The sequence below is a fragment of the Sarcophilus harrisii genome, chromosome 1 (assembly GCF_902635505.1).
Source record: "Sarcophilus harrisii chromosome 1, mSarHar1.11, whole genome shotgun sequence".
NCBI classification, from domain to species: domain Eukaryota; kingdom Metazoa; phylum Chordata; class Mammalia; order Dasyuromorphia; family Dasyuridae; genus Sarcophilus; species Sarcophilus harrisii.
Window position 1 is genome coordinate 226,345,080 of NC_045426.1, and position 144,179 is coordinate 226,489,258.

Consider the following 144,179-nt stretch of genomic DNA (forward strand, 5'->3'; position numbering starts at 1 on the left):
CATCACAACAATTCTGTAAGATAAATATTGTAGGTATTAACTCCATTTTGCAGAAGAGGAAATTGGAGTTCAGAGACATTAAGTAATTTGCCTACACATCTCATAAGTATCAAGATGGGGTTTATTTAACAAAGGCTCTCCTTAACTGTTAAATCCAGCATTCTTTCTTTAATTCATTACCTCCTCTAGATGAGCAGATGCAAGGATGACATAAAACATTTAAAATATAGATATGGTGTCATAATTTGAAAGATGAGGTATCATTAAGTTCACAATTTTAAAAACTCACCTTCCAACCCCAATTTTAAAGTGATAGTTTGTTCCATGTCTTTTTTTGAGGTAGTGGGGCATCCTTTCTCCCCCACCATACTGAGATTTCTTTAGTACAAGGGACTCCTAGAGCAGAAATTTCTTCTAGCAATATAGATCAGAAAATGCTCTGAAATTCAGTCTTAAGTTACCCATGCAACTAAGATATTAACTTGGGCAGAGAGATATCAAGAGATTGGCCCAGAGTCACACATTAATTTCAAGAGGTGGCACTGGTACTCAAGTGAGTTATCCAAATATTAAGGGGCTATTATATGTCAGGTTGACAAGGACTGGAGATATAAGGAAAGGTGAAAGAACCTTCTTTCAAGGAGCCCAAATTGAAAAATAGGAAAATGTTTCCCTCCCTCCCTTCAGTATCTCTCCCTTGGGAATCTCTTTTTCTCAGCATCCATGGCAGCTTACCTGTACTTTGAATGAAATGTGCTTTCTTAGCTGACTCCTAGTCTGGAGTTCTGATTTTTGTGTTTCTTCCTAGTACTGCTCTGGCATTTTCAATGCTGAGTAGCCTAGGTTGCCTGGTGAGTTTGGGTGATACTGAATAAGTGGCAGCCATATGGAAGCCCAACTGCCCATAGGGAGGTGCTTCCTACAACTAGATTGCTGTTCCAAGAAGGTCAACACTGGCAGGATCATTCTGAACCTGGAACATCAAGAAAGCCCAAGCTATACTTGTACTGACAAGAGATGTGGAACTTCTTGCATTGCTCAGAAACCACAGCTAGGTGAAAGTGCTATATATGTTTAGCAGTCCCATAAGGTTGTTTTAACTTTTCTGGGAGAGAATAAGAAACTGATGGATTGTTTTTTCTCAAGTATTTGTCCTATGACTGACTCTTGTGGTGAAGGAAAATAACTTTTATTGATATTAGTTTGAAAATTGAATGTGCTTTCCAGAAGGACTTTTGTTAGTCTCTTTTTGGGAGAACCTACACATGAACCATAGTTAAATTTTTAGAGTTTCACTCAGGATGGGGGTTTAAAGAAACCAGAGAGAAGCTGTCAAGACGTCTCACCTCTCTCCATGGGGAGGGCAGTTTTCTAGAATGAATTTGGACTCACTTATGTCAAAGCTAGCCCCCCCACCCCACCTTGTGGGCAGTTTAGATCTAGAAAAGGACAGGATGCATCCTTTCAATTCGTGCACTGAGATGAAGTGACTTGGCCAGGCTTATATCTTATGATATTTCTTTACATTCTTGTGCCACAACTAATTCAAGCCACTCCCCAATGACTGGGCACTCGATTGGTTTCAAGGTTTTTGCTCCTAAAAACTGACTCGTCTCCTCAGGGGGCTGGAGGGGCTCTGGCTTCGGAGGTATTGCTCTTATACCACCTGTCCCGCCCCAAGCCACTCCACCACACTCCACTCTGGAAGGAGCCTAGAGATTCTGGATTGGAAGGTAATAGAAACAGAGAAGCTTGAGAGGACAAGAATTCAACCTGATAGCTGGGAACATAAAGCTAACCCCTCTTTTTCGCTACGGGGCACTTGGGCAGGCAGGAATCTGGTGCTGCTGCTGCTGTTGTGGGATGAAAGGGAGGGGAACTCTAGTCCACTCTCTGTCTCTCTTCCTGTTTTGCTCGTAACACCCCCTTCACGCAGAGGAGGCGGAGACGGAACTGGAGCTCGGGTTGTTCTCGTTTCCTCGCTCTGGGATTCCTGGCTGGGTCTGTTCCCTAGCCAGCCCGCTGTCGCCTCGGGCATGTGGCCGAGTCTCTGGAGAAGGCTCCGGCTGGGCTGCACTGCGCTCTCTCGTCTTAGTCCGGCTGGCAAGCGTTGGGGCCCATGAAGGAAGATGCCTCCCGCCTCCAAGGCGGAGGAGGGGCAGCATTCTTCTGTCGTGCACTCGCAGCTGGTCAAGCTTCTGTCCGCCCTCTTCTATGGGACCTGCTCTTTTTTCATCGTTCTGGTAAACAAGACTGTGCTGACTACTTACAGGTAAGATGAGGCTGGAGGAGGTGGGAGCTTGTGAGCATGAACCCGTGTCTACAGGTGCGGAGTTTCAAGGGGACCCCAGGGATCGAGATCTCTACTCTGTCTATCTAGCTTACTTACTACGCTTCCCCGTCTTACTTCTCTTATCTGTTTGGGACGCTCCAGAACCTTAGACTAAACTTCCGACCTTCTAACTCCCCCTACCCTTCCTCTGGGGTTGTCATGGTAACCAAGAGGGAAGCTGACAGGTGGACCAGGTGGGGACAATGGTGCAGGCAGTCTTTGATGGATCTCTACAGCTTCCCACGCAGAAGAAATTGACTTGCAGCTGGCCAAGGAGACTTAGTCTCCCCTCCTACGCTCCACAGCGAGTGTTGATGCTGTTTATCTAGTACCCCTATTCGTGAAAGTGGTGGATTGGCTGGTAGCTAGATTTTGTTTTTTTTTTTTTTTTTTCAGTTTTATTACTACCTTTTGTTTTTATATCAATCATTTCCTTTTGGCTTTCTCCTCCCCTCAGTCCCACTCCCAGTGAGGGGAAAAAAAAAACTAACAGTAATTTTAGGTACTGGTCAGTAATCTGATTGCACTGCATCCCCACCATCTCCCAACCATAAGCCCCCCCCCAACTCAGGAAGGGAGGTGTTCATTATCAGTTCTAGCTCTGACCGAGAATGGCCTTTTCACTAACAGGTTTAATGTGGTTCATTGGAGAGAGTGTTCTTTTGGTGTCATAGAACCCGAGTTGAAATTTTAACTCTTCCACTTGCCTAACCTTGCATAAGTTGTTTATTAAACTCACTATGATTCAGTTTCGTCATTCGTTAAATGAAGTGGTTGGACTAGATGGATGACCTTTGAGATCCTTCCTAGTTCTAAAACTCTGAGCTTAGACAGCTTTCAGCTTTTTCATTTGATTGTTGTAATCATTGGGTATGTTCTGGTTTAGCACAACTTTCATTCAGTGTCAGTTTACACAAGTCTTCCTATGTTCTAATAAATTTTTTATATTGTTTTGATTTTTTTTCTTCCCCATAGGTGGGGAGGAAGAAAGGGAGTGTTTGCCAATCATTGCACCCTGGTTGCTTCTGGAATGTAGTAGGCACTAAAAACATGATTGTAGAAAACTTTATTTGTGCTTTCAACTTTGTGAGAAACCTTTTTCCCTATGAAAAAATTCCTTCTATCTGTATAGAGCAGAACCTCTTTTGCAATTTATAATCTTGAATATTAACTTGGGGATGTTGAGAAGTTAAGTCACTGGCCTACGATTTAGGTATGCTTAGAATGGAACACAGCAAGAGCTTAATAAATGCTTCTTTCCTTTCCTTACAATAATATTCAATTACAGTTTATGCATCATAATTTATCCAGCCATTTCTCAGTGATTGGATATTGACTTTCTTAGTAGGCTTTAAAATAGTTCTCTTAGCTAGATTTTAGGATGGTTGTGGGAGCAAAGAAAGTGTAATAACAGGGAGCAAAAAAGACTGATAGAAATCTTTGCTCAAATTCTTTAGCATAAAGGGATGTTGCATTCCTTTTCTTTTGTTGAAAATAGGCAAATCCTTGACATTTTTGTTCATTGTCTTTGTTTTCTTGGCACTATATTAGGCACTTTACAGAATTACTTGGACTAGAATCTCTGCCTATTTTTAATTTTAGAAAAAGAAATGAAAAATTCTCCAACTATGCAAAATGACTGGATGCTTAGTAAATGCAATCAATATCACTGGTAGTTGGTCTCTTTATGTAGTAGGTATGTCCTAAAAAAATATATGAAGAAAATTCATCCGGTCACATTTACATTTTAAATTGTGCTAATTGGGCATTTCACAAGATTGCAATCACACATGCTTTTGTACTTTGAATCCTCACCTTCTAGTGTAATTTTTGTGGAATAATAATTCATTCTATTGATGTAATATATAGTTGGTAGACTTGGAGGCAGGAAAAATCTGGGTTCAATTGCTTTCTTTCACATTAGCTATTTTTGACTATGGACAAGAAACTTAACCTCTCTGAGAATGTTTTCTCAGACTTAGTCTCTCTGAGATTATAAAATGGAAAGAGTAGTTGAAGTACTTATCTCCATGTAAGTATGAATTGTAAAAGTAGAACTTGTTCCTTAAAACTAGGGAAAATGTTATCAATTTACTTTTCTTAAGTTATTAGCATTACTATGAATATGAAGATTCATAGGAATCTTTTAGAAAAGATAATAATATTGGTACATAAACAAATTCATCAATTGATCCTAGGGTCAAAAAGTTTCAAAGAATTTTTTCTTTAATTTTCCCACCATTTTGTGATTTCTGATTTATCCTGATACTGTTACCTAGCACCAGCATATTAAACCAAATGTTTTGCCTTCCCTTTTTTTTCAGTCACTGAAGAGGCCAAGCAGAATAAATAGCCATAGTTTCTGATAGGGCCTCAGAGGGACATGGACAGTTTGAATTGAGTTCTGTGGGGAACAAAATTAAGGAAACCAGTCTTTCTTTCAGTTTAGAATGGCAGCATTTTTATGAATCTTTTGTTTTCCTACCATATACACTGGGAAAAGTTTGAAAACTCCTGCCTTGGAATTACCTGTACTGGCATTGCCAGCTGGAGGTAGCTGGGAACTTGGGCATATATTTAACAACATTATTCTGAGAAGTTTGTCCAATGGACTTCATCAAACTGATAAAGGTTCTGTGGTATGAAAAAAAAGGTTAAAACCTTCTGATCTTAAAGGGTATTGAAGGAACATCCTCATGGGACAATAGGACAAACTAAAGTGTTGTGTAGTGCTTTGAATTCGGAATTCTCTGGATACAAATAAAGTCTTAGATCCTGTATTTGTGACTTTGGACAAGTTTCAGGCTCTTAAGCCTCTTTTCCTTATTTGTAAAGAGTGAAGTTTATGAACTAAACAGTTTCTGTGGTTCCTTCTAGTTCTAGATTCCACATTCCATAATCTTTAATTCAAAGGGATCATGTATCACATACTGGTATGCTTACATGCATGGAAGAGTTAAGATATACCTTTAGGAAGACTACAAGCTAATTTACCCTCAAGCCTAAACCATAAATAGCAAATTCATGGGGGTAAAGCACCAATAACTGAAATAATGGGTCCATTTAGGAGCTGTTATTGTGGTAGGCACTAGGACTGCAAATTAAAAATAAAAAAATATCTGCCCTTAAGGGAGTCACTTCATATTATTCTGTGTATATTTCATTTGTGTTTTATACAATTGGAGTGAAATTTCTAGATTCAGAAGGAGTAGGGGATCAAGTATGAGGGAATCAAGAAAACATGGATAAGTCACTTTCATTATACTTTCTCTTGTCAGAGAGGGTTAGGTTTCTTTGGACCACATTTTCTTTTCATGGAGTAATTGGGATATGATAAATTATAAAGGAAAGGTTATTTACAGAAATATGATCCTCATCTTCATGCTTGAGAGATTTTAGTTTTCTATTGTGTTCAACAAAACTTTTTTTAATAGGAAAAAATGACCTTTCTAAGTTATTTACCATTCATAGAGATTATGGAAACTCAGTCCAAGAGCAGCATGCCTCTTTGTTCTCTCTTTATGGCATATTGGTATAGATTAAGGTAGGACATTAATGAGTGGCTTTTCTGGTTTATGAGATTTACTTCATTTACTTTCAAATAGACAAAAAGGAGTTGAAAAGACATAGTTCTGCTTATATTATCAAGTTCTCGCAATCTATTGAATATTGTTTCCACTAAAGCTACTAGTGATTCCTTTGTTGCTAAACACACTAGGCTTCTCTCAATCTTCATCCACCTTGCTCTTTTAGCATTCATTTTTTACAAGATTTTTGAGTTTCAATTTTTATTCCATCCCTCCCTCCCCTTCCCTCTTCTTAAAATGGTAGACAATTTGATAAAGGTTTTGCTGTTATATAAAAATGTATTTCCATATTAATCACAAATATGAAAGAAGAAACAGATCAAAAGGAAAAAAACCCACAAAAAGAATAAAATAAGTGAAAAAAAGTATGCTTTGATTTGCATTCGGAGTCTATCAGTTTATCTGGATGTGGATAATGTATAAAAGACTGATTTATTCTGATACTGAGTCTTTTATACTTGTTTTGGATCACTGTGCTGCTGGATCACTTTGTCATTCATAGTTGCTCATCACAATATATAGCTGATACTGTGTACAATGTTTAACTGCTTCTGTTCATTTTACTTATCAGTTAGAACAAGTCTTACCAAATTTTTTCCCTCTGAAATCTGCCTGTTTAGCATTCCTTATTACACAATAATATTCTATTACATTCACACACCACAACTTGCTTAGTCATTCCTCTACTGCTGGGCATACCCTTAATTTCCAATATTTTGACACCATGAAAAGGACTGCTATAAATAATTTTATATATGCAGGTCCTTTCTCCCTTTTTTATGATCTCTTTGGAATACATACCTACTAGTGTTATTACTGGATCAAAGGATATGCACAGTTTGAGTGCTCTTTGGGCATAGTTCCAAAATGCCTTCCAGAATGCTTAGGTAAGTTTACAATTCCACCAACAATGCATTAGTGTTCCAATTTTCCCACATCTTCTCCAACATTTTATCATTTTCCTTTTTTGTCATATTAGCCAGTCTAATAGGTGTGAGGTGGTATCTCAGAATTGTTTTAATTTGCACTTCTGTAATTAAAAGTGATTTAGAGCACTTCTTCATATGTCTATAAATAGCTTTGATTTCTTCATCTGAAAACTGCAATATTTATAATCCTTTGACTATATATTAATTGGGGAATGGCTTTTATTTTTATAAATGTGACATGTCTCTCAATATTTGGGAATACTGAGAGATACTCTATATTTGGGAGATATTAGAGATACTTTCTATCAAAATTGTTTCCCAGTTTTCTTTCTAATCTTGATTGCATTGGTTTTGTTAGTACAAAAGCTTTTTAAATTTTATATAATAAAATTGTCTGTTTTACATTTTATAATGCTCTCTATTTCTTGTTTGTCCTGAACCTGTAACTGACTTAACTTCTCCTGTAAGAATTTGGATACTTAGCGAAAGAACTCTGGGAGATGACTATGAACTACTACATAGAATTCCCAATCCCTCTATTTTTGTCCGTTTGCATTTTTGATTTCCTTCACAGGCTAATTGTACACTATTTCAAAGTCAGATTCTTTTTGTACAGCAAAATAACTATTTGGACATGTATACATATATTGTATTTAACTTAACACTTTAGTATATTTAATATGTATTGGTCAATCTGCCATCTGGGGGAAGGGGTGAGGGGAAGGAGGGGAAAAGTTGGAACAAAAGGTTTTGTAATTGTCAATGCTGAAAAATTACCCATGCATTTATCTTGTAAAAAAAAGCTATAATTAAAAAAAATTGGATGCTATAGTACTTGGCGCATATATGTTTAATATCGGCTTCATTTCCTATGATGTAGTTTCCTTATCTGTTTTAATGATTTATTTTTGCTTTTATTTCTTCTGAGATGAAGATTGCTATCCTGCTTTTTTTCCTTTCAGCTAAAGCATAGTAGATTCTACCCTAGTCCTTTAATTTTACTTGTCTCTGCTTCAAATGTGTGTCTTGTAAACACTTTTAGGATTTTTTTTTTTTTTTTTGCTCTCCTCTACTCTGCTTCTGTTTTATCACCCTATTTAATGACACTTTTCTCTCCTTTTCTTAATGGGGGTGGGGAGAGAGAGATGGGATATTAAGGAAATAAACATCTATTAAACATTGGGATATCTTTTCTGAGGCAATTGATGGGTTCTTTCAATGCTTATTTTGTCCCTTGGTTCCAAAATGTCAGGGATTTCCTTGATGCTGCACTTGAGAGGTCCTAGCATTTACATTTGTCTGTCCCACTTCACGAAGATTCAAGTTTTTCTGGTTTACTGAAATGGGACTTGTTGCTAGTTTGTTGGGACACTTCCTGTCCTGGATTATATTCTCCTTTTTTTTTTTTTTTTTTTTTTTTTTTTTTAACCTGAGACAGACCTTTCTTGGAATCTTCCCAAGTTTATTGGGCTAAACAATTGTTTTACTCCATTTTTTTGTTTGTTGCTATTCCAAGATTTGTTCTAAGGCATTATTTTATGGTATGTGGAAGTGAATATGGGAGAATTATGACAATTCACATTCTAACATCTTGATTCCCAGAACATTTGATGATGTTAATAACTGAATTCCTGATTCTAGTAAAGGAGGGAAAACAAAATAGAACAAAACTGGATTTTGGTCTAGTGGAATACAGAATACAATGATCTTTATAGATATAGCCCAAACTTCAATTTCTGGGTATTGAAATAACTATTATGAAATTATAAATAGTTCTGGGTGAAGATAGTAACAGCCATAGAGCTATTAAAGAGCTCTGATTGAGATAAGGAAAAGTTACTGACAACTGTGTTCCATAGCCACTAAAGAGCTCTGGTTGAATCAAGGAAAAGAAACTGAGAAGAATGGCCCACAAATTATACTAGTTAATATAATCTCTTAATTAGACCTTAGAGCAAGATTATAATATTTTTAAATCAGAGGGAACCTCTGGCCATTACTTTCAGACCATATTAGAACAAGAAACCCCCTTGGAGACATACTTAAATTGTAGTTGTCCATTCTTTACTTGAATATCTCAATAAGAAAACTTCTGCTCAAATTATCATATTCCACTTTTAGATGATTCTATTTGACAGAAAGTTTTTCCCCATAGAAAATAAAACAAGACAAAACAAAACAAAACCCAAACAAACAAAATGCCTCTGAAATATCTTCTGCTATTCCTATTTCTACCCTTCTGAGCTAAGAAAAAACATACCTAAAATTTCTCTTTTGTATGATGGCACTTCCAAAACTTGAATATAGCCACCACATCTCTCCTTAGTCTTCTTTTAACTGGAGCAGATATCTTCTCTTTCCTTAAATTACCTTCATGGCATCATTTTAAGTCCATTCCTCAATCTGTGCACTCTCCTCTAAATACTCTGGAGTTCCTCAATCAATCAATAAGACTTTATTTAGTACTTGCTAGGTGCTCAACATCTCTAAATCAGAGGTCATATTTTCCTATTCTCTTTTCAACTTTCCTATTATCCTTAAGGACACCAACATTTTCCTAGTCTCCCTGGGCTTACCTTCACTATTAGCACTCAATTTATTACTCAGACTCATCCTATGTAGTCATTCTGTTGTCTTTTCTATCTGCTCATTTTTACTTTTACAACAGCTCTTACATATCCTTTCCCCTCCACCAGCCGCAATCCTGATAAAGATACTTTTTTTTTTTTACTAAGACTATTGAAATAGCTTTCTGGTGGTCTTCTATCCTCAAATCAATATTTTCTCCATTATACCCTCCAGTTAGCTACCAAATATCCTAAACTGTAGGACTGAACATGTCACTCCACTATTTAGTAATCATCAATAGTCTCCTGTTAGCTCCAGAATAAAATGTAAAATCTGAGTGAAAGCCCAGGCTCTTCCTACCTCTTTGGTCTTCTTACACTTAATTACCTCTTCTCTATACACAATGCAATCCACTGGCCTATTTTTTCTTTCTATCATATACTCCATATCCCAAGGACTTTGTATTTACTGACTGTCCCCATGTTTGGAATACTTTTGACTCTTTATCTCCTCCATTAGTTTCCTTGGGTTACTTCAATACTTAATTCAAACTCTAATTTCTTTAAATCTTACCTGATTCTGCTAGTACCTTCTTTCTGAGATTATTTTGAAGCTACTCTCTAAATACCTTGTATATAAATAGTTAATTATACATCTCCCCTGTCAGAATGTGAGACATTTGTGTCACTACTGGGTATGTATTCCAAAAAGATCATAAAAGAGGGAAAAGATCTCACATGTACAAAAATATTTGTAACAGCTCTTTTTGAGATGACAAAGAATTGGAAATTGAATGGATACCCATCAGTTGAGGAATCAATTCAATAAGTTAAGTTATATGAATGTAATGGAATATTTTGTTCTATAAGAAAAGATGAGCAGGCTGATTTCAGAAAAACCTGGAAAGACTGATGCTAAGTGAAATAGGCAGAACCAAGAGAACATTGCACAAAGTAACCACAAAATTATGTGTTGAATTTAGTTCCAGCAATGTGATGATTCAAGACACTTCCAATAGACTTGGGATAGAAAATGACATCTGCATTCAGAGAGAGAACTATGGAAACTGAATATGGATTGAAATATAGTATTTTTACCTTTGTTTGCTTGCTTTTTTTTCCCTGGTGGGTTGTTTCCCTTTTGATCTGATTTTTCTTGTACAACATGACAAATATGGAAATAAATAAAAAAGGATTGCGTATGTTTAATATATGCTAATTGTTTACTGTCTTGGGGGAGATAAAGGAGAGAGGTAGAAAAATTTGTAACACAAATTTTACAAAAATGAATCTGGGAAACAATCTTTAAGTATATTTGGAAAAATAAAATACTATTAAAAAAAAGAATATGAGTTGCTTAAGGGACTGTGTTTTTAACCTTTCTTTGTATCCTCAGTGCTTAACACAGTTTCTGGCACACAGTAGGCACTTAAATGCTTGTTGTCTAATATTCTGACATCTTCCTTTGTTATCATGGGACGTGGCCAGTGATACTCTTATCTTTCAATACATTTCTCTGGAAAAAAAATTTTCCTGCATTTGGTATTCATGCCATACTACCAATGAAGACACTAAGACAGAAGTCTTATTTTCTATTTATGAATAACTAGATCTTGAAATCTGACTAAATCAGCAATCTTCTAGGTCTTGTAGGTCTATACCCCTACTGATAAAAACATTATTGGTCTGCAGTTAGTGGGCCTGAGTTCAGATTCCACTTTTGATTTTTTTTTATCACCTGTGTGATCTTGGGTAAGTTGTTTATAAAACAGGAGGACAGTAATTATACTATCAACTTTACTGGGTGATTGTGAGAAAAGTGAAAGTGTGTGTGACATGGGACAGTGTCTGATATTCACAGTTTTTGAGTTAGAAGCCATTGAAAAAGTCATTCTCTGTTTTCTTTCCTTGTTATCCTTTGATTCCTTTTTTTCCCCTTCTTCTATTTCTTTTTCCCTGATCGTTTTGGTTTGTCAGTAGTACCCAGGTAAATATTGCTTGCTTAATTTTGTGACTGTCTGAGATTTTGGTCTTGGAGCAGAATATAAGGAAAAATATTCTAGAGTGAAAGCTTTTTTTTTTAAACATTGAATTGGTTTATCAAAGTAGGTTAGGGACGGTTCTTCCTGGTGTTTTCTTTAAAATAGATTATTTTTGGGTATTATCTGACAGATGGTATAGGTACAATGTCTTGCATGTAACATGCTAAGTTGTACTAAAAAAACCTCAAACAAACCTTTGATAATTCTTTTTTTTAAATTTAAAAAGTTATTAAAGCTTTTTATTTTTAAAACATGCATAGATAATTTTCAACATTCACCCTTATAAAACTTTGTGTTCCAAAATTTTTTCTCTCCCTTCCCCCCAGTCCCTCCTCTAGATGGCAAGTAATCCAAAATATGTTAAACATGTGTGATTCTTCGATACACAGTTCCACAATTATCATGCTGCACAAGAAAAATCAGATCAAAAAGAAAAAAAATGATAAAACAAAAAGCAAGCAAACAACAACAAAAAGTGAAAATACTATGTTGTGATTCATACTTAGTCCCCACAGTCCTCTCTCTGGGTGCAGATTGCTCACAAAAACACAACTGGCCTGAATCTGATTGTTGAAAAGAGCCACGTCCATCAGAATCATTGTATAGCCTTGCCGTTGTCATGTACAATGATCTCCTGATTCTACTCACTTTACTTAGCATTAGTTTATGCAAGTTTCTCCACGCCTCTCAGAAATCATCCTGCTGATCATTTCTTATAGAACAATAATGTTCCATAACATTCATATAGCATCACTTATTCAGCCATTCTCCAACTGATGGGCATCCACTCAGTTTCCAGTTTCTTGTCACTTCAAAAAGGGCTGCTACAGACATTTTTGTACATGTGGTTCCATTTCCTTCCTTTATGCTCTCTTTAGAGCACAGGCCCAGTAGAGACAATGCTGGATCTGCTAATTCTTTTAGATAATAAATTCCTCTGCAAGGATCTGAGGTAATTTCTCCTTGCCTTTCTTCATCACTGACAATATTTTTCCTTAATTAAAAAAAAAGTTCTTATTTTGGCATGTAATAATTTTGTAATAAGTAACTCTATTATACATTCCCCCAAAATACACACATACACACACACATACATACTTTCTCTCTTAAATATAATTATTGCAATGGATAAACAGATGTAACTATGATATGAATAGTTACATATGCTTTGTCATTTAAATGTTTTTGGATTTTTTTTTATTATCTCTATTCCAAAATATGCTCTCATATAATGAGATCCATTTCTTTCCCATCACAAAATAAAATGGAGAGAGGGAAAAAAGGCAGTCTAACCAAATTAATGAATACATCAGCTGAACTATATATATATAGTATATATAGTGTTTCATATCGATGGTTCTTCAATTATGTAAATAAGGGAAGGAGGTCCATAGTCTTACCTTTTCAGAACCAAGCTTTTTAATCATTTTAATTGAACAGCACTGAGGATTGTTGTTTTTCCCCCTTTTTTCATTTGCATTGTTATGATCATAGTATATATTATTTTCCTGGTTCTGCTTACTTCACTTTGCATCAGTGCATATAAATTCTTCCATACTTTCTCCATGTATTCTTTTTAAAATTTTTTTTCAAATCATTAATTTGGTTTTGTTTTTTTTTTTTACTGAGACAATTGGGGTTAAATGACTTGCCCAGGGTCACACAGCCAGGAAGTGTTAAGTGCCTGAGACTGGATTGGAACTCACGTCCTCCTGATTTCAGGGCTGGTACTTTATCAACTGTGTCACCTAGTTGCCCCTTCATGTATTCTTTTAGTTTGTCATTTCATACCAGAAAAGATGGAAATGAATTTTCATATCAAGCAGATGGAACTATTAGAAATAATATTTATTAAACCAGAAATCACATCTTTCAATGTTATCTTCATTATATTGTTGCTGTTGTGCATAATATTCTTTTATGTCTTTCTTTAGGAAAGAGAGGAGGAAATTAACTTTCCTAAAATTAGAGTTGGACAAAACTAGAATGAACTGCTTGAAGTGGTAATGGGTTTCTCCTTCTTCTAGCTCCTCAGGCAAAGGTTGGATGATCACTTCTCTTGTAGAGAGGATTCCTTTCCATGCAACTCTTAAATTCTATCCTTCTGTGAAATATCCTTTCTTTATTCCATTCTTACAAAGGGTTACAGAATGGGAGGAAAAACATGTCTGAGCTGCTTCTTCTTTGCTGTTTGTGCCTATTTACATGAATGTATGCATTTGTTTATGTATAAATGTATACCTCTATGCCCACATGTGTATATATAAACTAGTCATATAAATAAATATACACTGTGTGTGTGTGTGTGTGTGTGTGTGTGTGTGAAAGAGAGAGAGAGAAAGAGAGAGAGAGAGAGAGAATTAGTATTCATATGGTGCTTTAATGTTAACAAAGTACTTACAAATATTATCTCATTTTATCCTCACATTTACCTTCAGAGATAAATGTTATTTTCTTCATTTTACAGAAAAGGAAACAGGCTTATGTTAAGTGGTTTGCCCAAAAAGTCTGAGACTGGATTTGATTTAGATCTTCAGGATTCCAGATCAAATGCTCTCTCTCCTGATATGGTCCCCAAGAGAGATTACAAAGTGAGTTGAGAAGAGATTCTAATAGAGAGACTGACTGGGTTACCAATTCTTAGTGACAGGATATGGATAATGATCAAGCAAGTGAAACCAAGAAGTAGTCACGTAGAAAGAAAAATTAGGAAATGATAGTAGTTACAAATATATAGAAGGGAGAGAGAAAGAGAGACAGAGACAGAGAGATAGAGACAGAAAAAGACAGAGAGACAGAGATAGAAACAGAGACAGAGAGACAGAAAAATAAAAAGGGGAAAGTGACCAACATTGTCAGAGGCTGAAAAGAGGTCAAGAAGGATGATTGAGAAAAGATTTGGCAATTGAGATAGTCACTTTGGAGAAAGCACTTTTAGGTAGTGATAAGACTGGTAGTCAACACATGAATCCAGATCTTGCTAACTGATGCCAGCTCTTACCTCATGTATATTGTATACATTGTTCTGTTTTTTTTTTATGTCACTTTTTATCAGTTCACATAAATCATTTTTGGGGTGTTTTGAAACCATTCCTTTCATCATTTTTAATGCCATAATAGTAATTTACTATTTCTTTGCTTTCCTTGTCCTCTTTGTATGTTTCAGAGCATCATCATCTGATTCCTTAGGTTGGAAACTGGCCTGTTTACTTTGAATTCTTTTCCAAAATATTTTCTTCAAGTTGTGTGATACTCATATGATCTATTTAGAATGTCTTTTCTCTCATCTGTGACTCTTTTTTTTTTTAACTTATGGTATTGATTCCTTCTGACTTGAATATGTGACTCTTCTCACTAGTAACAGAATAGCTGTAATCCAAGAAGACATAAAATGAAAACTGAGATAATTGAATTTTCATTACAGAAGATCTTAAATGTAAGAATATTATCTAGACCCCTCCCTACAAAACCTGATTACTTGATTTTGTATTGCTGAGAAGAGCTGAGCCTATCATACTTGATTATCACAGGATCTTGCTGTTACTTTGTGTAATGTTTTCCTGGTTTTATTCAAAAAGTGGAATAATTGTATGAACAACTTATAAGATCTTCAAAAAAAATAAACATATGCTTTCTTTGTCAATTACTTTGGTGCAAAAGTGGCCAAAGAGGAAAATGGTGAAAAACATGCTATAAACTTGAGACATACTCTTCCACAAAAACACACATCGTCTTAAAGAATACTGTCCCTGTATAGGCAGTATGCGTTGTTTTAAGTAGGGAGTCACAAGTAGAGAATATATGTAACCAGAAAAATACCAGCTCTGAGACTGCAGGACATATTCTTTGGTGATTTTATCACACTGCTTTTTGCTAGATATTTAGTTTCCTAGTTGCTGCTGGACATGTAGACTCTGCTGGTCATCTCCACTTGAAGCTTCTTTCTCTTATTACTTCTCAGCTTCATCTTTTCAGGGCCACCTTGTATGCAAAAAAAGAAGAAGCTACCAATGAATTAAGGGTATACTAGGTGAAATTATTGAAACGGAACAAGTTGACTTTTGCATGGTGACCATTATATAATTCAGGAAAGCTTTAGAGAATATAAGATCTTCACTGTGCTTATTTCTTGTTGACTAAAAGGAGAGCGAAATGTCTCTTTTGGAATTCTCCAACAAGTGGTCTGCCATGAATGTGTGTGTGTGTGTGTGTGTGTGTGTGTGTGTGTGTGTGTGTGTATGTGTGTATGCATGCACACATATTATCTAAAATACCTAAAAAGACCTAATGAGAAAATTTTATTTGATCCTTTGATTATTTATATCAAATGAGGCATAAGGTATGCTCAATAAAATATTTGCCACAGTTATTCAGGAAATTCAATGACGGGTTCAGATTGAGGAAGGATATTTTACAGATGGCAAAATCATCCAGATACCTATATTTGCAGATGGTATTATGCTGATAGCTTCAAACCCTGGAGCATTTCAAATCTTCTTAAATAAGATTTATAATCACTCAAAAAAGTTTAATCAAACTATCCACATAGGAATAAAACAAGTAGATAAAGAATGGCTATTCAACATTATGATTTGCAACTGTATAGATAATATAACCTATAGAGTTAGTCTATTAGCACATATATCATGGATGGAAAGTGCAAATGGACAATAAGATAAACTCAGAATTGAACAAGAATAAGACTACAGACTAGATTGTTTGGGGGAAACTAGTAATTCCAACCTTTTCTTTGAAATAAAAGTCCATTTAAAAATTCCAGCATTGTTCTGTTTATATTGTCTTATCACATATGTCTGATCATATATGTGTAATTCATAGAATGCCACAATTTCCAAAGAATCAATGGCATATCACAAGTAACCTGCATAGGAGGAATGATGTAAAAGATGTTGTAAAGGAAAAGCATGACCAGGAAAAAACAAACAACATGAGAATGAGTGTCATTAAGCTCCATTGCTTGCATGCTCTTGGCATTCTCAAGTAGGAAGAGAAAGTTTAAGGAGAACTTTCAGCTTCTGGGTGGATCTATTGCCATAAATTTATAGAAGGACATGGATAAAAGCTATACAAATTGGACATGTATGACTAGCTTGAAGGTCATATCACTGAATGAATGTGTATTAAGGCAATTATTAAACTTGTATTATATGCCAGAGATTGTCATAATTAGAGGGAATACTCAAATTGGAGACAACTCCAACAGTTGCCTGTAGGTATTAGTGACTGAGTTAAAGGCAGGGACATACTGCACTTGTAGATCATAAAAAATTGGGAGGGGTAACTAATGCCCTGGATGATGGAATCAGGAACAAAAAATAATTTGGACAGGCTAGAATGTTGAGCCAGATTTAATAGAATAAAAAGGATGAGTTATATTTTGCACTTGTGTTGTAAAAAAAAATCAGTTTCATCTAAGTATAAAATGGAAAGTGTGACTTAAGAGCAGTTCATCTCTTAAAAAAAAAGATGTAAGAATTTTGGTAAACTGGATGTTTAATATAAGTAAAGAATGTGCTAATGAGGTTTTAGCCTGCATTGAGAGGCATTCTAACTAAGACTGGGAATAGTCTGCCCAGGTCAGATCACAAATGTATTTTATCTAATAAGGCAGCTGGGTACAGTAGTTCATAGAGCACTGGACCTGGAGTTAGGAAGATCTGAGTTAAAATCTGGTCTCAGACATTAGCTGTGTGATCCTGGATAAGTCATTTGTCTACTATGTCCCTCACTTTTCTGTTATGTAAAATGAAAATGATAATAGTACTAACCTTCCAAGGTTGTTTTGAGAATCAAATGAAGTAATAGTTATAAAGTGTTTTGCAAACTTTAGAGCCTTATGTAAATGCTAGCTATTATTATTTTTACTTGTTGAGGATCATAAAATCACAGATTTACATTTGGATGGGATGTCATCAGCTATGTACACTAACCATTACCTAAAATGACTGCTTTCCATAATGTACTTTTCACAAGTGGCTTTCCAGTGATTTTGGTATCTATTTAAGCTGGATTAGCTGACTTTTGAGATCCCTTACAAATTAAAGGGTAGGTAAATTTGTAAAAAACTTTTCAGCAAGAGCAATTTGGAAAAAAAAGGAAATAAAATTTTATAAATAATCAAAGTATGTGACCAAATATTGAAACCTGTTTAAATAACATTAATAAATTGAATGTATTAATCTTCTCAGTTTGAAAAATTAAACAATGCCCTTACATTTTATATTTGCATTTACATTGACTAAAAAATCTCCATCCCCATTCATGTTATTTTCATTATGCATATTTTGTCATTTCAACAACTTTTTATTATATACTAAAGTGTATTTATTGTTCTGTGTTCTTTGTAGTTTCCCATCACCCTTAGTTCTTGGAGTTGGACAGGTAAGTGAAACAAACCAATTTCTTATCTTTTGGTAGCATTGCTGGCAAAGTCTTAAATGCTTTTGTTTGTAGAATAATAGAAAGCTAATGATCTGATTTTAGAGTGGATTTTGAAATGAAGTGTTTGAAATAGATGATTTTTAAGTGCCTTCTAGCCCTAAAATTCTGAGATAAAATCATAGAATAAATTTTTGGCAGAGGAACCATTCTCTTGAAAGAATTCTAATGAATGAATTGGAATTCTAATTTTTAAATTGACTTCAGTAGCAAGTTTATTCAATATCTTAGATTCTGGCACTCCTGTGTTACCAGGAATATTATATATATATATGTATATATATATGTATATATATATATTTTTTTTTTTAGTAGATCTTGGGATTTTAATAATATAGGGAGCTATCCTCTGGGAGGCACTTCCTCTTTCAGTGCCAAGCTGTGTTTTCTTAGAAAATTGCCTGAGATGATGCAAAGTTAAATGACTTGTCTGAGATCACATGGCTAGTACTCATCACAAAGAGTACTTGGACCTAGTCTTCCTGACTTTGAGGCCATCTTTCTCTTCACATATTATACTACTTCTGTATGACAAACTTAATATGAAAAATGAAAATACAATCATCTAAATAAAACTCTTTAAAATAGAATTTGTTGTAAAAATGTTAAAATATTCAATAGCTTATACTGAACCACAAATAAAACCTTTATTATCCAGTAAGGGTCCCTCTTTTTCCTTTTCCCAGAACTTAAACTTCAGGATTGCATATTAACCCGGTCTGAGTGAGACTTCATTTTCTGTACTAGTTAACATAAAAACATCCATAATCTAGTTATATATAGCCAAAACAGTATAATTTTTTGTACTAAACATTGGGATGTACTTTTCCCCGAAAATCTGGCTTAGATAAAATCTGATTATATTCTAGAATTGTTAGTAATGAAGACAACAATAAAAATAATGATAAAAATGATTAAAGCACCCATTTTTCTTAATTTCTTTCAATTCATTTTCAAAATAAAATGATAAGATTTTAGATAGTATTTTAAAATTTACAATATACTTAATATACATTATTTTTTTAGACTTCACATCAAACTTGAGGTAGGTGAGGTAATTTTGTTTTCATTTTACAGATGGGGAAACTGAGTCTCAGAGAAATTGTTTCTTGCTTAGGGTCACACAACTAATATCAGAAGCTGTATTTGGACCCAGGTCTTCCATACTGCAAGTCTAGTACTATGTTAACACTTATAGAACACTTATCTTTAAAATAATCTTATGAATCTATTTTATATAATACTGATAGTCTGAGTTTGTGTTCCAAGGAGCAATAAAACTAATTAGACAATCTCCTTATTGTGCTCAAGTTCTCACTTACAGTCACCTTCCATATCCAATTAGCTGCCAGATCTTTTACTTACAAATTCTATAACATCTTTCACATATGCCCCCTTCTTTCTACTTACACCCTGATTCAACTCCTCACTACCCCTTGTAGTGACTAATACAATTGTTACCTCATTAGCCTCTCTGCTTTGAATCCTTACACTCCAATCCAATGTATATATATCAAGGGCAATCTCCATGAGGGTATTAAAAGGAGCAGGCGGACTTTCACAAGTAGTGTTCTACAGTAAACCATATCACACAATTGATTGAAAGACATAGAGATGTTGAGAATACAAGATTCCACTCTGCTTTTACTTTGTTCATTATTTTAAAAAAGCACTTGAGTACATAGATTTCACTTACTTAAAATGAGATTTCACTTCCCATTTTCTAGCCATACCATTGCTAGCATACGTGGCACATAATAGCATTTAAATGATTTTCTTTCATTCACTCATTTGGTGAGATTTCTCTATATATTTCTTTTCTTTTCATGAGAAGCTCATCTTCCATGTAGCACCATCCTTGAAATTTAGTGAATATAGAGAATGGTGGAATAGGAGTTGGGCAGAACTGATTTAAAATTCTACTTCAGATACTTACTAGCTATGACCCAAAGCAAGACTCTTTAACACTCTCAGTTTTCTTATCTGTAAAATATGGATATTATCTGTACCTCTTGTCTCACAAGTTTCTTATGAATATCAAAATGAAATATTTTTCTTTTTTTTTTTAGCTTAAGGACTTTTTTTATTATTATAGCTTTTTATTTACAAGTTATATGCATAGATAATTTTTCAGCATTGACAGTTGCAAATCCTTTTGTTCCAACTTTTCCCCTCCTTCCCCCCGCCCCTTCCCCCAGATGGCAGATTGATCAATATATGTTAAATATGTTAAAATATAAGTTAAATACTATATATATATATATATATATACACACACATGTCCATTGCTATATAAAAAGAGTCGGACTTTGAAATAGTGTACAGTTAGCCTGTGAAGGAAATCAAAAATGCAGGTGGCCAAAAATAGAGGGATTGGGAATTCTATGTAGTGGTTCATAGTCATCTCCCAGAGTTCTTTCCCTGGGTGTAGCTGGTTCAGTTCATTACTGCTCTATTGGAACTGATTTGGTTCATCTCATTGTTGAAGAGGGCCAAGTCCATCAGAATTGATCATCATATAGTATTGTTGTTGAAATATATAATGATCAGAAAGTCCTACTCATTTCACTCAGTATCAATTCATGTAAGTCTCTCTAGGCCTTTCTGAAATCATCCTGCTGGTCATGAAATATTTTTCTATATAGCATAGCATATGATAAACTTTAGAATACCATAAATAACCTTTATTATTACTATCTCCAAGGTTTCATAGTTCTAAGACTTATCTCACAAGGTAGTTAATTATTAGGTAGTTATTTATTAGTTTTTAAAAATATATTTTATTATTTTTTTGTTTTTATAACACATACTTTTTGCATCATATGTTTTCCTTCTTCCTTTTACCAATAATGATACATGATAATAGAGAATGAAAAAGAGAAAAGGGAGAAGTTTCTTAAATCTAGCCAACATATCAAGTAAACTTGACATTATATGCAGGGTTGTATATTCATATTCTCTTAACTCTGAAAAAAAGGGACAAAGGTGGGGTGGTGGCTGGGGTTGTGGGGAGAGATCACTTGATAAATTTTATAGTCTTATATAGCCATCTATTATTATTGGTGCTGGCCTCTATCATACCAATATATCATAGTTCTTGTAAACTTTGTGCACATTGGACCTGAAACAAATTCTTTTGGGCTAGTGCAAGGGCGTAGGAGGAGGAATATGTGTGTGTATATATATATATATATATATATATATATATCACATAAATATATGTGTATATTATTTATAATTTTATAAACATGTTAGGTAATATATATTTATTATATATTTATATAACATTATGTACTTGAAATAAAGGAAAAGTTTTAAAAAACATTTTTGTTACAAAAAAATGATTTATAGAAATAATGTGCATGGAATGACCAGAATAAAAAAATCTCAAGAATTCATTATTTTTCTGCATCTCACAATTGTCATAATATTTGTTTATTATAATATCTACTTTAATGATTTTTAATGCTTAAGAGTTCTTTCATACATTTTACTGGTATTTCTTTCTCTTTAGATGGCAACCACCATAGTGATACTTTATGTATCTAAGTTAAATAAAGTTATTCAGTTCCCTGATTTTAACAAAAACGTCCCAGTGAAGGTATGTAATAAAAGTACTTCTAGTTGTTGTGGAAAGCATGTGAAAATGTTGGAGAACATAGAGTGAATAAGAGGAGGCATCATGAGAGTGGAGGGGAAGAAATCCATAGTGGATTAAGCTGACTTCAGAGCTGGGAAGACCTGTATCAAATCCTGCTTCTGACACATAAAGACCATGTGACCTTGGCAAATTACTTAATCTCTCAGTGCTCTAGGCAGCTTCCTAAAACTTCTAATTGTAGTGTTGTGCCTGCATTGTGCCTGCATTGGTAGAAGGAGCTCCCTTATTTGAGAGTTTCATATATCAATGAAATCATATGTGTTGCCCCTATTCTTACACCTCAGTTTTTCCAATCAAACTATCTCACTCACCTGGGACTTCTGTGGATCTTTGAAGTCAGGCACAAGCAAAGGCAAATCCCCTTAAGTTATGTGATGGTGAAAGTAGATTCCTGTGTTCAAATCCCTTTCACTGTAGCAAGTGGAATAGGGAAATCTGGAACTCTTGCATCTAAGTGAATAATCCAAAGTATTTTAAAGGAAACAATACATTGTTTTTTATTTTCCATTGTGGACTGATTTTGATTTTCATTGATATTCACTGTCTGCTTTGTGTTGTTATATCCCTATTAATATGACAGATTCAAATATCTAATCTGTATTTTATCAACAAATTTACACATTCTTTCATTTAAAAAATTTCTGCCCCATAGAATGTGGATTTTCTTTCTGGACAAGAGTTCATGGCAAAATGCCTGAATCTCCTTTAGCTTGGGTATATTAAGTCTCAATACTCTACTTTTTCTAGTTGTAATGCTTAGGGGTGAGATTAGAACTCCTTTGCTGTTGAAATCCAGATGGTATTTTGGTTAATAGATTTGCATAATGATAACTAGACTGCTGACTATGATAGAATTCTTAGTTCTAATTTCTTTTAAGACTCAAACCTTGAAGGCAAATCTTTTATGTAAAATTGTTACTCTCTGTTGCAATCACTCCATATTTGGAACTAATTCTAGTGACATACTCTAGTGATTTGTTTTAGATCAAAACACCTTCTCTAAATTGCAAAGTCACTTTCTATGAACAGCAAAGGAAGGTGTGTTGATTCTGTTGCCTGTAGTTCAGCTAAAGGCAGCAACAGCAACAGCAGCAGCAGCAGCAGTAGTAGTAGCAGCAGCAGCAGCAGCAGCAGCAGTAATAGTAATAGTGTGGTGGTGGTGGTGATAATGGTGGTAATAGCTGACTTTATACAGGATGTTCCAAATGTCTTGGGGCAATTTTAAGCTATTAAAGCTGATTTAAGACATTTAAAACATCTTGCATAGAACTTCAAAGTTTTCAAAAACTTTATATACATTTATATATGTATATATACATTTCACTTGAGTCTTACAACAGCTCTCTGAGTTAGAGCCTATAGGTGTGATTATCCTTATTCTACAGATAAAGAGACTTACAGACATAGAGACAAAAGGGCTTAAAGAGCTCAAGTGGCTTGTCCATAGTCACATATTTTATAGTTGCAAGAATTGCCTTGTCAACAGCTAGTAGGTGTTAGAAACAGGATTTTAATCTATGTCTTGAATTTGTTATTCTATCCATTATACCATTAAACTTTATGTTGCCTTTGCTTAAAACATTTCTAATATTGGATTTTTGTGATTTTATGAAAGACTAAGGTTTTTTTTTCCTTTAAAAAATTGCAAAAAAAAAATTGCCTGTGATTTATTATACATCTCATTTTCTTTAGTAGCTTCCCAACAATAGCTTTATGCATAACTCAGTGGATTCAGGAGACTGAAGTACAGTGTGTCAAAACTGTGCTGCTAATACTCTATTTAATCTTGGCTATATCTTTTAATGTATCTAGCTCCTTTTGTCTCCATCTTAAGAATGTGGAAAATCATAAATTGTAAATTGTATAACTCATGGCATACTTTGCAAAGATGAATACTCAGGTTTGGATAACTCAGACACTGTGCTGAGGTGGCAAGATCATGGCTTTAACTTGTAGTTAGTTTCCTCCCTTCCTCCCCTACTAGTTGTGATTTTAACCCTAGCTAACAATTTTAGAGATGCATATCCTTGATTTTATAGCAAACTTTGGGAAAGAGTATAAGATGAATCAATGCAAATCTATGATCATTCTTGGAAAAATACATTCTTCTGTTGATGTATGTTTTGGAGTCATATTTATATTTTTAAAATGTTACATCTATAATAACTACCACACTTTCATTTTTAAAAATTGCAGTTATTTCCTCTGCCTCTCCTTTATGTTGGAAATCATATAAGTGGATTATCAAGCACAAGTAAACTAAGGTACAATTAAGATTAAATGTACTTCAGACTACTTTATATGGTGTTTGTTTGTTTTTTAGGTATGGAGAAGAAATAAGGGAGTGTTTAGACTTATGGTTTCATTGGTTTAGGAAGTGCCTGATATATTAACTTTCTCTACTGAAAAAGATAAGAAACTATAAATTATATCTTAGAAACCGGGGTCAGTGGTAGAATTTGGACTCAGTTCTTTCTGACTTGACTCTAAGGTAGATATTTATCCATTCTCAAAAATTGTCTATGTTAGGTTGAATATAGAGAAACCAACATTCTATATTTTAAAACATGAAGGATACATTTTCAGCTGATTTACTTGAGTTAATTTAATTTAATTTAATTTTTATTTAAATTTTTTTTATTATTATAGCTTTTTTTTTACAAGATGGGTAATTTTTCAACATTGACCCTTGCAAAACCTTCTGTTCCAGCTTTTCCCCTCCTTCCCCCGACTCTCTCCCCTCGATGGCAAATAGATCCATACATGTTAAATATGTTAAAATATATGTTAAATACAATGTATGTTTACATATCCATACAGTTATTTTGCTGCATAAGAAAAATAGGACTAAGACATAAGGTAAAAATAACCTGAGGAGGAAATAAAAAATGCAAGCAGACAAAAACAGAGGGAATGGAAATGCTATGTTGTGGTTCATATTGAATTAACTTTTAAAAAATTTTAACATCCAAATTTTAATTAAAAATCCAGTTAATCTCTTTTTGAAACTTATATTACTTATATCACTCAGATTCTCTTATGTGATTATAAAACTAAGCTTCCTAGTTGTCCTCCCCACCTCCATCTCACCATTTTATAAAAGCAAGAGGATTTTTTTCAGTTGTGCTAAATGTCAGTTGTGTTATTTAGAAAAAATAAGACTAAATGTCACTCTCAGTGAGATTTCTGAAGTTTTAACTTATATTTGTATATTAATAGCCATCATTAGTATTCTAATGATAGAATCCACAGACATTATCAATTTGCTTGTGTAGCATAAAAAACATTAACTTTGGTTCAAATCCTGCCTCTGAAATAGTGTAATTTTGGACAAATCATTTTTATGCCTTTCTGTAAAATGAGAGAGATTAGATTAGATGACCTCTGAGTTCCCTTACAATTTTTAATCTGTGATTTAATAAAAAGTGCTGTTCTCCCAAGTCTAAAATGAGGACAGCATAATGCTGGGAAGTTGTGATTTACTCATGATTACACAGTTGCTAAGTATTTGAACTGAGGTCTCCAGAGTCCAAGATCCATGCATTTGGATCCACCTTGTCAGACTGCTTCTCTGTCTGTGAAAATGGTGGTGGTGAAAGAAATAAAAGATTAAAGAAAATGTGGAAAAAAATAATTTAGAACATTGAGCAGCCAGAAAATGGAATAAAGAAAGTGCAGAATGACTCTAATGGATATAAAAGCACACAAATCTTTAAAAGTATTTTATTTTTCCAAATACATGCAAAGATAATTTTTAGCATTCACTTTTTTTTTTTTTTTTTTTTATTTAATAGTCTTTTATTTACAGGATATATACATGGGTAACTTTACAGCATTAACAATTGCCAAACCTCTTGTTCCAATTTTTCACCTCTTACCCCCCCCCACCCCCTCCCCTAAATGGCAGGATGACCAGTAGATGTTAACTATATTAAAATATAACTTAGATACACAATAAGTATACATGACCAAAACATTATTTTGCTGTACAAAAAGAATCAGACTCTGAATTATTGTACAATTAGCTTGTGAAGGAAATCAAAGATGCAGGTGTGCATAAATATAGGGACTGGGAATTCAATGTAATGGTTTTTAGTCATCTCCCAGAGTTCTTTTTCTGGGTATAGCTAGTTCAGTTCATTACTGCTCCATTAGAAATGATTTGGTTGATCTCGTTTTTAGCATTCACTTTTGTAAAACCTTGTGTTCCAAATTTTTCTCCCTCTTCCCCCACTCTCCCCAAGACACTAAGCCATCTGATATAGGTTAAACATGGAAGCATACAAATATTGATCTAAAAATCATAGAATTGGAGATGATGAGTGATCAAAAGAGTGAAGAAGGTACACTTGGAAACTTTTGGCACTTACTCAAATTCATAGTTATCATAGTTGAAATAGCTGTATCAGCCAGTTGATACAAACCAAACCAAAACCTTCAAACAGAAATCCCTAGGATCTTGTTACATAGTATCCAAATATAGCAAATAAATATACAAATATTATGTTGTAAATTAAAATACTTGCTTGTGCTTATAACCACATAACCCCGAGGCTTCATTAATACCTACATTAATAGTAGTAACATCAATGATACATGATAGTTTTCATGTCAGTTTCATATAGATTATGGGAAAAATGATTATCCCTAAGAGGCTAGGAAGAATATCCAAAAAAATGAAAATGAAATTAACAGTGAAGTAGAACTTTCCTGAAATAAATGGTTATAGTGGAAATACAATAGATCAATTAAAAAGTATACAAAATGTATTTATTCCCAAAATGAAAACAAAATGGCAAACACATTCAAAAGGAGCTGTAGCTACAATATCTTGCTCATAATAAAGAAAAATTAAGATAAAAATTAGAGTGGAGAGGTGAAAATCTAATTGGGAGCAAAAGAAAAGTAAAAAATATGAAACAAGGTAAAAAACGAAAACATTTTTGAGTGTCAGGATGGAAAAAAATAAAATATTAAATACAAAATATTTAAAATTAAATAATTGAGAAATAAAAGTGAATGGACAAAATTCCTACCAGATAATATCAAAAAAATTCAAAATCATTACTAATAATATCCAAGAAAAGATTAAAATAATCTTTCAAAAATAATAAAACAAAAATCTTAATAACAGGTAAGAAAGTAACAGAGAAAAAATTGTCATTCAAAAATGAATTTCCAAGGATGAGATCCCCACATGTAAGGTAGTAACGGGGTGATGAGTATTCATGATTATATAGTGCAGATCACAAGGTGTCCCACCTGTAAGAGATATGGTGGCAGCCTCATTTATGCAAGACCAAGTCTTTCCAGGTTGCACCGCAACTATCTCCTTCATTTCTTACTGAATAATAAATAGTATTGTATCACATTTATGTGCTGTAACTTGTTTAGTCATCCCCCAATTTGTGTGTATTTCTTCAGTTTCCAATTCCTTGTTACCACAAAAGAGCTGCTATAAATTTTTTTGAACATCTTTTCTTAGAGCATGTTTTGCTTAGTACTAATCACTCCCTTAATCTTTTTATTATCTGTTTGCTTTTTTCTTCCTGATTTTCTGGTCGAGTGAAATGTATTTCTGTACCCAACTTTGTGTCTGCATTTTTTCCTCTTTTGAACAGTTTAGAAGAATGTGACATTTGAGTATAATCAGCTCTCTTCCTGGTTTGTATAGACTTGTTGCACATCTTGATTGTTCAAGATGATTTTCTCTATTTTTCTCTTTTCCTTATCTCCTAGCATATTCTTCTTGCTCTTCTTTTTCATTTTTAAGATTACCACTTGGAGGTAAAACACATATCATCTCCTTATATTAGAATGTAAGCAGTTTATCTCTCTCTCTCTTTTTAAAGTTCCTTATGATCACATATGCTTACATTTTAATCTTTCTTTAAACTCTTGTGTTTACACTGAAAAATTTCTATTCAATTGTAGACTTTTTCTCTCAGGAATACTTGGAAATTCTTTCTTTAAAGGTCTACTTCTTCCCCTTATACAGAGTTTTACTAGGTAAATTATTCTTGCATATAATTCCATATCCTTTTCCCTTTTGGAATATTATAATCTAATATATCTCCACTCCTTTACAATGGTAGCTGCTAGATAAAATGATACTGATGTGGCTTCTCACTACTACAATTTTTTCCTGACTGCTTACAATTTTTTCCTTTGATCTAGAAGCTGTGGATTTTGGTTATAATGTTCTTGGTTATAATATAATGTAATAACCACAATCCATATATATATATATATATATATATAAACATATATATATATATATAAACAAAGAAATATATATAAACAAGGAAAAAGGAGAGTTGATGACATTTGAATCTCATACTCTTCTAAACTGTTCAACAGAGGGAAAAATACATATATAGATTTGGGTACAAAAATACAGTTCTTAGATTTCATTTTGAGATTACTTTCAGTAGGTGGACTGGTTGATTATTTCTATTTCCACTTTGCCCTCTGGTTCTTTGGCATCTAGACAGTTTTCTTCTTTCTTTTTTTCTTAACATTTTATTTTTCCCTCATTTCATGTAACAATAATTTTCAACATACATTTCAACATTCAACATTCAACAAGATTTTGAGTTCCAAATTGTTCTTCCTCCCTTCTTTCTTTTCCTCCCCAAGACAGTATGGATATATGTATAATCATGTTAAATTTAATTCCATATTAGTTATATTGTGAAATAAGAAACAGAACAAAAGGGAAAAACTACAAAAAAGTGAAAATAGTGTGCTTCAGTTTGCATTCAGATTTCATAGTTCTTTCTCTGGATGTAGACAGAATTTTCCATCATGAGTCTTTTGGATTTGTCTTGGATTCTTGTATTGCTGGAGCTACCTCTATGTAGAGGTAGGTAGCTACCTTTATCATAGTTAATCATCATACAATGTTGCTGCTATCATGTGCAATGTTTTCCAGCTTCTGCTCATTTCATTTAGCATCAGTTCTTGTAAGTCTTTCTAGGTTTTCTGAAATATGTCTAGGTAAAGTTGGAAAGATGATAATGATTAGGTTTTTTTGTGTTTTTTGTGTTTTTTTTTTTGGTCATGGCTTTCAAGTTGACTTGTGATTCTTAAATTCTTTCTATTTAAACTTTTTTTTCAGGTCAGTTGTTTTTCTTACTAGCTGTCATATTTTCTTTTCTCTTTTTTAGTCTTTTGACTTTGTTTTAATATTTTTTGTTGTCTCATGGAATTATCTTTGGTCATCTGATTTTCAATGAGTTTGTTACTTGGGTAAGGTTTATATTTTTTGTGCCAAGTTATCAATCCCCTTTCAAATCTTTCTTCCATAGTTCTCATTTCTTTTCCAGTTTGATTCCTTCTAATGCTTTCATTTCATTCAAAAGAAACATTTAAAATTCATTAAAATATTTTGCTTCTTCTTTTTCAGAAATTTTAGTAGAACTTTTACTAAAGTTTTTTCTTTTAAGTTTTGTTTATAGATATTTTAGAGCCATTTTTTTTCTTTTGGGTTTGTATTTTGAGTGTTCTTATCACCATAAAAGCTTTTTAATGGTGGCCATTTAAAAATCTGTTTATTTTTTCAGCTTCTTGATTTTGTCTTTTTTTGTTTGTTTATTTGTTTGTTTTTTGCTGAGGCAATTGGGGTTAAATGACTTGCCCAGGGTCACACAGCTAGGTAAGTGTTAAGTATCTGAAGTCAGATTTGAACCCAGGTCCTCCTGATTTCAGGGCTGTTGATTCTGTCTTTTGATATTAGGCTCTGTTTACTTCTGGCTGGGAGAATGTCTGGTCTAATCCTTTCTCTGAAAGAGAAAGGTAATGGATGTTTTTATTCCAGGTTCTTAGGGATTAGATTGGGGACCTGAAATCATTCAGTGTTCTCAAAGTGGCAGGATGTTTGTTATTGACTCATTGTCTGCAAGTTTCTGGGTCTGAGCAACATGTCTTTGGACTTGCTCAGACTGGCGTTTCAGTAGACTGCTGCTTAACTCAGGAACAGTCAGCTCACTGAAAAACCCTGTTGGTTCAGCATGCTAGAACTACAGGCTTCCCTGTGGTTTACTGTTCTTGTTCTGATTATTCTTCTCTGACTCCATTTCTGAGGTCAGAGACACTCAGCAACTTGATTGTTGCTTAATGCCTAGCTTAGAGCCCATAATTGCTTCTCTCTTTACAGGATTATCATTAGGTACACATTTTTTCATTCTGTTCTGGATTGATGACCTAACATTGGTGAGCAACAGAGCTGTCAGTAAGCACCAATTCCTGACTCCTGCCCAAGTTTTGGATTTGGGACCCTTTCTTGCATGATGTATATTGACTACTTGGTCATTTCTGACTAGACTCTTTCGCTATATTTCTAGATCTCTAAATCTGTGTCCCTTTGGTTGGATGAATTACTTTATCTGATTTTTTTTCCTTTGGATTTTCTAATCAGAACTTAACTTGTAATATATTTTAGATCTTTGTGAAGAAGTTGTTGAAAGAAAGATTAGATATACTTTTTCCTGCTACTCTGTCTTCTTGACTCTATGGCTGATTGATGTTTTTATATCATCTTTATTTCCGAATATATCCTTCCCCCTCTTTTTTTTCCTAGGAAACCATCCCTCATAAGATAAAATTTTTTTAAAAAGAAGAAAAAACAGTTAATCAAAGCTAATTAATATACTTCCAAGTCAGTATATACATAATTCCACACTTGAGAGTCTTCTACCTCATCCAAGAACAGAGAGGTTCATTCTTTCATCTCATTTTCTGGATCACATTTGGTGATTGTAATTGGTTTTTTTTTGTTTTGTTACTGTTTTTTCCATTTACACTGTTGTGATCATTGTGTATGTTGCTTTTCTAGTTCTGCTTATTTCACTGGTTATGTGTATTTATAATTTCCTTTATATATGCATTTCTATGCTTCTCAAAATTCTTTGGGTTCTTTTAAAGAAATGACACAGTGATTACATAAAAATATACTAATTTGGCTAATTGTTTCCCCAATCAATGGATATCCACTTTGTTTCTAGTTCTCTTTTGTAACAAAACATGTTGATGTAAATGTTTTAGTGCACATAGGACTTTGTTTTTATCATTGACTTCTAAGGAAGGCATGGGTCTACTGGTGGAACATATATGTCAAAGTATATGACCATTTTCATTACTGTATTTGTATGATTTCAAATACAGTTGAATCAAAACTTCACCAAGAATATATTACTACACTTGTTTTTCCATAAACTATCTCAAAAGGTTCATTTCTAATTTGTTGTCAACTTTGTTAGATATTAGGAGAAACTTCAAAGTTGTTTTTGATTTGTAGTTTTTCTTATTAGTGATTTGGAGCCAAATTTCATTTGATTCTTAATTGTTTACAATTCTTTTAAGAACTATTTGTTCATGGCTTTTGTTCTTAATTATTTATTCAATACATGTCCGTTGTAAAAGAATTCTTGGTCTTATATATATTTGTATGAGTTCTTCAAAGGGCTTTTAAAAAGTAAGACCAATACTTTGTCAGTCTTTCTTAAAGCAGATCACTAGGAAGCAAAATCCTGAACATCAAAGACTATATCTTTGGGCAGAAATAACAATTAGTTAATGAATATGGTGTCCTTAAGAAATGAGGTTTATCATGATTCTTTACTAAGAAGCAATGATGAGTGAAAGAGGTATAAGATGTCTATGTGGTGAAGATGGTGGAATTTTGCCTCTAAAACTTCTTTCCTTGTCACCCAGCTTACTTTGAGATGGTTCAGTGGATAAAATACTTGTTGTGGAGTGAGGGAGACCTGAGTTCAAATTTGGCCTCAAATACCTAGTAGCTATGTGATTCTGGTCAAGCCTCTTAACAATTGTTTGCCTCCGTTTCTTTAATTATAAAATGGGATAAAAGCAATAATAATTGCAGGGTTATTGTGAAGCTCAAATGAAATATTTGTAAAACTCTTAGCACAATGCCTAGTATTCTCTTACCCTCTTACTATTCTGCTTGTCCCCAGTCCTTAAAACTCCAACTATACCTAGAAAATTCAATATGCTAAACATAATTGAAAGATAAAGCTGTTGTAGGAAAAAAGTATAATCTAATACATTCTAAAACCAAATAAAAATCATTCTTGACTGTCCATGACCTTGGTTCCTTGTAATAGAGACAGCACAAATAGTTGAGACTTGTCTGTCTCTGGAGTCAAATCTGAGTCTATATACCTAGTGATAATAATGATCTGGCTTTAGCAGTGTCACAGAGACTTGGCACTTTACTATCAACTTTTAAAATTTGAAACCTCAATCTTCAAGATTAAGATATTAAATTTTTTAATGAAATAAAGAAAATATTTTAAAGGAATTCATAGTTCTTCTGAAAAAAGAGTAAATCTTTTTCAGAGGTTTAATTTTCTTTTGCATTCTTAATTATTGCTTTTTTTATATTGTAAGTACTTTATTGAAAGGAAAGAAATCAATAACTACAGTTGGCCTCTTAAACCATTAAAAAATTTTTCATTTCCCCTAGTTACATGTAGAAAACAACATTTTTTTGGGGGGAGTTATACATGTACATTCATATTTTTACCAAAAAGGAAAAACCATGAGAGAAAAAAACCAGAAGGAAAAAAAGTGAACATAGCAAGTATTGATTTACATTCAGTTTCCATAGTTCTTTCTCTGGATGACAGATGGCATATTCCATCCAAAGTTTATTGGGATTGCCTTGGATCACTGAACTGCTTAGAAGAACCAAATATGTCATTGTCTATCATCACCCAATTTTGCTGTTATTGTTTACAATGTATTCCTGGTTCTGCTTGTTTTACTCAGCCTCTAAATAAATTTTTCCAGGCCTTTCTAAAATCAGCTTGTTCATCATCATTTTTTATAGAACAATAATATTCCATTACTTTCATATATCATAAATTATTCCTCCATTCCCCAATTGATGAACATCTATTCATTTTCCAGTTCTTTGCCTCCACAAAAAGAGCTGCTACAAACATTTTTACATGTATGAATCCTTTCCCCTCTTTTATGATTTCTTTGGGATATAGATCCAGTAGTGGCATTGCTAAATCAAAGGCTATGCACAGTTTGACAGCCTTTTGGGCATAGTTCCAAATTGCTCTCCAGAATGGTTGCATCATTTCACAATTCCATCAACAATGCATTAGTGTTCCAGCTTTCCCAAATTCCTTCCAACATTTGTCAGCATCTTTCCCTGTCATTTTAGCTGATCTGAGATGTGTGAAATGGAAACCATTGATTTTTAAAAGAGAATGTATAAAAATTCTTTTTACTTATTTGATAATCAGAAGTTCCCTGCCTCTTTGCTTTCATAAAATAAAAGGGCACACAAAATACTTTGCACATTTTAAATGCTAAGATGCTTACCAAACTGAAATTGAATTGAGTTAATTTTCATTAACGACTTACAGTCTCTATGATCATTATATAAAATACTAATTCTAATGGTTTTCATAATACACATTAACTCCTGTTCAAGAAAAACTGGTGTTTCTTTTGGTAATTTGGCATATTCTGATTAGGTCATCGTTTCCTATTCATTTTTAGAGAAATTTAACCTCCATCCTAAAGTTCTGAGAGCTTAATTCCCGTTACATTGAATTGTCGCTTAAGAATCTCTCTTCAACTATTCTCAGATCCAAATAAAATGAGAGCTTGATATAAATATTAAGGATAAGATTAAAAATTAAAGTTGCTAATCTCTTGCATTTCATACATTGATTTACTGTCATTAGTGAAATTAGATCTGAAACAAATACAAATGCTTTGCATCTAATGATATGCTTGGATCTTTCACAGCTTGCCCATGTTTACAGTTCTCAGGAAGTTTACCATTCCACTTACATTGTTCTTGGAAGTTATCATACTCAGGTGATTTTTATATTATTTCTTTCTTCTTTTCCTTGAACTCCATAAAGACATATACATATATATGTGTTTATATATATGGATGTAAACTTGATTTATTGATATCTTTTGATTTTGAATATATTCCTCCCTCCTCCCTCTCTCTACCTGGCAAGCCATCTATTGTAACAACAACAACAACAAACATTTTTAAAAAACCAGTCATCACAGCCAAACAATATGGTAATCACAAATGACAAATATTTTGCACCTATAGTCCCTCCTTATGTCAAAGAGGGTAGGGTGATGTTATTATTATTATTATTATTATTACTTATTAAAGAGAATCAGTACCATTCCCTCAATACGTAACTTGTTATTGAGGGAGAAATTAATTTATTCACAAAAACCAAGACTAAGAATAACCTACATTGAATAGGACCGAATTCAGTGAGTCAGTCTTCTAAATCTAGTAAAATACATATTAATTCCACAGTAGCAGGGGATTCATGCTACATTCATCTCAAAGTAAGGCTAAAATAATTATAATAAAGTTCATAATATTATAATTAAATAGCACCAACATATATTTCTTGCTTTTGGCTGTGTAAATTACTTTTGGCTGTGTCGATTACTTTGGAGCACACTCCAAATGTTGGTTGTTAAAAAAATTTCTACCATTCATTCTTTTTGGACATTTACATAAGACACGTGCCACCTAGACCCACCAGTATTAAGCTCTGTTACAGTATTTATCCAGGATGAACGAAGATATTCCTTGCCAATCAGAAGGCTGTATGTGGTGAAAGATAGGTTTGTTTGGTCTGGTGGGAATCATCAATCATCGAGCTGTCTCTGTTTGACATTTTCTTCTTAGATATTTCATCAGTCTCCCCAAAGTGATCCATATTCTTTTTTTTTTATTTTACAGAAAACAGTACTCATTGAACATCATAGTTAGTGTCTTTGCCATCATTCTTGGGGCTTTTATAGCTGCTGGGTAAGATTTTCAATTCTCATTCAGTAATATTATTTCTTTCCTTTGACACTGAAGGACAATCTTAAATTCAGATGCATGTCTGGTTGTCAATAAAGAGCTTTTATGTTTGACAGATAAGATTGTTCAGATATTTTGGAGTAGCTGATTATTTGAGAATTAGCTGCTACAAAGCTTCTGAGTGTGTTTCAGTAGACCATAAATATTATTCTGCTCATGTAAAGAGGAACAGAAATTTCAAATGAGGGTAATCTGTATCAGGACACTTACTGAGATCAATATTTTCCTGAATACCAAAATTGGGGCCTCTGGTTGCTGGAACAAGAGAAAAAAGCAGGCTGTTGCTTGTTATGAATCATATAGGTCAAACTAGCTTCTATAATTTAGTAACAATTTCCTGGGCATGGAAAAATAGGACATATTATATTTACCTAAAGGAGAACAATTTATAATAGATATACTTCAGCTAAATAGGTATCTACAAAAGCCATACTGAATTGAGAAAGAACTAAAAGTACACCAATAGTAAAACATGAAAAAACAAATAAATCTGATTCTAGGGCACTTGGGTTCAAATTCTGACTATTATTATCTTGATAATTTTGTTCAATCCCTTAACCTCCCTAGGCCTTAGTTTTGCCACTCGAAAATTGAGGAGATTGGGTAGATGACATCTAAGGTTGTTTACAGCTTTAAATTTGTGATTCTATGAAGTCTTTTGAAGCTAATTATAAAAAATATTTTACATTTAATTTATCTGTCCAGATAAATAGGCAGTTAAGTATATCAGTTTTTTCTGTAAATGAGTAAATGTTAGCTGAGGGACATTATAGGTTCAAGATTCTTAATTTGGGGACCATGAGCTTGTTTTTTGATTTTTTTTGTTAACTGTATTTCATTACAATTGGTTTCCTTTAGAATCTTATATATTTTATTTATGCATTTAAAAGCATTATTTTGAGAAGGAATTCATGGACTTCACCAACTTTCTCAGGCAGTTCATGACACACAAAAAGCTTAAGAACTTCTGTTTTAGAGTATTAATGACTTTTCTTTATAAACAGAATAAATTGTTGATTTCTATATGAAAATGTCTTGACAATTTTACTTGAAAGATTCCTGATTTTCATTTTAGAACTATTTAAAATTTTAATTTAATTTAATTTATTTAATTAAATATTTAATTTAAATAGAACTCAAGGTTTATAAATATTTTTAATTCCATGCCACTTCATGAGGAAGGAATCCGATATTCCTTCAGTAAGTCAGTCTAAGCATTTATAAAGAGTCTATTGCATGTTAAACAAATACTGGCTACATGACCCTATAATTTCATCTTTTAGCTCTCCAATGGACTCTCTAAAATGTAAATTTCTGAGAAATTGTCAAATTTAATCACTAACATATATTTCTTCATCTCACAGTTCTATATGTCAATGAAATCACAGGTCCATCCCCTAGTCCCTATGCACTAGAAAATGTGCCATGTATCAGAGATACAAATTTAAAAAATAAACCGTCCTAGAATTTACTTTTCTATAAGCAGAAATGATCTCTACATCTGAAATTATATACACAGATATAAATTGAAATGTGAAAGAATTTTAGTGGAGACACTAGGAGCTGAGAAGTTCAGTAAAAGCCTCATGTAGGAGGTAACATATGATGGGAGTTTTGAAGGAAACTAGAGATTTAATTGCCAGTTTGAGTGAATAGTGCTCTCAACAGAATACAGTTTTCAAAGAGTGCATAGTAAAAATGTCTATGTGGACATAGACAAATAAAATAACTTCTCTGGGTCTTGATTCCCACAATGGGCGGGGGGGGGGGGGGGAGGGGTTAGGATTAATCTAACTCTCACATTCTTTAATACTTTGTTTATTTCATGCTCAGGGTAGCTAAGTGAACAGCCAAAAGACTGCCAGATTTGGAGTCAGAAAGACTCATTTTTCATGAATTCAAATGTAGCCTCAGACACTTACTAGCTCTATAACATTGGGCAAGTCACAACTCAGTTTTCTCATCTGTAAAGTGGACTGGAGAAGGAAATGGCAAATTATTCCAATATCTTGCCAAGAAAACTTCAAATGGGGTCACAAAGAAGTCTCATGCTTGCTCACATACTGAAGTAGATTTATGCTTCCCTCCCCCCCTTCTCGATATGACAACTTAGTACTTAGTATATTGAATTGTGTCATGGTAGAAGCCTTTCTCAGATAATATGTACAATAAAAATAATCCATTTCCCTCTCTCTTCTCTCTCAAAATAACAGTGTCTTGGTCAAGTCAATAAATTTATCTGGATTTCAGTTTCATTGGATAGTAACTGAGAGAATTAGACGAAATAATATTTAAAGTACCTTGTAGCTCTAACTTTGCATGATTTTCTATGAAGTGGTTGTCATTTTATTAAATTTTTGGGGGTATGTAATTCTATGAATTTTTAGTTGATTCTGGATTACTTGTTATCATTACTTGGAGATTTCACAAGCCACATTATTCAATGTCATTACAATGTATAGTTTTACAAAGCTGAAATCTGGGTAAAATGGATATTAAAGGCTGCCTTAAGGATGAAAAAAAAAAGGAAACACACTTAATGCCTTTGAAAAAGAGTAGAATGATAGGAGTGTTTTACAGACTGATCATATGCTTAATATGTGTCTTCTTTAGTATTAATTGATGGGATGACCAAATGCTTTCAGTATTCATAGAATCTTGAGCAAGTTCGTTTCTTTCCCCAAGTTGTCATCTAGTTTTCACAGTGGATTGAGAAGTTTCTTTATAGTTCCTAGTAATTCAAGGGTAACTTTGCTTATGATATTATGTAAAATTTTTATATAATTGGACAATTCACTACCATTTGAAATTCTTTTAATCACTCAATTATAGGTAAGCATTTCAGTGAAGATAGCTAATTTTCTTTAATCTATTTTTGAGTCTTCTATTTAATCTATGTGAGTTTAATTTTTTGATTTGGTTTTCTAGTTATAGATAAAACAAAAGGATGTTAGTAAGACACTGTACACTAAAACAAAGAAAAATAGGAAATATTGATTGCTGGCCATTATAAGAAAACAATTTAGAAGAGGTTTTTAGGCAATAGTTTAAGGTTTTAAAAATAATGGTAATTTTTTTTATTCTTCTGCCAGCTCTGATCTAAGTTTTAATTTGGAAGGCTACGTTTTTGTATTCCTTAATGATATCTTCACAGCAGCAAATGGAGTTTACACCAAGCAGAAAATGGATCCAAAGGTAATAATCTGATCTTAATTCACATAAATATTATGCATTATAACCTGGTGGCTGAAATTATATAAAGGAGGTGATATTAGAAAGTATGAATATTATACTTATTATGATAATGTCATTACTATTTGCATTATAGATTTTCCAATTATAATCATAGCATTATGTTCATATCACACAACTAATTGTGTTTCATTTTGTATTTGTACATATGGCTTACCTTCCCTGCTAGGTTTTAATTCCTTGAGGGCACTTTTAAAATTGTGATTAATGAGAGATACTGCAGTATCTCTTAGTAGAAAGTATTGAACTGGAAATCAGGGAACTTGGGAATACAGTCTCATTTAAGATTAGCTGTTTGATTATAGGAAAAGATGACAATAAGGAAAAAATGACTAATGTTGGAGGGACTATGGAGAAATAGGCATACCGTGAGTGTTTCATCCACTCTAGAAAAACAATTCTTTATTTTTATTAAAGACTTATTGAAATATATTGTCCAGGTTTATATATATACATATGTAATATATATATATATACACATATATGTATATATTTTATTTTTATGGAGTCTAATAATCCTTTATAAATTTTTTTCTACATCATAAGTTTTGAATTATTTCCTTCTCTCCCTTCTTACCCCATCCTGGAGAAGGCCATCTTTTGACACTGATATATATCTGTGTCTATGTTGATATATATATATATATATATATATATATATATATATATATATATATATATATAAACTTGGTAATTTATTTGAGTATTTATAATACTCAGAATAATTTAGTCATTCATAGTTATTTTTCAAACAATATTGATGTTACTGTATATAACTTAGTCCTGTTCATTTCATTCTTCTCTATTTCATGCAAGTCTTTCCATGTTTTCCTAAAAATCAACTTACTCATCAGTTCATACAGCACAGTATCTAGAAAACAACTTTGAAACTATGATCAGAAAATTACAAAACTGTCCTATAACATCCCTTGGAATTAAAGTCAAGCTCACTGGTTGATAGTTTTACAACCTAACAGAGGCTGGGGAAAGGTGAAAGGAATAAGTATTTATATACTTCCTTTTATTGTGCCAGGTATTTTGCTAAGTCTTTTACAAATATTATTTCATTTGATCCTTATAACAATCCTGGGAGTTAGATTCTAATAGCAATATACTTGTCCATTACCCATGCCTTTTCTCACAGTGAATTTATTAGTACTATCTGGAAATAGAAAAGACATTAAAGGACTAAAGTTTTAGAGTTGTAAATTGCATTGGCCACATGTTTTCCTACCCATTTTACTTTATTTATATTTATTTCTAGTCTCACCACCACAGACCTGTGTATTTGTAAGAGTATATATCCCTAGGAAGTTTTTTTTGAGGGGAGGGATATTTTGAATCAACTGTTATTGCTGTGCCATTAGAGTAAATTTTTTGATAAGGGCAAATTGTGACTATTAGATGACTTTTAATGAATAGCTTGTTGATGGAGTCATGAGAGCTAATATTGTAGTAGTAGTAGTAGTAGTAGTAGTAGTAGTAGTAGTAGTAGTAGTAATATATAGGATTACCCCTAGAATCTGAGGTTGTAGTCATCATCTAGTAATTCTAGCTTGAGTAAAAGTCAGAGGGAATACCGCAGAGACTGAATTTTAAAAAAATCCAAACTTTTTTGTTGCTTTTAGCCTCCCTTGCATATCTCTCCTCTCTTCTCATATTGAGCTTTAGCACTCCTAATGCAATTTTTACTCTATTGTGCCATGTTATCATATCCATTTCTGGTTTTGCTTCCATCTTCTGTACCTTTCTTTTTAAAAATTTAAACTGGTTAGTTAATTACCCATGCTTCTACAATGATTTTTCTCCTCAGAAGTTTCCATTTTCTTTTACTGGAATTGTTTCTTTTTGTCTTCAGAGTTTCATTCTTAAAAATCTCTCATTCCTCTCAGTCTGATTTCCCCTATAGACTTTTAGTGTACAAAACTTTATTTATTCTTTCTCGGGAACTTTTGAAATCCATTTTCTTATAACTAGAGTGTATGTCAAATAGTGCCTTGATTTCCTCTCCCTTATTTCAAACTAAAGGAGGGAGTAGTCATTTCTCCCCAAAGTTTCCATCTTATCCACCCATTTTTCAACCACTTTTCTCCTTGTCAGTGGGGAATCATATCTAGAATAGAACTTCTTCTTGTTGGCTCCTCTATCTTTTCAGTGAAGAAATTATTATTATGAGTCAAGAAATTCTTTGCTATTCTGCACCTTGGTAGTCTTTATTCTTCCCCAAGACTTTGTAATCTCTAGCAATATATATATATATATATATATATATATATATATATATCTTTTTTTTTTGGCTGAGGCAATTGGGGTTAAGTGACTTGCTCAGGGTCACACAGCTAAGAAGTGTTAAGTGTCTGAAATAAGATTTGAACTCAGGTCCTCCTGATTTCTGGGCTGGTGCTCTATGCACTGTGCCACCTAGCTGTCCTTCTAGCAATAATTTTTAGGAAAAGTTCTATCTAGCACAGAGAATCATTCTTGTCCTTGTGAGTTATCAGAAAGGAGTAATTATATAAATAGATGACTAATCTTGGGAGGTTCTTCATTATGTTTAAGATTTATGCTCTGAGAAGAAAATAAACATTCCTATTGTTGTTATTAAGTGATAGATTTGTAGTTCTACTATATCATACTTTGGGGGAGCAGCAGTTGGTTTCTTCTTTCTGAGAAGATATCCTGTCCTCTTCTTCAAGAAGAGTCTCAGGTCTCTTTTTGAGTTCTCACTGGATGAGGGCAATTATACTTTCTGTCCTTTCTCCATCCTTTCCATTCTCTGTAAATTCAGGGTTCTTTACTCCAAAATTTTACTCTGTTGTGCCATATTATTATATCTAGTCTTCTTCTTCTACCTCAGATTTCCAATACTCTCTTCTTACCCCAGCCTTGCGTCTCTTCCCTTTAAAAATGTTTCATTTTTCCTAAAGACTTTAAGTTTTGACTGTGAAGAAGTATTCTTTCTTCTCCAGGAAGGAGATCAATCTTCAGAATACTGATGACATGCAACTGACTATGGCAGAAATACAAACAAAACAAACTCAGTGCAAATTATTATACAATACCCCCTACTCTTCATGTTGGGGTTATGGGAGCCCCAAAAAGGTTGGGGTTCCAACCAGTGCCACAGTACCTCAAGAGAATTTTCAAGCTCAAACCAAACTCCAAGTCAAGGGGTAAAGTTTATTATAATTGTAATGCCAATTAAAGCAGGTAAGTTCCAAAGGAAGTTAGCAAAGAACTAGGGTCAAGAAGATCAATTTATATGGAAAAGTTCGAAAGACAAGTGCTTCATGTCACTCATATGCTAATTTTATGGCTGAGAAGTGGAATTGAGTGGTCTGGTTCTAACTTTGTGTGCAGGTGCAATACCCATAATTCTCTGGGCAGAACTCACAGGGAACTTTTCAGAGGTATGTTTTTAGTTCTGAAATGTCACTGTGTTAACTGGCGGACACCCAGTTTTGTTCTGTGTCTGTGTCAACTTTAAGCATCTTATTATTGTTGCTTACTAGTCTCAGGATCTCTGTTATCCCTGACCAACAAGCAGCTGATGCCATCTGACAGACAGCAATGTTTGTGGCCTTAGAATCCTGGTCATATAGAGCCTATGGGAAGAAATATATCATTTCTAATTACATTATTCCCAAGATCAGATAGTCTTAGGGTTATTGCTACATCCTTTTTAAGGACTGCACCACATCATTCATACTTGTTAAGATTCTCAGTCTAAAAAATATTTCTGAGCGTGTACATCTTAAATAGCCTATTATTATTGTTGTTATTTAACAATCAGTTAAAACCTCTTAATAACTTGACAATTCACTTAATTTCCTTTTTTCAGTTGGAACAACTTTATAGTCACCACCATCTCCCCTATTTTGTTTTGTATTTATCTCCTTTGCATGAACTGGCTCTACTCTCCAATTGATTCTATTAACTGGCCTAACCCTCCAAATGTTCCACTAATTTCTTCTTATTTGACTTATTTTATCACCTTTGACTTGTTTCATCACCTATCTTCTTCTTCTTGAGTCTTTGAGTCTTCCTTTTCAGTTTCTTAGTTTTTAATGCTCCTTCTTCCTGCTCTTTTTCTTTCATCCTTTCATAGAACACCAAAATAGAACCTGGACCAGTATCTGAACTTGGGGGTTATTTTTTAAATTTTCTCCATTTTTTCCCAAGTTATATCTTCTAAATTCGGTACCTGACATTTTTCATCAATCTAAGCCCTTCCAAATCATCTATACAATTTCCTCCCCTTAATTAAACAAGAGATCTTTTTTTTGTCTTCTTCACATCCCAACAATCTTTTCCTGTGGAATCTTGAAGTAGATTTTTATTTTGAAATTGTGTTTAAAATAATGTTTATTTTGAGGTTTAAAGCATGTTTGTTTTGAAATTATAATATGCCTAAAATGTCATGTTATGATAGAAATATCAGATCTTTAAATTATAGAAGGAAAACAGTATTATGAAGAGAATGTACATTATATCATTGAATAAACAACTTATAAATAATAATTCGGGGGAGTCTTGTAGTAGGATACTTCTAGAATTGAACAGGTGTTTTTTTCTTGTTCATAGGAGCTAGGAAAATATGGAGTGCTTTTCTACAATGCCTGTTTTATGATCATTCCAACATTTATTATTGGTATTTTCACTGGAGACCTCCAACAGGTAAGCAGACTGTTACTGATTAGAAGTTATAGCATCAACTGAGAAAACAGTTTTACAGTTAAAGATTCTGATAAAGACCTCATTTCCAAAATATATAGAGAATTGACTCTATAAGAGATCAAGCCATTCTCCAATTGATAAATGGTCAAAGGATATGAACAGAAAATTTTCAGATGATGAAATTGAAACTATTTTTACTCATATGAAAGAGTGCTCCAAATCACTATTGATCAGAGAAATGCAAATTAAGACAACTCTGAGATACCACTACACATCTGTCAGATTGACTAAGATGACAGGAATGTTGGAGAGGATGCAGGAAAACTGGGACAACTGATACATTGTTAGTGGAATTGTGAACAGATCTAGCCATTCTGGAGAAGATTTTGGAATTATGCTCAAAAAGTTATCAAACTGTGCATACCCTTTGATCCAGCAGTATTGCTACTGGGCTTATACCCCAGAGAGATACTAAAGAAGGGAAAGGGACCCACATGTACCAAAATGTTTGTGGCAGCCCTTTTTTGTAGTGGAAGAAAATGCAAATTGAATGGATTCCCATCATTGGAGAATGGCTGGGTAAATTGTGGTATATGAATGCTATGGAATATTATTGTTCTGTAAGAAATGACCAGCATGATGAATACGGAGAGGCTTGGAGAGATTTACATGAACTGATACTAAGTGAAATGAGCAGAACCAGGAGATCATTATACACTTCAACAACAATGCTATATGAGGATATATTCTAATGGAAGTGGATATCTTCAAGCAATGAGAAGATCCAATTCAATTCCAATTGATCAGTGATGGACAGAATCAGCTACACCCAGAGAAAGAACACTGGGAAATGAGTGTGGACTACTTGCATTTTTATTTTTCTTCCCAGGTTATTTTTACCTTCTGAATCCGATTTTTCTTGTGCAACAAGAGAACTATATGGATCTTTACACATATATTGTATTTAAGATATATTTTAACATGTTTAACATGTATGAGACTACCTGACATCTAGGGGAGAGGGTGGAGGGAGGGAAGGGAAAATATGGAACAAAAGTGAGTGCAAGGGACAATGTTGAAAAATTACCCATGCATATGTTTTGTCAATAAAAAGCTATAATAAAAAAAGAAATTATAGCATCACTTGGAGCAAATAAATTTGGTTCAGCTGAGCAACTTGAGTTTTAAATTTTTGAATATTTAACTTTATATTAATTTAAATAAATATTGTTAAATGAGCATACTTTATTAGGATGATATACAAACAAAAGATACACATGTGTAAATAATCTAAGTGTTTAATTGATAGTGATTATTTACTACTGTTTGAATTATTTTTTTTGAAACCTCTATTCCTAAACATACACCAGGTTATTCTTTTATTCCTTCATGAGTACACTGATACATCAAGGATTCATGAATTCTTGTGTGTGAGAATTTCATTCACTAACACAAATCACAACCTGTTTGTAACTTTTAGTCTTGTTGAGATACCTGAAAGTTGAAATGAATTTCCATGGTCCCACAACTATTATATGCTAGAGATGATATTTGAACCCAAGTCCAGCACCTCCAAACTGCTTTTCTCTTTTTGAATAATAATATTTACAACAACAATGAAGAGGACTCACCTTTATACAACACTGTGACATTTATAAAAGTCTTTACACACAATAGCTTTTTTCTTACCTCTGCTTTCTGATTTCCTTTGCTTCCTTCAGAACAGCTTATATGGCACTTTCTGCAGGTGGCCTTTCTTGTTTCTTCTTTGTCTCTTTCATTTACATTGTATGTCTAATTCTTTGCATGTTGTTTACTCCATTTGAATGTGAGCTCCTTGAGCAAAGGAACTATGGTTTTGTCTTTTCTTTGTATTCTTATTGATTGTCAGTACTGATTCTTACTGAGGAGGTCAGAATAGCAATTTCTAGTTCAAAACAAACATGTGACAAATGCACAATAGCCATTCACTTTGCCAAAAGGAAGATTTATTTCCAAGAAGAGGTTACAGACAAAATAAGAGGTAAAATAGGCACCAGAAGGGGCAAATATGAAATAGAATTGAGAGAGCATATAGCTAACAAGGAAAAAACAAGTTGTCCATGGGAACTTACAGTTAACCAAGGAGAAAAGAAATACTCCATGAGGTGGAAGACAGCCATTGACTGTCAGCCATAAAGAAGTTTAGCAGACTAACCAGAGTTAGCTAGAGTAAGGAGAAAGATGCAATTAAAGGGAAGGCAGTATGAGGTAGAGAAAGAGAATACCTCATAGTGGGCTTAGTCCTGAAAAGGCTTCAGCAAAGATCTTCATCATAAGTAGATCTTTTAGATGGGAAATACTTGGGTTTCTCAGGGAAACCAGGAAAGTAAAGGCAGAAACTCAGAGGGAGAAATCAAGAAACTAGATGGAAAGCACCTGGCAGATCAGATACCAGATATATCTAAAGATATGCTAAGTATATCTCAGAGATGGGGGATAGACAATGGAGGTTGATAAAGAGTTCTATTCTCACAAACATGTTATAAAAATACAATAATCTGGAAATTGGTATATATCTGATGGGCCAGATGGGTTTCTTCATCAAGGGAAGATAGCCAGTCCATATCATTAACACAGTACCTGGATAAGTGCTTTAAAATGCTTGTTGACTGAGACAGAAATTGAGGGAATAAGTATAAAAAGAGAAGAAGCAAAGTTATTGTTATTTGCAGAAATTATGATGATTTACTTAGAAAACCTTAAAAATTCAGCTAATTTGTGTAATTCATTATTTCATTTAAATAACAGTGTATGAAATAAACCCATAAAAATCATCAGACTTTCTATTACTAGAAAATCTGAGCAGAACTATATAGAACAGAAACATTCCTATCTAATCCTACACATGCCCAAGAATTATTATAGTATCACAGATTTAGAACTGGAAGGAACCTTAAAGGCCATTAAGTTTAACCCTTTTACTTTGCAAATGACTGTAAGGAATTATATGAATACAATTACAGAATAATTAAAGCATAAATAATTGGAGAGATGTTGATTACTCAAAATTAGATTTTTCTGGTGTAATAAAAGTGATATTACATAAATTTATTTATTTACTCATTGTCTTAACAATAAAACTATCAAAGTTTCACTTTATAAAAGTAGATGAGATAATAAAATTCACTTAGAAGAACAAAAGGTCAAGAATCTTACAAGAAATCATCAATGAAATTGGAAAGGAAGGAGGCCCAACAGCACTAGATCTCAGACTAAATTACAAAATGCTGTCAAAATATTTTGTACCTTTTAAAAAGTAGAAAAGTTGATCGATAGGCCATATTAGGTTCACAAGACCCAGAAATGACTGAAAAACTCAAAGCATAGAGTATGATAAACCCAAGGGCACCAATTAGTTTTTATACTTTTTGTCACTGCTGCTATATTCTGTGATTGGCCCTCTAACAGCCATTCCTTATAGGAACTTAGGAACCATGGGTTGGAATCCCCTAATTGTAGAGATAGAGGTTAAGCATTTATATGGCATCCATGGGTCAGGAGATGTGCTAGATGCTTTACAAATATCTAATTTGATCATCACAAAATCTTTGTAAGGTATATGCTGTTCTTTCTGCTTTACAGTTGAGGAAATTTGAAGGCAGACAGGTCAGATCATTTGCCTAGGGTCATGTAGCTAATAAATGTCTGAAGCTGGATTTGAATTGGATTTCCCAGACTCAAATTCCAGCATTCTGTTCATTGTGTCACCTAGCTAATTGAGGAGTCCTTACTATATCTCACTTGTCTCAGACCCAAGTATGCTCTTTCATACCATCTAATTTCTGACCTTTCACCACTGCTGCTGTGTCCTATACAAAAGAAGTGTTTATTAAAGATTTCTTATGTTCCAGGCATTGTGCTAAACTATAGGATTTGAAAGAAAAAAATAAAATAGTCCATGTCCTCCAGGGATTTATATTTTGTTGGGGGGCATACCATATATTTAAATATGTATATTTATATAATAAATGCAAGATAGCTTTTTATCTATTTGGAAAGAACACTAAGAGCTGATGGAATTAAGAAAAAAATTTAAGGATGTTACTTTATCATAGGAAATAATGAATTCTAAGAGAGAAGATGGGAGAATGAATTCTTGGTCTTTGGTATAGGTGGCAGAAAGATTCAGAGATAGGAAATTGAATGTTGTCTTTGAGGAATAACAAGTTGGCCAGTTAGGCTAGGAAAAGGATTAATGAATGACAAATTTGGAAATGTAGATTGTAGCTGAGTTGAGAAGGACTTTAAAAGCTAAGTAGATGATTTTATGTTTGATCATAGACGTTTGATGTATAAATTGATTATCAGATCTTCATTTAGGAAAATAAATTTGGCAGATGTGTGAGTGATTGCAGAGGAAATATTTGAGGTATGGAGACCAATTAGGATACCATTGCAACAGTCTAAATCAGGCCTTCTTAAATTTTTTCCATCTGTGACCCCTTTTCACCTGAGAAATTTTTATATGACCACAGCTATTAGGAGCTGAGCTGTATCAGAATTGTTGAGAATACCCAGAGAAAGGAAAGAAAGAGGAGATGGTGATTAATGGAGACAAATGACACCAGATTAAAATAATTGAAGGGGAAAATGACAAATGTTGAAGGGGATGTGGAAAATTTGAGATACTAATTTATTGTTTGTGGAATGAACTGATCTATTTTGGAGAGCAATCTGGAATTATGCCCAAAGAATTATTAAACTGCCTATTGCCTTTAACCTAGCAATACCACTACTAGGTCTGTTTCCAAAGATGATTGGGGAAGAAGAGGTTATGGAATAGGAGGGCAAGGTAGTGGGTAGAAATAAAGGAGAGGCCTGAAGAGAGATGAGAAAATAGGATAAGAAGGATAGTGAAGAAAAATAAAAAGGAAGAAAATATCCAACAGGTAATTGTAGCTAAGAAAATGAATGGGACAAATTTACTCATAAAACAGAAATGAGTAAGAGATGAAAATTTAAATCCAACAATATGTTCCTTTAAGAAAACATTGTAATGAGAGATACATGCAAATATAAAATTAAGGGCAGCAGTAAAATTTGTTTTCTTAAAAAACAGGTATAGTAATCACAATCTTAGATAAAATTAAAGTTAAAATAGATTTAATCAAAAGTAAAAAAATAGAGAAACTACACTGTGTCAACAATATTATTCAATATTGTTTAGACAATTTAAAATACCTTGACCATATAAAATACATGAATATATACCTGCCAAAACAGAACTCTATGAACATAAACATACATACTTTTTATGCAAATAAACTCCGATCTAGTTAAAGTGATATTTATTATTGATGGATAGACAAAGCCAATAATTTTTTAAATGACAATTATAACTAACTATTTAATGCCATCCCAATTAAATTACTAAAAAATTATTTAACTGAGAAAAAATAATAACAAAGTTCATTTGGAAAAGTAAAAGGTTAGGAATTTCAAAGAAACCAGGAGAAAAGAAGGGAAATAGAATCAGCAATATTATAAGGGAGAAAATTGTTGAAGTGTAAAAAGGGTAATTTTGATTCTTTTAAATTAAAATCTTCTTGTATAAATAACCAAGAATAAAAGGAATGCTGAAAATTGAGATAAAACTTGAAATTTGGGACAGAGCCTCCTCTACCATGCTAGCAAGCCTAACTTTAACATAAAGTTAAAAATCAAGAAATAGACTGGAAAAATGAGTAAACAACAATAAAGTTAAAACAGCTTCATCCAAACTTTCAAAGAAAAATGTGACTGGGTCTCAGGCCTCAAAAGGATTCCTGGATAGCTCAAGAAAAGGATTTTTTAAAAATAAGAGAGGTAAAAAAAAAATTGGGAAAGGAAATGAGAGTGATGTAAGAAAATCATGAAAAAAGAGTCAACAACTTGGTAAAAATGAAGCACAAAAATACTGAAGAAAATAACCCCTTAAAAAACAGAATAGGCCAAATCAAAAGAGGCACAAATAAAAGAGTAGACTAAATAGAAGAAGAGGTACAAAAGCTCACTGAAGAAAATAATTCTTTAAAAATTAGAATTGGACATTGCATAATCCTTTTACTTTTGATAATTTAACTATGTATTTGCTCTTGCAAGTCTTTCTGAATTTATGTAAATGTCATATTCATAATTTCTTAAGAATAAAATTCCATTTCACTCATATGCTACAATTTGTTCAGTCATTTAACATTTGATAAGCCATTTTGTTTTTAATTTTCTACTACAATAAAGTGCTGCTATAAATATCTTTCTGTGTAGCCTCCCTTTTTCTCCTTGACTTCTTGAGGTGTATGCCTAATTGTACTCTCCTGAGGTCAAGACGTATGTACAACTTAATGACTCTATAAGTATAATTCTAATTTGTTTTGGTGAATGGTTTCATTTTTCAAAACAGAACTAATTCACAACTACACCAATAATGCATTTGTATACCTGTCATCCCACAAATCTTATATCAATATTTAGTTTCCTCTTTTGTCATCTTTGACAAAGTATGAGGTGTGATGTGGAACATCAAAGTAATTTTAATTCACATTTTTCTCATTAGTTATTTGAAGCATTCTTTCATTTCCTTGTTAATAGTTTATATTTCTTCATTTGAAAATTGCCCATTCATATCCTTTGATTAGTTATGTGTAGGGGAATGTATAGGGAACCACACCAAAAAAAATTAAGTAAAATAGTATGCTTCAGTCTGCATTCAAATTTCATAATACTTTTCTCTGGATATGGATAGCATTTTCTATCATGATTCTTTTGGAATTATCTTGGATTATTATAGTGCTGAAAACAGTTAGATCTATCATAATTGATCATTGTACAATGTTATTGGTACTGTGTACAATGTTCTTTTGATTCTGCTCACTTCACTCAGCATCAGTTCAGGTAAGTCTTTCTAGATTTTTCTGAAATCTGCCTGCTCATCATTTCTTATAGCACAATATTATTCCATTATATCCACATACTGTAACTTGTTCAGCTATTCCCTAATATATAAGTATTCCCACAAGTTCCATTTTTTTTGCCACTACATAAAAGGTCCCATCTATAGTTGTAAAAAATAAGTGCTTCTTTTTTCTTCAAAGTTCATAAATGATAGTACCTTTTATGTGTAAGAGATTACTGTGGTATATAATGTAAAATGTGTGTGAATTTAATTTCTAACAAACTACTTTCCAATTTTTTCTGTCCATTTTTGTCAATTACTCATTGCTTACAATTTCCCATCAGTAGTGTACAAATTAAGATCTTATTATATATCCGTAATTCTGAATATGTACATCTTTGTATTTTAGAGTGACTATTTTATAATTGTGTAAGTTTCTTGTGGTAGCTGCTCCTTTTTAAATATAATCCATGTGACTACGTGGTATCTTATTCAGCTAATAATCACTTTTATCTCCTTTTTAAACATTAGGCTACTGAATTCAGCCAGTGGAGGAACATTTTATTTATCATACAGTTTCTTCTTTCCTGTTTGCTGGGGTAAGAGACCAAAGAGGATTTCATATGGTTTATTGAAGTTCTTCACCTTAATCAAATGAAAATACAAAACCATTCAGGAAAATTCATTGTCAGAGGGGTATAGGTGTGAGAAATAAGCAAACACAGCACATGATTCCTATCTTTTATGTTTTAAGAGAAATCACTTAGTTAAAGTTTTAGATTATGAAAATTTTTGAAATATAGATTTTAGAAAAAATCAATTTAAGTATGATTGTGATTGTAAGAGATATGAAAAGAATAGAATTTTAGTATTTGGTTGTCTATTGGGTCTCAAGATGTGCCACTATGTTCTGATGGAGCCACAGATTATAAGAGATGACATTTGACTAATGTTCTTGATTGCTAAGGGTTTTCAATATGATCTTAGATAAATTATTTAACCTTCTGTTTATTTAAAAGTAAAGAATTTTGAATTGAAAGAGATTTTAGAGATTATCTAGTCCAACATCTTCATAATATAGATGAGGAAACTGAAACCTGGATAGGATAAAGTAATTAAACAAATTAATTAAATAAATAACTAAAAATCATATAACTTGTTTCAGTTTCCTGACTCCTCATTCAGTACTCTTTCATTTAGACAATTAATCAGTAAGCAATATTCAACACTTACTATATGTCAAGCACTATTCTAAGTGCTGATGATATAAATAAAAAACAAAAAAAAAATCTCTGTTGTCAAGAAACTTACATTCTAATGTGAACAAGATATTTACTGTTTGGACAGTTAATGGAGATTCAGTTAGCACTGTCTTCCAAGGGAATATATACTAGGATCTTTTTGCACAGATTTTAATGGTGATCTTTTTTGATGCCCCTTTCAGGTCATGATCCTACAGGTACATGATTTTCTCATTTAATCTATCACACACTTTCATTTTATTGGATTGATTAATCCATTCATACTTAAAGTTATGAGAATTATATTTCTATTTTCCTCCAATTATCTTTTTTTAATTGGGATTTTTTGGTTTCTCTTTGTCTTTAAAGACTGTATTATATACTTCCAGTCATGTTTGCTTAACATACTTTGACAGCCTTTTTTTTTCATTGACTCTCTTTCCTCTACCCTCAAACCTAACCCCTCATTTTCACTCCTTTTTGCTAGTTTTAATTTATTAATGATTATTTTCTTTTAGTTATCTAATTTTTTTTCTCAGATAATTAAATTCTGTTTTGTTTCTTCCCTCCTTTGTACGCAAAACCTGTGGTACTTGTGGCAGTCTGTGGTTTAAGAGGTTCAAATTGACTCATACTGTCTTTAAGTCTACAGGATGATAGTGAGTCACTGTTTTACTTATCTAGTGAGAGAATATAAGTTGCCTACAAAATAGTCTCTCTCTCTGATATTCAGACAAAGGGAAGAACAGTCAGACTGCAGGACCAATAGTCTCTTTGATTTCTTATTATCACCATCATCATTTCAGGCCCAGGGGGAAAATGATGCTAATTAAAATAGATAAGAGGGCAGTGTGTGTACATGAGTTGCAATATGATACTTCTTGTCAATGTATAATATATTCTTTCTTGTTGTTTTCTGGAAATTTTTTAAAATTGAATTTAGAATGGAAAGACCTTGCCTGAAATCTTAATCCAATCACTTGCTACCTAAATAACTTATTTGTTATGGGAATATATTTATACCTACTAAGAATGTCTGGAAGAACTTGGTTTTGTCCTTGATAGGACATCAGATATACAATATGTACATATTCATGTTTATATGGATATATGTGTATAAATGTGTGTGTGTATATATATGTATGATATGTTTTAAAAGCTTCTTATCCTAGATCTTTTTGTCCAAAAACATTTCTCTTGATAGAAGGAGTGACTGCTAGACATCATCATGATGGGTTCTTCCCATTTCTCTCTGTCCTAGCTCCAAATAAGTGTACCATACATTCCAATTATGATCCAGTGAGGTCTGGAATTGTAATTCTATTACATCTCTTACTTCTGTTAGACTGGAGTATGGGCTAATGTCTTTGTTTTATGTAGGAGCCTGGCTAGCAGGGATGATTACCTGCAGTTCAGTGTTCTATAAGATAATGAAACTGTAACCAGTTCTGGATTATCTGTAATAATAGGGAACGAAACTGTTATAAACAAAATAAATCCACAATAATGTAAGGATTCCATTTTAGCCATTAGTTTCTAGTTTAATTTTTTCCTCCCATCTTTTCTGCATTCCCAATAAACAAGAAGTCACTTTTTTATGGAAAAAAAACCACACCCCTCCCATCTTCTCCAAGTGATTTTTAAATTCAGATCTATCTTAAAAAAAAAAAATCCCTTTCCTATTGTCAGTAGAATGGTCAAGGGAAAATTGATATCTAGAAGATAATCAACATTTTCAAAAGAGGAAGGATACGGATAATCCACAATAAGATGATAGTTTCTGAATTATTCAGAATTAACTTAGGCTATTTTTAGAAATGGATCTTAAGCATCTCTTGACATGTGCTTCTATATTCTAAAGCATTGATAAAGAGGTCAATTGTTGCTGAATGTATTCTTGTCATTGAGCATAAAGCATGAACTTCCTTTTTTTCATTCAGGTTTCTGTTGATGTATTCCACGGTGCTCTGTAGTTACTACAATTCTGCCCTAACAACTACGGTGGTGGGTGCTGTAAAGGTAAGTGGAGATACTAAAGAAAAATCTTGGAATTAAGAATCAAATAGGTTAGCTTATTTGGTAGTGACCCTAGGAATTCTGAACCAGATACTGAAATTAAAAGCGCTGTTTCTAGAAAGTGTTGCAGTAGGCTAAGAAAGTTTTGACTTTTTCCATTTGAGTTGGATGATCCTGTCTTCTTTCTTAAAGTTAATACCACTGGTCTAGGTTAGTCCTCATGAAGAAGGGTCTAATGGGATGGAAAATAGAATGGGGAAGAGAATTATAAATGTCAACACACAGGAGATAGGAATTTTCCTGTTAAGCCCCCTAAAACAACAACAACTAAGCAGCAACAATAAAATGTGAACAAATTCCGTAATTAACTTGAGGGTTTCAGGGATGTGACTATTGGAATGAAGGTTATGATTTTACAGGAAATCTACTGATTGAATGAGAAAACCAATCAAGTTGGGCCACTAGGACGTATAAGAAAAATTAAGCAAATAGTGATCCAACCACTAATACTACAATGATCCTACCAAATACAGTGATCTCATTTGAAAGGGTATACAATATTAAACATTTGTAGCTTTCTTTAGCCTCTGGTTTAAAAAAAAAATTTTTAAAATAGCAACTTCTTTTCTCTTTTATACCTTCTACAACATTGAAAAAAAATAAAAATAAATTTCTTTTACAAATATGCTTATTGAAGCAAATAAATTCCCACACTGGATGTATTTTAAAATATCCATACCAATTTCCATATTTGTACCTGTATTTTTATCTTCTATCTGTGCCTATATTTTCACCTATATCTGCATATGTATCATTCTTCATTCTAAATCTATAATTTCCTTGTCAGGAGATAAATAATATCTTTCATTGTTGGTCCTCTAGAATCATGGAAGGCCATTGTGTATCAGGGATTCTCAAACTACCGCCCGTGGGCTAGATGCAGCAGCTGAGGATGTTTATCCCCCTCATCCAGGGCTATGAAGTTTCTTTATTTAAAGGCCCACAAAACACAGTTTTTGCTTTTAATATAGTCCGGTCCTCCAACAGTCTGAGGGACAGTGAACTGGCCCCCTATTTAAAAAGTTTGAGGACCCCTGTGAATTGATCATACTTCTTACAGCTTTCAAACTTGTTTGTTTTTATAGAGGGGTTGTAAAAAGTGTTCTTCTTATTCTGCTGATTTAATTCTTTATCAGTTTATTTAAAAATTCACAATTTTTCTTTTTTATTTTCATTTTTATTTTTTTCTTAAAACTATATTTCTACATTAGTCATGTTGGAAAAGAAAAATCAGATCCAAAGGGAAAAATCACAAGAAAGAAAAAACAATAAAAAAGTGAAACTAGTATGCTTTGATTTACATTCATAATTCTATCCCTGAAAATGGATAGCATTTTCCATCAACAATCTTTTTTTTTATTATAGCTTTTTATTGACAAACATATGCATGGGTAATTTTTCAACATTGTCCCTTGCAATCACTTCTGTTCCAACTTTTCCCTTCCCTCCCTCCACCCCCTCCCCTGGATGGCAGGCAGTCTCATACATGTTAAAAATGTTAAAGTATATCTTAAATACAACATATGTGTACACATCCATACATTTTCTTGTTGCACAAGAAAAATCGGATTCAGAAAGGTAAAAATAACCTGGGAAGAAAAACAAAGATGCAAGTAGTCCATATTCATTTCTCAGTGTTCTTTCTCTGGGTGTAGCTGGTTCTGTCCATATTTGATCAAAAATTATTCTTTTTTAAAAAGTAATTTTTATATACTTTATAACATTTATGTTATAACTATCCTGATAGCTGTTATGATTCTACTTTCTGTATTAGCTTATCTAAATCTTTCCATGTATCTTTGAAATCACCTACTTCATTAATTCTTACAACATAGCAGAACTCCATCACATTAATATACAACAATTTATTTGGCCATTCCTTAATTGTTAGATATCTCTTTAGTTTCTAGGTTTTTGGGTCACCACAAAAATTGCTGATCTAAATATTTTTGTAAACAAAAGATCTTTTCCTTTTTCTTTGCATGTAGACTTAATAGTAGCATATCTGGGTCAAAGCATATGTAGTAATTAGTAACTTATCATCTTCAGTGATCCTCTCATTCCTTTCATTGATCATAAACTTTTCTTCTATCCATAGATCTGAAAGATAATTTTTTCCATATTTCTTAAGTCTGTTTATGATATATAGGTTTATATATAGGTTACATATCCTTTTGGAGCTTACCTTGATATAAGGTGTATAGTGTTAGTTTCCCGATTCTTCTTACTTCACTCTATCAGTTCATACAAGTTTTCCAAAGATCCTTTATCATTTCTTATAGAATAGTAGTTTTCTATCACATATATATTATAACCTGTTCAGCCATTCCTCAATGGATATTCTATCTCCTATGTTTTAGTGGATCATCAGGATCCTCTCCTCCCTCCCCTCTGTGTATGTGTTTGTGCATGCTTTAATACATGTACATACACATGTATGTGTGTATATATATGTATATATGTCTTTTCCCTCTTTTTTTACCTTCTTTGAGTTATAGATCTAGTATGATTCCCCACACATTTAATAGATGATTTTGCATTTTCCTTCACTGAGAAGATTTTTGTGAGAATCTTTAGTCCTCTCTACTCCCACTTCAATAATATTTTAGGATTATTAACTAATTTATTTTCTAGTTGGCAATAAAGCACTTTGTTTTTCCCCTCCTTGTTGCATCAGTAAAATGTAAACTCCTTGAGGTCAGGGATTATTTTTTGATTTTTCTTTTATCTCCACTGCCTAATCTAGTGCTTTGCATATTTAATATATGTTTTTGAATATAATTGAATACATAATGTTATAATATAATAAATATATGTTTATAATGATTATATGTACATATTAATAATATATTAAATATAAAGAAAATCAAAGTATTTTCAATTGCAAGATTCATCAGAAATTAATTTTGCCTTTTCTTAAATTCCATATTTTGTAGCAAGTAGATATTTACATTATTAATATATACCAATCCTCTATTTTGTTTTCAGAATATATCCATTGCTTACATCGGAATGTTATTTGGTGGAGACTACATCTTTTCTATGTTAAACTTTATAGGACTAAATATTTGGTGAGTATGATATTAAGTGGACTTACATTGGTAAAAGTATATGAGTAGAGCAGGAGAAATGACTAGTAAGGATAAGTAAAAGTATAATACTCCTGGTCACCAGGAGTGATTTTTCATTTAATCATTTACTCATTCATGGGGATATGAGTGAATGATTAAATGAAAAATCATTTGCTATATTAATATATTATATTATTATGTACAGTATTACTATGCTAGGCACTGAGGTTACAAATACAAAAAATAAGACAATTCTTGCCCTCAGTGAGTTTACATTCTATTAGTAGTTATAAAGCATATGTGCAGATAAAAATTTGTGCATAAGATAATTGCTTTGATATTTGAGCAATTTTTTCTTCCCTTTCATTATAAGTGGATTAGTTCCCAAGCTAGCTCATAAAACACTGCTTAACCAATGATGTTATTAGTAATTATATTATTGTATAGTACTATACTATATGTGGGTGCTATAGAGCCTCACTACCAAGTATAACAGTGTGTCTGTGGGGAATACATTCAAAGTTGCAATTCGTTCAAGGGTTACATCCTGGATATGAAGTAGAAGGAAATTTTATCTCTTTTCTAAATTGATGATGGAATCAGAAGCTCTCTTAACTCCAGTCCACTGTTGATAGTAGGACCTCAGGTGAGAATTGAAATTAGTGGGTTGAATGAAGACTTTGAGATCAAAATCTGGAAGGGTTCTTTGTGAGAGGATAAGGATGAGGTATAGTGGGTAGATAAGTGGATAGAATGCTAGGCCTGGAGTTAGTAAGATTCATCTTCCTGAGTTCAAATCTGAACTCAGACACTTAGTAGCTTGTAACCCTGGGCAAATCACTAGACTCTGTTTGCCTCAGTTTCTCATCTGTAAAAATAGCTGGAGGAAAATTGGTAAACCAGTATCTTTGCCAAGAAAATCCCAAATGAGGCCACAAAAAACAGCAAAAGTAAGGAGTTAGGTCAAGAGCTGAGGAAACTGCTGGATGAGATCTTAGATGAGGTGGGGCAGGAATCCTTAAGCTTCCCACCCAGTCAGCCTCAGATTCTGAAATACATCTTCTAGGGAAGGTGAGAAGAAATAAGGAAACTGTTGGGATGGAATTTTAGAAGGTGGTATTAAATTTGAGAGGCTGAGAGAGGATGTAAATTGAAGCAAGGGTGGAAGATGGAAAGAGGGAGTTTTTTTGGCTCCTGGATTTCTTGGTAAGTTGAAGGGAAGTACACAAATTGGGCAAATCTAAGTTAGATTTGTGAGTGTTTATTATAGTCATTAACCCTGAATTAGTTTGCATAACTTAATTTATTGTCTTCATAATTTGGTCAAACCTTTGCTTTCACCAGATTATTGTGCAATCATTTTGCTTAAGCAAATTTGCTTTTCTGATCTTTTCTGTATAGTCTTCTGTCCATGTGAAACCAAGGAGTTGGGGATCTGAGTATCCTTCTCTTCTCTTTGCAAATAGTGACATGAACTAGTCATCTAATTTTTGTGTAAGTCTCCTCTTTTTTTTTGGTCAGGCAATTAGGATTAAGTAATTGCCCAGGGTTACATAGCTAATAAGTATTAAGTGTTGGATTTGAACTCAGGTCTTCCTGACTCCAGAGTCAGTGCTCTACCCACTGTGCCATCTAGCTGCCCCAAGCCTCTTCTTTTTTTTAAGTGGGTGATTGAGTTCTTTGAATTTGCTCCCTGCCAATAAGATGCAGTATGGTATACTGGAAAGAACACCAAACTTAGTCTTAGAAGATCTGGGATCAAGTCTCATTTCTGCTGCATACAGACCAGTTGGTTATTCCACATTAGATGACTAACTTAAATCTCTCTGAACTCTAAGGAATTCCCTTAAGACTATAACATGGAGAGAAGGTGCTGACCCCTTTTTGGTTGAAGGAGTTTTCTCATCTGGAAGTACTCATTAGTAAAGGAAATCACAAATCTAATCCTTGTCCTTTATGCTACTGTTACTTGATTCTGGAAAGCACTTTGTTATTTTAAATCGTAATGAGCATGTACTATCAATTGTTTAACCCATTATATCTCTGCCCTAAAATATTTTTTTTCCTAATAAAGGTGAAAATATATGATAAAATTCTCAAAAGGATACTTGAGGAGCGGGAAAGAAAGAACTACATTGGTCTACAAACCAAATTATTAAGCACTTGAAGCAATGGGTTAATCCTACATATAAAAATTTTCAGGATTTTCATTGACTCTAATTACATTTGTCCAGTTTTTTAATTCATCTTTTTCTTCTTTCTTTTTAGTATGGGAGGAGGAGTGATGTATACTTTTTTAACATTACAAGGCCCAGAGCATCCCAAACAGCAAGTAGATGAAGAAAATATATCTTCTGAGGCAAAGCTAGGATCTGCTATTGACTGATAGATCGACAGGGAAAGCAATGAATAGAAGTTCAAACAAGTGGGAAATAAATCTTTACATGCTTAAGCACATGACAAATGGAAAGAAAATCTACCTCACCTCACATTGTATGAAAAACTGTCTGAAAGGCAATTTTTCCAAAATAATGAACATAAAATAAATTTTTGGTTTCCAAGGGAAAGTATTTCTAAAAGAAAATATATAGGATTCTGGACCTCATATATATTCTTGCCTAAAAGGTTTTTTCTTCATTCTAAAATTTTTGATCTTTGGTAAAGACCTTAGCTTCATTACCATCATTGTATTTTTACAGTATCTCATCCAAGAGAAGATTTTTTAAAAAGGATGCTGTGATAGTAAAGGTTTTGTATCAGATAATTTGCCTTTTATTTCAAGAATCCATGAGAAGGCACCCATGAAAAGAAAATCTGCTTTAAAAGAAATATTTTCAAAGAGTGATTACCAAAATTAGCAATTGAATGACAGAATCCAATACATTTTGCTTTGATTTTATGTATACGTGTGAGCCCATTTGGAAGGATGTGTTCCTTTTCTTTAAAATAGAAAGAAAAGAAAGATTTTAATTCTGGATAGCATGATACTATTGCAGAAAAACAAAAAGAGGGTGTAGCCGAACAGCTATGTACGGTGGTAATACTCTGTATGCGTTATCCTACTGTGTCTCATTTTGCAAGTCTTAAAAAATTGAAAATGGCTCGGACTCAAGGCTTAAACTGTCAGATTTAGTAGCTTATTATCTCTCTGATCATTTCTAACATACTCCCAGAGTGCTTTAAAAATTAAGATTATTTTGAACTTTACCAAATATACAGTCTTTCGGATTTTTCTGATTGTGCTGCAAATATTAAAATGAAGAACATCCTATTGAAAGATTTGTCATTTATAAGACCAGAGTGATAGTATCTGTGATCTTGGAAAAATTACTTAACCTCTTTGAGCCTCATTTTCAGAGAGAAAAGGAGAAGAAAGAAGGGGAAAAATAGGTTTGAACAGATCATTGGTTCTTGACTTGAGTTTTTTTTGTTTGTTTTTAATATAATAAAAATTGGATTTCAGTATAATGCTTTACCTTTGTAAACCTATGTATTTCATTTTGTACATTAAAAATATTACTGAGAACTGGCCCTTAGGCTTCATTAGACTGTCAGTGGTATCCATGACTCAAAATAGGTTAAGAACTGTAGGATAAGATGGTCTTTAAATAATCCCAGTAAAGCTAAAATTCTGGGACTTCTCTGATTCTATAAAAGTATTTTTAATCAAATTTCTTAAAATATGCAGGATGATTTTTGCATTCCAAAGCTCTTATAACATGAGGACTATATAAATTAAAATTTGTTGTCTACTTCAATGATCCCAAAGGCTGTTTTTTATTGTTGTTGTTGTTTGTTTTGTTTTGTTTTAATTTCTCCAGTGGTCTTTGGCTTGACAACCTACTTAGGAAGAGCATTCTTTCTTTACTTCTAAATATTGGCCAGCAGAGGTCACTCCAAGAGCATCATAGCTGTTTTCTGTTTAGCCAAAGTTCTATATGGTACCATTAACTTGTCCAGTTGGTGGAGGCAAAGTACCAAGTTTCAGAGCAGTTTCAAAACATGTTTTGTGAAGGTTGGATTATGTGTGTGTGTGTGTGTGTGTGTGTGTGTGTGTGTGTGTGTTGTACTCACATTTGAGAGAGGGTGGGAAGATTACTTTAGAAGAATGGAAGGAAATCTAATGGTTTGGAGGAGGAAGTATTGGGGATTTAGTTTAATTAAATAGTATGAGTGGTGGTATGGATTGAGCACTGAGCTTGGAGTCCAGAAGATACATTTTCACGAATTTAAATTCAGCCTCAGATATCCTGGACAAGTCACTTAATGCCTCAGTTTCCTCATCTTTTAACACCCTCATCATAACAATATTTAGCATTTATCTAGTGCTTCAAGGCTTGCAAAAAACATTACAGCATTCTATATATGCTGACACATTGTTCCTTCCATTTCAACCTGACTGACCCATCTCCTTTTCCAATCCTACATTTCCTAAATTATTCAATTTCTTTCAAATAAGATATTTTTGATAATTGTGTACCTTTCCTCTGAGATAGGTATTACAAATGTATATTTTTTAATTTTGAGATTCATTTTAATTAAACATTAATTAATCACCATTGTTAGGAGCTAGCATTTATATAACACTTTTGGGTTTGCAAATGTTATCTCATTTGATTCTCATAACAACCCTGTGAGGGTAGGTATCATCATTATTCTTACTTTACAGATGGGAAACAAAGATTGTCTAAATCAGATTTTTAGAGGGATAGTTCAGATTTATTCTCAAACAATATTGGCTATTTTTCAGCTTCACAATCTAAATCAAAAGGTTAAAAATGTAAAACCAAATCTCTGCTACTTGCTATTGCTGTGTGACTTTGGGTTCCTCTAAGCCTCATCTGTCAAATGATAGGATTGAATTGGAAGACTTTTAAGATCCCTGATAGTTCTATGTTTTTCTTCAATATTCCTCAGTCATTTTTAATTATACCTGGAACTGTATTGGTTCACTGAGTGAATTAGCAATGTCAAGGTTACCTAGAAGTATTAGAATTTATGAGTTGGAGGACTCTTGAGAGGTAATTTAGTCCAGTATTTTTGCTTATATATAAATCCTATCCATAGCATTCTTTTGGAGAAAGTTCCAAAGTCTCCAGAGAAGACTCATTTTCAGAGTTCAAATCTGGCCTCGAATACTAGTTGTGTGACTATGAGTAAGTCACTTTGTCTTGTTTACCTCAGTTTCCTCATCTGTAAAATGAGCTGGAGAAGAAATGGCTAAAATATTCTAGTATCTTTGTCAAGAAAACACTAAATGGGGTCACAAAGAGTCATACAACTGGAACAACTGAACAACAACAGTGTAACCCATGGCTTAGCATCTTCACTCTTTAGCATATATGGAATGAGTTAAAATTTGGTGTGTCTTTGGGGAACATCATTTATGTTATGGATGGGGTCTAAAATTGATCCCATGGTACTCTGGAATTGGAATAAAATGAAGACAATCATAATCCGTTTAACAGTTAATAAAAGGAAATTTAGTCATGGTAGGAAAAAATAGATATCAGACCAAGGAAGGGTTGTTCATCTAGGAGAAAGCATTGTTGAACATTGTTTTTTAGTGGTCTGTCGTATGCTAAGGGGAGGAGCTCCCATGTCCTGGCTATCTTATACCCAGGTGAACAGGAAACTGAGTCAATGTCCCTGTTCTCTTGAGGACATTTCTAATCTTTTTAAGGAGAAAGAAATATAACTTGCATTGGGATGGGCAGGTATGGGAGTGGGGGAAAAGATTCAAGATAAGGAAAAGCTTAACATATTGCTCCCATCTTGTCTCAGACTTCAAACTCTCCAGCAGGAACAAACACTTAACAAACTAGTAAACAAACTGTGTTTATTAGGGACTGTAAGAACCCAGAAAAGGCCATTGGATATAATCTTTTCTTGTGAACTTCTCCACCAAGATTCAGCAGCATCTCCTTGAACTCATAGTCCTGGACTTAATTATAGTCAGGAAGACTCAGGAAAATCACTTAATCCTGTTTGCCTCAGTTTCCTCTACAGAAGAAAATGGCAAACCACTCTAGTGACTCTGTCAAGAACACCTCAAATGGGGTCGTGAAATGTCAGTTATGAGTGAACAAAAATTACAAGTTACAATTGGATAACTGACTCAGTTTGTTTTATGTTCCTATCACTCCTAGCCTACCTCTATATCTTTGGGTAGCATGCTTGGTTTCAGGAAGTCAGCTCCAATGCTCCTTCCTTATGGCTATTTGTCTCAGGCTGGGTTCCATGTTCCAGCTCAATATAACTACTATTGCTGTCATGTTTCTAGTAGACAGAACCCTGTCCCAGCAGCAAGAAGTTTCATTCTTTCTTCCTCCAATATACTTCTGATTTGTTTCTATCCCTGTACAAGGTAGGAGAAGGTAGGTGCTACTTAAAGAGTTGCCCGAGTTTCTTAGGAGGAACCTACTATATGTGCGTGTATGCACATATATAGTATTACATATATGTATATAATATATATATGTTAGCCTCATTGCTTACATTTCTATAATACTTTAAGGTTTACAAATTAAATCCCTTAAAGAGATAAAGTGCTTAACCTAGTAAATATCAGAGTGTAGCCTTGAACCCAAGTCTCCTGGGTCCAGGTTTCTCCATATTTTTACCCCAACACACCTCCTTTCAATATTTTAACAAGTCATCACCCTTGGTGTCACACTTGGCTTCTTACTTGCCCTTACTCCACATAACTAATTGTTGTTAAATCTGGTTTTGACCTTCATATCATGTCTCCTTTCTACTCACACATTCCCTTGGTCTTCATCACTTCATATAGTCACACTTACATTTATATAATACAGGAGGTTAGTCTCTCTACTACAAATTTTTTCCTATGCCAAACCATTTATTCAGTTGCCAAAAGGATTTTCCTAAAGCATAGATCTGACCTGTCTTATTCAATAAAATTTCAGAGACTCCTTACTGTTCAGCCAGATCAAACATGAAGTTCTCTGGCTTTTAAATGCTTTCAAAACCCAGGACCTTTCCAGTCATCTTACATTTAAGTTCCCTCTACATACCATGTGATTCACCAACACAGTTCATCAACAATTCAGTTATATACATCTTATTTTTCAGTGGCACCTACCTGTTAATGATGACTTTTATTTTTAAGATTAAAATGTCCAGAACAACAAACAATAGCTAATAAGCAAAAGTAAGGCACTTTTCATAGCTATCCTGCTTATTTATATTTCCTTCTGATTTTCTCTAGTTTTCTTCTATGCATTTAAAAAGAATCAATAAATGATTAAATTTTATTTTCTTTTTTTATATAGCAACTCTATCACTGCCATATCTCTACTCTTAGTTTCCTATCCCCAAACTAGAAAAAAAAAGATAAACAAAATCTTTGTATGTTTATACATCCACAGGCAAACAAATCCAACCAAATTGGCTGTGTCTAAAAAGTATTCCTCAGTCTGTACCTAGATTCCATTCTGTCTTTGTCAGGAGTTGGTAGGCTTCTTTATTATCAGTCTTTTAGAATTATGGTGGTTTATTGTAGGGAACATAATTCTTCAGTCTTCCAAAATTATTTTTCTTTATTGTTGCCATCAATTTCAAGCCTGTAAGATGGCAAAGGCATTGTTAGAAAATTATTCATCTGAAAAAGGTCTGGAGGTTCTAACAGATTGCAAGGTCAGTATGAATCAAATGTGAGATAAGGCATCCAAGAAGGCTAAATAGATTTTAAGAGAGAGAGAGGATTGAGGACCAGGAAGATGATAATACCATTGTATTCTTTGCTGCTCAGAAAATGTCTAATTACATTTATTTTTTAGTTTCACATTTGAGGAAAGATATTGGTATTCTGGAGTATCTAGATAAGGTCTACCATGATGGATAAAGGCTCCAAATTCATCCTATGTGGAAATCTATTTTAAGAATTTGGGATTTTTCATCTGGACAAAAGACTAGTGTGTGTGGGGAAACATTCTTCAAATACTTTAAGGGAAGGGGTAGAGGAAGAATGGTGGAGTAAAGGAATAAGCATTTATATAGTGTCTCCTATATGTCAAGCACTTTTACAAATATCTCATTTGATCTTGACAACCATGTAAAGTAATGCTATTTTCCCACTGAGGAAATTGAGGCAAAGAGAGTTTGTTTCATATTCAAGGTCATACAGCTAGTAAGTGTCTGAGAACAGATTTGAACTAGGTCTTCTTGACTCTACAGCCAGTACCCTATCCACTATACCACTAGCTGCCTCTATTATTCCACTAGCTCTGATTTGATTTGGGTGCAGTAGGTAGAAGTTTCAAAGGGAACAAATTTAAGTTTGATGCAAGAAAAATCTGCCCTAACACTCAGAACTGTCTCCAAATGGAATATGTCAGATGGTATCCCACTTCTCTTAAAGTCTTCCATCAAAGACTAGTAGATTGCTTTATTGGGTGTATTATAAAGGGGATTCTAACTCAGGAATAGGTTGGATTAAATGTCTTTTGAAGTCTGTTTCAACTTTGATATTCTATGATTCTATAAAATCCTTTTAGTGCTGGGGAGCTCATTAGTTTAAGTAGGAGCTTATTCCAGTTTCAGATAAGATAAATGAACAAAAAAGTCAAAACTTGCCTTCCTATAATTTCCACACATAAGTCTTAGCTTTATCTCTGAAGCAACATAGAATAAATCTAATCCCTTTTCTATTTGAGCCATTCAAATACTTTTAAACCTATCCTGTCTTCACCAAGACTTTTCTTCTCTACACTGTCAACTTTTTGGATTCTAAAATCAGAAGGACTGCATTTAACTAACTTTTGGGATCTATCTTCTTTTTTCTTGTCTCTACCAGTTATAAAAAAATCCTTTACTAATAATTTCTTCTCCTGGAATCTTCCTGGATGAGAATGTCCTCTTAACTTTACTTAGAGAAACCTCCATACAAACTTATAAAAATACATTAAATTTCAATGCTACTACTTCTTCCTTTTAGTCCTCTGTTTTCTAATAAAGTGTGTGTGTGTGTGTGTGTGTGTGTGTGTGTGTGTGTGTGTGTGTTTTAGAGTGATACCTAGGAACTTTAGCTTTCTGAAGTCTATTTAACATCATTTTTACCTTCTTTTCAGATAGCATTTATTCCTCTTGAGTAAAAAATGAATTGCTACATCCTAATAAGAGCTTCATGATAGCCAAGTTCTCTCTGTCCTATTACAAGATACTTCTTTATTTATATATTTATTTATACTTTTCATTTTCCCATTCCTGGGAAACAATTCATAGTCCATAATTTTATCCATAATTAGCTTCCTTTTCCTCTGTTTGGCTCCTATGTATAATCCCTTTTAAAGTCTTTGTTCATTCCAATAGTGTGTGAATTTTAATATGATGTGAGAAAAGTTACTTTAATTTGACCTTTAATGTATCAGTGGGAGGAACTCATCTAACCTTACTTTTGATTGGACATTTTTTTTTTTTTTGACATTGACCTCAAAGTGAGCTGCAACATAGCAGTGTTAGAATTTTATCAACATTCACAATTCCCGTTGGCCATGGGTGAAATTCAGGATCAACTCTTTATCCTTATAGGGGCACTAGTGTGTCTGAAGTATCTACTGAAGTGTGTGAAGTTCTCCAAATATTTTCTCCTGCGTTTATGGAATCCATTGCCAAAATCTTTCTTTCGATCGATGGGAGAATGGGCAGGTAAAAGAGTTCATGTTTCTCAATGTTAGCTATTGCTTATACTCTTACCATTTTAATCTTAAGAGTTAGCTGAAGTTGTTAGAAACAGTTCATGTAACTCAGGTTATTATCATTTTTTAAGGAAGTATGGTTAAAAGCAGAAGTTAAAGAAAGAAAAAAAGGAAAAGATTCTAGAACAATAGATCTATAATACTTTTCAGATTTTTGCTCTTGATTTTTATAAGCATTTATTAAGCATTTACTATGAGCCAAATACTTTTCAAATATCTCATTTTATTTTAACACAATCTTGGGAGGTGGGAACTATGATCCAAATTTTACAGATCAGGTAACTAAGGCAGAGAGACGTCAAATAATTTATCCATTGTTGTGGAGTTAATTTGAACTTGTCTTTCTGGATCCTAGTGCAGGATTCTATCCAATAAATTCCTGGCTTTCCCTAATGATGTCAGGACATCAAATTTAAACCCATTAATTTTATAGATGAGGAAAATGAGTTGAAATTACTTTCTTCAGATCACATAGCTAGAGACAAACAGTACTTGAATTCAGACTTGCTGATTTTTCTTTTATTATACCATAGATTTTTTGAATACCATAGGCTTCTGAAAGAAAAATATCAGGATAAAATTCAGTGTGGTGTTATGAAAAGAACAACAACAGTGGGGTAGGATTCAGAACAACTATGGGATAGTCCTTGTCCATCACCAACTTTTATTAATGCCTTCAGACAAATTATTTTTTCTCTCTGGACCTTCATAACTATGAAAGTGGGGGGATTGGAATAGTTGATTTCTAAGATCCTTCTCAATCAGCTTTATGATTCTGATTTTATGAGAAAGATAAAAAAAATTGCAGGATACCATCACTCTAAATTACTGGAAATGGATACTCTTAAGTCGATTTGTTTTTTCTCTTTCTATTTATGAACAAGACCAGCCAGCCAGTCTCCAGCTCTGAAAAAATAAGATATTAAGACTAGCAATTCTCTTCAGTAATGCAGTTTATTTCTTATATAAAATGTTGATCAGATGCTACTAGTTCATAGTAAAAATCCAACTACATGACTGAAATTATTTTAAAAGAATCATATTTTTTGAATAATACATCCCAAGATTTTTCTCCAATGCGATAATATAGTCCAGGGCAAAGGATGGCCCCTACAGCTAGGTACTAAGCAAAACCAGTGACTAAGAATAAATAGAAACTTGTAGAAATAATCTATAATATATGAATTAAAGGTAATTCTATACAGCCTTAGCAATAAGGGTGATATCACTTTATGAAAACTTTGTTGGAATAAATGATCTAATAGACTATTATTGTTGATTACTGTAATTAAATCACTGATTTTTCTGGATTTATTCTTTATCCCCATTAGGGCAAGATTATATATATATATTTTTTTAGGCGAACTAGTCAAATATTTCCAAATCTAAAATTCTTTTCCCACCAAGATAATATCCACCATTTTATGGTATTCTTTCTATCTCTTGTATTGTAGAATCAAGATACAAAATGAAATATACCCATGAATATCTCTCTAGCTGTATAAAAAGTCTGGTTGGACCGATGATTTAATTGGTATGTAGAATTCTCAAATTAGGAAACTCCCTCTAACAATCTAGGTTGGTACATTATCTGTAACTTGTGGTTTTAGAGAGTTGGTTGCCTTGAGCAATGGTATCAAAGGGCTCACATTATTCTCAAGTGTAGCCTAAATCAGATAAAAGTATAAATGGAAAAATTCAACAAATTAAATAAAAATACAATAAAATATAAACAAGATTACATTCTTAAACTGCTAATATATGGCCCACAAGGATCCTTATGTACCAATCAGTGGCCCCCATTTTTTTTTTTTTTTTTAAGTTTGGTAGCACTAAAGCCTAAAACATTGAGAGGTTAAGTGATTAGATGAGGGACATATAGCCAGGAGAAGAAAGAGTCAGGAATTGTTTGGGACTTTAAGAACAGTTCTCTATTCATTTCCCTCTCATATCTGTGTATGGGTATTTGTGTACATTATGTGTGTATTATGAATATTCAAACAAAACACACATACACAAGAGGCAGTGTTCTATAATGGTTAGAAACCTACCTTCAGAGTCAGGAAAACTTAATCCTATCATTGATAGGTATTAGCTGTATGACCCAGTCAGGTAACTTAATCTCTCAGGCAACTCTCTAAAACTAAATCCTAAAGACCTGATCTACATGGACAGAGTTAGTTTTCTACCAGTTTTCTATACTGATTAATTCATAAGTCCTAGCAAAAATAGGCATAGTTATATAAATACATATACACTTACATATGCACACAACACACATAATCACTCCCTGAAAATGTAAACAGTAGTGCAGTTAGATGGATGACTGGGTTTAAAAAGTAGTTGTTAATATTTATTATCTTGGCTAATATTATCTACAACATTCATTATCCTGGAACCTCCCCTAGTCAAGAATTTCTCTGAATGTAGCTAAGCTGAATCTTGAATAACAGATTCATAAATCATAGCCAAGTCTCTTTGTTTAGAGAACTTTATACCATGATAATCCCAGAATCCCATTGTTAGAAGGTATATAAGAAACTAATCCAGCACACACATGAAGGGAATTCTCACTATAATGTGCCTCACCACTATAATGTTCAACCATCCAGCCTGTGGTTGAACACCTCTAAGGAAAGTACAATGTCCAATGGGGTGTGATTTTTTAAAAAATCACTGAGAAACTTAGCCTGACTCTGCAAAGACATTTGCTATTTGTATACGGGGAGTATAGAGAGTAAGGGTAATCTAGATAGTAGGGGAAGTACCCACTGCAAAGAAATCATTGATCCATTAAGTTTTGCATCATATTGAACTATATATACCCACATAGTACCAGACACCTTAAACCAGTGGTTCACACATTACTTGAAATTAAGGAAGTAGAAATAGCCTAAACATCTGAAAGAAAATAACAGGGCAAAAAGTAGTAAAATCATTCTTCCAAAGTATTATCTTCACCTATTTCCTGATTCAGTGTTTGAGAAGAGAAATAATTTATATGGAAATGGGATGGAAGGCAAGCTTAAAATGAGGCTCAGCGAAAAGATATTATAGCATTAACTTTTCCTGAAGAAATTATTAAATTAGATTTTGAAGATGTTATATCTCCAGATTATTCAGACACCGAGCTTGGCAGAACACTTCTATTGATATTAGGGTTTTGTTTTTGTTATATACCTTTGATTTAGAAAGAACTATAGAATTACTCTAAGAAAAAGAAATGCCAATCTGAACATGCAATAAGTTGATCTCTCATCATATAGGCTGAAAGTAATAGACAATCTTGTTAATATGTTTAAGCAAATAGAAAAGGATCTTTGGCGATTATCAGAATATTATTAAGATAGAGTCTTGGAACTGGAGTTAAAAAGAACTTGTATTAAAATTTTTTCTGTCATAATTATTAGCTGTGTGACCATGGACAGTTTTCTCTTCAATAAATGGGCTTGGAATTGAAAAAAACAAAATTTAAATCTAGTCTCAGATATTGAATAGCTATGTGACTCTGGACACCTAGATGATATAGTGAATAGAACATTTAAGCCTGGGGTCAGTACCATCTGAGTTCAAAACTGGCTTCATAAAATTACTAGCTGTATGACCTTAGGCAAATCATTCAATTTATTTGCCAGTTTCCTCAACTGTAAAATGGGGATCATAATAGCACCTATTTTCCCAGGGATCAAATGAAATAATATTTGTAAATTTCTCAGCACAATGACTGGCACATAGTATGTGCTTAAATAAATGCTTGTTTCCTTCCTTTTCTTTCCTCTCCTCCTATTCCCCCCTCCCCGCATTTTTTTTTTCTGTTAAAATTCTAAGGAAGCAGAATGGATGTAGGATCAGAGAAATGGAATTCAAATCCAATAATTAATAATAATTTGCCACTGTATAACTTTATAGAAAGTCAGTTCCCCATTCTTGGCCTTAATTTCCTTATCTATAAAATAATAGAATTGGATTGAATGGACCCTAACTCTAAATCTATGATCCTAGTATTCTGTTACTGGCTGCCAATATATTGAGATTCCCTCCTCCATCTATTCTTTATACTGAATTACTGACAGGGCTTGTGAAAAGGAAAATTATTATTCAAATGAATGAATGGCTTGATTGTTCTTAAAATGACACCATGGTGTGAACCAATAGAGATAATGAAAACATAATACCTGCCCTTGAGGGAGTGCAGATTCTTCTGTCCAAATTTTTATCACTATTGAGTCCCTGGTCTGAACAGAATGTTCCTTGAACCTGAGATGGCCTCTTTCTGGAATGCCTTCATCTCCCCCAACATTTTAAATCTTTTCTAAGGGGAGATGAGATGTCTATTAATGTTAATCTCATAGTTCAGAGATAGAGAGAAGCAGCAGAGTAAAGGGAGACCTGGTGCTATGGATATCAAGTGTAGAATGGAAATAGATATGAAGGAAATTCTGGAGAAACTGAACAAAAATTTTGGATGTGAAATGTTAAAACACTTCAAACTATTTTCTTCATTTTCAGTTATCACAGGTGCTGGAGATGGAATTGGGAAAGCATATTCATATGAGGTAAATTACCAAGAACATCTGTGCATTAGATTAGCATATTTCTGAAGATTGCTTCTATTCAACATTCTCCTTCCATTTAGAACTTGTTATCGTTATTGTGCAGAACCCAATGCCCAGTTAGGAACTAGCTTTACATGTCACTCAGCAAAATATATTGCCTACAGACAGTTTTAAGGGTTAGGAAAATTTTCTTCCTTCCTTCCTTCCTTCCTTCCTTCCTTCCTTCCTTCCTTCCTTCCTTCCTTCCTTCCTTCCTTCCTTCCTTCCTTCCCTCCCCAGTCTTATTTGTTATAATTGATAGCAAAGCATACTAAATATGGCTTGAGAAGAATGCCTATACAAAAAATTTGTACAAAATAATACTGTTGGGCATGTAGTAAACAATTCAATAATCCATTAGACCTGTGGTTCTCAAACTTTTGTTTTCAGTACCTTTATACTATTAAAAATTATTGAGAACCTTTATTTTTGTTTATGTAAGTTATATTTAAAGATATTTATCATATTAGAAAAAAGAACTAATTTTGGATTTGTAGATTATTTGAAAACAATTCAGAGAACCATAGGATTCTATGGACCACTGTATTAGATCATGGCACCTTTCAGTGGTAGCTCTAGTATTTTCTACTGATACTCATTCTTATAGACTATGAAAGGATCATCCTAGGATTTAGAGCTGGAGAGGAATCTTAGAATTCATTTAATTCATTCCCTAATTTTGAAGATGAAGAAATCAAGACTTAGAAAGGTGAAGTGATTTCCCCAACATTACAAAGGATTCAGTTATCCTTCTCTGAGTCTCGATCTCTTCCTCTTTTCATTACACAGCATTGTTTTTCAAGATTGTAACTAAGATTAGAGCCAGGAAATCCTATCTTATATAAGGCCCTAGACCTTGGGAACCATCTTTTTTTTTTTTTTTTTTTTTTTTTTTTAATAGTTGCCCAGCTCCTATTATCAAGGAGTCCTAAGTTCCCCAGTCTTTGGTACTAGTGAAATATATTTGTCTTTATCCACTTTGAATAATCCTTTGAAATAAGACAGGATTAAAAATAATAGGAAATTTGAACCCAAATCCTTTGGAATTCACATCAAGAATTTTGTTTAGTACATCAGGGGATCTCAAGTTTTTTGTATCAGGATCCTTTTGTACTGTTAAAAATTATTGAGTAGTATTATTAGACATATGTATTAGAAATTAAAACTATTTAAAATATTTATTAATTCATTAAACCCATTATATATTAACATAATAAAATTTCATGAAAACAGCCTTGTATTTTCTAAAACAAAAAATGTAGAGAAGAGTGGCATTTCTTTACATTTTTTTTTTGCAAATCTCTTTAATGTCTGACTTAATAGGAGACAGCTGGATTCCCATATCTACTTCTGCATTCAATCTGTTGTCATAGGTTTTGGTTGAAGAATATAAAGAAAACATGGATTCACACAGACATGCATTTGAAAAAGGGAGTATTTTTAAAGACAAATAATGTCTTAACATTATTATGAGAATAATTTTGACCTTGAAGGGGTCTTGGGGTCCCAAAAGACTACAATCTGAGAACTGCTATTGCAAGAACCTTATCTGTTTCATTCATGTACTCCCTCTCCCTCATACCTTTTCTTCCTTTTATTCTGTCCCATATAATTAATCCTTCCCCCGTTTGGAAAGCTGACAGCTCCCTTTCACTGTACTTCTCTTTGAGGAAAAGATTATCTTTGAGACCCTTTCTGATTCTGTGATATTAGGATTCCATGATTTGAGGATTCTGGGAATATATTAAGTTTTGATGTTTCTGTTTTTCTTTGGTCATGGAGATAGTTTTTCTACCTATCTGTACTCTTCATAAATAGTCAAAAACATTTCTTAAAAGAGCACTATGTGCTCAGCACTTTACTAAGAGCTAGGAATATAAAGAATGGTAAAAGATAGCTCTTCTGAAAAAAGATTGCCCAATAGAATGTAAGTTCACTGAGGACAATGACATTTTTTTTTGTCTTTATATCTATAATATCTAGAATAGTCTTGCATATTCAACAAACTTAATATATGCCTGCTTAATTGAAGGGGGCACATAGGGTATAGCTATTCGTAAAAGAAACATAACTGCAAGTAGCCTTTTAATGACCTTAAGAATTTTTAAAAGTATATTCCTACTCCTTTAACTTTTCCCAAACTATAGCTTGGCTGCCTCCAGTTATCACATCATAGCAATTAGCAACTTCTGTATTGTAGTGTTAGTAATCAGATACTGGATAATAATTTCACTTTGAATTGCACTTCAAAAAATCACCCCTGACAGAGAGAATGGTTATTGTAGGGAGCAATTATCTCCAAGTCCATTTATTGACTAAACATTTCACTAAAGCTACTTAAAACCTCACCCAAGGCAATTTTATATTCTTAAATTATATTTCCTTAGAGCTACCCTTAGCTCTGATAATGGCTTTTGATCAAGACATTAAATCAATATTTGGTACTCTCCATTGTACATTATGTTCTCCTCACAGTTGGTCAGAATTAACCCTGAACTAGGCTGGACCTGCAGGCAGACCTGAGCTCCTCAAGAATAAAGCAGGAGGTTCAATGTCTTTGATTCTCTATACTCAGCTCTTTTTTTGTTTATATAAGAAAATCTCACTTTGTGGAATTTTGCTTTTTGGGAGTAGTTTAACTGATCCTTGTTCATTCTCCCTTCTTGAAATTCTTATATATTTTTTGTCCTCTAGGAGTACATCCTAATCTATTACTATAAGACTTTTCTCAAAATTAAAAAAAAAAAAAAATTAGCTTTGTGAGTTTTTTTTTTTTTTACTAAATTCATAATATACAAATTAAAAAAAACCTTCTTCCCCAAACCAAACTAACCTCCAGTGTTGTCTTCCACTCATACTTTTAATTTCTTTTTTTGTTTAAAGTTTGAATTCTTGTGAAAGTCACTTTCATCTCTCAGAGGTCAATCCAACTGAATGATGGGTGGGCTTAAATTACAATAACAATAGGCTTTTAAAATCAGGCTATATTCTCTAATGGTTCCCTACCTATCTAACAGAGGAGAAGAGGATAGTTAGAACAGAAAGGGACTTTTAAAGCCTTCAAAGCTAACCTTACCTCTCTGGTTCAGAGAGAAACTAAAATTTGTACCACATAATACAAGAAGAATAGAGAAAAGCTGGGATTCAAACTGAGACTTTGTGACTCTTAACCCAGGATTCTTTATACCAGGACACTACTTCTCTGACTGTCCCTTCTCCAACTACTTTCCAGTCTCCTTGTTCTCTTACTCTGAATAAATATATCTTCCAAAGCAATGGTTTTAGTTTCTGTTCAGTCAATCAACAAGCATTGATTAAACACTCAACTCTGTAGCAGGCACCAAGTGTCTGGGATAGAAAGATAATAGTGAAATAGTCACTGATCTCAAGGAGCTTATAATAAACTATTTTCCAGTACTTTAAGTTGTTACCAGTCATTTATACCTTTCTATGAAAGGCCAACAAGGCAAGTCTCCAAACATTTATTAAATGCCTACTATGTACCAAGTGCTGGGTTGAAAGAAAGGCAAAAAATGAGTCTCTGAACTCAATAAACTGGAATTCTAAAGAGGGAGACTACCTTCAAACAACTCTGTATATATAAGATACTCACACATAAGTAAATGTTCCATATATGATAGTTGTTGTTACATGAAATTATATATTATTATATATTATATAAATAAGGGTTAATCTTAGAGAGAAGGAACTTACATTGGAGAGTGAGTTGGGGGAATAAAGAAAGGTAGGAATTTCAACAGAATCTGGGAAGAAGCTAGGAGGTGCAGATGAGGAAGGAGAACATTTCATGCATAGGGGACAACTAATAAATAGGCAGAGTCAAATGGAGTATCATGTCTTAGGAAGAACATGTTGCCAGTATTGCTGAATAAAATAATAGATTTTGTGGGCAGTGAGTGAGGTGTAAGAAGATGGGGCTAAGTTGTAAAGGACTTTAAAAATCAAGACAGAGGACATTATATTTGATCCTGGAATTGGAATAGGATGCCACTGGAGTTTATTGAGTGGGGGACTGATATCATTACATCTGTGTTTTAGGATAATAACTATGGCAATGAGCTGGAGGATGGACTAGAGTGGGGAGACTGACCAGTAGGCTATTTCAATGATCTGGGTGTGACATGTTGAAAACTTGCACTGGGTTGAGAAATGGGAATTTATATAGCAGATCTGAGGAGAATAAAATATGAAGAATTTGGCAGCATTAGATATGGGGAGTGGAGAGAGAAAAGCTTCAAATTGAATACTGGATTATGAGCCTGAGACTGAGACTAAGATGTTGTCCTCCTAAGGGAGGACTAGTAATGGAATGAATACTGGAAGTAAAGGAAAATAGTTGCTATTGGGGGGGGGGGAGGAAGTGGGGTTTACCTGCAGTACTTAGTAAAATTCAAATGTATGCAAAGCGTTTGGCAAACCATTTGAACATAATTCTAAAGCAAAGCAAAATCTTTTCATTCTCTCTCCAAACTCTTTTCCATTGATGTCATTAGCTCCTCCCATGACTGCAATGGGCATCTCTATGTGTTAATGCATCCTTTTCTGAGCTTAATTCTCTCTACCTATTTGTGCCACCCAAAACTTAGCATGTGCAAAACTGAAATCATCTTTTCTCTAAAACATTTTTATAACTTCCCTGTTTCTGCTGATGTTACCACTATTCTTTTAGTCTCCTACAATCAAAAACTCACTCATTCTAGAGATATGGTAAGCAATATTTTAATACCTGTAATTAGAGGCTAAATTATAATAACTACTACTTGTGCAAGTCTTTGAGGTTTGTAAAGGATTTAAAGTATGTCATTTGATCCTTACAATACCCCTGTGAAATAGATCACATCTTCTTAAATTGTGACTTGAGACCTCATATGGTATCTCATGATTAAATGTGGGGATTGAAAAATTATGATTTATTATCAGTAAATGTTTGGTTTGTATACCTATTTTATATACCTATATACCCAGGGTCACATAAAAATTTCTTGGGTGAAAAGAGATTGTGAGTGGAAAAAGTTTAAGAAGCCCTGAAATATTATTTCCATTTTTCTGATGGGGAAAGTAAAATTGAGAGGTTAAATAATTTGCCTAAGATCACATGACTCTTAACTATCTCTGGTAAAATTTGAAATTTTGGGGAAAAAAAGATGAGACCCAATGAATAGGAATTGGAAACTTCAGATACATTATTTCAGAGAACAGAAAGTCTCCAAACAGTAGCAAATTCTTCTATGCCTGCTTAGTATGCCAAATGTGATTTTGTACCTTTCTCTTCAGTCAGCAAGTATCTATTAAACACCCTAATATGTATCAGGCATTGTGCTTTTCCGCACTTTGGAGATATAAAAACAAGTGAAAGTCTCCGTTCTCAAGGAGCATAAATTCCCATAGTATAAATAAAAATATTCCCATAGTATAAATGAAGAATTTGATAGTCAGCTGAGGGGGGAGTTGGAAGGTGAGAAAACAGAGTTGTGGAAATAAAAGAGGTTACTACTTGAAGGCAGCTGTTGTGTCCTACCAAAGCCTTCTCTTTTCTAGGCCTAACACTCCCTAATTCTTTAACCATTTTTTCTGTATCAGGAACTTAAGATTCTTATCTGATCTATTGGCTCTCATTAGTTTTTCTCTGGTCTTGTCACTAAAAGGGAATTCAAACTAATGAGAAATCTCCCAGATTAAATTATTCCCTCTCCACAACATTTCTTCTAAATTCCTTTTGTCATTCAACCACAAAAAGGAAAGTTTGTTTTTTGTTTCTAAATAAGAATCAGATAGGTATTATAATTAAACTTTTCAAAAGGATGTCTTAGGTCACTTAACCAAGAAAATGGTGTCTTACTCATTTCTTTTAGTCCTAACTCACAAAAGAAAAATTGTGCACAATATGAAAAGCAATTACAGCTTATTCCATAGGAAAAAAAAAAGGATTAGAATTAACACCAGAGAATGCTAATCTTTAAAACTTTTATTGAATTATCTCATTCTGACCAGCTTTCAAATATATTGCAGAAGTTTGGAGTCCAGAAGTGTGTAACATTGTATATTACATATGATTATTTTTTGATGTACCACTCAATCTCCCTGCCTTTCTCTTCAAAAAAAAAAAAAATTCTTTAAAGGCATGACTTTTCGTGAGGGGCAAAATAGAAGGGTGCAGGTGGATATTTAGACAATGTAAAAATCAAAAAATTTCAATAAAAATTTATTTTAAAAAAATGAAAAAAGATATGTTTTAATAAAGAAAATGAGGCATCGTGTCATAGAGATTAGATTATAAAGGTACTTATAGTATAGTCTTAGTTGATCTACGATCCAGCATGCTATCTACTATGCCACTTAGTCACATCATACAGAATTTGCATGGCATCTTGCTCACCATTCAGGAATGGACCCAGGCTACATTCTTGCCTCACCAGCTTTGGTAAACAAGGTGGATCAATTTGGAAGCTAATTGCAGAGATGTTTGAACCCCCAATATACTTAACCAATGTTATTAGGGAACCCAGGGAAAATGGAGCTAATTTATACATGATTAGGATAGACTATATGAGGTCATAGATTATAGGAATTAAAGTTAGAAAGGACTTTGGAGAACCCTTCATTATTATAAGTGAACTACAATACCTGCATTATTATAAGTAAAGAAACTGAGACCCAGAGTAGAACATAAAACTAGTTACCCAAGGTTTTATAGATAACCAGTGTGGAACAATGGTTCAAATGCAATACTTTTTCTAATAGTCCCTATTTCCACTTAGATTAATTTTGAGAAACTATGGAGTAAAAGGATAAGCAGGTTGTTCTGGCAGGAAATAAGCTGTTGTGCCCAAGGTCAATATTGGGAGTCTGAGGCTTCTTCCTTGTGTTTTTAATATAGTCAATACTCACCTGATTATAAGTTGTATGGCTGACCTGATCAAACATACTTTAGATGCAGCATAACAATGAAATGGGCTTTGGATTTGATGGTTAGAAGGGTTCTAGCCCTAGCCTTGACATTTCTTAGTTATATGACTGTGAACAAGTCATTTATTCTCTCCGTGTTAATTTTCATATCTATAAAATGAGATTTGGAGTTAGATGGTGAAGGGAATAGAGTGCCAAGATGAAGTTAGGGAGACATCTTTATGAATATAAATCTGGCCTTAGATGCTTACTAGCTGTGTCACCCTAACAAGTCACTTAACCTTATTTGTCTCATTTTTAACATCTGTGATATGAGCTGGAGAAGAAAACTGCAAACCATTCCAGTATCTTTGCTAAGAAAACCCCAAATGGGATTATGGATGGGGTCAGATAGGATTGAACAACAACAAGATAGGATTAATAAATCTTCAAGTAAAACACTTTGTAAACCTTAAATAAGCTTATAACTGTGAGGTATATCAGAAGAGGGGAGTGTGCAATAATGAAATATTGATTGTTCTGGTTGAAAATATTCCCCCTTTCCTCTTCCCAAGAAATACCACCAGCACCTGAATTCAAAATCTATTTATTCCTGTAAGGAATTATGTCAGTCCATGCTTAAATTCACATGGATTTTATCCATGTGATTCTTAAAAAGAATGAGCTCAGACCTGAAATTATCATTTGATCAGCTATTAAAAAGCCATTAGCAAAGAAAATATAAATATGCTCTAAAGTAATTAGAAAGGAGAAGATTCAATAACACATGGTTAGGATGGAAAACTCTTAAACAAGAGACTTTCTCACTCTGGAAGTCACTGTGTAACCACTGAGAAGTCATTTAACCTCCAGAAATTTTAGTACATCCATCTGCAAAATGGAGATAATGATACTTATTATGCTTATCCCAACCCTAAGGGTTGTCCTTAAGTTCAAATTAATGTATGTGAATTTCATTGCAAATTATACACATATGTATGCTATATGATTATATGGATATATAATCTTATCTTAATCTTATGATCTGGAGTCAAAAGATTTGAGTTTAATTCTAGTCTCAGACACTAGGTTGTGACCCTGAACAAGTCACTTAACCCTGTTTACCTTCGTTTCTGTAAAATAAACTGGAAAAAGAAATGGAAAATTACTCTAGTATCTTTGCAAAGAATAACCAAATGGGGTCATGAAGACTTGAACATGACTGAAAAGACTAAAGAACAATAAAATTGTTAATTGATTGAGATTTAATCATTTTCTTCTGTCTATATAAAAGGATATTCTTCTAGAATCCCAAGCAGCAGAAGTAGTTTTATTTCCTTACTAACCCCCCAAAGATGAATGACTGAAATAGCAGTAGACTTAAACTAGAAGTCTAGAGACATTCTACTTAATAACGGCAAAGTATTTTCCTTGCTCTGGAATGCTCTGGAACCTAGTTTCCTGGTCTGTAGAATGAGAGGGTTAGGCTAGATAATAACAATAATTTACATTTATATAGTGCTATATGGTTTGCAAAACACTTTCCTTACGATAACTCTGAAATAGGTAGTATGTTTTTCTCCCTAATTATAAAAATGAGGAACCAGGTTCAGAGAAGTTGTGACTTGCCCATGATAATAACAATTTCTCATATTTATGTAGTGATTTAAGATGTGCAAGAAAGCTTATATACATTATTTCATTTGCTCCTCATAGTAACTCTCTGAAAAGGAAACAATGAAAAATTGCTATTTTGTAGATGAGGAAACTGAAGCTTTTAGGTAAGAAATGACTAGGCCAAGGTTATACAACTGGTAAATGTCAGAGAGAATGCAGTCTGTGTCTCTCTCTTGATCTCAAGTAAATTAATTAATTAAATTTATTTATTTATTATTAATTAATCTAAAATTAAGTTAATTTTAACTTATTTTTAATTGGTCCTTTACTGCTCCAAATCTAATCTCAGGATTAGACGTCTCAGGATGGAGTCACTTAAAGAGAAAATCATTTGAAATTTTGCTATAAGATAGCCATGTTTCTTCACATTTTTCTAGCAGTAAATTCCTCAAGTCAGTTTTGGAGTGGGACAATCTAAACTACCTGGGCTGCAAATAAGAGCATTATAATTTTTTTTCTTCTCCTTCCTGAAAACTGAAGGCAGTCTTTTCTTGTTCAAATATTAGTAATGGTTTTCTTTGATTGAACTTTGTTTTCCATGGTTGGTTGGGAGATCTGTTAATGTAGGCTACAAAAATGTTCCATGTCACTTCAGCAGCAAGAATAGATCCTACTTAATAAAACAATTTTTAAGAGCTAGTTGGTGAATATGTTATGGAGAGCAGATAAAAGGAAGAAAAGAATCAGTATTTTGTTTGTTTTCTTTGTAATTGTGACAAAACATGGTGGGTCAGGGAACTCTGTTCTAATAATCCCATGAGGACCTAGACTGAAGATTACTTTTTTCCCTATAACCTTGAAACTGCACCCTTTATAATTTCCACCCCTTTCTTCTAGCAGCATTCTGTTAGGGTCATCCATTTGACATGTACAAATGCCTACAGAGAGATGATCTTGGAGAACAAATTCAATAAAGGAGTTGGCAAATTATATAAATATGCCATCAGAGATGTGCTGGTAAATATTTAATGATTAGCTCTCCCCCCAAAAATATATACCATACATTTACAAGTTTAGCCTGCCTTATTACCATTTTCTTCATCACATTTTAAAATCTAGACAATCAATAAAATAATAAATCAAGCTCTGATTTGCAGCACTTTCTATTTCCAAAGTCTCAATGCTCATGATGTAAATTTAACAGTAGGCTCTCTAGCCAATTTCAGCATAAGGTACAGTTATAGATTCCTGTCTGGTTGACTTCCAAAGATTTCTGTAGTTCTGAATTCTTCTTTTTGGTTCTGGTCTCATTGCTTGTATTTTGAGATGTTTGTGGTCTCTCCCTAATTTTATTCTGCTTTTGGTCCTAAGCCAGAGACTTCTTTCAAAGTTCTCCTGTTTGTTGAGGAAATCATACTCTTCCTATGATTCTCCAGATATTTTTTTCTTAAATTGAGGTCGAATTGGACCACAAATGGAGAAGGGAGCTTTTCTAGGGTATATAAAATCACTCCTAAGGTCTAATCTTAGGGAAGTTAGGTGGTATGATGGGCTTGGAATCAAGAATACTCATTTTTATGAATTCAAATCCAACTTCAGATATTTATTAACTGTGTGACTCTGGGAAAGTCAGTTAACTCAGTTTGCCTCAGTTTCCTCAGATATAAAATAATCTGTAGAAGGAAATGTCAAACTACTATATTTTTGACAAGAAAACACCAAATGGGGTCACAAAGATTTGGACATGACTGAAAAAAACTAAACAACAATAAAGGTTCATCCATTTCCAGAATCTAATGTCTCTACCCCCTACCTAAACATGTACACCTGATTTCAAACTCTTTCTTTTCAACCATTGCTAGCTAATAGCGGCCCTTTCTTTTCTTCTTCCCTGTCACCCATCATGTATTAGCATAAATGATCTCCAGGGGCATTAACCTACAGTGCAAGGAATAGACAAGTTTGAAACATACAGAGACAGAGACACATACACACACTCCAGAAAGCTTATTCATCATTATCATGATTACTCATGTTTTGGATTCCTATATAAAAATGAAATCTGGAATGTCAGCCTATTTAAAAACCTTAATTTTCTGAAAAGAGAGTCTGGAAAACCCAGTCAGTGTATAAGGAGCCAGTCTCCCTGACCGTCCCTGAAATAGACAAGAGTTTTGTTCTGGGTAGACAAAGGGAACAATGCCATCCCCCAGACAATCAGAGTTCTCTTTGTTTTGAGGATGGGGGGGTTTCCTCCTATTCCCTCTGACTACTTCACATGCAGTCCTTAAAATGAGCTTTCAAAACGTTAGAGTGTCTAAGTGCTTGGTGGGGCCCTAGGGAATAGCTGAACAGTTAGTAAAGAGCAGCTTAGGAAGCCTACTTTGCTAAGAGCATCTTTTGTGCTGAGAATGCAAATGGTTGCCCACAATGCCTTTAATGGACAATTTCCCTTTTCGAAGTTTGATGAAGTGAATTGGGAAACAAAGGTTCTGATTTCTCAGACATTCCTTCCATTGTTTCTGAGAGTCTCAAGGGTGGGGGAAAGGTTTTCAATGTTCATAGATAGGGCTTTGGTACATCTTTGCAGGGAGTCAGCTTTGAGATTGGACAAGTTTAATGTTTTGTTCTGAGGAAAATTTAGGACAGACAGCTGCAGCTGGGAACCAACTTCAAGACCTTACCCTATCTATCCGCAATCCCAGTAGCCTGGCTTCTTCTAAGATTATCCAGACAAATGTACCATCAAAGTAACATCCTTTACAACTTCTGAGAGACTTTACTTATGTTCATCTTGTTTTAGATAATAGACATACTCCAAAAAATTATGAATCCAATATGTGTAAATGATTTCATATTTTAAGCACCACAGGAGAGCAGGCTATTTACAAGAATCTGGATAATGAGTCCTTTGATGGTATCAATTATAATCCAATTTATTATTTTGTTAGTTAAATTTTCATGTACTGAGTTTTCATAAACTGTGGCCTCAATATATGTTTGACCATCATTGTAGATGTGAAAATACTCTGATTTGGGCTATCATATAGAATCACAAGGTTATCCAATTTGTTTTCCTAGGTCTGGGATATATAGAACATAGACTAATCTGGTAAAAAAAATACATCTATCTTTGTTTTATGTAAAGGGTGATGCCATGGAATATATGCCATATCTTTTTCCATCGATTGTCATGAAGGATGGATTCTTACAGAAGACTTTCCCACTTCAGTAGGAAAAACTCATTGGCTTTCTTTGTCTTTATCTCTGTCTATCTCTCTCCACCTGTCTTTCTCTTTCTTTTATGTCCTGCTAATTATTCTTTGAAAATTCTTCTCTAGCAATTTCATCATTATTTATTCATATATTCACTCATTAAATAAATATTGATTGAGCACTTATATCTGTGCTAGATTCTGGGAAGATGTTAGATCCTTGTCCTCCAAGAGTTTACAATCTAGCTGGTATGGATATCATAGGACATATACATAGACAAATGGAATATAAATTAGAATGATAATTGTGTAAAAGGAGTACAAAGTACTATGAAATCAGCTGAGAGTCTGGTGAAAGGTTTCAAAGACTTTTGCAAAGAATATACCGTTTGATTTGGATTTTAAAGAAAAAATGGGATGCTAATCATCAAAAAGGAGGTTATTCCTGATGCAGGAAACATTAAATAAAGGCAAGAATAATGATAAAACTTGGGGGATGAAGAATACCTGTGGGGAAGTAGTGAAAAACCTTGAATGCTAGAGTAAGAAATTTGGCTTTTATTCTGCAGGGGAGGTATTGAATAGTTTTGAACACTGGAGTAACATGATCAGAATAAAAGAAAAATAATTTTATAGTAGTGTGAAGGCTAGATTAGAAAGAATAAATACTGAAGGGGTGGCACATTGAAAAGATATTGATTCTGTCATCAGAGGATTTAGGTTCAAATCTTTCTTTTGATATATACTTTCTGTATATTGTGTAAAACAAATAGAAAGCTAATTGCATAAGAGAGGTACAAAGTACTCCTTGAGCAAATCAATTCACTTTCCTGGGCTTCAGTTTAAACATTTATAAAACGAGAGGGAGCATAAACAGGAATCAGTAAATTGGAGCCTAAAGACCAAATCCCTCTTTCTATCTGTTTCAGCATGGCTCTTGTGTTAACCAAGGTTCTTACATTTTTATTAAGCTCCTAGACATCACCAACTAAGAAAAACCATTCATAGCTCTCCAGCTCATCTTACAAAAACAGGCAGCCCAGCCAGATTTGTCTTTGAATAAATAATTTGCCAACTCCTGGAGATAAAAGGTACAGAGGCTTATGGTGGATGGAAGAGATGTTATTAAGTAAGAGTCATCAGGATTGAATGATTGATTAGTCTTGTGTCCTCAAGGAAGTTTTCTCTAATAACTATACTTACTCCTGCTGCTCTATATTCTCTTTCCCTGTCTTAAATAGGAAGCATTTTATAATTATTTTTGTTTATGTCTTCTGGATTTACTGGTTTGTTGCTTTGAAGCTTGTCCTTAATTCAGTAACCTAGTCTTGACCTGGAGTACTTTGAATCCACTCCAGTAAACTCTGGCCCTGTCCTTGGATAATTAGCTCATCCCTCATATTGATGTGGGAAGGAATCATTATGTCAATAAACATTCCTACTGGTATCCTTTTTAGAACAGATCCAATTTACTCAGCCTACCATTTATATTCTCACAGTGATAATTTCTCTCTCCTTCCCTCTACTCTGCTTCTAATCAATTACTAAGACATGGAGATCCTACTCCTCAGAGATAATAAAAGCGTGAGACTTGGTGTAGGAAGACTTGAATTCAAATCTCATCATTCACACTTATAATCTATGGAACCCTAGGCAAGAAGAACCTCAGTTTCTTCATGTATAAAATGGGAATAATAATACCTTTTTCTTTTTCATATACTCATTTCCACAATTATTATGCTGCACAAGAAAAATCATCTTAAAAAGAAAAAAAAGAGAGAAAAAAAAACCAACAACAAAAAAGGTGAAAAAACTATATTATGATCCACATTCAATCCCCACAGTCCTCTCTCTGACTGCAGATGGCACTTTCCATCACAAGTCTATTGGAATTGCCTTGAATCATCTCATTGTTGAAGAGAGCCAAGTCAATCACAGTTGATCATCACATAATCATGTTGCTGTATACAATGTTCTTTTGGTTCTATTCTATTCACTAAGCATTAGTTCATAACAATATCTTTTTCAATGAATTGCTGTGAAGATCACAATTGTGAGGATGTTGTATACAGTATAGTGTCAGTTTTTTTTCAACCTACCTTCTCTCTACTCAGATGACCAGTATTATAGTTCAGGCTTTCATCCCCTCTCTCCTAGACTTCTCCTGATGCCATGATGTTTTCTTGGCAAAAATACTGGAATGGTTTATCATTTCCTTTTCCAGGAGATTAAGGCAAACAGAGATTAAATATTTGCCCAGGATTACAGAGCTAGAAGTCTTAGACTACATTTGAACTCAGATCTTCCTGACACCAGGCAGTATCCAGATAACAGCCTAAGGTACCACTGAGCCACTTTTAATAGTGATGTTAGCTCACATAAACATGGCACTTATCATGTACCAGGCTAAGCACTTTACAAATATTATCACATTCAATCCTCACAACAATTCTGGGAGGTAGATGCAATTATTCCCATTTTCAGGTGAGGCTTTCTTCAAGTCTCAACTCAAATTCCACTTTCTACTAGAGCCTTTTCCAGTCTCCCTCAATAAGAGTCCCTTTTCTCTGAGATTAATTTTGTCAACAGATCCAAACTGATCTCTAATCTGTGGATAACCTGAGTTAAACAGAGCAGGCTAGAGACAGGAGTCAGGAATCACAAAGAAGTTTAATTTCAAGGTGAAGGAATTAGCATGTAAATAACAAGGACATACGTACCAATATCTCTTTCCTAGTAGGGGAGGCAGTGTGGGGACATCTTGATACCATGGTTGAGCTGTGAGCTATAGCTCTGACAGCGAGGAGTAATAGCAACAATGTGATGAGTTTGATTCATAGTAGGACTTCATGACAGGCACTTATCCTAGCTTGTCCTGTGCTTGCTAGAGCTAAGAGAACACTTAGTGCTGGTCTAGTAATACAATTAACTATGTTATTTTGCCAGAGAGAGAGATCATCCATAGGGGGAGCTTGAAGAATTGTTGTTATACAAAATGTAGGGCAGCTTGCTTGCTGTTTCTTAGTTCTGGAAAACAGGGTATCTCCCATTTACTTTCAATATATATTGTACTGTGTATTTCTAGTTGTTTGTATGTTCTTTCCTTAATTAGAATATGAACTCCTTGAGCTCAGGGATTGCATTTACTTTCCTTTGTATACCTGGTACTTACCATAGTAGGTGAACACACAGTAAGTGCTTGTTAATATAAAACACAGTAGTGCTTGTGTAAGAAAACTCATGTCAATTTATTCTGTGAAGAATAGATCAGAGTCAGACTATGAATGACTTGAAATGCCAAACAGAAAAATTTATATCTTATTACCTTTATATATTTTTTTCATCTTAGAAATGGTGGGGAGTCATTGAATCTCCTTAATTCAAGGAGTCCTGCTTTAAATAGCATCTACTATTTGTCAGATGTGTGCACTTTATAGGTGCTATCTCATTTAATCCTTACAACAAGGATAGGTTGGGAGATAGGTACTATTATTATTCCCATTTTACAGTTAAGGAAATAAACAAACAGGTTAAATAATCTGCCCAAGGTCTCTTGCTAATTAAGCCATTAAGTTAATTAGATACCTAAAGCTGGATTTGAAGTGGGATCTTGTCTTTAGGCCCAGCATTCTTTCCATTCCTCATTTGCTGCTTCTTTCTATTCCCAGTTGATCTTCTATTGAGATATATTTGTACATGTTAAGATTCATTCATTCACTCATTCAATGAGCGTTTATAACACAGATATTATGTACCGAGTACTGTGCCAAGAATTGGGAATGCACTGCCAGTACAACAGTTCTTTCCTATAAGTAGTTTCCATTCGACTAGAGTAGACATATTAATACAAACTCTTTACAAAGTAATTTGAGAGGGAGGGGAGCATTAACATCTAGGTGGACCCACAGAGGTCTTAACTAGGAAGCAGCACCTGAACTGGGTCCTGAAGAGATTCAAATTTTCAAGAGACAATGGTTAAGAGGAATTGGATTTCAAGTGTGAGACGATAGCTCATATAAAGACACAAAAAGACCTTTGGAAGATGGAATATCCTACATTGGACTCCAGTTATGTGATTTTGGCTGAAAAGTCCTGTCTTTTTTTTTTTTTTTTTTTAAACTTAGTTAGAAAAGAGTCAACAGGATTCAATGATTGATTAATTTTGTGCTTTGTTTGTGTGTTGATCTCCATTAGAAGATGAGTTCTTTGAAATGAGGAATTGTAATTGTTTTTCTTTGTATACCCAGCACTTAGTGTAGTATACAGGGACACGGTTGACATAAAATGTATGAGGAGATTAATGTCAACTTAATCTGGAAAAATAGGTCACAGTCAGACTGTGAATGACTTAAAATGCCAGAGGAATTTATATTTTATTTTTTTCATGTTTATATTTATATCTTTATTATGTTAAGAGCAATAGGGAGCCATTGAATCTTCTTAAATCATAGACTGAATCAGCCCTGTTCTTTAGGAATAACAATTTGGCAACTCAAGGAGAATGGATTGTTGTGAATAAAACATACTATTGCAGACTTAAACTCTAAGACAACTAAGTTGAAAAGTGGATAAAGGGCTGAAACTGGAGTCTGGAAAACTAATCTTTCTGACTTTAAATATGGCCTCAGAAACTTAATAGCTGTGTGACCCTGAGTATATCCTTGCTCTAACCATTACCTCTTCTTCCACTCTTGCCACATTCAGATAGCATGTAGTTTGGTTTCTGATCACTTCAAAGACATGATGAGATCCTGAAAGGTGTTTTGGACCAAGAGGAAAAGAATTGATCCCTGAAGCAAGGAGGCAGAAGGCTATGAAAGAAATCAGTTTAGCTCCATGATCCCACCCTTTAGGAAGGTGAAATCCAAATTATGTCAAACTCCTGGGATCTACCCTCTGTAGAAATCTCAGTCATGTCCCTGAGGTTAAAAATTCCCTATAAAATCTACTTGTGGGCCATCCCATGGGCTACTACCCTCCTTTGGGTCAGTCCACCACAGTACTCTGCCTCATGGTATCTTTCTCCTTAATTCTCCTCCCCCATGCCATGTGGTATCTCTCCTCACTCTACTATGCTTCTCAACTCTACTTCTCCTTATAGCTAACTAACTCTTTTAGGGTGCTAAGTTCTTTTGAAGATTTAACCTGCCAACTAAGGATATACCCCAACTTCATGGAATACTCCCTCTCTAATGGGTAATTGTGAGTTCCACTGAGGAACTTGTTTTTCATATGCTATCCCACTCTATTTTATATTTGCCATTCTCATTATTTATTGCATCCCTTCATTTCGTCTGTAACCTATTCACTTAAAAAAAAATCTACCTTTTGCCAAAGAGAATGACTATTGTGAATTCTTCACAACCAAACCCCAGCTTTTGGTGCCTGCCATCATTTGGTGCCAAACCTCACATCATAGATCACATCAGACATATATACCAATCTACTTCCTGTTGGTACTAAATACACTCTTGCAAACAAACTTATGAGGTCTCCTGGGCAACTGATGACACAAGGCAAAACTTGGGAAGGAAATCACATGCAGAATACAAATTCATGAATTTGTATTCCCTTCTTATCTTCACAAGCTCCAAGCTTTAGGCAGCAAAAAGTTCTAGAAAAGCTAATTGAATTGAGGAGATTGGGGACAATGTGGGGAGGAAAGTATAGAGACAAGAAATCACATCCACCAAAGTAGGTAATTTGAATATTTGTAGAAGGATACATGACTACCTATCTCCTCCTTGCCTGATGCTCTGTAGCTATGCTTTGAGTATCAGTTATGTGACAATTTTGTCCCTTAGTACTTTTGGGTTTTTTAAACCAGTCATAGAAAGTCATTTAGTTTCTCCTAGATGATATCATTTTGTGCCTCAATTTCCTCATCTATAAAATGGAAGGGTTTGGCTTTCTGGCACCTGAGGTCTCTTTTAGATCTAAATCTATTATTTATATTCCTGCAAACAAGATAACTGCCAACAGAAGCTCCATCGGTACTATTTGCATAGCTCCAGCAATAAGATATGCAGAATTGGTGTACATAATCAGAAATACAGAAACATGATTTAGCCTCATGCTGGTTCAAAAAATCTCACAACTCATTAACATAACAAGAAAATTACTTAATGAAATACTAATTACTCATTATAAACATACTTCATGCAAGATATAATATAGAGAATGATTTAAAGAAATTCAAACATCTATGGTTTATATACAGAAATCTTTGTCACTATGCTATGAATTGTTATTTAATAACAATTTGTTTTTTTTAATTCCCTTGGAAACTTTTGTTTTCTCTCAATTACTATGCTTTTAAAAATTGGCTCCTGCAAAATCTAGAAACTTTTAATGCAACTTAGGCAGCCTTTTATTCAGTTGGTTACATTAATTGAGAATTGTTGCTAGGATGACTTCCTCTCTCAAATGTGTCTCTCTCACTAATTGCTTAGGCTTTCTCCTATAAAAGAGAAATGCCTTGATAATCACTTCAGAGACTTCAAACCACTTGCCCCATACTTCCTATTACTTGAGTTCTTTCAGTTCCCAAATAGAAAAGAAAGATGATGTCACTTTCTTTCCTTTTCTGTGCATTGTTCAACACTATGAATAATTTCCTTCCAATCATAAGTTAGTAACCAAATTCTTTTACTCAATCAATTACCTTCTCATCTTTTGACAGGAACAAACAATATTCAATTAGTACTGAAGCATGCTTTGATAACTTTTATAGTTTTTAACAAAAGCTTTGTCAGATCAGCTTGTTCCTTAAATGAGCCAAGTGCCCCTTCTCACCTCTAATGCTTTTTCTCTGCTCTAAACATTTAAATATATATTTTTAAAGTATAGACCAGTTTTAAAATGGTATTTAGGAATTTCTTCACTCCAAAAATTAAACTTTAATAATAGAAATAGAAAAAAGCCCGCCCAATTTACTGAAATACTTTATCCTTGTTGCAGATGTACTCAAATTGCCATTCAAATGAGGCTAATTAAAAATATTATTGCTTATATGAATGGGTAGAGTAGGAATGAGATGTATGAATAATATGGATTTTTAAAATAAAATATATCTTTGTTTTTGACCTGAAATACAGTTATTATTTGCAGTTAGGTTTTATTTTCAAGTTGCTTCTTAGATTCATATTTCCAATTCATTCCTACAAGCATTAATTTATTACCTACTGTGTAGCACAATGTATAGGACATTGGGATTGGAATTAAGAAGACATCTGTCTGACTATCAACCTCAGATACCTACTAGCTGAACAAGTCACAACCTTACTTGCCTTAGTTCCTCATCTGTAAAATGAGCTGGAGAAGAAAGTGGCAAGCCATTACAGTGTCTTTGTCAAGGAAACTCTCCTAAAGGGTTTACAAAAACTTAGACATGACTGGATAGTGACTAAATGACAACAACAATATGCACAAGGCACAATGAATAACATTGGGACTACAAAGACAAAATTGGAAATAGCTCTTGCCCTCAAGAAGCTTGTATTCTTCTGAGAGGATGTAACATTTATAAACATGATAATTTGAGGTGAAGATAAAGGGCTAAATATGTAAAGATGGGAACAACATCATGTACCTCTTTCTGTTACTCCCACTTATGTAAACAGAAAAATTTCAGGCATATCCAGTTTTAGAATTTTGCATTTGTATAGTCAAATGTACATACATTGTACATAACAGTACACATGTTTTGGTTCGTAGCCAGACTTGTGCAGTGGAAATATTTGGTGTCAGAGAATGTCAGACTGAAAGTTGGATTGGCTACTTACTACCATTTGTGACATTGGCTAATTTCTTTACCATCCATGCAGCTCAGTTTCTTTATCTGTAAAATGAAGAAATTGGACTAGATAATTTCTAAGATTTTTTTCCATTTCTAAATCTATGGCCTTATGGATATCAGCATTTCAGGACTTTAATTTTGCTATTTTATATTATACAATGAGTTAACTCGCAGGTTTTAGTCTCAAAATCACATAGGAAGAACAAATGTAACTTTTTGGTTATGAGATATAAGTGACTCAGATCTCTCTCTGATTCTCTGTCTTTCTCTGTGTATCTCACATTCCTTTTTTTTTTTTTCAACTTTGAATTCTCTTATACCTTGCTTTCATTTCTAGGAAGAGACTTAATTAATAATTTACTTATCTCTTTCAGAACTCCATCATCAGCTTAAAAGATGTTGAGTTATTTTGTGGAAATCATTTGGACCCAGAACATCCTGAACTTTTTGACTGCCTTCCTATTCAATTACCTCCTGCTCCCTAAATGCAGATTTGCTCAAAGGACAAATCTGACTCCATCAGGATCCCCACTAAATTCCTAAAATGTACCTTTAAATTGTTCAAGGATCCCAACTTGAATTACATTCCTGTTCATCCATCAATACCACACTAACATATCTCATAACACATCCCACTGATACTTATACTAGATGACAGACCCACTACTTGCATATACTTGAGTTAAATAATTATGCCCTCTGCTTCCACACATTCACTCATGCTACAATCTCATAAACAAGAGTCATATTCCACATGGTGATGATGAAAAAGATAATAGCTAGCATTTATATAATGCCTTAATTTTGCAAAATGTTGTAGACATATTAACTCATTTGATGATCTATTCCATCAGTTATTACTTCTGGGAAAATGTCCTGTCATTCACTTGGAAGTCTTTTATTTAGTAATGTGTGCTTTGTCCCTTCCATATTCCATGGACAACTATGTCACTATTTGATTTTGGGAACCCTCACAGTCTAATAGTAGGCTTAAGCAAGGACTTTATAGTGATTGCTATAATAGTACAACTGCAAAGTCCTGAATTTATCTGTTAAAACAAGAAGCTGTTCCTATTGATAATCTTAATTTTTTTAAAAACTTCTCTAGCTAGCAAAACATGGATTAAATATTGTAATGATCAGCAGGACACTTGAAAAACTCCAGGCAGTTGCAAAAGGAATTGGTAAGTGATTCTTAGTAATAAAAAGAACCATTTTGAGGATAATAGAACAAATCTGCACCTTTGAACAAGCATTCAGCCTATTACCTGAAATGATTAGCTTTGATACATTTTCTCTAGAGCAGGATTCTCTGAAGTGATGCTCCTGAGTGTGACTTGTCTATGGGAAGGTGAATCTTTTTTCATCCTTCCTCCATCTCTTCCATTTCCATCCCCCAGCTGCCTACCCATACGTATCTTGGCTTATAAAATAACCTGCCTTGATTTTCTGGCTAGACATAAGAAGAAACAATATTGATGATGTCAGGATTTGGGCAATTCTTATGTCTTTCTTATGTCACTAAAAGATAATTTAACTGGGATTGTCCCTACTATTAAAACACTAAAATCTTCCATTGAAATTGCACCAATTTTGGAATAGAGAGATTGGCTTCTTATATTCATTTTTTAAAATGTAGGAATATTGCATGTCCTGTGCAATCACAGAATATTGTGTACACATCCATGTTACCCTCCATCATTTTAGGTAATCTGTTCAAGAGTTAAGAAATGGTAGTTTCAAATTTCTACCCCCAATAGACCTGGGAATTTAAAAGCCCTAGATAAGACAGAAACTCTATGAAACTACCTATTCCCTGAATCTTCAAATAATTGAAAATATGAATTCAATTTTATCTCCAAGGGGAGCACAGTAGTAACAGCACCCCAAAATTGAAACTATTTTTGTATGATTTCAATTACAAATGTGCTAATGCCCTGAAATATTCTGAAGTCTATGGTTGCATTATCAAATTAAAGTGCTTTACAGTATGATGTTCATTGGAGAATATACTTAGATCACACAATCCATCTGATCAGTTTAAACAATTTAAAATTGTACCTGTTAGCTAAGGAAGGGGGTGGGGGGAAGGAGGGGAAAATTGGGAACAAAAGGTTTCGCAAAGGTGAACGTGGGAAAAAATTACCCATGAATATGCTTTGTAAATAAAAAGCTTTAATAAAAAAATTTAAATTCTCTTCAGTTGGCTAAAGCTCCTTTCATATGGTGTAATAATAACTGATACAAAATCAAAGGTGGTGATAGCACCGCTCAAAGGCATAGTCTTAAATCAGCTGATGAAGATCAAGAATTTTAGTTTTCTGCACAGGAAACAATGAAATTTGAGTCTAATGCCTGATGATGTTCTCTTCCTTGTAAGAGAATTCTGAAGTATAGAGTGCTTAGCATATCATCTGGCAGAGAGCAGGTGCATAATAAATGCTTATTGTCTGATGACTTCAATGACTCTGGGAAAGACTGATAACTTTGTACAATTGTCTCACTTAAATCTAATTCAATTGCAAGTCAAGATAATTACCCCATGATGTCATTGGTCCTCTTCAAAAATAAAGGACAAACAGCTTTGATTGATTGATTATCATTTTGTTTAGCTAACTTATTTGTAATATTTTTGACATTAATAATATGTATATACGTACATACACAATCACACATATTTAATCAAATCACCATAAACTATGCATCTTAAGCAGCTGCAACCTTGACTCTGTCCACAAGACAAAAGAATGTGAATTGAAGGTAGACAGGATGTGTATAATGATCAGGTAAGTGGTACCATAGTAACTGATTATAGCTACCAGAGTATATTATCCTTAACAGATCAAGCAAGTCTTGTTATTTGCAGTAATTTATTTAATGTACTAATGGAATTTATGTTTTATGTCTTAATAAAGAGAAAGTTTCATTTTAGATTCCTGTAGTGGAGTTCTCCTTCTAACTGTCTTCTTTAGGAATAATTTGAAAAGAGATGGGGGAAGAGATTAAGGGAGAGATCAGGGCCTTTTTTTGACGAGAACTTTTTATTCTCATTTTTGCAGAGCAGACAACAGGTAGTCAGGTAAAGATCATACAAGCAGACTTTACCAAAGATGATATATATGAGAACATCAAAGAGAGCCTTCAAGGATTAGAAATTGGAATTTTGGGTAAGCTTTTTTAGGAATGCAAAATTTGTATTGATAACAGTGTAAGTTTGCCTTGATAATTATCTGACTAATGTTTATAGCTTCATTTACTAAATGAAAGCATAGCTACATTTTAGATTATATTCAATTTTTTAGTTGTTCACACAAATGAAAAAGAAGTGACCTCAACTTTCTGAAAGATAACTTACATTTGTGTATGTGCTCTGTTTCACAAAGCATTTTATATTTTGTGCATTTCAGGTGTTATTTCATTTGTTCCACAATAGTCCTGTGAGAGGATAATGTAAATCATACTCATTTTACAGATAAGGAAACTGAGACTCTTAGTGGTTAACTGAGGCTAGGAAATGTCAGCATTTAGATTCAAACACTGGTATTATGAGTCTACTTCAGCATTTTTCTCCATTAGACTTTACCTTGTGCCAAATAGAAAACTTCCTTATAATTATAATAAAATATTACACATTATGCTTCCTCTTTCTCCTCACCTACCTTTCTGCTGATGTTAACGTTAAAATATTTAGTAAGCACATATTGATTATCACAAGAAGATGGGGTGGCAAACAGAAGCCAATTTAAGCATAAAAAGTTGCTGTGAATCTTTTGGAAAGTAGGTAGTTCACATGTGGGTAATTGAGGGTTGATTCAATTAAAAAACATTTTAACATTTAAAAAATGTTATATTGTTATTTTTTTTAAAGCATGGGAAAAGGGGGAGAACAAAATGAATCTGTTTTCTATACCTCAGGTATACCTCTATACCTTTAAATTCTTCCATTTTCTCATAGTTAATAACGTTGGAATGGTCCATAATTATCTCCCAAGCCATTTCCTTAGTGGACCAGATAAAATACAGGTCAGTAGATTTGTTTTCTTATTTATAGACTATTAATCTTATCTAGATAACCTAAGATCTCAAGAATGGGGAAGTCGGACCACATCTAATTTGTTCATCGCCCAAATTGTAAGCTAAGGGAAATTTGTCTTTGATAACCTCTCTCTATTTTTGCTGCTCTCTCCTCACTATCTCTATGCTGTACCCCAGAAATTCATAGTGCACTGATCCAGTCCAGGAGTCCAAGATTTTCTCCCAGAAGTCCAGTATTCCATAATGTAGTAATCTAGCAATGCTTATCCTTTCCAATAAAGCACAATCTTTGGACTCATTCTGCCAGCCTCTACTATCAGGTCGGGTCTTGAGAGGGAGGTTGTTATTTGTCTCCCTCCAAGTCTAGTAGTAACTCAGAAGAGTTGAGGGTGATTTTTTAGTACAATAGCTCACAAGCCCCATTACTATTTCCTTTCTGCACATTAATTGTCAGCTGATATTTACTAATCAGTCATTTATTGCACCTACCCCATGCCAGGTATTGTATCTGGGGATCCAAAGAAAGCCAAAAGACAAGTTCCTCCCTTTCAGTAGATCACATCTAATGGAAGAGTCATTATACAAACAACTTTGTACAAACATGCTATATACAAGATAAATAAATAATCAACAGGGAAAGATATTAGAATCAAGAGGGATTAGGAAAGACTTCCCATTCAAGGGGGATTCTTAGTTGATACTTAAAACCCGGATTTATCAGCAAGAACAGTTGATGCTTCCTCCCCCAACCAACCAACCAACCAAGTACATATAGAATAAAATGGAATATGGGATTAAGCACAAAGCATATATAGCAAAGGAGATAACTCATAAGTTTATGGAAGTCCTTTTATTCTTTCATGAAATTTCCCATAAATGTAATATATTTTTCTGTTGGGATTTTTAGTTTTAAAGCTGCATTTCTTCAGTATATTTAGTTTGTTCTTGACTCTCATTGTAGACACTAAGGCCAGTGGCTGCACTCCCAGGTTCATTGCTAGGATGTGAATGAGAAATCACAGTCATCTGACTCATCATGGCTCATAAAGCTATTCTCTGGTCAAGTTGCTATTCTCTGGTCTCTCTCTCTTCATTCAATTCTCTTTCAAGAACTTGGTTAAAAGTACTCTATCTTGGTATGTCAGTAGAATTCTAACTTGTTTGTTTATACAAAACCAACAAGATTTGCCTGATTTGATTTAGGTTCAAAACAAAACTTAGTTATATAAATGTTATAGTTATTTTATTACTTAGAGATATAAATCCAAATTGTACTTGGGAAGAAAATCTTCCTGTTCTCTGGTCCTTAATAATAAAATAAATGTAGATTTTGATTGATCAAATATACTTTGTGAGGTTTAAAAGTCCTAATCTTAAAAAAAAACAACTAGATAGAAGAAAACCAATTATTGGTTTGATGAGCTAATTGAATCAGTCCCCAACTTTATCCCAATATGAGAACCTATATTGTTAGCCTTTTCCTTTTTTTTCCACAAATAAAAACTCCAAAGGCAAGGTTCTTTTATCAACTATCCAAAGTGAAAATCTGGCAATCTGAAAAATGAATCTATAGCAATGGATATCAATATATAAAAGAAAGCAAGCTAACTCCTTGACTTTCTTTCTTTTCCCAGTTAAGACATGGTTTTATAATGTATAGTAATGCCAATAGAATTTCACAATAATGTCACTAATACACCAAAACTATATCCTACTATAACATACATTTTTTATTTATAATATTTGTTTCCTTCTATGGAACTCACTACCTGAAAATATTATTTAATACTATTTTGCATTTTCATAGAATTTCATATTATATTATAGAATTAATATAGAATTTATTATTTATAATTTTAAATTGTAGGTAAGGAAATCTGTATAGAGATTTTAACAGTGATCTTCTGACGTTCCTTTCTCAACTTTTATTGTCTAATTCAACCTAAAAGTTCCTTTTATTTCACTAGAAGGGCAAAGTGATATCGTGGAAAGAATACTTAGCTTGGAGTCCAAGTACCATATTCCATTGCTATATTGTACCATTTGTGTAGGGCAGTGGACCAATCTCAATTGCTGTGGGTCAAATATGTAACTGCATGGCTAAGTCTAAGACACATATCATCATTCCTCAAATATCCTCTAATTTAATAAAAAAAAAAGATGTATTCAATACCTATTATGTATAAAGTACTGTTCCAGTTTCTGGAGATAGAAAAAAAAACAGTCTAGAAACTCACATTCTTCTGGGGGTGTAAGATATATACCAGTAAGAAGAGCCAAAAAAAAAAAAAAAAAAAAAGCTGAAAGCGGAGAGGGTATTAACAAGTAGGGCAGGGGCAATCAGGAAAGACATCATTGAACAATGGCACCAAAATTGAGACTTGAAGGAAGACAAAGATTTGTTTTTGAGAGGTAAACATGAAGAAGGATTACATTCTGGATATGGTGAAGTGCTCACATAGGTGAGAGAAAGGACTTTTGCATTTTGGGAATGGCTGTTTAGTCCAATTTGACTGATTTACAAGATTAGAGAAAAGCAGAACTATAGGGGAGGGGATTCATTTTATAGATGAAAAAAATGGAGACTCAGAGAGGTTGTGATTTCCACATAAGCACAGTATTGAGATTTGGAAACAAACTTTTTAATCTCAAAATTCAGTGCTTTTTGCACTGCACCATACTGCCTTCTTGCTCCTTTCTTTTGTAGGCTAAACAGTCTTTTTAAAAAAAAAATAATCTTTTTTTTTCCTGATGTAATAACGCATTTATACATCAATTTCAGATTTGAGAAGTTCTTTAAGAATATTATCTCATTTGTCTTCACAACAATCTTGGGAGATAGGTGCTATTATTATCATTCCAATCTAATAAATGAGAAAACTGAGGCACAAAGAATTCAAGTGACTTACTCAAAGTCATACAACATGATAAGCATTTGAAGTCAGATTTGAACTCAGGCCTTCCTGATTCAAGGTCAAGTGCTATATTCACTGTGCAACCTTTTAATTTTCCAGTTAATGCTCACCATAAGAGATGGCTCAGTGCTAAAATAAGGATGGTAAACAGTAGAGAAGTGAACACAGAAAGAGAAGGTGGAAATACTTATTTTGCAATGGGGCTCAGGAATAGCTCAAATCCTACCTGATTATATTTTATTTTATTTTTGTCCACAATCCTTTTCCTCAGAATAAACCATGTTGTATAAGCCATTTTCTCAAATGAGTGTAAAAATTAATTGTTGTTTATTACAGAATCTGATCCACTGCAACATCTCTTCTGTAGTCAAGGTAAATGCCAAATATATTCATTCATCATTAGAGTATTTATTACACATTTAATATATGAAATACACTAAAATGGGCACTGGGGTCAGGAGTAGATTGTGGGTGTATGGGTTGGGGGGAAAAGGAATGAACTTAATAAGACTTTGTGTTCTCTGTCCTCAGGGAGCTCACTATCCAATAGAGAAAGATAATCTATCTATCTATCTATCTGTCTATCTATGTCTGTCTCTCTTTGTGTGTGTATACTTCTAGAAGCCATTATTTCCTGGGTATGAGTACTCCCTCCAACCATTCATATTGACATCTCTCTTTGTTAATAGATAGTTACTGACAATTGCTTTGGCAGAAAATTTTACCACCAGTGAAGACCTTCCTAATCTAGAATCATTAAATTCTATGTATTTGAGGCTATGTGTTAGAAATTTGTCTTCTGTGAACTTCTGAGGGCATAGATTACTATTGTTCTATATACTAGCTATTCTCTCTAGGACATCTAGCATAGTCAGTCTTCTTTTTCCATTTAAGTTTAGAGCCTTCATCACATCAACCTCAAAATGTTGTTTGGCCACTTTCTTGATCTTCTTGCTTCATATACCTCTCTGTCTTTACTTGATCTGAATCTCCATTTCAACTATACAAATTAATAAATGCTTATTAAGTGTCTACAGTATGCCAGGAATTGTGCTATGTGCTGGGGATAAAAAAGGGACAAAAGATGCCCTCCAGGAGCTCACAATCATATAGGGGAGAAAACATGCAAATAAATAAATAAAATTCTATCTAGGATAAATAAGAAATAACTAACACAATTAAAGCACTGGAATTAAGAGGGAGTGGGGAAAGCTTCTCTTAGTTGGGATTTAAAGAAAGGGAGGTCACTAGTTGGAGTGGTCCAGATATGAGGAACAGCTAGAGAAAATTCCCAGAGCCTGGAAAAGGAATGTCTTCATAGAATAGCCAGGATGCCATATATGTCATGGTATTTATTTTTAAAATTTTAAATGGTTAATTTTATCATTAATATTTATCATTGATTATTAATATTTTATTAATATATAATTAATATTATACGTAATTATTAATTAATTGATAGTTATTAGATGCCAGCATTTAAACAAAAAGGTCAATGGCATTTTCAAATGCCTAAAATCTGCATGACAGTAGACTCATGGTTTATATGCCCTTGGAAGAGGAATATTCCTGAGAGTAGCAATTTACTCTGATTAGTTATCCATTAATAAGTAGAGTTTACAAGGAGAAGTGAGATCACTCTAGGGAGGGGCTGAGTATGCTACAGAGACTATTCCTGTCTGGGTACCACTCTTAATCTTGGATAATCTAGATTAAAGGATCTAGATTAGAGATTCCTTGTAAAATGGGGTGAGGTTTAATCAAGATTGAGGAGAGATAATTCAATAACCTTCAAGGGAATAAAATCTGAAATGAGGATTATATCCCCAAATCATTGGTTATTAATATTTTTTTCAACTTTTATATCTCATATGATATATCTGTATTCATAAATTCGATATAGATAAGTACACAGACATATACATATTCTTAAAATAACTCTTAGTTGTTGTTTTAACTTTAATCAGCTTTGGCTTATTCTAATAACAACAACAATAACAATAAAAGTAATGTTGTTCAATGACCTCATTTGGAGTTTTCTTAGAAAATGCTGCTTTCTTTTCCAGCTCATATAGATGAGAAAACAGGCAAACAGAAATTTGAATTCAATTCTTACCGATTCCAGACCTGGCACTCTACCAAATGTACCACCTTGATGCCCAATAAAAATAATAATTTGCATTTATATACTGCTTTAAGATTTACAAAGCACTTTATACATACTATCTCATTTGATGCTTATAACTTTTTGATATAAGTGCTATTATTATCCCATTTTACATATGAAGAAACTGAAGCTAAGAGGTTGTATGTCATAACCAGGATCACATATGTAATAAGTATCTCAGGCAGAATTTGAACTCTTTTTCTTTCTGACTCTAAATCCACTCTTTCCACTAATTCCTGAGCTGCTAAGACTGACATAATTCTTATATAGTGTTATTTCTTTATATTCAAGCCCATTTACTGTTCTTTGCTTCTGTTTTCTTCAGCTTCTTTATGGTTTCAGTCCTGGGTGTCCATGTTAGTTTTTGTTTGTTTGTTTGCTTTTTTCAGCAGTTCCCCCATTTCTTCCTTTTTAGAATCATCTCTTCTGCTCACTCACTAGTTTCCCTTTCAAATATTAGGATGTTGGATCCTGCCTATATCATTTTTTCAGAGCCCTTGGGAATGTAACCACTGTGTACTTGGTACTGCAATAATTAAAAGGAGAGATTATTTTGGGGTAGAAAATAGAAGGGTAGCTAAGAAAAAAGGATAGAATGGCCTCTTAGCCTGTGTGTCGGGTAAAAACCATTGACTAGAAATTAGGAGCTTTGAGATGGCCATAGTATTGTAAGATTTAGAATGAAATAAAGGAGTTTGAGATCATCTAAGAGCCCAAGCTGGGAAGGAAACAAGCCCAGAAAGAAGTTACTTGCTCATAGTCACAGAAGCAGGAAATTAGCAGAGCTGGGATTTAAATCCAGGTGTTTCTTATTGGAAATCCAAAGTTCTTTCCAAAGCACCTTCAATTGGAAACATGTTGTTCAATCATTTCAGTTATATCCCACTCTTTGAGACCCCATTTGGTTTTTTCTTGGCAAAGATATTGGATTGGTTTGCCATTTCCTTCTCCAACTTACTATACAGATGAGGAAATTGAGGCAAGCAGGATTAAGTTACACAGCTAGTAAGTGTATGAAGTTATATTTGAATTCAGGAAGATGAATCTCCCTGACTGCAGGCCCAGAATAGTGCTACAATCTAGTGTAGGTCTATCGTATTTTCTTCATCCGCCAAAAAAGTTTGGTAGATTTTATGTGGTGACCTTTGGGACCATTGAGATTTTTGTTTCACTGTAAGCAAATTACCTTTAATGAAATTGGGGGAGTTTAGAAATGATTAATCCTCCTTGGGGTTTCAGAGTGATGATCTTGGATTATTATGAATTTTCCCTGTCATCTATCAAACACCAATCTTGGAAAGGCTCTATATTTTATCAAGTAGACGTAAACTAAACCCAATGACATTAGTGGGTAACTGGACAAACTTCAAAACCCAGCCACTTATTGAGTTTTATGTGGAGAGCCAGCCCAGAGACAATTATGAAGTAAACAAAGTTAATGATCTTAGTTTTTCCTTCCATGAAACATCTTCCTCAATTCATTCCTTTTCCTTTGAGGCACTCAGTGCTCTTACTTCCCCATGAAATCCTCTCTGATTTTAGTAAAGGATGTGAAATGTGTGAATTATAGTTCATCATGGATTTAGCTATTAAGACAAGATGTTAACCATGTTATCTTAATATATTAATATCTTAAGCTTACAAAATGCCTTAGAGTTTACAAAGTTCTCTCTTCACAATAATCCTATGAGGGATCATCCCATTTTACAGATGAGGAAAATGAAGCACAGAAAGATTAAATCATAGATAATGTTACAGCTCGGATTTGAATCCAAGTCTTCTGGATCTGTTTATAATTGTTTTTGTGATCCTATGGTTGTCTTACACATATTTCTAGTTTTTAGAAAATAATAATGATAAACTAACAATATGCATATATCATTTTACGTTTTCAATAACTATTTAATTTATATTTAAAATATTTAATAAAAACAAAACTAAAATACTTAGCATTGATGTAGCACTTTAAGGTTTACAAATGTTTTACATATATCGTATCTTCACAACAACCTGGGAAGTAGATACAATTTTTATTCTCATTTTATAGATGAGGAAATTGAGATTGAGAAAATATAACTGGAACAGAGGTTCTTCATTTTGTTGTTATTGTTGTGGACCCAGGAATGATCTGGTGATAATGTTTTTCCCCAAAAAATAATATTACAAAAATAATTGCCAAACTTCAACAAGGGATGGGTGAATATAAATATATATTTTTTTCTCTTCTAATATATGAATGCCTTGAAATCTATACATAGAAAGTATCTCTGGACCTTGTATTAAGAACTCCTTAATTAGAGAGAAGGTTTTCCAATTTCCCTTCCTTTCAACCTCTTGGGGGACATAGTCTCTTGTTAGCTCTAGACTGGTATTTTCACAATTTCCCCAACATTTCTTGCAATCTTTATCAGTCTTGTTGCAGTCTTATTGAAAGGATTAAGACTCTCTTCATCTCCCAATCCTCCCTGCCCTTACTCTCTAATATCTTTGGCAATTCTTAATTACTGTTATCTCTCTTAGATGACTCGCTTGATTCTGAGAGACATGGAAATAAGGTAAGTCCTAAGCCAGCCAATCCCTTTCTATGTTTCAAGTTTCATTTTCTGGCAGATTGCCCAGCTATTTATGGTCACAACCCAAGAAATTTTAGAGTTTAATCTCCCAGGGTGCTGATACCTGAGACTTTTGATTCCTGCTGCTGGTAGTGTTTTAACAAATGATAGAAATAATGATTTTTAAAAAAAGTAGACATAACACTCTGCACCAACTTTTCATAAGGACTTGGGTATTGTATAAGTCAAAATACTAAAATGGTAGATTGGTCTTTTTAATTCACACTAAATTCCATATGTCAAGGATCTCTGGTTTCAAGTCAAATCAATTAAACCAACATTTATTAGGCATATTCCTGGCTAAACTTAGAGATACAAAAGCAAAAAACAAAACAGTCCCTAACCTCAAGAGTCTGGGGTAGGATGGGGATGACTACACATACATAGAGAAGCACATATAAATATGTGTGTGTGTGTATATATATATATATAATATATATATAATTATATATATTATCACAATTGTATTCTCTCATATCTGGACCTCCTTTACCTATACTTGGTTCAATCTCACCACTTTCCTTATTTTTGTTCTCTTTATTGCCATTTCAATAAGCTTTAGAGAATTATATTTGAAAAATGTGGTCCAAGCATAATGACACCACTGTTCTCAAAGGAGAAAATGATTTGTAAGTATGGTTTTATAAATCTTCATTTTTACCTTGGTTTGTAGTCCTTCCATTTTAATTCTTGAATGCTCTTGTGATAGTTTTGCTTAGGTGAATATCTTGCTATGCTTTCTTTAAATCATTTTTAGTCTGTACTGCAAAGTAAATACAAAGACAAAAAAAAGAACCATATCCATCTCTTTAAGAGTTTACATTCTCCATTCTCCCGTGACTAGGGTAGAGGAGGAGGCTACATTTATTCAAATAAATGAACTCAAAATAATTTCAAGATAGTGAAAGTTCTCAGATCCCCTGACTTCAGATTCAGTATACAATTCCATTCTACCAGGCTGCTTCTCTAGAATGTATGCTCTATGAAGGCAGGAACTGTTTTCATTTTTGTCTTTGTTTCATTAGTATTGTTCCTTGTATACATTAGGCACTTGATAAATTATTTCTTAATCGAATTGAATTGAGAGATCACATGGAATTTATTTTTAAAAAGAAATTTCTACTTTAAAAATAAGGCAAACCAAATAATTGGAGACATTCTGTAATATTACCTATGCTAGCATGGCACTGGAAATAGCATGAGTCCATCTTGACCATCTGGAATTGGTTACCAGAAGTATTGTGAAGGCTTCTATTATATCAAAGTTGCTTCTGTGACCTGATCCCACAGCATGAATCCCAAAGATGACATTGTAGATATTGTAAGTTCAACAAACATTTATTGGGGGATCCTGGTTATTAAAGAGAAATGGGTGAAGCCATTTTTAAGATTTAAAAGCAATGTAGTTAATACAAATGGGAACATGAAGGACTGTGTGGCAATCCCTATGAGCCTCAGTTATTGCTTTTTTTTTTTCTATACGTGATGGAATTTTGTCACAAATTTGTGTGAAACTTTGCTCATTTTGATTCCAGGAGGAAAGGACTGATTCTGAATATCTCCTCAGGGGCAGGTCGATTCCCTTGCCCATTATATAGCCTATACTCATCTACAAAAGTGAGTGAGAGTCCAATTTGGTGCCTCAATATTCATCAAATAGAATGATTTTGCATAGATTCCCCTTTCTTTTTTCAATCTGATTTATGGGAGATTTCAAAATGATTTCTCATAGACTCATCTAGTTTAGAATGTAATCCAGGTAGAAAGAATTTACAAAAGATTCAGGTTAAAGGTTCAGATTGAAATTGTTACTGAGATGAGTTCTAGGCATGTTAGGCTGAGGTTTCTAAGAAAGAAGCTAGTTTCTCCGTCTCAATAAAAGTCATTGGATCATTACTAAGTCCCTACTGTGTGGTAAATACTAAGGGAAATACAAAGATTGATGCTGCCATCAACAAGTTTAAAAACCAATAAAGAAACTTATAATTTAGTGGCACTCTTGTGACACTAAGAGGTTATCCAATCAGTAAAAGGTAAGAAGTTAGCAGGGATGTCTACAAAGTCACAAAATAAGTCTAAGATAAAAAGTGTTACTGTTTTAATCAATTCAGTTGTGTCTGACTTTTAGTGACTGAAGTGGTTTATCATTTCTTTCTCCAGCTCATTTTACAGATGAGCAAACTGAAGCAAACAATTAAATGACTTGCCCAGGATCACATAGCTAACCAGTGTCTGAAACCAGATTTGAATTAAAAAAGATGAGTAATATATGAAAGAAGAATATAAACAAAATGCATGTTTTCCCCACTAAAAAGAATTATTTCCCTATTATTGGAGAGTTCTTTCCAGTTTAAGGCAATAGAAATATCTCTGTGAAAATCAACACTTATTCATAATTGCTTAATTTCTATTTGTACAATTTACTGAGCATACAACAAAAATTACTGAGTACCTACTTGTAGAGGGCTGGAACTATTGAATCAATGCACTGAGGTCAGGACTGCTGAGTGCTTGAGGCTAACTACTGATTGGACAATACTCTATGGGCATATGCTTGGAAAACGGTCCTTTCCACTATCCATACTTGCTCAATGATTGGTGTATAGGGGATTGTAGGAGGGATTAGGGGGTGGAGTAAAGCTAGCCAGGGACACACTCTTGGGGGTAGACAAGGAGAAGGCAGTTGCAGAGATTCTGCTTCCATCCTGTTCAATCCTGCTTCTAAGACCAAGAATAAAGGTTAAGGACTTTTGCTTATCTTGACTCCAGCTGATTCTGGGGTGTCCTGGGTGGTAGTGTGGTCGATACACCTACCTATGCTGCACATAAAAGATGAAATATATCATAGAACCTCCTTTCATGGAGACACAAGACATAAATACATAGAAGTGAATTGAGCCCATCAGAGATAGAATGCTGGGGTTAGAATCAGGAAGACTCATCTTCCTGAGTTCAAATCCAGCCTCAGACATGTTCTAGCTGTGTAACACTAGGTAAATCACTTACCCCTGTTTGCCTCAGTTTCTTCATTTGTAAATTGAGCTGGAGAAGGAAATGGCAAACCACTCCAGCATCTTTGCCAAGAAAATTCCAAATGGGGTCATGAACATAACTGAAATGACTGAACAGTAGCGAAAAAGGACAGAATGTGATCAGAGTGTAATTAGTATTATTGTTTGGAGAGAGAACAGAGTACAGTGAAAGAGAGTTATATGAAATAAGAGAGGGAAGGTAGGTTTCAGTGAGATTTTGGAGAGCCCTAAATGCCAGATAAGAAGTTTGTATTGAGTAGAGGACATGGGAGAGATTTTTGTAAAAATAGACACAATTTTGTAAATAAAAAAGTTATAAAATAGATAGGATTGGAGATAGGGGATGAAGGAGAGAGAAAAATGAAAGATAATACTGAGATTTTCTGGGTTGAAAAAGGGAAGTTCCTTTGGAATCCCTTCTAGAAATTGTGTATCCTTGGGCTGGTAGGAGAGAGATTTTTTGATGACTAATTCCTTTTCTTTCTAGGCTTTTGTATGCACGTTTTCCAAAGCCCTGCAAGCTGAGTATAAGGAGAAAGGAATAATTATACAGGTGATGTATATCATGCAACCTCACAGGATCTTGGGTTTGAGTTTTAATCCTTGTACCATTGTAATCTTGTGACATACAAAACTTCTGTGTGATTTGGCCTCATGTTTATTAGAGGGTAAGTGTTCAGAGAAGAGTATCGAGGGAGGATACTGTCCCTCTTATCAGTTCTTTGAGAGCCCTTACTTTTCATAATACTATATATTTAGAACTAGAAGGGACCTATAGACTCTTTATTCTAACTCCCTCACTTTATAAATAAGACAAATGAATTTTAGAAGTCAAGTAACTTGCCTGAATGACCTTATCATACAGGTAATAAGTGACTCAGGTCTTTTGACTTGCCCACGTGGTGAGGTAGTAGCCCATTTACCTTCAATTCAATTGTTCAATAAATATAAATAAATATAATTCAAAAATATATAATTGCATCTACTGTATGTAAGGAATTGTGCTAAATACTACCTTCACTTTTGGCACTGCTATTGTTCCTGTTGCAGGGGGGATGAAAGTAAGATGAGCAGAGTAGGAGTGATCATAATTGAAGAATACATGGATGCCCATCAAAATAACACATTATATTATCTTACACATTCTCTTTTCCTCTGGAAAAACATTTTTCTCATCCCTCCTTTTTTATACTTAATAATATTTTATTTTTCTCCAATTACATGTAAAGATAGTTTTTGTAAGATTTTTGAGTTCCAAATTTTTCTTCCTCTTCTCTTCCCCTCCCCAAGCCAGCAAGTTATCCAATATAAATTATTCATAAACAATCATGTTAGATATATGGGGAAAATTTTTTCTTCATTACTTTATTACTCTCATTCTCCATTATATTCTCATCGGTGATAGTAGGGCAAGTAAGAGTGGTAGGGAAGATGTGAGACAGAAAAAGGGCAGAGATATGATGGATTCTGGGTAGTCCCCATAGGAAGAAAGGAAGGGAGGTAAGGAGGAAAAAACATTCAAGTGCTGACTTTGTGCTAAACAACGTATTTAATTCTGGGCATACAAACAGAAAAAGCAAGGTAGTTCCTACTCTCAAAAAGCTTATAATCAGTTTGGGAGAAACAACATATACATGAGAATCCAGCTTCAGGGCAGATGAAAAGGTCCAGAAAAATCTAAGAGTGAAACTGAAAGTCAGATGGTGAGGCTTAGGGTGGATTGGAAGATCAGATGACAGTGCCTGGAATAATTAGTTGTTTGTTCTTCATTCTCCAAGAGGACCATGACATCAGGATAGTGATGTCATGATATGTCAAGTTGCCAGCCCCATTCTTCTTTGGATCTATTTAGGTCCAGTGGCAAGATATATATCAGGACACCTGGAGATGATCCCAGACACAATGGGAGACCTTGACCTTTTTAAACTAAGCTAAGGTCTTTCATAGATCTTAGTTTGTCTAAGTAAACACCCATTCCCAACATTGTGGCTAGCCAATCTGATAGGTGTAAGATTTTTCAAGTTGTTTTTATTTGCCTTTCTTTAAACAATGACTCAGGGTATTTCCTATTCATGAGTCTGGTAGGTAATATATTCCTTGGTCTTCTAATTTTCTTGTGATATCTTTTTCCCTTTATATCTAGGATTTTGACCATTTGTTTCCATTTTGACCTTATCTTTGTACATAGTTTAAGGTAATGGTCTATGCCCAATTTCTGCCAAACTGTTTTCTAGTCTTCTTCTCAATAATTAAAAAACAAACAAATAATGAATTCTTGTCCTCAAAACTTAAATCTTTACATTTGTCAAACACAAAGTCACTATAATCCTTTATTACAATGTATCATGTATATTCTCTGTTCCACTGAAATACCTTTTTATTTCTTAGACAATATCAGAAAGTTCTTATTACTTACTACTTTCTTAATATAATTTGAAATCTGGAATTGTTGAATCTCCTCCCTTAAAATTTTTTTTTCATTAGTTTTTCTCTCAGGCATTTTCTCAGCCATGGCTAGGGACCCCAATCATGCTGTTCCAAAACCACTTTTGTTCCCTCTGGGTGGTTGCAAACCAGCTCTTCCTTATACCCTGGAACCAAAACCAGGGAGTCTCCTTTCCTGCAAGTGCCCACAGCCAGCAGGGTCCCTCAACCCATCTTCTCCCGCACTCACTGGGTCATTGGTCATGTGCTTGCTCTTTATCTGTAACCATGACAGCAAAAGGTCCTTCAATCTTTCCTTATTAAGCTTTCCAACCTACCCCTACCACATACACATACACACTGTGAGATAAAAGTTCCTGAGATACTGCCAACCAAGTAGCCTCCAGTGCTTGTTTGTTGATTCAATGGAGTCTACCTGGAGGTGTTTATACTTCACTCAGGCTAAACCCTCACCCCTGGAGGGTGAGTCTTTGTGAAGCCCTCTCAAATTGTCTTCAGAGGTCAGTTATTTTGCCCTGACTTTTATTTATTTCTGCCTCCCTAAGTTCACTTTGAAGTTATGTTCTGTCTTTTTTTTTTCTTTTGGAGGAAATTTGGAGAACCTGGAGTTTTTTAAGCTACTCCACCATCTTCTCAAACTTTCTTGACTCCATAGTTGGCTCTCTCTCCATTATATTATGCTGATTCTCTGGAAAAACTCTGTAATTTAAAAAAAATCAAAATAAAATCAATATATTTAATGACAGTCTTTACCCTCAAAGAAGTTATTTACATTGTACTGTGCAGAAATAGAAAGAGGAAGATATGATATCATGATAAGAACACTGATGAGAATGTTTTGTATATATTTGTTGTACATTGTATCCTCCATTAAATTGTAAGCTCCTTGAGGGCAGATACTGTCTTTTATTTCTCCTTGCATTTCCAATGTTTGGCACAGTGATTGGAATGCAGTAGGTGCTTAATAAATATTTATTAGTTGATTGATTGATAGATTGCAATGGGACAAAGGTCTACTTTCTCTTCCTTGTTTTAGGTGGTGACACCTTACTCTATTTCTACCCCAATGACAAAGCACATCAACCCCAATAAAATAACGAAGACAGCAGATGAATTTGTAAAGGAATCCTTGGATTTTGTTGCAGTTGGAGATGAAACTTGTGGTTGCCTGGCTCATGAAATCTTGGTAATTTAAAACTCATTTTTTTTTTTTAAGAAAAAATGATTGAGGAAAAGTGTATGGGATATACTACTGCATAGCTGCATTTCTCTGATTTTTGATGTAGTTAACTCACAATTGGAATTCTTCTCTAAAGCTTCAGCATGATATGATATCCTTTATAACACAGGTTCTTGATAACAATGACAGGGGAAGGACAAAGTTCCTTTCAAGATGGAAAAGATTTAGAAATGGATATGGACAAAAAATTATGTAATCTAAGAACAAGGTTTTTTTGTTTGTTTACCAATTTCAAGCTGGATCATAGTCAAATAGTTTTCTGGCAGGAGATAAAATTTTCATTTTTAGCAATTTATGAAAGTGAACTACTAAAGTCTAGAAGAATTTTGGTACAGGGAATACCCATGCTGTGAAGTCACAAATCCTTGCAGTAAGAACTCAGGATTAATTCTGGTTAATAGGGTTAGCTGAGTAAAGTAGTGCACAAAGCCCTTAATCTAGAGTCAGAAAGATTTCAATCTAGCTTCCCATATTTACTAGCTGTATGATCCTTATTCTCTATTTGCCTTGGTTTTCTCATCCATAATATAGGGCTAATAATAGCACCTATCTCCTAAAGTTATCATGAAGATCAAATGAGACATTATTTGTAAAGTGCTTTGCAAATTTTAAAGCTCTCTTTCTATAAATGCTATTAGTTATTAAAAGAATTTTTAGGGGCACCTAGGTGGAATAGTAGAGAGTACCAGCTCTAGAGTCACAAGAGTCTGAGTTCAAATATGACCTCAGACATTTGACAGCTATATTACTCTGGACAAATAACTTAATCCTAACTGCTTCTCCAAAAAAGATTAATTCAAGTTATTCATATTTTAAGGGGTTAAACTCTTCTAATTCTTACTTTTTGAAAAATATGTTGCTGATATCCAAAATTGTAAGAATGGTGCTCTAAAATTTAGGATTTTTTTTGAATAGATTCATAAAGACATTCCCCATAGAAACAGTGCTATTTAAGTGATAATTAGTTCCCCAAATAAGTCCATAGAAGTCTGTTTATCCATGATGAAGCTGACTCATAGAGTAATGGATTTGTAGTCCAAGAACCTCAAATTCTTGCTCTTTTACTATCTTCTCTGTGACTTTATGCAAATCATTCAGTCTCTATAGTCCTCAGTTTCCTTACCTGTTACCTTAAGTCATGGACGTTTGGAAATCTGATAAAGCTTATAATAAACTAGAATAATGATTTTAAATGATTGAAGCAAATGTTCCAAGTTCTCAGATCCTTAGTCATCTGTCAATGGGGATCCCAGGTTAAGATCCCTGGTCTAGATCAGTGGTTCTCAAAATTTTGTTCTCAGTATATTTATATTATTAAAAATTATCAAGGATATATGCAAAAAAATTTTGTTTATGTGAATTATATTTATAGATATTTATCACATTAGAAATAAAAACTAATTTAGAATTTGTAGATTTTCTAAAAATTTTTAAGAGAACTCCTGGGATTCTCTGGACACACATTTTGAGAACTAATGGTTTAGAGAACCTGCTAGATTGAAATCAATGACCATAATCCTCAGATTTTCTAAGATTTAAAACTTTTATTTATTTATTTAAAATTTAATTACAAAATAGAAAAAGAAAAAAAAAGTTGCTATGTGAACATGAGAATATTCAAAATATAAAGTAATAAATTTCCATTTCAAGAAAGCTTTTTTTTTTTTTATTTAATAGCCTTTTATTTACAGGATATATACATGGGTAACTTTACAGCATTAACAATTGCCAAACTTCTTGTTCCAATTTTTCACCTCTTACCCCCCCACCCCCTCCCCTAGATGGCAGGATGACCAGTAGATGTTAAATATATTAAAATATAAATTAGATACACAATAAGTATACATGACCAAAACGTTATTTTGCTGTACAAAAAGAATCAGACTCTGAAATATTGTACAATTAGCTTGTGAAGGAAATCAAAAATGCAGGTGGACATAAATATAGGGATTGGGAATTCAATGTAATGGTTTTTAGTCATCTCCCAGAGTTCTTTTTCTGGGCATAGCTAGTTCAGTTCATTACTGCTCCCATTAGAAATGATTTGGTTGATCTCGTTGCTGAGGATGGCCTGATCCATCAGAACTGGTCATCATCTAGTTGTTGTTGAAGTATATAATGATCTCCTGGTCCTGCTCATTTCACTCAGCATCAGTTCGTGTAAGTCTCTCCAGGCCTTTCTGAAATTATCCTGTTGGTCATTTTCAAGAAAGCTTTTATAATAAATACTATATGTTGTGTTCAGAGCTGTCTATCTTTGCTTCCTTGCAGGTTTTCTTTTGTTCTCTGTTGTCTACTTTTTACTTTATTCTTTTTTTCTACCTTCTGGGATATTTATATGTATATATGTATGTATGTATGTGTATATATTATCTATCTATCTATCTTCAGACTAAATTGATATTATATTATTAATATTATATTAATATATACATATATACACATTAATATATAGACATCTATAATCATAAGCATATATGTTTATATATATCTATGTAAAACCATACTATGTTTGTTTGCTGCTTCTCTGAAGGTGGATAATATCTTCCTTCATAAGTTCAAGTCTTTCCATAGTTTTCTAAGTCCATCGATTCATCATAGCTACCATGTAAAAAGGGTTTCTAAGAGAAATTTTTTTTCCAAGTTAAAATTCAGAACATCAGTTAGGGAGAAGTAGGGATTCCTCTTTTTTGCTCTCTGTGCTAACCATGGTAACCAGCAGAAAACTTCACATGATGGGGAGGGGATCTCAGGTAGGAAAGAGATCTAACCCTTCAGTAGTAGAACCGGTAGTTTAAGTCTTTAGCAAGCGTTGTGAAAGGTTGAGATCTTCAGTGGTAGGTGAGAATAAAGTAGAAAAAATAGGGAAGCGTACAAACCAGCGCAATGGCAATTAGCAGGATAGCTGGGAAAAACAGTGCTGAAGGCAGTGCTGTCACAGAGAGAAGAGGTATTTCTATAGTCTATGAGCTGGGTCTTTTCTGCCTAGAATGCACTCCTTCCCCTTCCCCTTATAAAACCCTCTACTGTCTTCAAAACTCAGTTCTAGGATTATCTTTTATTTGAAGACTTTCCTGCTTTCTCAACTGCTGTGCCCTCTTTCTATAACCTACTTTTTATTTATTCTGCTTATACTTTTATCTTTATATTGTCTTTAAGGGGTTTGTTCTCTGAGAGCTTGTAATAATTCATTTTTGTCCTTTCATTTCCAGTGCTTAGTATAGTTTTTGGCATATGGTAAATGTTTTAAAAATGATTATTGGATTGATTGAGTGCATACAGTTTTATTTCTGTCCCCCACCTCAAATCCAGTTTATATTAAATTTTAGTAGTTGTGTTTTTTTTAATGTATCTCCTGAGTTTTTTTTTTTTATTGAAAGATATCTCATTACAAGGGTACAAGTCTGTAAGAGGAGGCGCAACCGAATGTTTGAGTCAAAAATTAATTTAATTAGATATTCAAACAGTCAGTTCTTTTGAGTTAAGACTTTGTCCCCTTTTAACAATGTAAATACTTTTAAGGGAGATATTTATCAAGGTAAGTATAAATAATTGATTATTAATGTTTGATGTACAGCTTGGGGTTTCAGACTAGATTTTAATAGAGAAAGTGAATGGGGAAAGATGTTCAGAGATCTGCTCATGAGGAAAAAGGGTACAAAAACAGAAGGTAAAATGGGAAAAGATCATCTTCTCTTGATCATTTTCACATTAACAATTTGGTGAAATACAATTTGGCAAGCATTTAATGATTGGCAACTATAAATAAAATCCTATGTTAGATGCTGGGGCCTTACCCAATCTGACCAAGGCTGACCTTAGAGTCATTTGAAACAGTTATTCCTAAAGTGACTGAATTGCTTTCATGGAGTACTCAAACACTGGGAAAGTCAGATTCAGTATCTTCAAGTGATATCAATAATTTGGGAAAAAATGCTAGCTATCAAATTCTATGAACTGAGAATTTTTTACAAGTCACAGCCATAAACTAAAAATCTTTCACTTGTCAACTTAATTGCTTTTACTTCCTCCTGAAGACTAATATTTGTGTTTTTGATTTGTGAAGGCACACCTCTTAGACTTCATTCCTTCCTGGGTAATCTACAGCGATCTGGCTCAAAATATTTTCCTGATCCATTGCACAAATTATCTAAAACAAAATTCCAATATCCAATAAGTAACTCTCCGGGAAAAAGTCAATGGATACACCCAGCCACACTACTCTTGGTGGTTGCCTGAAGACCAGCAGAAGCCATAGTCCTCGCTTCACTAACTTGAAGTTGCAGCTAGTAGACCTTGTAGATGTTTAAAATATTAAATAATTTTGCTTCCTCTCGAGTCTGGAAATTTATTTTGACAGCTAAAGAGTGACAGAAAAATATGAATGGTTAAAAAAAAAAGCGTGACTAGACTTTGTGTGAGCATGAGAGAAAAGATGGGGACATTTGTGGATAAGAAATTAGAGTTCCATTTGAATAGATCACTAAATCATAGTAATTCAAGATTTTGAAAGGACTCCAAGAGGCCACATACATTCCATCCAGTACTTGAAGAAGAATCCTTTGTACAACATACACAATTAAGTTGTACAACACACAAATTAAGCAAAGTATCCTTTACTTTAACAACCTAGAGTTTCAAACTCAAGTCCATTCTCTAAATGATGTAGTGAAAAAAGAAATGAATTCACAGACATTGAGTTGAATCCTCAATTGATAATTTAATAGCTGTGAGACCTATAGAAAAATCACTTAATTTCTCTGAATCTTGGTTCCTCATCTATTAAATGGGGCTGAAGATACTTCCTTTGCATACTTCATGGGATCAAGATGAATAAACTGCCTTATCAAATTCTTAAAGTGCTCTCAGGATTGAACTGTTTCTGGAGCTGTTCCTTAGCATCTTGTTTTAGCTGTTAGGAAGATTGAGCCAGAACTACCCATTTAATCAGACTGTTGTCAACAAAATAACGCAGACTTTTGTCAACAAAATAATGTCATAGAGTGCCAAAGAGAATCAGCCAAAGTCCATAATTCTTTTTATTATGTTAGAATTTATCTGATGGGGAGGGGATGGAGGTGGGATAGGAAATGGCAGGAAGATTTTAAAATTAGTTTCATATGCATATAACAATCTGGCTCATGTGATTACTGCCCTCTACTGGTTCAAAAGGGGTGTTTGCTGTTTTCACTGGGATCTTGAATTCTCTACCAAACTGCATTAGAAAATGTAACTTGGTGGAGATTAATCTTATAGAATGTATGAACCAGTACCTATTGGACATAGTGTTAAGGAGAGGCTTTCTGTGCTAGTATCCGTGATCCTTTGCAAGTAGATGCAATTTTCCGGTTTTTTCTCCTATAAAATAATGGGATTACATTAGGTGATTTCCAACATCCTTTTCAGCTCTAAAATTCAATTTGCTAAAGTCTGGTTCAGTGCAATTTTTTTTTAGAATTCCCAACAAATTCTTATTTTAGATTTTCCCTGTAGATCAAATATCATCTTTATATTTTTACATCATGGTTCTCAAAAACAGTATTTTTCTTTGAACAAAAAATGGAGTCAATAATCAACTCAAAAGTGTTGCTCTGTTATACAATAAATTGATCAATTCACACCTAGTGTCCAACATTTGTCATTTATTCTCCTAGGGAAATACTTCATAGGTGTGTTTTATAGTTTTCATAAAGAGATAAAGTCAAGGGCTCAATCAAAAGATCATCTCCACATAATTTCATAAAATTGATCTAGTGACTCTTCCTCAACAATCTCCTAAATCAACACTTTCCAAGGTGTGGGGATCATACTACTCTGTGAGATATGTAAACCTAGAGGAGAGAGATGAAGCCATGGTCAAAATATTGTATAGTCTTGTGTATGATTCTTGTGTTTAAAATCCACTTTCCCCAACGAAAACAAAGTTGAAACTAAAGCTTAAGTGAATAGTGAATTTGTCCAATTGACAACGAATGCAAAGCAGTAATTACTTAATTCAAAATGCACAGATGAGGTAAAATGAATTGGTATTTGCTGAATCTTGATAGGGGAATACTTGCTGTCATTGACACTTCAATATACAGGTTTAAGACTCAGATAAACCGCATCATTTGACTGCTCGCTGTATTTGAAATTAAAGTGTGTAATCTAAAAGTATAATAATTTTTATGTGAAAATTAAAAGTATCTGTTGTATTTCTCAGCATCATTTATTTTGTCAAGTATGAATAAAAAAATCTCATTAAGCATTTACAATATGTTAAGTACCAAGGAGATAAAATTAAAGTTGACAGACCCTGCTCTCAAAGATCTCATATTCTATTGAGTGGGGAAGGAGAAGGAGAGGAGATAATGTTTATGGAAGGATTTAACTGGTAGGTAGATGGCAAGACCCAGAAGTCCTTAGGATGACAGACAGATGATCTTACTTGAGCATCTGAGGAGCAGGGCAACAGTAAAGATGGAGTGTCAGGGCAGTTTAAAAAGCTTGATGCTGCTTCCTTTTACTAAATGGGCTGTAATTAGTGACTCCTAGCTCATAGTACAGGAATGCCTGAAATGATTTCAAATGAACCCAGATAGTGCTAAATTTCATAGGGAGAGTAGGCTCAGTGAATTAACACACCCTGCAGAGTAGTGTGCCCATATAAGACATCTCCCATAAAGAAAAGCCTCTCATAGACTATCATAAGAGAACAAAAAGAGATCCTGCAGTATCAGAGGTATGTTACCTACCCATAGATAGGTGCTCCTCATGTATGGGTCCCTTATATATTTTTTCTATGTTTATATTCTCTTGGTATATATGTTTGGGTATATGTGTTTGTGAGAGTGTAAGCCCAAAATTTATGGTCAAAGAGGATGTTATTTTGTAAATCTTCTTAATCTGTTATTTGAGTAAATACCCTTACTTTGAGCTAATTGTGTTCTCTGATGAATTTGAAAAGTTAACAATATGAACAGGGAATTCATGAATTATATTTTCAGGAGTATAGACCCAGAGAGGACTTTAGACTTGGATAACCACTTCACAGGGAACCCATCCTGTCACTTAGGGGTGCTACCATAACAAACTCTTTATCACAATCCCAGATATACATAAAGAATAGGCAGAAATGAAAAAAAAAAGGCAAAAATATATATGGTAATTTGAATGCACACAAAAATAACTTAAATAAAAGTTTAGGTTCTTAAAGGGATATTGTCCAAAGTGTAAAAAAAAAAGGAGGATATGGGAAAAGCAGCTTAAGAAGGCCAAATATACATGGAAGAGATTTGTACAGGATCTTTTGGAAGGGACGATATTAAAAATGTGGAACACAATCTCAGCCCTTAATAATAACCAAAAAAGAAGATGATAAAAAGATCATTAACAATCATCAACCTACACGTCTACGTTTTCATCTTAAAAGAATATTTAGACGCATCATCTACATCCCTTTGGAGGGCATCCTATTTGACAATATGGTAGAGAAGTCAACCTTTTTTGCAAACAATATTCCATAATAGGCTACATATTTACTGTTGTGCAATTGACTGGAAGATGTAGCTAATACAATCTCCCACTGTGCTTATTGTTTGTTAATTATAAAAGACATGATTTAGTAGAACAAAATGCTGCCTTAAATTCATAGGTCAATCAACAAGCATTTATTAATTGTCTATTATGTGTCAGTCACTGTAGTAGGCACTTGGGAAATACAAAGATGAAAATAAAATAGTCCCTTCCCATAAAATTACTTGACAGACATAATTAGAGCAGAATGAAACACACTTCTTTACCTCAACAATGGGAATTTGTTTTGCTTGACTATGCATATTTATTATAAGGGTTTTTTTTTTTCTTTTAAATTGGGCAGAGTGGGAGGGAGAGATGACAAATGCTTGTTAATTGGGAAATAAAAATAAAATGAAGAAGAAAAGCTATAATGAGAGATAACCTTGTTCATGGATCCACTGATCACAAACATCAAGCAAATCTTGAAACAAGAAGATATAGGGCTATCAAAAATATTTGCTAGTATAATAGAGGAAATCCAGCTCAGAGTGAAGTCCTATAATTTGTGAATAACCCCATTCCAGGCACATCAAGCTGGAGTCGATTTAAACTGCTTATTGAGAGATCATTGTTAAATTTTCATTGTCCTTGGAAATAGAAAAATGCTACAAATCAGTGTTTGATTTATTGTTTTGTTCATTATCTAGACAATAAAGTGATGGAGAAAATGTTAATAATGCAAACTAAACTTAAAAGTGCATTGTGAAAATTTTTGTTCTTATGGAGAGCTGGTTATTAAGCATTTCCTAATTCATTCTTGAGTTAAGTCCTAGAACATGGTAAAGCTTCCTCAAGAGAATTTGACCTAAATATTCATATAACAAAGCTGACATGGTTTAAGAATGTCGATTTCTCAGACATGAAATTAGATGGAGAATCATATAGATTTTTGTCCATTAGATAGATATTACAAAAAGGCAACAAACTGGGTCCAGAATAAAACAGAAGAGTGATTTGTATTGCTTTTGGAACGTTTGAAAATCCTTTCATCACTCCACCTTTCTCCCAGAAATAAAAGCCCATCTTTTAAAAACCAATGCTCAACATGGTACAGTGGATAGCCAGTTTCATAACCCAAAGCCATACCTCTGACACATATTGGCTACACAAACCTCTCAATGCTCTGGGCAACTCCCTAAGACTCTAAGTTGCAAAGAACTTGACCTGCATTGGAAGAGGATTTTTTGCTTCCAGGGATTCCTTATACAAATGAAATCACAAATTTGAACCCCATCCCTTTCTATATTCAGCAAGTACTGCTGTATAACTATGAATCATAGAAAACTAAAGTTGAAAGCATGAAAAATGAATACCAAAGCCAAATGGAGAGACTCTGGTGGATTTGAGCAGGGAAGGGGAAGGGAAAAAATATGTACAAAATGTTTACCACGTGTTAAGGCACTTTATAAATATTACTTCATTTGATCTCAACCTTGTGAGGTAGATAGGCAGTTGTTTTCCCCATTTTTCCATTGAGGAAACTGAGGCAAATAGGTTTAAGTGACTTGTCCATGCACACTAGCACTTTTATCTACTGGGGCTACCCAGTTGCCATTTCAGTATTTGAGATTCATTTGAGTTTGATGATATAGACAGTGGTCCCTCTAAAGATCTGGAATAATAAAATAATAATTTAAAATAATTTCTCAACTAATTATATAATTGAATTTATCTATAATTCTGTATCTCTGAATGTCTACTGCATTTCCCCTTTTAGAATTTTCCCTTCCCTTCTCCAGCTCTGTGAGATTATTGAGAATCCTATGATTCAGGACTGCCCAGAAGCATTATTATTTATTACTTATTACTATACTTAGTTTTCTATAAGCACATTTTCCCTGAAACTTTAATTCATAAAAAGAAAAAGGAACATATGAATAAATTATTGCTATTATTCTTAGGACTAATTGGCATTTGAGGAGTTTGAATTTTTGCTCCAGGGAATCAAGAAGAATGTATCAAGTGAAGGTCACTGTGGCTCAGGCCTAGATTTCTAGCAATTCACCTGAAATAGAATTTGAACTCAAGCTCAATGCCAAGATATTGGAACACTAAAGGTTGCCAGAAGATCAATTTTCAAGTGTTAATTGAGTCACTTGATTAGCTGAGTGACCCAGAATAAATAATTTCATGTTTTAGCTTCAGTTGGAATAGTTTTCTGTTTTAGCTATGGGACCCTAGGCAGATCATAATCATTTGCCTCAGTTTCCTCAGTTTTAAAATGAGCTAGACAAGGAAATGGCAGAGCACTTCAATATCTTTGCCAAGAAAACCTCAAATGAGGTCACAAAGAGACACACATGATTGAAAGAATTGAACAACAAAATGAAAAGGTTGGAAGGTTCTTTTCAGCTTTGTATTTCTGTGATTTATTTTCCCCAAGGAATCACCACCCTGCTGAGGGAGTCCAGGAGAGATATGTGAGCTATTTCATTAAGTTTTGCATTAAACACTGGAGTTCTTTTAAGAACCAAGGAAGGGAGAGTGGATCTCTCAGTTATATGATTGGAAATCAGCATTAGAATTTTTCCTTCAAAAATATTTTGGAGATAGAAATAGAGAATTGGTAAGGTAGAATGGACTTCTTTTGAGATTTTTGTTTTTTAAATTGGCAAATTCCAGCTTTAGGGCTTTAACTACTAACTTGTTTTATGTTTTTCACAGACACCACAGAGGGGCAGTGTTTTACCACACTAACCGACTTTAACTAGGCTTACTCTGTACAGCCAGATTTTGGGAATGGCTTTAGCATTGTAAATTTATCCAATTTCTCTTTCTGGATATAAATATATGGTCTCAGAGTAAGTTAGATAAAAATGATATGGATTTAAATAGGTGGTGTGGGATAAGGGAAAGAACATATAAGACTGAGAACTGAGTATTATCAGGATAAGAATTAGATGGTGGGTATTAATCCCAACCAATCTCTTCATATGATACTGATAGGTCATATAGGAGGATCTGGTGATGGCGTGTTCATTTATTCATTTGAATAAATTTATTCATTTGAATAAATGAAGCACAAATCTCTATTACTGGAAAAAAATTACTTTTTTTTTTTTTTTTTGGCTGAGGCAACTGGGGCTAAGTGACTCACCCAGGGTCACATAGCTAGAAAGTGTTAAGTGTCTGAAGCCAGATTTGAACTCAGGTTCCTCCTGATTTCAGGGGTAGTGCTCTATCCACTGCATCACCTAGCTGCCCCCAGATATAATTTTAAAGTTTACAAAGTCCTTTATGCATATTATATTTGAACGTCATTGTGAGGTAAAACTTAAGGGCATCCCCATTTTAAAAATGAGGAATCTGAGACTGGCAGAGGTCATACTGTTAGAAATGGTAAGAGATAGAATTTGATCTCAGGACTTTCCTGAGACCATGTTATAGTGTTGCATTGTATTGTATTGACAATAATACTTAGAACCCTGCTATCTCTCACTAACTTATGCTGTGGATTCATAAAGTCCATTTCAGTGAAGCAGGAAATCTAGTATATGCTTCCTATCCAGAAAGGCTTCAAGAATAGGTAAAGGAGTAGATTTTTATTTAAGAATCAAGTAAAATCAGAGAGATTTATGTTCAGATTAGCTATCAGTGATTTTTTTTTTAAATTCAAGATAGTTTTTAAAGGCAAATTGGAGGGTTTGTGATTGTTGGTGGAAGGACTCTGTAATCTGGTACTGATTGGATTTAGCTCATCTAGATATTAAGTATCAGAGTTGGGATTTTAATCTTCTGACTCAAAATGAATTCACAATGGTCACACTAATGAAATCATGTGTTATTGAAGCATCCATTTCTTGATGCTTTAAGGTATGCAAGATCCATTGGTTGAGTACAAGAGCTCTCATTAAAGGGCATGGCAATAGGTGTACTAATTGGGCAAATGGCTTAAGACGATGCTATAGAAGAAACAAACCCTTATAATATGGGTAAAAAACAGAGTTCCCTTTCAGCCACCTTTTTAATGAAAAGGGTTCAGATTTGCTGACTTGGGAGAATTTTTGCTCTGGAAATTTGAGACAAAATTGGAGAAAGTGTTTGCTCATTGTGATATTAAAAAGAAATGAAATAAAGGATTCTTCCCCTCCCCAAATAATGCAGTTTTATGTAATGATCCTACAAACAATCTCCTCCTGGGGTCTTTTTTGTTGAAATGCAAGAGAACCAAAGTCTAGAGGTACTTTGGTTGCCCTGGAAAAACTGCAGGATCCTTCTGATTTCTTAAGTCTTGAAAGAGGATTCTGAGAAGCCACATAGTCAACATGGAAAGAAGGCACATAGGGAGACAGAAGAGAGGTAGATGCTGATGATCCTGTGACAGATAGAAAGTAGAGAAAGCAAATGGAACTGAGATCTCTTGAGGTGATAGAGCATGAAGGGGAGAAACATGAACTAATTGGGAACCCAATTAGTTGCTAGGGTTGGTAAAACTAGAATCCATTCCACAGCAGCTTTCTTCTCCCTGCTTCTCTTGAATGAGAAAGTCATTCTTCATTTACCTCTCTGCTCATTTCCTCTTGCTTTGAAGATACTTTCTTTTACTTTGAGGAGAGGGAAGAGGGAATTTTAACCACCCACCTCCCGGGATTGATCTGTAAATTTAAGTCATTTCTTTCAGTGCCTATTTATATATGTGTGTAATCTGAAGTTGCTATAAGAGTATGTGATCATTTATGATCATTCATTTCCAAACCTCTAAGGGTACAGTCTGGATGAATGAAGGGGAATATTAATCCCAAAGGGATTTCCCCAGGGGGAAAAAAACAGGAAGTTCCAAGGCACACGGACAAATGACATAACTTTGAAACTAATCTGTTGGATTACTTAATATAGTTTTTTTTAAAAAAAAAAGGATATAAGTTGTATATAGTAGAGATTTATAGTTTTATATATAATCTTTGCTTTTCTTCATTTATTGAAATATTCATGTATTAGTTAATATGTCAGGTTCAGAATAACAAATATTAAAAAATGTAAAATTAAATAAAGTACAGATTGGACATTTTTTTTTTGTTAAGTTGGTTCTTCTTTCCAAGAATAAAGGAAAGCAGAAGATCATAATTACAGTAATAAACTTAGGCTGTAAGAAAAGCAGGAGGGATATGAAGAATGAGGAAATAAATTCTCATCCCAAGACTGTAAAGAGACTGAAAGAAATAATTCTGCTGAAACTGCTGTTGAATACATGTTGGCCAGATCATAATTATAGAATGCTATGATCTAGTGATCTGTTTATTCAGGAATTACTTCTGAAAGAGCAATGGGAACTTCCTTTTACCACTACCCTCACCCCTTCATTCCAATCCTAATTCCCAACTGAATAGTAAAGTTCTAGGCATTTAACAAAATGATCCATATGTGTTTGTATAAACAACATGTTACCAGTTCAGGCTATGTCAACCTGTTGAATATGCTGAGTTGTTAGTTCAATGGTAAATCAGATGCATATTTTAAAAAATCTCTTCTACATGAGGTACATCTACTTTTTAGGATAACTAGAAGCAGAATGAAAAAGATGAAATTCAGGCTTAGAGTAATCTCAGTCACTAGTATTCCTGACTTGACTCTAAGATGATACTTCATAAGAAAGATGGTCGGCATTTAGTATTTCAATGAGGATATTTTCAAAGACCAAATAGGAAACATATACAGAAACAGCTGTAGCCATGGACCACTTAGCTGTGATTTCATCAGTGTGAACATTGTGAAAGAGTCATAGATTCAAATCTTAACTCTGCCATTTAATATCTAGATGACTTATGGCAAGTCACTTTACTTCAAATTCAGGATTTAGCTCAATTCCTCCACAGCATTGGTTCCACCAAATTCATGTTGTTTCTGGATGAATCCTTTTTCTCACTCACCACTGCTTTAGAGTCTGACACTCCTTGCTCTTCAAAGCGTCAGTAGTGAACTGACTGCAACCCCCCCACCCTACCTTTTCACCTCACTCCCACCCCTCTGAACACTGGCAAGTCAGAGTATTCAATCTTTTCATCTAGAACAGAAATTAACACAAAGGCAGGCAAAAACTTGAGATCTGTATTCACAGGGCCACATGACTTCAGAGGATAGAAGGCCTGAGATGGATACTTTCTTTTCATTGTCTAAGAGAAATCTTTTCTTGATTTTAATTAAGCTTCTCTCAGAAGAGTTAGATCAAAAATTAAGATGGATATTGCATTTATGGTTTTACAGCACAAAGAACCCCAAACCAATGTAAAAGGGACAGGATGTATGTTTGTTTAAAAATATATTTCTTCATGAACTGATGCTGAGTGAAATAAGCAGAATCAGGAGATCATTGTACACTTAAACAACAATACTATATGAGGATCAATTCTGATGGACGTGGCTCTCTTCAACAATGAGATGAACCAAATCAGTTTCAATTATTCAATAATGAAGAGAACCAGCAACACCCAGTGAAAGAACTCTGGGAAATGAGTGTGGATCACAGCATAGCATTTCCACTCCTTCAGTTGTTTGCTTGCATTTTTGTTTTCCTTATTGTAAAATAAGTTTACCTTATTTCTAAATTTGATTTTTCTTGTGCATCAAGATAACTGTATAAATATCTATACATATATTGCATTTAACATAAACTTTAACATATTTAACATGTATTGCGCTACTTGCCATCTAGGGGAGGGGGTAGAGAGAAGGAGGGGAAAAGTGGAACAGAAGATTTTGCAAAGATCAATGCTGAAAAAAGTACCCATGCATATGTCTTGTAAATAAAAAAATATAATAAAAAAATACATTTCTTATATTTTACATAACTTAATATATATAGTCAATATTATATTGGTTGCCTTCTCAAGGGGTTGGGAAGTGATTGGGAGAGAAAAAATTTGGAACTCAAAATTTTAAAAAATGAATATTAAATTTTTTAAAAATGCAATTGGGAAACCTTTAATGAAATAAAATACATTATAATCATCCCACATTTCTTATAGATTATATGCTGCATGAGGATTGGATTATATTTTATCTAATTCTTTTATCACTACCCCCTAGCATTTAGAATGGTTCTCTATCAAGAGAATATTTCATACATGCTTACTGAACTGAATTGTGTTTTCTCCTCCTCCATATCCCCCACAAAACCTAACTATCTCCTCCCAATCACAATGTACACACAAATCATTTGGTGTCCCAAGAACTCTCTCCTCCATGGAACGTTTGAGGTCCTTCTCCAAGATGTCCATATGCTGCCTTAGCAACTTAATTTCATTTAAAAGCTTGATTTTTTAAAAAGCTGATTCAAAGGCATATCTTGTGCAGTTTTCCTCAGGGGTATTTTATGGTGTTTGTCCTGACCACCAGAATCTCTAGTTATAGCTCTTGAGATAATCAGTGAAGAACATTTTCTTCTAATCCCACTCCACCCTCTGAAGTACAGCCATGAGACAAAATGATGGGACAGTCCTTGGCCTGCCGGCCTAATCTTCTCCATCTATTCCTATTCCCTGGAAGATCACCAGCTGCTTACCCTGGGTGGCCTAGCTTCCCAGAGCCATCTCCCAAGGGGAGAGAAGTCACCTTCCCCCATCTGGATCACAGAGACCAACAGAATTGGATGAAACTACCCAGGGTGTCAGTCAAATTAAAGAATATTCTTTTAATACTGAATAACCATGTAGGCCTGGCAGCACTCCCTCCGCCTTACAGATGGCAAGCACATGCCGGCAGCCCTGCACTCCACATCAATCTCTCTTCCTTTGCTTTCAACACACTCTTTCAGCTAGGGCTCCTTTCTTGCTCTAGCTCATGATTGTAATGCCTAATTTTTTGGGGGGAGCCCATGGTACCATGGAGAGGAGAGGAGGGGGTTTAGAGATTCTGCTGAGAGAGATAGGAATTCAGAGCAGTGATATCACTAGGTCACTAGAGAAAGGATAAGATAATAGTTTTGCTTGCTGTTGTATCTGATTGGATCCAACAGTAGCACCTGTGTGTGGGGTAGAATGGTTTGGTGATTCAAGAAACACATAATCAGTTTCTTTGGGTTTGGTTACTCACAGATTCTATAATTTTGTATTGTCCTTACTATGAGAATTTTGTTATATTTTATATGTAAAAAACAGCCTCCTCTCTTTCTTTCACTCTCATTCTGAGATTTGAAGTGTTGTAAAAAAGGTTTTCTTAAAATATTTCATTGTTTTAGTGATTATTAGACGATCACTTGACGGAATATTGTAGAGGGTGTTTCAACATAGGTATAAATAAGACTGACTGACTTCTGAAGTTCCTTCCAACTCTGAAATTCTGTGATTCTGTTGGGGGAAAGGGAAGAGAGAACATTTTATTTATATACATTCTGTAGATGAAGAAATATACATAGAATAATTCATTATCCAGAACAGTTCCCTGGGGGAAGGCTTTGGGACCTGAGTGGATGGATTTTTGAAAAAATGTAGTCTGGTGTTAGGTCTTCCAGTGCTGGAAAAATTGGAAAGATCATAATGCAGATGATGGTATGAACCCAGGAAAAAAACAAGGTATGTTAGCAGCAACATGATAGCTGACTATTGATTGGCAGAGGGGAAGAGGGAGAGAGGAAAAAAGGAGAAAGACAGACAGACAGAGAGAGAAAGGGAGAGACACACAGAGACAGAGAGAGATAGAGACAGAGAGGCAGAGAGATAGAGAGACAGAGAGAGACAGAGACACACAGATAGAGACAGAGAGAGAGAGATAGAGAGACAGAGACAGAGAGAAAGAGACACAGAGAGACAGACAGAGAGAGAGACAGAGAGACAGAGAGAGACAGAGAGAGAGAGAGAGAGAGAGAGACAGAAAGAGAGACAGAGACAGAGAGACAGAGACAGAGAGAGATAGAGGCAGAGAGGCAGAGAGATAGAGAGACAGACAGACAGACAGACAGAGAAAGAAAGAGGGAGGGAGGGAGAGAGAGACAGAGGGAGATAGAGACAGAAAGATAGAAACACAGAAAGATAAGAGAGAGGCATAGAGATAGAGAGAGACAGAAGAGGGAGAGAGAGAGAGTGAGAGATAAGGACAGAAGGACAGAGAATGAGGGAAAGAGACAGAAACACACACACAGATAGAGGAGGAAGACAGACAGAATGAGAGGCAGAGAAAGTTAGAAAGTGATAAAGAGAGACAGAGAGAAAGAGAGAGAGACAGAAACAGAGATAGCAACACAGAGATATAGGAGAAATAGACAGAAACAGAGAGACAGACAGACAGACAGTGAGAGACAATGAGACAGAGACATAGACAGACAAACTTCAGCAGATATTTTGAGATATGCATCCAGACACTGGAGAGGAGATGCTACAGACAGTTGGTCTGCCTTTTACCTGATGTCTTTGCTTATTCAGACTCCTGAAAAAGGAATATGGTTGAAATGACATATGCATAAATATAGAGAAGTTTTGATTTCTTCCTTCCCTTTTGCCTGCAACCAGAGAAATTTGATTGTAATTTCTGATTTTCACGGTAACTTGAAAGTTTTGTTATCCTTGAAATATAACTATGATTGGTTATAATTGCTATGTGATTTGTGTTTTCTCTTAATTCAATCAATCAATAAACATTTATCAAGCAGCTACCATGTGTCAAGCACTGTGTTAAATACTGGAAAAAACAAAAGGAAGTAAAAGTCCCTGCTCTCAAGGAACTTACAATTTAATTAGGAGAGCTTAAAATCCAATCAGATGTAGGGATTCTGGAGAAGACTAGGGAATGCCTTGCCATTACAGAAATTAAACAATAACAACAATCAGGACAGAGGTTTGAACCTTGGTTCAAAATGTCAGGATTTAGGTCCCCCCACAGATGGGGGCTAAACCAAATAAATAGAAAGAATCGTTTTTATTGATTTGTTTTGATAAATTTCCTTTTTTAAAAAAGCAATATTTCAACTGGGTCTAGATTCTTCTGCCCTTTAAACTAAACTAAAATAAGATGGTAAAACATTGATAATCTGGCTAACAAAGAATAAGAATTGGTGAATCTCTTTGACTCTTCTTGAATATATTCATAATGCATTGAGAATGGTGACTAGGCTGTGATTTCACATGATGGGAGGAAAAAGATGTGGTTTCCTTCTCCTCCTCCCATTCCAAAGCTTGAGGCAAGAAAAGAGACTTCTTCCTATCAGTTTAATTTCTACCCTAAGCTATCAAATCGAAGCAGGCAGCTCTATCTGCTGGCGGCAACAAGATTTAGTGAGTCAGTCTCATGCTGCAAAGTGACAGTATAATCAGACATGTATGTTGATTACTAGAATAGCACCACAGCCTCTCTTTAAAATCTTTGTAAGTCTTTGAGTATCAACTTATTCAGTAAGAAAAATACTGCTTCATCCTTATCATGTCCATTTTTACTGCTATTAATGAAATTCCTTAATTGTGTGTTTTGCTGTCTCAGATATTGCACAAAAAAAATTATGTTGTTATGGCCCTTGCTTTTTTAGGAACTTAAAAAACTTAAAGATTTTAAAGATAAGTTTACTCTGGTAAACACAGGCACTTCCTGTGTTTCTCCATTTCCCTCTGTCTTTAAAACACTATGGGTTCATTCCTCCACCAGGAATTAATTTATAAGAACTTTGGAGAACCAGAATTAGGCTTAATGTAAGGAAAGCTTCCTAACAATTAGAGCTATCCAAAAATATTTTTATATGAGAATGGTCCCTCTGTTTCTCTCTATCTCTGTCTCTGTTTCTCTGTTTCTCTTCTTTTTTTTCCCCTCTCTCCCCCATCCCCTTTGCCAATCTATAATCAGCTATCATGTTGCTACTTTCTTAGTAGAGATTGTCAAATAAAGACTGAAGAACCATTTGTTAGGTATATGTAAACATGTCTCAAAGTTCCTCTTAAGTTTCAATCTGGCCAGAAATGGGGCTAATTTGAGAAAAGAGAGAATGACCTTATGCCAAAGATTTAACATGTGCCAGTGCCTTTTCCATACTCAATTATCCACATATGACAATGGAAGAGGCATAGCACTGAAAACTAGGGAAATCTTAAATTTTGTAGCAATCTGGTAGTTTTGAGCAAAAAGTCATTATCTGCTCATTGTCAAGTCTTCAGGGAACAAAGTCAGGACATAAATGGAATGCAAACCATGGACTAGATTAGGGTTGATCAGAAAGATTTCCAAGTCAATGATCAGAAATTTTAAATCTGAAAGATTTAAGTGAATAATTTAACTGATTAAAGGTAATTACTTCTTGTTTTAAAGAGTTTGATACATGGGGCTCATAATCATCTGTTGAACAGAAGAGAGTTTTCATAATTAAATAACCAGATAGAAAAACTCAAATCAAAGTGGGATTTTATTGTTTTATTTTGTTGTTGTTGTAATTGATTCTAAGCAAAAGTTTTGCTTTTTCTAAAGGAGCTTATAGTAACCCTTCTTTTGCAATCTATCATATGTTTTGGAGGAGAGCTACAAGAGAGTAGTGTTAAGGAAACTCAGAGAGTAGAATATTCAGAAAGAAGAGGATAACCAACAATATTCAATCCTACTTGCCACTATTACTCAGAAAGCTTATGGTTGAGTAAAAGACATAAAATATGCACATGGATACAAATACAAAGCAATGAAGGATCAGAATATATGTCAAGTTAGTGTATGATTAACAATATAAATCACTAAGTGTTAAAGATTAATTTCTTACTTTCCCCTCAAACTACCATTAAGCTTCTACAAAAGTGGCCTATTCTCATTAATTCTGTTTGCTTTCTACTGACTTCTCAGTCTCTTACAATTTGGCTTCCATCCGTACTACCTGACTGAAGTAGTTCTCTCAAAGTGTTATTAATGATTTTTTCATTCTTAAATCCAATGGGCTTTCTTCAATCCTCATCCAGTTTGACCTCCCTGCAGTGGATATTGTTGATCACCTCTTACTTTTGGATACTCTCTGGGTCTTCATGGTATTGCTATCATGAAATCCCTTTTTTCTTCTTTCTTTGGTGACCTTTCTTGGTGACCTTGTCAGCCCCAATTTGCAGATAACTAACAAATCTACTCTTCATCTCTCTCTCTTTAGCTCCATTTCCACATTTTAACCACCTACTGAGCAACTCTATCTAGATGTCCCATAGTCAAACCCAGTAAGTTCAAAACAGAACTCCTATGCTAGAGTCTTCTCTTAAGTTCCTATATCTAGTTCCTATACATAGTTCCTCTATGTGGTTCCTATCTACTTCCATGGCTTAAATGAGAACTTTCTGAACCTTCAGTGGATCACTTTTCCCTTTCAAAACTCCCTCAAGTTCCCAATTCAATCTGTAGTTCTCATATAGTTAGAATCAAATCCCAGTCTTCAAATATTCAGATGATTTCTCATTTTTTGTTTTACCCTTTTTTAGTCATAAAGCTGCTATGTGCAAATGAATTGAAGCATAGTAATATTCTGCATCCTTAATGTCATCAATATGGACTTCTTTTTTCTTTAATGTCCTTTAAACTGTATTTCCTGTTGTTTTTATTTCTCTATTTCTTAAAAAAAAAGATCTTACCCCATTTTTCATATCATCAGACCATTCATACATACAAGAGGGATTCAATTATATCACACACAAAGTGATTCGAATCTCTTTTATTTCAATGACAGTTTATTTTCTCTCCCAAAATGCACAAATACTATCTGCAAACTGTTCCATTCCACCCCCATATACATAGAAACTTTTTTTCTACTTCTTATAGAAACCAAAATGTTCATCTATCCACAGTGATAACATCCTATGTATTTTGCCAGTTCATATAAATCTTTTTCTTCACACAAAATACCTTTTTATCATTAAAATATTTCAGATGAGATCCTTAAAGAAACAGCATACTTATACTTGCTAAATCCTGTATATGATATTTCATCTCCCATCTTCATGCTTTTGCACAGGTTATCTATCCCTTATTCTTGATATTCTTTCCTTTCTTTCATCTTCTCCTCTTGGAAGTTCTACATCCCTTCCAGATTCATTTTTTCACTTTCCCTAGTAGTTAGCATTCCTTCAATAAATTGGTTTCTACTTGTCTCTGTACATGGTGATATTTCCACCCCTGCTCCTCCCATATGAGTTTCTTGAGATTAGGAAAATTTTGTTTTTGTCTTTATATCCCCAGAGCTTAGTGTAATATCTGGTAGTAGATGCTTAATAAAGACTCCTTCACTTGAATAAAACTGAGAGTTGCTTCCAGTGGGGCAGATGAGGGAATGATTCATGGAAGAAGATGCAATTGAGCTAGGTTTTAAAGGACTTACAAAATTCAATACATGAAGTTGTGAAGGGAAGGTACTCTACAGAGGGAACATCATAAACAAAGATGCAGTGGTGGGAAAGCATAGTTCTTAATAAATAAAATGTTAGTTTCCATCTTTTTTATATTATCAAACACTTCCCATACAAATAAGGAATTCAGCTACATTACTCACAAAGAGATTTGAGCCCTTGTATTTATATCACAGTTCATTTTCTTTCCCAAACTGAGCAATGACAACTAATCTAGTTTTGCTGGACTTCATGAATGATAGCATGAATAATAGAATAGTGAGAAATTATACTTGGAAGTTATATTACAGTTAAGTTCTAGAGGGTTTTGAAAGGTAAAAGAATTTCAATCAATTAATCAACGAATGTTTGTTAAGTACCTCCTCTGTACTAGGCACTGTGTTAAGACCAGATTAGTAATTTGGACTTTATTTGGTAACCATTGGAAAGTCACCAATACACATGATAAGTTAGAAGGTAGACTGATAAGATGGGGAGGCCAATTAACAGCAACTACCATAGTCCAAAAAAAACCATAATGAATGAGGGGCTGAAGAGGATAGCATAAAAGCAGCAAACTGGAAATGAAATTATACAATCAAGTATTTATTCTAACAAAAACAATTTAAGAAAAACTAATATATAATTTAAAAGATAGTTTTTTATTTTGGGGACAAGGAAATCTTGCTCCTTCTTAACTAAAATTTGCAATTTTTAGTTATTTTCTGAAATAACTTCTATTTTTTTTTCCCTTTCTAGTCTTAAGGCCTTGATTTTGCAATGAGTTATCACTACAAAACAATGATGCCATTTATACATATAGCTAAGCATAAGAAATCATGAAGCAGGTAAGCTGTTCTAAGGGGTTCGGGAATCTGTGGGAAGCTTCTCATGAGCTGTTTGGTGGATCTCACTGGTAGAGCTCTAGACATCACATGGATGGTTTATTCCCAGGGGCAAATTCCAGGCATTGAACATCTGAGTATCCATCTGTCACATTCTGCAGCCAACAAGAAAAAATCTTCCAGAGAACTGCACAAATTGTTATTTTTTTTTTGAGCAGTAACAAAACCAGCTCTCCATCAAGCTTTCCCACACATTGCATTTGAAAGTCTATTTTCATGATGTTTACTGGTTTTCCTGCAGTTTTTTTACACTATTTTTTGAGTTCCTTCTTCCAAATGATTTTTCTTCTCATTCTTTTCAATCTGTCCCTCTTTATTTAGTTCAGTTCTTTCAATTAATATTTTCATGGGACCAAAGAGTGAAAAAGTATGCTCAACTAAGGGCTCCAGGAAATTCTCTCATGGACAATGTTGCTGGCAGAATTGAAGGTTAGCCTGGGTCTACTTTCTTTGTTTCCAGAGGGAAAAGGAAGAGCAAAATTGATCTATCCCTCTTTATTCCAATTTTCTTTTGACTTCTCTTTTCAGTAACCCTGTATAGTTCTCTTTCATTTGTTCTATTTTTATTTTTTTGCTTCTTACCTTCCCTTCTTCTTCTTATTACAGCCATTATTAGTCTCTTCTTTTCTTTCTTTCTTTCCATTTTGGCCTCCATAGAAAATTGTCTCTGTCTCTTTCTCCCTGTCTTGTTCTGTCTCTCTCTGCCTTCCTCTATCTCTATCTCTTTCCATCTTCTGTCTGTCTGTCTGCCTTTCCTCTCTCCTTCCCTTCCATAATTCTTGCTTATTCTTATTTCTTACTTTGCAGCTTGTCCGATCACTGAAGACTACCTAGACTTTGCATGAATCAGCTCCACCCTCTCCAAGTTATTGATTGACCCAAGATGCTTTTTCTGGCAATTTTTTTTCCTTTGGTCTAATCTATTAATCTAGGAGGGTTCCACTCTAATATAATGCTATTTCTGCTGTATGGGGAAAGTTTGTTCTTTTGCCCAGGTTTCCAGCTGGGTGGACTGAAGCAGAAGGAGGTCAGAGTGACTCCTTTGTCCAACATGTCACAAGGCAAGTCAGCAGTCAGGCAGGATGTAGAACCAACTCTGGCTTCTCCCTCCCACCCCTCCTCCTCCACAACCCCTTTAGGCCAACAGTGAGCAATTGTCTCTATTGGTGAACTTAGCTAATACAGGAAGTCCAAAAAGTCATAAGTAAGTCATTTTCAAGTCTACCCCCACTCAAGAAATGAATTTGCATATACGTGACTTCTGGTCCCTAAAGAATTAGCTAGACTTTGTCACTGATTGACTTAAGATTTTTTTCCCCTCTTATTCAGTTTCCAGAGGGACAAACACATCTTTATCCCAGAGCTCTCTTTCTCTTTTCTCTTTTTTGGGTAACAGGCTTAAGGAAGTGTGTTGTAGTGGGAAAAAATAATAGATTTGAAGTCTATGGATAAATCTGGGTTTTAATCCCAGAACCACTATTTACTGTCTGGGTAACATTTGGCCAGTCACTTCAACTCTGTAGGCCTCTTTTTATATAAACTGAAGGGGTTGTACTAATTAGTATCTAAGGTCTGTGATTATAGATTCAGAGGATCAGTCAAAGATAGTCTTTCTTAGCAATGTTCTTCTGAAAAAGGATTTATATGATCTTAGCAATAATACTAAATATTTACAATTACTAAGTACTAAGAATATTAATTACTAAGCAATAATATCAATTACTTGACTTGAACAATAGTAGTATATTTAATCCTGCTGAAGACTGTGTGAAGCCAGAATACATCAGAATAAGAAGAGTAAAACAAGAATTTGAAGGGTCAGGAATAACATGACAATGTAAGCATTATAATGAAAAATAAAATAATAAATTTTTGACAGTTATTAAGAGGAAACTTTATACACACACATTATAAAGTCATAGAGCGGAGATTTTATATGACATCTTTATAAAGTGTCTAGAAGGCTGGACTTGGAGGCAAGAAGATGGGGGTTCAAATACCACCTTGGACATTTTCTAGCTATGTGAACCAAGGCAAATAATTAGGCTTCTGGAACATTAAGTAACTCCCTAGGACTTATAGACAGATTGTCTTCTACATTGGTGGATGAAATCCCTCCCCGTACTACAAAATCCCAGATCTTTGGCATACAAGGGGAAGGTTGTTGCTGTTTGTCTTTTGTTCTCAAAGAGGACCAGACATTAGGAAGGCAATGCTATGACATGCAAGTGAATTGGATTTAAGTAAAGGAAGGCTGTGCAAAGTCATCTGCCTCATTTTCCCCTCCAGAATCATTCTGGTTCAGTAACCAGTTATAGATCAGGATGACTGGAGATGGTCCTGAATACAATGGGAGACCCTGGCCTTTTAAATTTGTATAAATTTAATTTCTTCCCTCCCTCCCTTCCTTGCTCCCTCTCTCCCTTCCTCCCACCTTCCTTCCTTCCTTCCTTCCTTCCTTCCTTCCTTCCTTCCTTCCTTCCTCCCTCCCTTCATCCTCCTCTCCCTTCCTTCCTTCCTTCTTTCCTTCCTTGCTTGCTCCCTTCCTTCCTTCCTAACTTTCTCCCTCTCTCTCTCTCTCTCTCTCTCTCTCTCTCTCTCTCTCTCTCTCTCTCTCTCTCTTTCTCTCTCTCTCTCTTCTCTTTCCTTCTTTTTTTTCCTTCATTGAAAGCTGGTCATTAAAAATTTATCTGCATATCCCTATTTGAATCTGTCCCTAGTTGAAATAAGAAAGAAGATACTGGGATTGCTTTGAAAAATGATTGTATTAGTCATTCCCTAAAGAAATGGAAAGAAAAGAATGTAAAGTACCTCAGAAGATAATGAATCAATTAAGCAAAGAACTGGGAAGAAAACTAACTAGGAACAATATATTTTTGTGCCTTGGATATTTACCCAAACATAAAATAACATAATAGATATATAGTGAATACAGCATTGCTCATAAAAATAGGATTCCTAACATAAGTTGATTTGTAGAACTGAAAAAAATTGTGAAGGAAAATAACTTTTGGCTTTCAAAGAATGCTTTAGGGGTGAAATTATAGTGCCAAGAAGGAAAGTATAGTGCTGAAATGAAGACAGTAATGACTAAATCTGGTATTTCAGGCCGCTAAAAATCATTTCTGGTAAAAAAAAAATATTCCCTGTAATGCCCAAGGGAAGTCCATTAACATGATGTTTTCTAAGATAACATTCCTGCTGTTGTCCATTATGTCTATTTTGGCCTCAAGTGGAGAATGTTATCTAACCAGACCAAGTACTACAGAGTTGTGGTCTGCCATAATGACTCCCAAATTTGAAGTCTACTTCCTCGGCAGCTATTGAATCCTCTAATCAGAGGCGGTTATAATTTCTTTTTAAAGGTTTATGTCATAGACTCATTGATATGAGCCTTTCGAGTTTAAATAAGGGTCCAGCCCCCGAATAAAGAAGTTGACTATTATTGTTATTATTTTTCTTTCCTGCTTCTTTCCTCTAGGGGTCACTACTGGAAGGCTAATTTGGAAATACAATTTTGCCTGGTTAGGTTTGTGGAACTTGAAAAATATAGCCTCTTCTTTAAAAATAAGAAGTCTGATGGTAGGGACCTTCAATTATTAATGATGCGTTTATTGTGGATGGCATATGAAAGAAATCCTTGTGGACCCTAAAATGGACTACCTACTTTCTTCCTATCTTAGAAATTACTGGGCAACTATTATGTGGAAATAAGAGAAAATCATAATATATTTGTCAGTAATTATATAAAGTAAATGTAAAGCATTGTGTTATATGCTAGGAGGGATGGGAAAAAAGAAGATAAGATATTAACATATGAAAATTAAATAGCTACAGAGAATTTGAATATTGGTCCAAGACAACAATAGAAGGAATATTCTAAGTCAAGTAAATTCCACAAATATTATGTTCAAGGAACTGTTTTTTATTTTTGTTTTGTTTTGTCATGAGACCGTGATTTCATTAAGGTAGAAAATTCTTTCTACTAATGCAAATTAGGCGTTGTTCTGTAACAAAGTCTTGGGGGGGGGGGGGACATAAAGGTTAGAAATGACTTGATCAGAGAGTTCTACAGGCAGCATATGATAGCTCTGATACTGGTAGCCAATTAAATGTAGTCAGAAAGACCTGAATTCAAATCCAAACTACCTTCCATGGTGATTGTGAGAATCAAATGAAAAAATAATTGTAAAACACTTAGCGTTGTATTTGATACATAGTAATGTAATTAAAATTTTCCCCCCATATATTTGCTTTTGATCACCCAGAAGACATATTAGTTTAAAGCAAAAGACAATTTATCCAACAGCCTAACAAAATAAGTGACAAGGAAGATTTCTCTATTCACAGGAGAAGCCAGAATAGAGTGGGCTTTGAATGTCAGACTGAGATCAGCAGTCATTGCTCATAAGTCAGAATACAGAGATCCAATGGGAAATAAATATACTAATACATACATTAATTTATGTAATATGAAAATCAGGATAGCTGGGTGGTTCAGTGGATTACACGCCAATCAGGGAGATTCATGTTCCTTAGTTCAAACTTGGTCTCAGAAAATCACTAGCTCATTTTGGAAGAAGGATCTTTATGATTCATACTTTAAATATGACGACAAGACTGAAACATATCAAGTTTATCTGCACTTGCAACAGAAATCATTGCTGGTAGTAGCTGGGAGAAGGGGAAAAGGAGAGAGGAGCAGGATGCTGGGTGAGTCCCTTAATACTATTTGCCTCAGTTCCCTCATTTGTAAAATGAGTTGGAGAAGGAAGGGGCAAACTATTCCAGGTTGCCAAGAAAACTTCAAATGGGGTAATGGTCAGACTGAAAAATGACTAAACAACATGAAAGTTGAACTCATCATACATTCACAGACTGTATAGTCAGCTGCCAAGTAGGGAGAAAGAAGGAGAATTTGGATGACTGTGACAGAAAGTAATGTGAGAGAGGTACTGGCCCACCTGTGGCCTTCCCAGGATGATCTCAATGGATTAGAGGCAGGGAATACAAGCAGCTTCAAAACATCAAATGAAGCTTTGAGGAATCAGGTTGAGTCATAAAAAGTCATCTCTTTTGGATTTCCCACATTTTGGCTTCCTATCTTGTGCAAATTTCTCTGGCTGTGAATCTCTGTCTGGCAACCTGTCTTCTGCTATCTTAACCCCTGGATTTGTTTCACACACACAGCCTGACCTAATTAAAAAAATTTTGGTCATCTCCCAACTCAGATCCTGCCTTCTTAGCTCCAGACAGGGATCTTCCTTTCTATCTTACCTGCCTTGAGGTTTCCTAATCACACTTGGCGCTGTAACAACATCCTCCTCAAACTCCTCCCTACAGACATTTTGCCATTTTAATGGCTGACCTGCTTGCCATATTGCAGGGCTCCCAGTAGAGGGATCCAGAGACCACATAGCTCAGATACCAGCGGTTTCAGACCTCTGATGAACTAGCAATAGGGGCAAGACTCCTTTGAGCTTCTGGAGACCTCAGACTTCTGGCGGAGACAGTTTTGAGAAGCAATTGTTCTGATTTCAGATAGTATCTGGACATTTATTCCTCCCCTCAGTTTTTTTTCTAAGTGGGATGGAGAATCTTCTAGGGGTCTTGACCCAGTACAAGTTGGGCCACTTTCCTGATAGTTCCCTATTGGTCAATGTGGAGAAGCTTTTCCAGAACTCTGAGAATTTTAAAACTTCCTTCTTTAACACCATTCACCCCTGACCTTTAAAATTAAAAACTTGCAGCTTTATTGGCTTTAGCAGAGGCCAGAGCATGAGGCTCAGTAAAGAGGTTGATATCCTCTCATAGCTTTTTATTCATTTCTCCAAATATTGAATCTATTCAATAAGCCAGCAGAAAAATAGCAAAGTCTAGAAGCCCCTCTGACACTGGAATTACAGTTTTTAGGTTCCTTGAGAATTTCAGAACCTGTATATGGAGTAATTGGAGGCCTCTATAAAATTTGTTAATTTGGTGTTGTCCAGGGTGAACAAATATTCCAAAGATCTTATGCTTTTCTAGTAATAATTATAATTGATTGGTATATTTTTTGGCCCAGATCATTGACCTAGGGAACCGAGCTCTCATTTGAGTCAGGATATGTTATAAGAAATTTAGGCTGAATGTAATCAACTCTTTATTTTTTATTAATAAACATTTGTTAAATGTCAGTACTATGTCAGGTATTGTTATAAGTACTAGGGATAAAAAATATAAAAATAAGTTGATTTCTGCCTTCAGGAATTTTTGTCTTCAGACCTTCAAAGCGTTTATATTCAAGGATGGATACAACATAGCTAAAAAAATACAAGGTGATTTTGGATGGGTATTACCAAAGTGATGTAATAATGAAAAATGAAAGAACTGCAATAGACAAGGGTCAGGTGAGATTAGGCACCATAAATTTATGGTTTATACAACTGACACAACATGCAACTTTTCCAGGAATATTCAACTGAGAAAGGGATTAGTGTGGGTAACCCAGGGTTGGAGTTTGACAAGGTCACACTGATGAAAGAACAAGCAGGGTATAACTAACTGTCAACTAGATGTTATAATAGCTAGAGCAGTAAAATTTAGAATTGGAAAGACTTGAGTAAAAATTCTGCCTAAGACATATACTTACTGTATAATCCTGAGCATATAATTTACTCTCTCTCAATCTTAGTTTCCTCATATGCAAAATGGGTATGATAATAGAACTTACTTCATAGAGCCATTGTGAGGATCACATGAAATTGTATATGGGATATTAAGGCACTATATAAATGTTAGCTTTTATTATTAGAGGATGCTCAATTTGTGAGTGATCTTGTTAATCACAGAATCAAGAGAGGGAAGTTAGGTCAGCATTGGGATGATGGATTGAACTGGGAGAACAGAGTGGAATAGGAATAAGTTTAGGATGGGTAAGGTGGAGAAAGATAGAAGAAAAAGAGGTTGTTGTCAAAGAGCAAAATTTAAGAGTATGAGATTATGAAAGCAGAATGGTAATAGACAAAAATCAGATCAGGGTGTGATCACCCCTAAGGATCTGTTTTCTTGAGTCAAAGGCAGGGTGGTGATGTGGTGAATAGAGAAGTTGAATGTAACATAAGAAAGACTTGAACCAGTCTGCTGAAGTACCACAAAGCTTTCTAGTAAACAGCAGAGGTATATGTGAAGGGCATATTAAATTACCTTAAAATGAACTTATTATCCTCTGTCTATCTACAAATGGATTCATAGAAATAAATCATTGTAAAGTCTGAATCTCTTCAATGTTACTATTTGGATGAGGCGTTCTCTTCCATACCCAATACCTTCTCATTCTTTTTGACAAACTGACTAATGTAGGATAGAACTACACAATCTGGGAGGAACTACTCACAACCAGAGTGTCATTTGGAGCTTGGAATAGGTAAGGCTTTCTATCAGTTTCCTCATAGAGTCACAGAATCATGAATTTTAGATTTTGGAGGGACCACAGAAACCCAGGCTTGAATCTTTTACTCAGTGGGTGGTCATCCACTTGAAGCTCTCCAATAGTCATAAATAGCCCACTGACTTCCATCTTTTGACAGTTCTTATGGTTGCAAAACTTTTCCTGATATCTTCTGCAACTTCTACTAATTGATCCTAAGTTTATCTTCTGGGATCAAACAGTTTAAGTTTAAACCTTTCACATAAGAATTCACCAAATACTTAAAAATATCTTTTTTGTCTCTGATTCTCACTACCTTTCTCTTCTCCCCTTCTCTCCATTCCTTTCCCCTTTCCTCTCTTCTCTCTTGTCCTCTCCTTTCTTCTCTCTTCTCCTCAATTCTTTTCTTCTTCTCTTCTCTATAGAGTTCTATATTTGGTATCAGGAAAACCTGTGTTCAAATTCTGATTCAAATGCTTATTACCTTTTTGACAAAACTTAAGGTCTAGAGCTCACACCTCTGTTCTCCTTATGGTAAGTCTGGCCTTTTGGTCATGACATTGGTTTGCCTGACAATGGAAGGCAGTGAACTCACAACCCAGAAAGGAAAGGTTTTCTCACATAAAGCTAGTAGCTGGTCATAAGCATCCTAATAATTAGTAGATCTTAAGGACCATTTCCTCAGGGAGCTTCCTATGAAAATAGTGTTCTGCATTTTTGAAAAGCTCTGGACTGACTCTGGAGGCTGTTCTTTAGGGTCTAAGTAAAAAAAACAACCAAAAATCAAATCTTGAGCTGTTACAAAATCCCAATTAGTTCTGGCTTCTGTGTCATTTCAGCTTTGAGAACTATTTTCATTCCAAGTTAGAATGTAGTGCAGTATTTCCAAGTAAAAGGCATCTTGATCTGTGGTTTCCTTTCAGAACAATATTTTGTCAAACCAAACCAAAAAGGGAAAAAAAAACAGTCTTATGATCAAGCCTCCATGTTGGCACAGAGACCTTTGGTTTGGCCAGAGACGGTCTCTCTTTTGTATGTAATACAATCAGGTTACAATCAACTGCTTTTAAAAACACCTTAGAATATGTTAATATTGTGTTAGAATGAAACTATGTTTCCTTTCAATAACTGGCAATGGAAATTTTATCTGGCTCTTCTTATTGGCAAAATGCACAGATTAATTTTTAATATTTGTGGCTTATAATTAAACTTAGGAGGTAAATTACCACTTATATCTTTTTCAAAAATGGGGAGATTGAGTCATAAAAAAAGGAAGTAGTTCCACTATATGCCAATAGAAGTTCAAGAAATTTACTGGCCAGAGTTCAGATCTTTTTGTTTCATTAACATTACTTCCTTGTAATAGAATAAATTGTTGTTGTTGTTCAGTCTTTCAGCCATGTCCAACATTTCGTGACCCTATTTGGGGTTTTCTTGGCAAAGATATTGGAGTGGTTTGAGTTCCTTTTCCAGATCATTTGAGAGATGAGGAAACTCAAGCAAACAGGGTTAAGTGACTTGCCTAGGGTCATACAGTTAATAATGTCTTAGAAACAAGTGCTATATTTTAATTTTTCTAGACTAGCAGTTAAACATCAGTTACTAGCATATTCTTGATCCACTCCAACATTTTCATCAGAAATTTAGGATTCAGAAAGTCAAGGAGACTTGCTTTTACTTACTCTGGTGGTAGCATTCAACCCTGGCTTGAATCCTGGATTAACCATGATTCAACCCTGGGTTTTCTGATTTCAAACAGAGTGATTTTTTTTTTTTTTGGTTATACTATGCTGTTAATTGATTGAAATTCAGGATATGCCTATGCCTTTGAATTTAGTTTTTCCTACATCATAAGGTTACATGTTCTTTTTTATATTATAGCTTTTTATTTACAAGATATATGCATGGGTAATTTTTCAGCATTGACAGTTGCAAAACCCTTTGTTCCAGTTTTTCCCTTCCTTCCTTCCCCCTCCCCCAGATGGCATGTTAAACATGTTAAAACATAAATTAAATACAATATATGTATACATGTCCATACAGTTATTTTGCTGTACTTTGAAATAGTAAGGCTACATGTTTTTGCCATGTGAAACACATGTGTATAGATAAATTTTTATATACCTGTATATTTCATTGTTTTCTCAGGTATTCATTTCCAATTCAACTCATTTGCCTTGAGCTAGAATTATTTCACAGTCAGTGAATATCAATGATACATCCAAAATATGGAATTGTCTGTCATAACACAAAAAATTTCTACTCCAACCTAATAAATATTTGCAAAATAAACATTGTTAATGGTTTTGAAAGAGATTAAAAATACTTCGAATCAAGAAAATCAAGACTCTTTCTTTGACTGATTCCCAGACTTCTATTCATCTATAACTACAATCCTAAAGATTTTTTTGAGGTTCAGACGAACTAAGTGACTAGGCCATAGTCACATGGCTAATAAATGTTAGAGGCTGGATTTGAATCCATGTTTTTTTATTCTAAATCCAATATTATATATTCCAACTGCTTTTCTTCAATAGCAGTGCATAATTTTTTGGTTTGTTTTTTAAAGAAGGAAAAATTATCTTGCAAAAAAAGAAGTATAAACAAGACATTAGTCATTAATGTATAGATCTTATCGTCTTTTGGATGATTAGCAACTTTTTAAAGGCAATACATGTATCTAGGTTTCAAAGCTGAGGAAACTGAAATAGTCTAAAACACACAGGATTATGTTTATGGATTTTTTTTTTACCTCTGTGTAATCAGATGAATCTTTTTATTGAAGGCAAACCCTTTGTGAAAAAGACATTATCTTTTTTAAAGCATTTGAAAGTTTCTAGAACTAATTTTGACAATCTGATCATTCAGCACCATAGTATGTATTTATTAAATCATACTTCCAGATGATTTACTTTTATTTCCACAAATTATGTTTATCTGTTTTCAATATTCTAATGCACCTGGTCACAATTATAACAATTCAACATCCTCTCATTTGCCTTCTTAATGATGATGCTTTGAACTTATACAGAATCTTACCACAAAGCTCAGAACCTATTACCCATATCTCCTCATTAATACTCATGAAACCTGTGTTTAAGAGGATATGAGCACTCCCTTTCTACAATGAAAGGAAATCAAGGAGCAGAGAGGTTATAAGATAGTTCAAATTTCATTTGAGATAGACATACATGTGACCTCTGTCTCTGGAGCTCTAGCCTGCTGTTCTGTTTATTATTTGTCTTTATTGCTTCTGTGTGGGTAATAAAGTTTGGGTCATAAAATTAGAATGTGGTTGCCCCATAATAGTTCTCTAAGTTTTCCATGCCATGTTAGGAAACTCACAAGTTTTTGGTCAATACTCAGAAAGTTGTATGTAATGTCAAAAAAGTTGGATGTATGTGAATACTGAGAGAACACATCTTCTCTAAAACAAAACCAAAAAGAAAAAAAAATAACTTGCTGTTGAAGTCTAGTTTTGAACAATAGCACAGGTTAAATAGAAGGAAAGACAATTCAGTCTTCTTTTTCAGTTTTTTTTTTCCCTTTTCAAGTAATAAAGTTCACTGTACTCTTTTGCAGTTTGCATAAGAAACATGTAAGTAGGGCAGCCAAGAGTGAGCATTACAGCTTTAAGACCACACATAGAGAGCTCTCTAACCAAAATGGTATTTATCGAATCCAGAATGCAAAACAAGTGGGATCTAATCTGGCAGCTGCACAGCCTGAGGAAGGGGGTGTGGGGGAGGGGAGGGGAGGCTTCTGCTGCTGCTGTTGGGGCTGTTATTGCTTCTGAGATTGTTGCCACTGTTAGTCACCAAGTAGCCCAGGAGAACCTTTTAGCAAACTAACAGGTTTGGGGAGTTTTGTTCTTACTTGTACTCACTCTCCTAAATGACAAAGGAGTGGCTGTGTTTGGAAGGGAGAGGAAAAAACCCTGGGAGGTCTAACCAAAAATCGTCAGCAAAGTATTTTCCATTCTTCCTCTTCCAAAAGAGGTCTTCAAGTAGTACTTTCTCTGTGTCTCTGTCTTTGTCTCTCTCTGTGTCTCTCTCTGTCTCTGTCTTTCTCTGTGTGTGTGTGTGTGTCTCTCTCTCTCTGTGTCTCTCTCTATCTGTCTCTGTGTCTCTGTCTCTCTCTGTCTCTGTCTTCTCTCTGTCTCTGTCTCTCTGTCTCTTGTCTCTGTGTCTCTGTCTTTGTCTCTCTCTCACTCTGTCTTTCTGTCTCTCTCTGTCTCTCTGTCTCTTTGTCTCTCTCTCTCTCTGTCTCTTGTCTCTGTGTCTCTGTCTTTGTCTCTCTCTCACTGTCTCTTTCTCTCTGTCTCTCTCTGTCTCTCTGTCTCTCTCTGTCTCTTGTCTCTGTGTCTCTGTCTTTGTCTCTCTCTCTCTCACTCTATCTCTATCTCTCTGTTTCCCTCTGTTTCACACACACACACACACACACACACACACACCACAAAAGCTCACCCAAACCTCAAACACAAGTCCAAAAAAGAATGTATCTCATATTTTTGCAAAGCCAGGCAAGTATAATTTTCACCATTCTGGGTGTTTCTTGTTCCTTGGCCTGGGCAGTAGCTTTCTCCCATGAGAAGCCTCCTCCCCCATGTCATTACCTTCCCCACTCACTCCTTTCTTTTATTTTCTGACCTTTAGGATTTCATGTTATTCACTGACTTGACTTCCTTTTCTTTGGCCCCCTAATTATTTATCTTCTTGGTAGTCTGAGGCAGTGTCTATATAACACAAAATGGTTTGGAGAACATATGGAGGAAACATCTTCTTTATCATTAAAAATTTGGACAGAATTCACAGACAAATATTTGGTCAGAGGAATTTGAGAATTAAACATTTCCTACATTAAGAATTGGAATTCAAATATAGATTTTATTGTGGCTTTTAACATATAAATGTGCTCTAGAGAAGACCAACTCCCAAATTTGTATTTATCTCTATTTGACACCTATTTTTTCTTAAAAGTTCTTTGTCTGAGAAGGCTGTTCCTCTAGCGCAGCTTTGTTAATAACCATTTGCTTGAGGCTAGTAACAATTTATTCCTGATCAGGAGAAAGGATATTGGTTTTGTTTATTTTATTATGCTTTTCCTGTGGTTGGGATTGGAGGTAGTAGTAAGAGTAGACTGACTAATATATACACTGTATGTGAACCATGAATTGATGACTGACACAATACAAACACATTGGCTCACTCCACAAATGATGGTATTTTGACTGAGTCCCCAAAGCAGCTGGGAGAACCTAACTTTTCAAACTTGTCTCCCACTAATTCCCTGCCTGCCCCACTAAAAAATCTGGGACTTCATTTTTTTTTTTAATTTAAAAAAATTCACGTTACTGGGACAGGCAACTCCTTTAACTCATATTAGCCATTTAAATCTTCTCCTGATCATTATAAAACTAATTCAAGTGTAATTTTTTTTGGAGATAGAAAGGATAGGGAGGGCTTGAATTCCTTGTATTTATTTCTCTAGGGCCTAGAAGAATGCCTGTCATATTGTGGACAAGTGTTGATTGATTATCTGGTGGCACTAGAAATGAGGATAGACTCTCACCTAAGGAGATGAAAGGCACAGATCCTCTGTTTTAGTCAAATAGGTTTGATCCTGCTGCCTGAATGCTCCCTATATTTTACCTAAGAGCATCATAACTAGCAATTTTTTGCTCCTATATGAATTTAGTTGGAGGAAAGATAGAAAAATAGAGGTCCCAGGATAATTGACCATGGGTAGACCCCATTTTCTGGCCACTACCAGGAAATGCTGCTATAGGAAAAAGGGAGAGCAAGTGGAAGAACAGTTTGATTCCGTTGAGGTTATGCTATGAGAGGAAATATACTAAATGGGAGTTTTGTATTTGTACTTATTGTTCTTAATTAATTAAATTTTCTAGCTGAAGGATGGGTCCATCTGCTACTTTGTAAATTTTTATGACCGGGATTAAAGCTCTAATTTTGCTGAACTACTTATGTATAGAGTTAGCTAGCACTTGGTTTGAGTTTTCCCCTTTTTTGGAATGCTTTCTTCCTTTGCCTCTCTAGGCAAAGGAAAGTCTTCAAGACACTTCAAATCTGCTCCCTTTCACGACAGAACTTATCTTCCTTAAAATAAATTTAACAAGCAAAAATCATTCTCTGCCTCTCAAAATTTTACTCATCTTTCAAAGTTCAATGAAAACCCATTTCTGCAAAGATCATTCTAAGTGTGATTTTTCTCTCTTTATAGCATATATTTTATATTAATCATTTAAGCTACATTTCAATGAACATTGCTATCTCTTTTCTTGTATCTAAATTATTTGCATAACATCTTCTAATACAAACTTTGTATTATCCTTACTACTTCTCCCAATATCTATTGTGGTACCTTAGTCAGAGTAGGTGCTAAGTAAATATTAGTTGATTGATAGAAAAGGTCAGAGGGAGTTCCTATTCCCCCCCCCCCTTTTTTTAAAAGGACTGGGTGACTGAGGTTGGTTGTTGTTACAGCTTAAGCTCCCTATGGTTAGGAGATGGGTAGTATATAATCAGGTGAAATGTAATAGCTATACTTATAAAGTCTTATATTTGGATTTAAAAAATTGGTTTCACAACTACAAGATATGAGAGATATAGCAGGGTAGCAGTTGAACTGACAAAGATCTGAGGTTTTGAGTGGGCCACAAGTAATTTGTGACATGACAGCCAAAACAAACAAATAATGTAGGACTTCCCTAAGAGAGGCACAGATTCCAGGAATACAGAATTAACAGTAGTGTTGTCCTCTATCCCAATCGGACTAGTATTGTTTTCAATCCTAGGTACTAAAGTTTGGGGAAAACATTGATAAACTGAGCAGTATCAGAAAAAGGACATCTAGATTTGTTCAGGACTTTGAATTAGTGACACATAAGGATCAGCTGAAGGAACTAGGAATGGATTTTCAAAGAAGAAAGACTCAGTGGGACATGATAGATGACTGTATTTAAATATTTGAAGGAAGAAGAGATGAGCCCCAGAGTAGAAGTTACAGGCAAACCATACCCCCCCCCCCAAGCA

The 144,179-nt window shown here is 34.2% G+C and overlaps 2 protein-coding genes across 5 annotated transcripts; both read left to right on the forward strand.

Annotated features, from left to right (window-relative positions):
* Positions 1-1,423: 1,423 nt before the first annotated feature.
* Positions 1,424-59,463, forward strand: SLC35D2 (solute carrier family 35 member D2). 3 transcript variants are annotated; one of them, XM_003761316.4, is made up of 12 exons: positions 1,426-2,272; positions 17,826-17,859; positions 21,431-21,517; positions 23,774-23,841; positions 33,371-33,442; positions 34,350-34,418; positions 37,568-37,670; positions 42,312-42,404; positions 49,849-49,916; positions 52,499-52,577; positions 55,623-55,705; positions 57,974-59,463. In XM_003761316.4, the coding sequence occupies exons 1-12, from the start codon at positions 2,130-2,132 to the stop codon at positions 58,089-58,091; spliced, it is 1,017 nt and encodes a 338-aa protein (XP_003761364.1). In that variant the 5' UTR covers positions 1,426-2,129; the 3' UTR covers positions 58,092-59,463. The 3 variants fall into 3 exon arrangements, with proteins under 3 accessions (XP_023353063.1, XP_003761364.1, XP_012398107.1); XM_023497295.2 differs by lacking the exon at positions 21,431-21,517 and having other exon boundaries at positions 1,424-2,272; XM_012542653.3 differs by lacking the exons at positions 17,826-17,859; positions 21,431-21,517; positions 23,774-23,841.
* Positions 59,464-65,137: 5,674 nt separating this feature from the next.
* Positions 65,138-112,339, forward strand: HSD17B3 (hydroxysteroid 17-beta dehydrogenase 3). 2 transcript variants are annotated; one of them, XM_003761312.4, is made up of 11 exons: positions 65,138-65,374; positions 69,934-69,980; positions 90,664-90,739; positions 92,615-92,722; positions 93,511-93,578; positions 96,842-96,877; positions 101,193-101,227; positions 102,820-102,901; positions 104,804-104,869; positions 107,798-107,947; positions 112,068-112,339. In XM_003761312.4, the coding sequence occupies exons 1-11, from the start codon at positions 65,221-65,223 to the stop codon at positions 112,176-112,178; spliced, it is 933 nt and encodes a 310-aa protein (XP_003761360.1). In that variant the 5' UTR covers positions 65,138-65,220; the 3' UTR covers positions 112,179-112,339. The 2 variants fall into 2 exon arrangements, with proteins under 2 accessions (XP_003761360.1, XP_031793556.1); XM_031937696.1 differs by lacking the exon at positions 92,615-92,722 and having other exon boundaries at positions 65,139-65,374.
* Positions 112,340-144,179: the final 31,840 nt, after the last annotated feature.

Coding starts and splice junctions, on each gene's coding strand:
- HSD17B3 (XM_003761312.4), top strand. CDS start 65,221: ATGGGTGAAATTCAGGATCAACTCTTTATCCTTATAGGGGCACTAGTG. Junction 65,375..69,933: donor ATCGATGGGAGAATGGGCAG/GTAAAAGAGTTC, acceptor CTTCATTTTCAG/TTATCACAGGTGCTGGAGAT. Junction 93,579..96,841: donor GTGGACCAGATAAAATACAG/GTCAGTAGATTT, acceptor TGTTTATTACAG/AATCTGATCCACTGCAACAT.
- SLC35D2 (XM_003761316.4), top strand. CDS start 2,130: ATGCCTCCCGCCTCCAAGGCGGAGGAGGGGCAGCATTCTTCTGTCGTG. Junction 42,405..49,848: donor TCACTGGAGACCTCCAACAG/GTAAGCAGACTG, acceptor TTTAAACATTAG/GCTACTGAATTCAGCCAGTG. Junction 49,917..52,498: donor CTTCTTTCCTGTTTGCTGGG/GTAAGAGACCAA, acceptor TTTTTCATTCAG/GTTTCTGTTGATGTATTCCA.